Source organism: Phyllobates terribilis, unplaced genomic scaffold (assembly GCF_046119375.1).
Source record: "Phyllobates terribilis strain yellow unplaced genomic scaffold, ASM4611937v1 Scaffold_11__3_contigs__length_659146591, whole genome shotgun sequence".
In the NCBI taxonomy this organism is placed as follows: domain Eukaryota; kingdom Metazoa; phylum Chordata; class Amphibia; order Anura; family Dendrobatidae; genus Phyllobates; species Phyllobates terribilis.
In genome coordinates this window covers 476,418,729-476,562,907 of record NW_027362771.1, presented here as the reverse complement: position 1 = coordinate 476,562,907, position 144,179 = coordinate 476,418,729, and the positions used below count along the sequence as shown (strand labels likewise).

The 144,179-nt window shown below is 43.6% G+C and overlaps 4 protein-coding genes across 7 annotated transcripts; 1 reads left to right on the top strand and 3 right to left on the bottom strand.

Moving 5' to 3' along the window:
* Window positions 1–35,463: 35,463 nt before the first annotated feature.
* Window positions 35,464–56,381, bottom strand: UBAP1L (ubiquitin associated protein 1 like). The gene is made up of 5 exons (XM_073650860.1): window positions 56,226–56,381; window positions 53,929–54,663; window positions 52,839–53,021; window positions 50,579–50,680; window positions 35,464–36,391 (listed from the first exon to the last, which is right to left on the bottom strand). Exons 1-5 carry the CDS (start codon window positions 56,355–56,357, stop codon window positions 36,257–36,259), a joined length of 1,287 nt encoding a protein of 428 aa, XP_073506961.1. The 5' UTR covers window positions 56,358–56,381; the 3' UTR covers window positions 35,464–36,256.
* A 15,293-nt stretch (window positions 56,382–71,674) lies between these two features.
* On the bottom strand, window positions 71,675–79,292 carry PDCD7 (programmed cell death 7). Its single transcript, XM_073653404.1, has 5 exons — window positions 77,346–79,292; window positions 75,549–75,687; window positions 74,750–74,986; window positions 74,024–74,111; window positions 71,675–72,032 (listed from the first exon to the last, which is right to left on the bottom strand). Exons 1-5 carry the CDS (start codon window positions 79,251–79,253, stop codon window positions 71,906–71,908), a joined length of 2,499 nt encoding a protein of 832 aa, XP_073509505.1. The 5' UTR covers window positions 79,254–79,292; the 3' UTR covers window positions 71,675–71,905.
* An 11,427-nt stretch (window positions 79,293–90,719) lies between these two features.
* On the bottom strand, window positions 90,720–113,738 carry CLPX (caseinolytic mitochondrial matrix peptidase chaperone subunit X). 3 transcript variants are annotated; one of them, XM_073653399.1, is made up of 14 exons: window positions 113,702–113,738; window positions 105,645–105,802; window positions 105,448–105,562; window positions 105,206–105,360; window positions 102,492–102,651; window positions 100,467–100,508; window positions 99,858–100,034; window positions 98,687–98,851; window positions 98,314–98,402; window positions 97,905–98,069; window positions 93,610–93,909; window positions 93,428–93,520; window positions 93,106–93,212; window positions 90,720–91,623 (listed from the first exon to the last, which is right to left on the bottom strand). In XM_073653399.1, exons 1-14 carry the CDS (start codon window positions 113,721–113,723, stop codon window positions 91,533–91,535), a joined length of 1,839 nt encoding a protein of 612 aa, XP_073509500.1. In that variant the 5' UTR covers window positions 113,724–113,738; the 3' UTR covers window positions 90,720–91,532. The 3 variants fall into 3 exon arrangements, with proteins under 3 accessions (XP_073509500.1, XP_073509499.1, XP_073509501.1); XM_073653398.1 differs by lacking the exon at window positions 113,702–113,738 and adding an exon at window positions 113,434–113,695; XM_073653400.1 differs by lacking the exons at window positions 100,467–100,508; window positions 113,702–113,738 and adding an exon at window positions 113,434–113,695.
* Window positions 113,739–114,099: 361 nt separating this feature from the next.
* Window positions 114,100–136,777, top strand: SPG21 (SPG21 abhydrolase domain containing, maspardin). Of its 2 annotated transcripts, none has more exons than XM_073653402.1 (9): window positions 114,100–114,252; window positions 123,631–123,718; window positions 126,084–126,245; window positions 126,422–126,502; window positions 131,445–131,590; window positions 131,890–131,998; window positions 132,414–132,521; window positions 134,242–134,382; window positions 135,297–136,777. In XM_073653402.1, the coding sequence occupies exons 2-9, from the start codon at window positions 123,656–123,658 to the stop codon at window positions 135,429–135,431; spliced, it is 945 nt and encodes a 314-aa protein (XP_073509503.1). In that variant the 5' UTR covers window positions 114,100–114,252; window positions 123,631–123,655; the 3' UTR covers window positions 135,432–136,777. The 2 variants fall into 2 exon arrangements, with proteins under 2 accessions (XP_073509503.1, XP_073509502.1); XM_073653401.1 differs by lacking the exon at window positions 114,100–114,252 and adding an exon at window positions 114,284–114,418.
* The last annotated feature ends 7,402 nt before the right edge of the window (window positions 136,778–144,179 follow it).

Below are 144,179 nucleotides of genomic sequence, written 5' to 3'. Positions count from 1 at the left end.
CACTGATGGTAAAAACAGACACACGGATGACACACTGATGGTAAAAACAGACACACCGATGACACACTGATGGAAAAACAGACACACCGATGACACACTGATGGTAAAAACAGACACACCGATGACACACTGATGGTAAAAACGGACACACGGATGACACACTGATGGTAAAAACAGACACACTGATGACACACTGATGGTAAAAACGGACACACAGATGACACACTGATGGTAAAAACAGACACACTGATGACACACTAATGGTAAAAACAGACACACTGATGACACACTGATGGTAAAAACAGACACACCGATGACACACTGATGGTAAAAACAGACACACCGATGACACACTGATGGTAAAACAGACACATGGATGATACACTGATGGTAAAAACAGACACACTGATGACACACTGATGGTAAAAACAGACACACAGTTGACACACTGATGGTAAAAACAGACACACAGATGACACACTGATGGTAAAAACAGACGCACAGATGACACACTGATGGTAAAAACAGACACACGGATGACACACTGATGGTAAATACAGACACACCGATGACACACTGATGGTAAAAACAGACACACCGATGACACACTGATGGTAAAAACAGACACACCGATGACACACTGATGGTAAAAACAGACACACTGATGGTAAAAACAGACACACCGATGACACACTGATGGTAAAAACAGACACACAGATGACACACTGATGGTAAAAACAGACACACAGATGACACACTGATGGTAAAAACAGACGCACAGATGACACACTGATGGTAAAAACAGACACACAGATGACACACTGATGGTAAAAACAGACACACGGATGACACACTGATGGTAAAAACAGACACACCGATGACACACTGATGGTAAAAACAGACACACCGATGACACACTGATGGTAAAAACAGACACACCGATGACACACTGATGGAAAAACAGACACACCGATGACACACTGATGGTAAAAACAGACACACCGATGACACACTGATGGTAAAAACAGACACACAGATGACACACTGATTGTAAAAACAGACGCACAGATGACACACTGATGGTAAAAACAGACACACGGATGACACACTGATGGTAAAAACAGACACACCGATGACACACTGATGGTAAAAACAGACACACCGATGACACACTGATGGTAAAAACAGACACACTGATGGAAAAACAGACACACCGATGACACACTGATGGTAAAAACAGACACACCGATGACACACTGATGGTAAAAACGGACACACCGATGACACACTGATGGTAAAAACAGACACACTGATGACACACTGATGGTAAAAACGGACACACAGATGACACACTGATGGTAAAAACAGACACACTGATGACACACTAATGGTAAAAACAGACACACTGATGACACACTGATGGTAAAAACAGACACACCGATGACACACTGATGGTAAAAACAGACACACCGATGACATACTGATGGTAAAAACGGACACACAGATGACACACTGATGGTAAAAACAGACACATTGATGACACACTGATGGTAAAAACAGACACACCGATGACACACTGATGGTAAAAACAGACACACGGATGACACACTGATGGTAAAAACAGACACAACGATGACACACTGATGGAAAAACAGACACACCGATGACACACTGATGGTAAAAACGGACACACCGATGACACACTGATGGTAAAATCAGACACACCGATGACACACTGATGGTAAAAACGGACACACAGATGACACACTGATGGTAAAAACAGACACACAGATGACACACTGATGGTAAAAACAGACGCACAGATGACACACTGATGGTAAAAACAGACACACAGATGACACACTGATGGTAAAAACAGACACACTGATCACACACTAATGGTAAAAACAGACACACTGATGACATACTGATGGTAAAAACAGACACACCGATGACAAACTGATGGTAAAAACAGACACACCGATGACATACTGATGGTAAAAACGGACACACAGATGACACACTGATGGTAAAAACAGACACACCGATGACACACTGATGGTAAAAACAGACAAACAGATGACACACTGATGGTAAAAACAGACACACCGATGACACACTAATGGTAAAAACAGACACACCAATGACACACTGATGGTAAAAACAGACACACGGATGACACACTGATGGTAAAAACAGACACACCGATGACACACTGATGGAAAAACAGACACACCGATGACACACTGATGGTAAAAACGGACACACCGATGACACACTGATGGTAAAAACAGACACACTGATGACACACTGATTGTAAAAACGGACACACAGATGACACACTGATGGTAAAAACAGACACACTGATGACACACTGATGGTAAAAACAGACACACTGATGACACACTGATGGTAAAAACAGACACACCGATGACACACTGATGGTAAAAACAGACACACCGATGACACACTGATGTTAAAAACAGACACATGGATGATACACTGATGGTAAAAACAGACACACTGATGACACACTGATGGTAAAAACAGACACACAGTTGACACACTGATGGTAAAAACAGACACACAGATGACACACTGATGGTAAAAACAGACGCACAGATGACACACTGATGGTAAAAACAGACACACGGATGACACACTGATGGTAAATACAGACACACGGATGACACACTGATGGTAAATGATGGTAAAAACAGACACACCGATGACACACTGATGGTAAAAACAGACACACCGATGACACACTGATGGTAAAAACAGACACACTGATGGTAAAAACAGACACACCGATGACACACTGATGGTAAAAACAGACACACAGATGACACACTGATGGTAAAAACAGACACAAGGATGACACACTGATGGTAAAAACAGACACACCGATGACACACTGATGGTAAAAACAGACACACCGATGACACACTGATGGTAAAAACAGACACACTGATGGTAAAAACAGACACACCGATGACACACTGATGGTAAAAACAGACACACCGATGACACACTGATGGTAAAAACAGACACACCGATGACACACTGATGGTAAAAACAGACACACAGATGACACACTGATGGTAAAAACAGACACACTGATGACACACTGATGGTAAAAACAGACACACCGATGACACACTGATGGTAAAACGGACACACCGATGACACACTTATGGTAAAAACAGACACACTGATGACACACTGATGGTAAAAACAGACACACCGATGACACACTGATGGAAAAACAGACACACCGATGACACACTGATGGTAAAAACAGACACACCGATGACACACTGATGGTAAAAACGGACACACCGATGACACACTGATGGTAAAAACAGACACACTGATGACACACTGATGGTAAAAACGGACACACAGATGACACACTGATGGTAAAAACAGACACACCGATGACACACTGATGGTAAAAACAGACACACCGATGACATACTGATGGTAAAAACGGACACACAGATGACACACTGATGGTAAAAACAGACACACTGATGACACACTAATGGTAAAAACAGACACACCAATGACACACTGATGGTAAAAACAGACACACGGATGACACACTGATGGTAAAAACAGACACACCGATGACACACTGATGGAAAAACAGACACACCGATGACACACTGATGGTAAAAACAGACACACCGATGACACACTGATGGTAAAAACGGACACACCGATGACACACTGATGGTAAAAACAGACACACTGATGACACACTGATGGTAAAAACGGACACACAGATGACACACTGATGGTAAAAACAGACACACTGATGACACACTGATGGTAAAAACAGACACACTGATGACACACTGATGGTAAAAACAGACACACCGATGACACACTGATGGTAAAAACAGACACACCGATGACACACTGATGGTAAAAACAGACACATGGATGATACATTGATGGTAAAAACAGACACACTGATGACACACTGATGGTAAAAACAGACACACAGTTGACACACTGATGGTAAAAACAGACACACAGATGACACACTGATGGTAAAAACAGACGCACAGATGACACCCTGATGGTAAAAACAGACACACGGATGACACACTGATGGTAAATACAGACACACGGATGACACACTGATGGTAAAAACAGACACACCGATGACACACTGATGGTAAAAACAGACACACCGATGACACACTGATGGTAAAAACAGACACACTGATGGTAAAAACAGACACACGGATGACACACTGATGGTAAAAACAGACACACAGATGACACACTGATGGTAAAAACAGACACACGGATGACACACTGATGGTAAAAACAGACACACCGATGACACACTGATGGTAAAAACAGATACACCGATGACACACTGATGGTAAAAACAGACACACTGATGGTAAAAACAGACACACCGATGACACACTGATGGTAAAAACAGACACACCGATGACACACTGATGGTAAAAACAGACACACCGATGACACACTGATGGTAAAAACAGACACACAGATGACACACTGATGGTAAAAACAGACACACTGATGACACACTGATGGTAAAAACAGACACACCGATGACACACTGATGGTAAAACGGACACACCGATGACACACTGATGGTAAAAACAGACACACCGATGACACACTGATGGTAAAAACAGACGCACCGATGACACACTGATGGTAAAAACAGACACACCGATGACACACTGATGGTAAAAACAGACACACAGATGACACACTGATGGTAAAAACAGACACACTGATGACACACTGATGGTAAAAACAGACACACCGATGACACACTGATGGTAAAACGGACACACCGATGACACACTGATGGTAAAAACAGACACACCGATGACACACTGATGGTAAAAACAGACACACCGATGACACACTGATGGCAAAAACAGACACACCGATGACACACTGATGGTAAAAACAGACACACCGATGTCACACTGATGGTAAAAACAGGCACACCGATGGTAAAAACAGACACACCGATGACACACTGATGGTAAAAACAGACACACAGATGACACACTGATGGTAAAAACAGACACACCGATGACACACTGATCCAAAATACTTATGACACCGCTAGTATTTTTTTCACTTACATGTTTGAACACGGATGTGTGAATGAGGCCTTTTACTTGTCTTGTCAACCCAGGTCTAACCATGAAGTTATCCCCTATCCAATACGACCGCTGGTACCCCACCGATCCCAAGAACTTGGGCCCAAAAAAGCCCTGTGAGAAAGGAGCAGTGGTCGAGCATGGGCACTGCCGTCCCATTCATTTTTACCGGCCTGCCGAAGATAGATGAATGCTGCGTTCAGCTGGTGTTCGGCACTCTCATAAGAAGGAATGGAGCAGCAATGTGCTTGATCAACCACCGCTCCATCTACACAGGGCTCTTGAGAGCTTGGAATGGGTGGGGGTCCCAGCAGTCGGATGGATAGGGGATAACTTTCAAACTTGAGACAACCCCTTTAAACAAGCATTTATCTCTAACAATTTCATGATCCCAAAAATGTTCAGCTCAGATGAATGTAGATTTTAAGCCATACAGTGCATGATGGGAAACAAGTCGTATCATCTACATATACATTGGAACTGCAATGCCAAGAAGGAAAAGTTGTGGACTTATGGAAATCACAAGCTCAATAGACATGCTAAGGAGTACCTACCAAAAAAATAGTCAACTGTTATTAAAAAATAAAAAATGTAATATTATGTGTTTACTTGTTTTAGATACTGACTGATTTAAAAGTCAATATCTATATAAAATGCTTTAATTTGATTTATATAACTATTTTTCAGTGGATGCACACCACCATCTCCATCATATAGGAAGTACTCTGCTGTTAGTGACATAGTTTTACTACACTAGAAGAGCTTTCACTGCCTCTTCACTGCGCTTCTCTGTCCATGACTGTCACATTGCTCTGATCAGTCTTTTCTCACATCAATTAGAGCAGAGAGAAATGTGATAGAGGCGGACAGTGAAGCGATGTGGAGCGGCAGTGAAAACATTTCTAATGAAGTAAAACTATGTTACAAACAATATGCTTGTTAATATGTCTCTTGGCAAATTTCAGTCTCACTTTTTTAGGATTTGCCTTCAACAGTGGTTTTTCCCTCTGTTGTCTTCCACGAAGTCCACTGAGGCCAAGATACTGATGGATGTTGCTTCTGACTCTAATGTACCTTGACCTTGGAGTTCACTTATAATCTCGTTGGAAGTTGTTCTGGGTTCTCTTATTACCATGCGTAATATCCGTCTTTTCAATTTGGCATCAGTTTTCCTCTTGCGGCCACATCCAAGAAGATTGGCTACAGTCCCTTAAACATTAAACTTCGGAATAGTGATGAGCGAGCATCCTCGTTTAACCCTTTAACTGAGCATGCTCGGGTGCTTACTGAGTATCTTCGGCGTGCTCATATATTATGTTTGAGACCTTATGTCTGCATGATTTATGGCTGTTAGACAGCCTCAACACATACAGGGATTGCCTGTTTTTTAGGGAATCCTCACATATGTTGAGGCTGTCTTACAGCTGTAAATCATGCAGACACAGGGTCTCGAACATAATATACTAGCACGCCGAAGATACTAGGTAAGCACCCGAGCATGCTCGATTAAAGGGTTAAATGAGCACGCTCGCTCATCACTACTTAAGAATAATAATTGAAACTGTAGTAACAGGAACATCAAGCAGTTTGAAGATGATCTTATAGCCTTCACCTTTAACATGATTATCTGACGCTGATGTACCTTGACCTTGGAGTTCACTTCTAATCTCGTTGGAAGTTGTTCTGGGTTCTCTGATTACTGTGCGTAATATCTGTCTTTTCAATTTGGCATCAGTTTTCCTCTTGCATCCACATCCAAGAAGATTGGCTACAGTCCCTTAGACATTAAACTTAGTAATAATAATTGCAACTGTAGTAACAGGAACATCAAGCTGTTTGGAGATGATCTTATAACTTTACCTTTAACATGATTGTCTATAACTTTCTTTCTAATGTCCTGTGACAACTCTCTCCTTTCTTTGGTCCATGTTCAGTGTGGTACAGACCATGATACCCAGGGGCGGAACTACCGCCCGTGCAGCCGGTTCATTGAACGGGGGCCCCGAGGGAGAGGGGGCCCCTCCAGCCTCCAGCAGGGCCGCCATCAGGGCATGACTGTCCTGACTCCAGTGTGGGGCCCAGCCGGTAGGGGCCCCCTTGGAGCCCCGTTGGGGGCCCCCTCTTGTGAGTCTCTCTCCTCATGGGGCCCCCGGCCCCATGCTAAGCGCCGGGTCCGGGACATCTCAGCGCTGCGCTGCGCTCCTGCGGCAGCGCCTTCATGATTCCCCTGATTTCCCCTGAGAACCTAGTGTCAGCGATTTGGACGAGCGCCAGGATTCTGCAGGGATCGCATGGGGGTAAGTATAACAAGTTTTGTTTTTTTCAAAATACAATTTACTAGGAGTGGGGGGAATGGGAGGTGTGTGTGTGTGTGTGTGTGTGTGTGTGTGTGTGTGTGTGTGTGTGTGTGTGTGAGATAAGAGATGCACATGGGGGGGGATGATAAAAGATGCACATGGGGTGGGGGGAGATGATAAAAGATGCACATGGGGTGGGGGGGATGAGAGAGGTGCACATGTGGGGGGAGGGGGATGAGAGAGGTGCACGTGGGGGGAGGGGGATGAGAGAGGTGCACGTGGGGGGAGGGGGGGAGATGATAAAAGATGCACATGGGGTGGGGGGAATGAGAGAGGTGCACATGTGGGGGGGGGATAAGAGATGCACATGGGGGGAGATAAGAGATGCACATGGGGGGGAGATAAGAGATGCACATGGGGGGGAGATAAGAGATGCACATGGGGGGAGATAAGAGATGCACATGGGGGGGAGATAAGAGATGCACATGGCGGGGGATGAGAGATGTGCACATGTGGGGGGGATGAGAGATGCACATGGGGGGGATGAGAGATGCACATGGGGGGGATGAGAGAGGGGCACATGTGGGGGAGGGGGATGAGAGAGGGGCACATGTGGGGGAGGGGGATGAGAGAGGGGCACATGTGGGGGAGGGGGATGAGAGATGTGCACATGGGGGGGTGGTGAGAGCTGCTCATGGGGGGGTGAGAGCTGCACATGGGGGAATTGGGAGAAAATGAGCTGCACATGGGGGAATTAGGAGTAGGGGGATAATGAGCTGCACATAATGAATGTGGGGTGGGGGAGAGTAAATGATAAATGACGATGGGGTGGGGAGAGCACGGACATGATATAATGAATTGGGGCAGGGGGTGCATGTAAATAATGAATGCGGGGAGCAGGAAGTATAGAGTAGAGGTTCTAATTAAATTATATATTAAGTGCCTATTTACAGTTAATGGGGGCACCTTGGTGGATTACAATTTATATTTGGAATGGTAGGTTGCATAATAACTAACCATATATTGATGGTGGATGCACGTCTGTATTCAGCTGCGTAATGTAGAAGTTGGGGAATGTGCTCTAGATAACTGTGTTATTTTATGCAGAGACGAGTCCTGGCTGGAAGACGTGATGGCGGTCTGTGCTGGATGAAGGAGGAAAGCGTAGCTGAAGGACTTCACCTAGAGACGTCACCAGTGAGTCAGTGCATTACATGTACACTTACACTATATACTATGTACCGGGCTCCTGTGTATAATGTCACTGGTGATCACTGTATTACCTGTACACTGACACTATATACAGAGCTCCTGTGTATAATGTCACTGGTGATCACTGTATTACCTGTACACTGACACTATATACAGAGCTCCTGTGTATAATGTCACTGGTGATCACTGTATTACCTGTACACTGACAATATATACAGAGCTCCTGTGTATAATGTCACTGGTGATCCCTGTATTACCTGTACACTATATACAGAGCTCCTGTGTATAATGTCACTGGTGATCCCTGTATTACCTGTACACTATATACAGAGCTCCTGTGTATAATGTCACTGGTGATCACTGTATTACCTGTACACTGACACTATATACAGAGCTCCTGTGTATAATGTCACTGGTGATCACTGTATTACCTGTACACTGACAATATATACAGAGCTCCTGTGTATAATGTCACTGGTGATCCATGTATTACCTGTACACTATATACAGAGCTCCTGTGTATAATGTCACTGGTGATCCCTGTATTACCTGTACACTATATACAGAGCTCCTGTGTATAATGTCACTGGTGATCACTGTATTACCTGTACACTGACACTATATACAGAGCTCCTGTGTATAATGTCACTGGTGATCACTAGATTACCTGGACACTTACATTATACATACCATGTATAGAGCTCCTGTGTATAATGACACTTATGGTAATATTAGTAATGTGGTGGTAATATTAGTAATGTGGTGGTAATATGTGGTCTGGTCATGGTGTGGCAGTTTTTCTCCCTTCTGTGTGGTATTATTCGGTCACTATGTTGTGGTAATATGTGGTCTGGTCATGGTGTGGCGGTATTCCCTGTATGTGGTATTATTGGTCATTTAAAAAAAAAATGTATATGACACATTCCCTTAAAGAAAACTAAATAAAAATATATCTAAAAAGAGTATTGGATATTTTAAGAAAATTTTAATAGGTTAGAGTAGGGCCCGGCCAGAAGAGTCTACCTTATCGTAGTGGCAGCTTTAAAAATCTTTTGGCCAAAACAAAAGCTGTTGGCTATGTATGTGGCACCGTCACATGGCCGAACGTCAGGAGAGCCTGGTGGCAGCGACGTGGACGAGCGCCAGGATTCTGCAGTTTTATTTTTCTTAAATACAATTAATTAACTAGGAGTGGGGGGGATGAGAGATGCACATGAGGGGGGGTGAGAGATGCACATGGGGGGGATGAGAGATGCACATGGGGGGGATGAGAGATGCACATGGGGGGGATGAGAGATGCACATGGGGGGGATGAGAGATGCACATGGGGGGGATGAGAGATGCACATGGGGGGGATGAGAGATGCACATGGGGGGGATGAGAGATGCACATGGGGGGGGTGAGAGATGCACATGGGGGGGTGAGAGACGCACATGGGGGGGTGAGAGATGCACATGGGGGGGTGAGAGATGCACGGGGGGGGATGAGAGATGCACGGGGGGGGGATGAGAGATGCATCGGGGGGGTGAGCTGCACATGGGGGGGATGAGAGCTGCACATGGGGGGGTTATGTTTACATAACTTTGTTGCCTTATGAAGTGCAGGGGGGGGGGGCCCCAAAAATTTCTTGCACAGGGGCCCACTACAGTCTGTGTCCGCCCCTGATGATACCAAACAGCACAGTGACTACTTTTCACCCTGTAAATAGGCAGACTGACTGATTACAAGTTTGTAGACCCTTATGATGCTAATTACAGGACACACCCTAGTTTCCCATGTCTCTATGGTCTAATTATTTTCAATCTTTTCTAGGGATACCATCATTTTTGTCCAGGTCATTTTCATAAGTTTTTGTTTTGTTTTTAATTTTCTGTTGAATTACAATTGAAAAGTAATGTCTGATCCTTATTAGTTGATATTCAGTAAATTTAAATTGAAAATTACTTTTGTCAGTTTCAAGTTATTTCAGTGACCATCGTGAGTTTTTCTTAGTTTAACAGAAGAGTACCAACAATTTTGTTCAAGTCTGTAAAAATAAAAAAAGGGGTGATTTTTGATGATAACTAATTTTTAATGATATGCAAATAATGAAAAAAAGGAAAAAAAAAGTCTTGATTTACTCAGTATTGAGTATAATTACCACGGCAGAAATCCTGGCACTTACACGCCTTGGCTTCTAACAATGAGGTTATTGATGGTTGTTTGAGGAATGCTCTGCCACATTCTCCAAAGTGTTAGTTTTTCAACATAACAACATCAGCCCACATTTTGCTGTTGCTGTGAGCAGCCTATGTAGCCTAATCATGCTACCATGGCCTGCAGCATCTCCGGACTATTCTCCCATCGAGCACATCTGGCATGTCATTGGTTAGCAATTGCAAAGGGAACTGCCAGCAGCGGAACTTGATGATTTGCATGACCAAGCGCATTCAGCGTGGCAGAACATTCATCAGATAACCAGTAAAAACCTGATGGTGAAGTGCTTCTAACCAGTGCAGATGTTCGTGAAACCAGACACCACAGTCTTCTGGCCCCTCTCTGTTGCGGTATCCCAGTGACAAGTAGAATTTTGCAGGTATAATCTCATACATTTCTATTCATGACTGGTAAGTACGATATACCATTAGGATGCCAATAATACACCAGTCACTTGGAGAATTTAACACTTAGGTAGTTGTTGTACATTCCCATAGCAGTCGGCACAAATGATTTCTTATACCTTTCCTTCTTGCACCTTAGTAGGATTAGACGGTTACTGAAGGTGCTCCTCTGCCTCATGAACAGCTCATATAATGGGTGTGCACTATTGTTCATTATAGCCAAACATTTCTTCTGAATTCTTTCCTCCACTACCTCCTCAAAAGTGGCAAGATGGTGGCCAACAGTTGAGCTTGAATTCTTGATAAGCTTATTTAGCTTATTAGCATCAGACACTCACACACTATTTACCCAGCATATGATTGCGAAAAAGATGGCACTTGCCACTAAGGACTGGCTGAACATATACAGAGCCTAAACAGTTTGTCACTTTTTGTTGGCTGGCAAAGTCACAATCCTTCTGCTGACAACAAATATCAAAATTCTTGAATGATATCAGAACCCTTTTAAAGGCAAGAACATTTTTAAATATACGGTAACTCTTAGACTAATTAGTCAAAGAAGTTGTATTCTGTCTTGTTTGCAGATAGTGTTGATTGTACATAATGTAAATCAAGATATTTATTCCAACCATCTTTCCTAACCCAGTTTCATAAATAGGAAAAAAGAAGACATTACATTCCTGAAATACTGAAAAGCAAATTTTTTTAGAAACATTAATTTTACATGAAAGAGAGAAGAGAGCAAAAGTCCACATTAGCTTATAGATGTGAGAATATCCTCTAGTTTTCCAAGATAAGAGAGGAGCATACTAATAAAGGGTACCTCCTAGTATATAGAGAAATGCTATAGTGCAGGAGTGCGCACAATGATCATTTTTTTTAATACATTGCATATCACAATCTACAGTGGGCAAATAAGTATTTGATACACTGCCGATTTTGCAAGTTTTCCCACCCACAAATAATGCAGAGGTCTGTAATTTTTATCGTAGGTACACTTCAACTCTGAGAGACAGAATCTTAAGAAAAAATCCAGAAAATCACCTTGTATGATTTTTACATAATTAATTTGCATATTATTGCATTAAATTAGTATTTGATACAATAGAAAAACAGAACTTAATATTTGGTACAGAAACCTTTGTTTGCAATTACAGAGGTCAGACGTTTCCTGTAGTTCTTGACCAAGTTTGCACACACTGCAGCAGGGATTTTGGCCCACTCCTCCATAAAGATCTCCAGATCTTTCAGGATTCGGGGCTGTTGCTGGGCAAAATTGAGTTTCAGCTCCCTCCAAAGATTGTATATTGGGTTCAGGTCTGTAGACTTGCTAGGCCACTACAGGACCTTGAAATGTTTCATTAATGTACTGATAGGGTTTCTGGTAATGTATTTATGTACTGATGGGGGTTCTGGTGATGAATTGTTGTGGGAAATACTTAGTGCAACACAGAGGTAAGAGGGAAAGTGAGCCCAGACACTAGGGAAAGGGAGGAGTGGAGACCTCCTAGTCTGGCCTAGTGTCACCCTGTCTCAGCTACCGTCCCTATATTGGCTCTTCACCAATCACCGCACACGTGCCTCGCCCTGACTTTCCCTGGCGTATGGCTAAGGCTAGGGAAAGAAGGAGATGAGCATTAGTCGATCTCCACTAAACTGTATAGACAACAAGGGTAAACAAAAAGGGGGGAATTGTTTAGCTTTAGAAGACTCCAAAAAAATGCGCACATGGCCTCAAGCTCCAAAGAGGATGAACTACTGCTCTTGCTAAGCCTCACAAGTAGTAATGAATATCACCAGCACCTCCCTCTCAGGCACAGCAAGTATTTATATACCCAGGCCAGGGAGATAATTAGCCAGAGGGACGTAGTCGCTGGGTCCTAGAAACAGCCATCCTCTAGGAAGATGTTTGTAATGCCAAACATAGAGATCTCTTGCAACCAACTGCAGGGCGACTGTCTGTCACCTCTGACACACCTGTGACAGTACCCCCCCTCTACGAGTGGCCTCCGGACACTCAGGACCGGGTTTCTCAGGAAAAGAGATGTCAAATCAACGAACCAATCTGGGAGCGTTCACCTCTGCTGCTGAAACCCACATCCTCTCCTCTGGACCATAACCTTTCCAGTGCACCAAGTATTGTAGAGAACAACATTGGCCTCTGGGAAGATGTTTGTAATGCCAAACGTAGAGATCTCCTGCAACCAACTGCAGAGCGACTGTCTGTCACCTCTGACACACCCGTGACATGCATTTATCTACTGACGGTGGCTCTGGTACCATACTCATGTACTGATGGTGGTTCTGGTGATGTATTCATGTACCGATGGTAGTTCTGGTTACCTATTGATTTACTCACGATGGTTCTGGTACCATATATATGTACTATTGATGGCTTTGGGGTTCTATGTATGTACTGATAATTTTGGTTTCATATTCATGTATTGATGATGGTTGTGGTGATGAATACAGCATGTCCCCCGCAACCACCATCAGTACATGAATACGCCACCAGAACCACTATCCATACAGGAATATGGCACCAGAACCACCATGACTTTTGTTGAAAACTGTGTTGCATGATGTACACAAAAACCATCATACATATCTCTTTATCTATGATGGGGGTTGGTTTACTTGCCATTAGGGTATCTGCCAAATGCTGGACACCTTAATTGAAACCAAATGACCCCCATTATAGTTAAACTATGATAGTTTCCATGACTATCCTTGGGTCTAACATTTAAAATTTAGGCTGTCTGAGATGAATATCACTATTTGTCCCTTGTATTGTGTAAATGTTCCACAAACAATATTCAATCAAATTTAACTGTGAAGACCCACTCCCTCTTGAGCCTTAGCCCTAAAGAATACCACTTTTTTTTTTACTTTGCTGGTATCAATTCCAGTGGAAGCAGTCAGCAGAGCTTGTTACCTGACCCAGCGGAGGAGGAAAGGGGGGTGCATTAGGGGTCCTATTACCTTAGTCTCCCATTCCTTTACTTGGGTGCCGAGGATTCTTCGGGGGAGGAGGGGCACCATTGGCTTCATCTGCCTAGGGCACCAAAATACCTTGTCCCGGCCCTGTATATGACTTGTCCTATGGACAGATCCTCCCACCTGAGTTGTAGATATATGCAGCTCCTCCAAAGTGACCATGGGCCTCTTGGCTGCTTCTCTAATTAGTGTTCTTCTTGCTTGGGATGTCAGTTTAGGTGGACGGCCATGTCTTGGTAGGGTTGCAGTTGTACCATACTCCTTCCATTTTGGAATGATGTATTAAACAGTGCTCCGTGAGATGTTCAGAGCTTTGGCTATTTTTTATAACCTAACCATGTTTTACTAGTATCCACAACTTTATCCCTGACCTGACTGGTGTGTTCTTTGGCTTTCCTGATGCTGTTTGATCCCTACTGTTCGCAAACAAACCTCTGAGCCCTGACAGAACAGCTGTAGTTATACTGAGAATAAATTACACACAGGTGGACACAAATTACTAATTATGTGACTTCTGAAGGCAATTGGTCACTCAGGATTTTATTTAGGGGTATCTGACTAAGAGGGGCTGAATACAAATGCACGTAAAAACTTTCAGTTTTATATTTTTTAAATTATTAGAAAACAATTTATCATTTTCTCTACACTTCACAAATGCTTGCTACTTTGTGTTGGTATATCATGTAAAATCCCAATAAAATACATTTACGTTTGAGGGTGTAACATGAAAAAATGTGTAAAAGCTCACGGGGTATGAATACTTTTTTAAGGCACATATATATATATTCTCACATGTCACAAAATATCCTTTCTTTCTTCCCATGAAGCCCCCCTCACCCCTTCCTTCCACCACTTGTCCATACAAGAGCTGTCTCCATGAAAATCTCAGCACAAAGCCCCAATTAGCACACTCATGAGTAAGGCCTCGTACGCAAACAAATCCCAGCCAAGAAGTGTCACCAGCCTAATTAAAAAGACATCTTTCTCCCTGGCAGACGCAGGGGGTGATTAGTTGCAGGATTGCAATAATTTGCATGCAACTATTGAAGTTGCTTCCCGAGCTTCAAAAGAAAATCTATAGAAACGCTGACTCCGATACAAAATATGGAATATCTAAAGTTCCATACATCCGGTAATGATGGGAACCATATTTTTAGGGGCAGGGTCAGCTAGGGAACGATAGGGATATTTTTCTGTCGCTGAAAAAAACCTCAGTGGAGCTGTAGTGCAAAAGCACAAGAATAGCAGACGGCAACTATGCAATGTGTGGTCTCTAAATTAAGGTAAAATCATAATAGAAAAAATGGGATCACTTTTGGGCTTCTGGGGTCAACGAGCGATAAGTTATCCTAAAAAACAGGTTTTTAATACAAACATGAAGGTTGGAGTCCAGCCCCTGTGATGTCAGCACAGGGGGTGTGTGGGCAGCTCTTCCCCTTCGGCATAAAAGAGACTAGGGAAGATTGATAGATACTCAATGCAGGGAGCATATGTATCAAAAGCAAGGGGTCACGTTCCGCTGAATGGTAATAAGGAGAGCTCCCCTCCAGCTACATTGAATCATTGCAGCGATCTTTATAGAGTAAGTTTCTTCCATAACCCCTTTACCCCCCAGGGTGGTTTGCACGTTAATGACCAGGCTAATTTTTACAATTCTGACCACTGTCACTTTATGAGGTAATTACTCTGAAACGCTTCAATGGATCCCACTGATTCTGAGATTGTTTTTCCATGACATATTGTACTTCATGATAGTGGTAACATTTCTTCGATATCATTTGCGTTTATATGTGAAAAAATCAGAAATTTGGCAAAAATTTCACAATTTTCAAAATTTTAATTTTTATGCCCTTAAATCAGAGAGATATGTCACACAAAATAGTTAATAAATAACATTTACCACATATCTACTTTACATCAGCACAATTTTGGAAGCAAAATTTTTTTTACTAGTGCGCTATAAGGGTTAAAAGTTGATCAGCGATTTCTCATTTTTCCAACGGAATTTACAAAACCATTTTTTTAGGGACCACAGCACATTTGAAGAGACTTTGAGGGGCCTTCATGACAGAAAATACCCAAAAGTGACACCATTCTAAAAACTGCACCCCTCAAGGTACTCAAAACTACATTCAAGAAGTTTATTAACCCTTCATGTGCTTCACAGAAATTTTTGGAATGGGGAAGAAAAAAATGAACATTTAACTTTTTTCACAAAAATGTTACTTTAGACCTCAATTTTTTTATTTTTGCAGGGGTAACAGGATAAAATGGACCCCAAAATTTGTTGTGCAATTTCCCCTGAGCACACAGATACCACATACATGGGGAAAAAACAGTGTTTGGGCGCACGGCAGGGCTCTGAAGGGAAGGAGCGCCATTTGACTTTTTTAATGTAAAATTTGCTTGAATAATTAGCGGGCGCCATGTTGCGTTTGGAGAGCCCCTGATGTGCCTAAACAATGGAATCCCCCACAAGTGACACCATTTTGGAACTAGACCCCCCAGGGAACGTATCTAGATGTGTGGTGAGCACCTTGAACCCACCAGGTGCTTCACAGAAGTTTATAACATGGAGCCGTGAAAATAAAATTTTCACAATTTTCCCACAAAAATGTTTTTCAGCCCCCAGTTTTGCATTTTGATAAGGGTAACAGGAGAAATTGCACCATGCAACTTGTTGTGCAATCTCTCCTGAGTAAGCTGATACCCCATATGTGGGGGAAAACCACTGCTTGGGCGCACGGCAGGGTTCGGAAGGGAAGGAGCACCATTTGACTTTTTGAATGTAAAATTTGCTTGAATAATTAGTGGATGTGCCCCTGATGTGCCTAAATAGTGGAAACCCCCCACAATTGACTCCATTCTGGAAACTAGACCCCTCAATAATTTTATCAAGGGGTATAGTGTACATTTTGAACCCAGAGGTACGACAGAATTTGATAACATTAGGTCATCATATTGAATAAGTTGTCATTAGTCTTGAGCACAAGTGCTCGCTACTTGAGTTTGCATCGGGTACTCGGGTATGCACCATGTATCACGGGTGCTCGAGTGACATGCTCGAGTCCCTGCTCCCCATGTTTCACAGTTGTTAGACACCCAAAAAAAAACATGCGGGGATTGCTCGTGCATGGCAGGCGATCCCAGCAACATTTGTTTTGGCCACGAAGCATATGGGGCTGAGGCTCGAACATGTCACTCGAACACCCACGATACTCAGTGAATACACGAGCACCCGATGCAAACTCAAGTAGCGAGCACTTGTGCTCAACACTGGTCGCCATGTAGTCATCTTTTTTTTTTTTTTTACTTTTGAAAAAATCCCAACCCTAACCCCAACCCTAATACAACCCCAACCCTAACCCAAACCCCAACCCTAATAATAATCCAACCCTAATCTTAACCCTAGCCCAACCCTAACCCCAACCCTAACCCCAACCCTAAAACTAGCCCCAACCCTACCTCAACCCTAACCCCAACCCGAACCCTAGCCCCAACCCTACCCTAACCCCAACCCCAACCCTAACCCTAGCCCAACCCTAACCCTTGCCCAACCCTAACCCTTGCCCAACCCTAACCCCAACCCTAACCCCAACCATAACCCCAACACCAACCCTACCCTAGCCCAACCCTAACCCTAGCCCAACCGTAACCACTAAAAGACGCTTTATTTGTAAAGACTAGTTTTTGCATCGCCATATTTTGAGAGCTATAATTTTTCCACATTTTGGCCGACAGTCATGAGATGGCTTGTTTTTTGCGGGACAAGTTGACATTTTTATTGGTACCATTTTTGGGCATGTGACATTTTTTGATCGCTTTCTATTCCGATTTTTGGGAGAAAGAATAAACAAAAACCATCAATTCCGGAATTGTTTTTATGGTTTTTTTTTTATGCCGTTACGCGTGTGGTAAAATTGATAAGGCAGCTTTATTCTTCAGGTCTGAGAGGTAAAACTTTTTTATTTTTTGGATGATGGAGCTGTATGGCGGTTTGTTTTGTTGCAGGACAAGATGACGTTTTCAGTGGTACCATTTTTATTTACATTCGTCTTTTTGATCGCGTGTTATTCCATTTTTTATTTGGCGGTATGATGATGAAGCATTGTTGTTTGCTTCGTTTTTTATTTTATTTTTTTACCGTGTTCGCTAAAGGGGTTAACTAGTTGGACAGTTTTACAGGTCAGGTCGTTCCGGACGCGGTGATACCAAATATGTGTACTTTTATTTGTTTATTTTTTTTCATAATAAATAAATATTATGGGTTCAATATATTTTTATGTTTTGGGGATTATTTTTTAAATTTTTTTTTTTTTAATATTTTTACAATTTTTTTTCTTTTTCACTTTTCTACTTTTTTTTTACTCTTACACATTGTCCCACTATGGGACTTTCACTTTTAGCGTGCCTGATCGGCGGCATGGCATAGAGAGCAGCAGCTCCCTTTGTCATGCAGCCTGTCAGTGCTGCACACAGGGGGACATTACTTTTGTCATGCACTGCGCATGACCAAAGTAACGTCCAGCCTCCTGGTGACCCGGATGTTGTCATGACGACATCGGGTCGTCATGACAACATCCGGAAGCCGCCGCAACATCGCTGGACGCCGGCAGGAAAGGTGAGTATAGCGATCACCTCCCCCCTTGCCACAGCAATGCTGCAATCGACTTCGATCGCAGCATTGCGGGGGTTAATGTGCAGGGAGTGATGCGGGACATAGCACCAGGTGTCAGCTGTGACAATTAGCTGACACCCGGCGGCGATCGCACCGCTTGTGTGCGGGCGCAATCGCCGCACGCGTAATAGTACGTAGCTGGTCCATAATGCCCAGGGCGCAGCTACGTACTATTACTGATGAGGTCGGAAAGGGGTTAATCCTTATTATTTTGTGCAACTGTATATTCTGTATTGTAATGTATCCTTTGTAAAATCTTGTATATTTTTCTTAAACACTGCCTCCCTTTTGGATTCAACATAAAATGTAATAGTTCTGTTTCTTCTGTTCTGTAATCGCGCCCTCTCCCAAAGCCATACACTACCAGAAAGCAGGCGCCCACCCAGGCCTGTATTATATTTCAAATCTGGATGGTGGTGGCAGAGAATATTAATAATTGGGCCATCGTGAAGCTGACAGTGACTGTATGGAGGGCTAAACACGTATTCCATGCGTTGGAATCCAGAAGTGTAACGCCATTCGCTCACTGGTCGCTTGCCGATACCTAAGCAGTGAGTAGTCTGGATCGTGACACAGTGACTGCACGGTGAGATATTGCGTGATCTCCCTGCTGTTGTCGCTGTGGGAATCCCTGAAAAATTGGTGGCAGAGGTGGGATATTACAGACCATCAGTGGCTGGATTGAGCAATCATTCCTGTCACTGAAAACTTGCACGGTTTTTGCGAGAATTCTGTGCAGAGTTTTAAGAAATCAGACTCAGTGTTTTAATATTTTCTATCTGGGACATTACTATACATGTAGCAGTTGCATCACTTCTTTTATTTGGCATGCGAAGAGCCCTGGTATCAACAGCAGACGAAGGCCACTCTCACTACCCTCTGTGAGCTGAGACAGATTGACTCCATGGGCAAAAACAAAGCCCAAATGATTTATGAACTGTTGCAAGGTGCTGCAGAGCCCATCCCACAGCAGAGCCCTGATAAAGGGGCAGCCAGCCAAGGCCCGGACAGCGCTGCTGCAGTGGTCCCACCTGTGATCGCCAGCCAGACCCACAGCCAGTGTAGTGTGGACCCCCACCTGCAGATGGCCTTGCAGAAGCTCGCTGCAGACAATCGTGACGGACGACTGCAGCTGATCCTGAAATTCCAGGGGCGAGCAGAGCAACCGGCCAAAGCTAACTGACAGGAGCGATCAGAGCCTCGAGAGGCCGCTGAGCGACAAGCTGACCAAGAGACTGCTGAGCGGCAGTACCAGCTGGAGCTAGCCCGGATTCAGGAGGAGCCAGCCACCCTGCAGATCCATGAGTCCAACAGCACCAACAGCTTTAAACCCCGTCCGGAGCATTTTCCTGTAATGGAAAAGGATGGAGACTTGGACATTTTTCTGCGAATCTTTAAAAAGGCCTTCAGGCAGTATCACCAGCCCACGGACCAGTGGGTAAGGTACTTAACTCCAGGGCTCAGAGGAAAAGCCCTGGAGGTGTTTGCTTCTCTCCCTCGAGAACAAGATGGAGACTACTAGGTCGTCAAGCAGGCCCTGATAAAAAAAAGTGCCAGCTGACTCCGGAGGTTTACCGGAAAAAGTTCAGAGCCCTCCAGCGTGGACCACATGACAGCTACAGTGACGTGGTGGATGGGCTCAGGACCAACTTTGAGCAGTGGGTCCAAGGACTGTCAGTTACCACCTTCGAGGACCTGAAGGATCTGATGGTGAAGGGCCAGTTTCTTCATCTTTATCCTGTGGAGGTGAGACAGTTTATGCTGGACTGGGAGCCAAAGGAAGCTGCCAAAGCAGCCAAGGTCACGGATGCCTATGAGGCCCACCGCACACCCGAGGTGCGGAAGTCAGCTGCCGCCAACTGTAAAGGAGGTAAGCCTACAACCAGCCCCAGTGTTCCAGCCAGCCGGCCCTCATCTTTCAGCTCTTAGACTGTACTTGACTCCCATAAGTGCTATATTTGTGACCAAACGGGTCACATCAGCCTTGTCTGCCCGGAGAGGCAGAAGATGGACCCCACACCTGAGGTCTCAGGGCCTACTGCAGCCATTCTTTTTGTGGGTGGAGCGGTTGGCCGGGCCAAGGAGAACTTACAACCGGTTACTGTGGGCAACACTGTTACTGTTGGCCTTAAGGACACTGGCACAGAACGTACCCTCATCCGCCCTGAGTTCATGTTACCAGAGGAACTCATTCCTGGGAAGACCCTGACTGTCATCAGGTTTGGGGGTGTTCGCCGTCCTATACCGATGGCCCGAGTTTTCCTGGACTGGGGGTTAAGGGAAGTGGGGGTGTCGGAGAATCTCCCCACTAATGTGCTTTGGGATCTGATCTGGGATGGTTGGTTGCCCGATATAACTCTAACAACCTCCCAGATCTGATATGTCATATAATGCCACTGTTAATAATGTCAATGTGATGCATAAATCCGTGACACAGTGACGGCACGGTGAGATATTGTGTGATCTCCCCGGTGTTGTCGCTGTGGGAATCCCTGACATCACATATGATAGATAAAGCCTCCCATGCTGTCACGGGTGTATCAGAGGTGACAGACAGTCGCCCTGCAGTTGGTTGCAGGAGATCTCTACGTTTGGCATTACAGACATCTTCTTAAATGAGAGGCTGTCTCTAGGACCTAGCGGCTACCTCCCTCTGGTAATTAGCTCCCTGGCCTGGGTGTACATATAACTGGTGTGTCTGAGAGGGAGGTGCAGGCTATATTAATTTCTACTTGTGAAGGCTTAGCAAGAGCAGTACTTCGTCCTCTCTGGAGCTTGAGGCCGAGTTCGCATTTGTCTGGAGTCGTCTAAAGCTAAGCATTCTCCCCGTTTGTCTACCCTTGTTGTCTATAGAGTTTAGTGGAGATCGACTAATGCTCATCTCCTCCCATCCCTAGCCTTAGCCATACGCCAGGGAAAGACAGGGCGAGGCCCATGTGCGGCGATAGCTGAAAAGGCAATATAGGGACAGTAGTTGAGACAGGGTGACACTAGACCAGACTAGGAGATCTCCACTTCCCCCTTTCGCGTAGTGTCTGGGCTCCCTTTCCCTCTTTCCTCTGTTTTGCACTAGTCTTTTCCACACCTGGCGTGACACATGAATAAACCAATCCTCCAATATTTTTGCGGGCACCCACAGAGGAGGTAATGACAAGCTTAGGAAGCCGACAGTCCATTGACGTACGTAACAAGGTGACCGGAGGGTCCCAACCTGGCTTCTCTGAATATTTTCATGGGCTCAAGATGACCGGAGGGTCTCAACTTGGCTTCTCCGAACATATCTATGGGTTACAGGTGACCGAAGGGTCCCAATCTGACTACCCCAAACATATCCATGAGTTCCAGGTGACCGGAGGGTCCCAACTTGGCTACCCCAAACATTTCCATGGGACCAGGTGACTGGGGGGTCTCAACCTGGTTTCCCCAAACGTATACGTGGGGTCAGGTAACCAGAGGGTCACAATCCTAGCTTCCCCAAATGTACTCATGGGTTCAGTGATATTCAATGGAACAGATCTGTGTTCTTTCAGCTGGGGCCGTGGTCTCCTAAGCTGACATCTTGTAGGAGGTCAAATCTGTGTCCCTCTTGATGGAACCATGTTGTCCTAGCTGTTGCTCTGGTAATTCACTCAGATTCTTCTTTCAGAATGATAGAAATCCCTTTTTATACCAACATCTGTGGCTTAGGTCATCATCCACAGGTCAGGAGGGAGGTGGAATGAGTTTAGCGCTCATTGAGCATTTAATCAATCTGCATAGTTTGTCATTCTCTGTTTTATGAGTCAAAAAACTACAGGGCTCACACAGTGGTCAATCAACATATTTACCAAACATCCATTGTTCAATGACCCTGCTTCCCTGTCTTGCAAAGTTACCAGACAATAAGTTGCAGTAAATATCAACTCAAATGTCAACATCCATACTTATACTAACTAGTCTGTGTTTCTTTACCAACCAAACCAAAGAAAAACACATAAATTCAAAAGTCAACATAAAGATAATAGCGTATGTTTCCTGGCCCACTTTATTTACGTCTGGATAATTAAGATTAAATGCTGTGTCATTACAGACCATACGACGGCAACATTTCGGTCCAATTGAGGAAATTTCTCAAGCTTGAGAAACGTTGCAGCCACAATGAGCTATTAAATTTTTCAAACTTTCTATTTTGGGAGTGCCGCCTTCATTTTTTATGTAGATAGATAGATTGTATTATTCTATTTTTATTGTATCTTTTTATTTTATTCAGATTATATTATGATCATGGGTCCTGAGCTCACTCACATCTCATGATCACTTTAGCATCTGGAATTGCCTTGTTAATTCTGTTAGATATTAAATAGTAAATCTTGTTTGAAGGGACCTGGTGCTAAGAAAGTTACTATTCGGATCATTTTTTGATTTACTGCGCTCTGGTGTGCTATTAATTATGGATACTTAGTCCAGCAGCTAAAAACTTTAGTCATATTCTCAGCAGATGTTCCAAAATCGTGATTTACAGATGTCATATCAAGAAGCTGAGTCTCTATTTAATTTCTGAAAATTGCGCTGTGAATATGATCAATGAATGACGCCATCACCACTTTGGACTGCTAAAAGGAGTCAGTCAGCAGGTATTTGCTATTTAATCTGAGAGGAGTATAATGTTGGGGATAAGAGCCTGATTCCAGGGATATGTCACTTATTAGGCTGTTTGTTGTAGTTTCAATACAATCAGTGTCTTATCAGCAGAAGATTTTCACTGCAGGACTACAGTGGGTACGGAAAGTATTCAGACCCCTTTAAATTTTTCACTCTTTGTTTCATTGCAGCCATTTGGTAAATTCTAAACAGTTCAAGGATTATGGAGGCCATTGTGCTCTTAGGAACCTAGAGTAATGCAAAAATTCTTTTGTAACCTTGGCCAGATATGTGTCTTGCCACAATTCTGTCTCTGAGCTCCTTGGGCAGTTCCTTTGAGCTAATGATTCTCATTTGGTCTGACATGCACTGTGAGCTGTGAGGTCTTATATAGACAGGTGTGTGCCTTTCCAAATCAAGTCCTATCAGTTTAATTAAACATAGCTGGACTCCAATGAAGGAGTAGAACCATCTCAAGGCGGATCACAAGAAAATGGACAGCATGTGACTTAAATATGAGTGCAAAGGGTCTGAATACTTATGACCATGTAATATTTCAGTTTTTCTTTTTTAATAAATTTGCAAAAATTTCTACATTTCTGTTTTTTTTTTCAGTCAAGATGGGGTGCAGAGTGTACATTAATGAGAAAAAAATGAACTTTTTAGAATTTACCAAATGGCTGCAATGAAACAAAAAGTGAAACATTTAAAGGGGTCTGAATACTTTCCGTACCCACTGTATATCTCAGGTGCAGACCAGTCAAGCTAACCTGTGTAACCCCACCCCTACCACTGAGTGGCAGCTCACTTACAATGCACACAGTGTACACAGGAAGCTGCCAATCAGGGGTGTGGGCAGGGGGTTATACACAGTTCAGCATTCTGACCACTGCTACATCTACAGTAGAAAAAAGAGGGATTCTATCAAAACTGCATCAAGCAGCCCAGTAAGTGATACATCACTGGGATCAGATTCTATGTCACTACATTATACTGCTCTCAGACTACATAGCAAAAACCTGATAGATTCCCTTTAAAGTACTCTCATCATGTTGTTCAGCCTTTGTACTGTATGTGCACAATCATAGTGTTTGATCATTCTGCCAAGCTGGAATCATGGCATGTGTTCATTTCACAATTATAGCCCCCCCAAAATATAACTATCCTAGAAACTAGTGATACACTAGGTAGGGATTTGGAGAATTTCTTTTAAAATGAGTTTGTAAGCACAAAATGTTTAAACCATGCACAGGAGGAGGGCAAAGATAGATGGAAATCAAGTAGGTGGGAAGGTGCATTGAACTGTTTGGTCACCAAGCGCTTGTGCTTGGTTTGAACATTTTTTTCTGACATTCTCCCTTTAAGCATACATTACATGATTGGTACACATGAGGCATATCTATGTAAAAGGTTTCAGTTTTTGATATACATATGAAGTGGAAAGTTACTCAATGGCATGCATGATATTTATTAAGCATGGAGCCACTACTTTTCATGTTTTTTTCTTTTTCAGTCATTTTTTTAAATTCTATTGTCTGATTTGTGACAAGTTTATACAATCTGCATTATTTTTTTCTGTGGGAAACTATGCAGTTTGGGCAATTTTTTTGCTGCTAAACCTAATTGATCTCAATGGAAAAAAAACTGCTATAAAATCGCTTAAAGAATTGACATGCTGCATTTAGAAAAAAAAACATACAAAGAAAGAAAATGTGAATCAGATTTTAGAAATCTCAATATTTTGAGTGCACATTTCCAGAAAAAACGCAAAAACAATGTTACAGGTGAAGAAGTCCAAAATTTTTGTTGCAGTTTTTTTCTGCATGAAATACATACACTATGGCCAGAAATCTGCAGCAGAAAAACTGTGCGTTTTTAATGTTTTGGGTGCATTTTTTCAAGCATTTTTTAGTGCTGAGCCTCATTCATTAAAGTGTGGAAAAACAGCAGTAAAATCCTGAAAGAGCCGCCATGTTGTGTTTAAAATAATAAAAATGTACGTCAAGTAAAAGAAAAAAAACACACATAAAAGGAATAAAACGCAGTGAACAAGATTTCTAAAATGTCATACTAAAAAAAACTGGGAGAGGAAGCTGAAAATCAGCAGAAAAAGACGATCCATAATGTCCATTAGTATAAAAATATAAACTTTATTAATCACATATGAAAAAGTAAAAGGGAGAATGCTAGGATACATATATCCAAATAAAATCAGAAAAAGGACGGCACAGGAGTGGAAATACCTGGATGTATAATAATGTGAATAGTACATACATGTATATACTGGTCAAACAGAATGCTGGTGCAGCTAACACCATGAATAGCTAATCAGTTAAGTACCAGCACAAATGCCCAAAGCAATATAGCAGACATAATAATATCATGAATTCAAAGGGTATATATAAGACAAATATAAGATACCTAAGTGGCTGTAGACCAGTGTCAGGATTTCACTGCCGCACACGTCTCCCCGACGCGCGTTTCGGCATGAGCCTTTCTCAAGGGGTACCAATAAAACGCCGCCTGCCTTATATAGGAAGCCTCCATTAGAATTTAACAGGCCTCAAAAGCGTAATATTGCCACCCATCCAGGAAGCGACGTCTATTCTCATCATTGAGGGACCATAGTGACGCGGTATTGTAACCGCCCATCCCCATACCACGCCAACAACATCATAGATGCTCACAGCGTCGCTCAATCGCGCCGGACCAGAAATGACAAAAGAACCATCGCTATGGATACAGCAAGTCTCTGCGTGTACCTGGAAGTGACGCAGGCCACGTCATCGTAACCAGGATGCAAGACGGCGTCGGCATCAATGCTGGCCACAATGGGACAGCTGATGATGCCAAGATGCTTGTTGTTTATTGGACGATCAGTCTTCTAGATAGTCTATTTTTGGCAGCAATATGGATACATATGTGAAATATAGTTTGGTCATTAATACACTGCTTTTGTTCTTCAGTCATTCATGTGTAAAACAAAAAACTTGACAGAAAAAAAACATCAAAAACACTGTGGGGCTGATTCTTCCAAGTGTTTACATCAGACGTCTGGCATAAGACACTTTGGAAAGCCAACATGTTTGTACAATGCGGGAGCATGGATGGGATGGGGCATGGTGGTGCCCAGCCACCGAATTCATCAAAAGTTACACCATTACAGGAGTAACATCTCTGGCCAGGCGCAACGCCATTGAGTAGATGAGCTAAATTTATTAAGTGGCATGCGCGTCTTAAAGGAAATCTGTCATGTCAAAAACTGTTATGAACCTGCAGATATGGGGTTAATCAGCAAGCTAATAGCACTCTGAAACTTTTAGCTTTCAGTCAGGGAGTTGCTGCTTCAGTCACCGCTCAGCACATAGTGAGCAGCAGCTGTAGCCATGCCCCCTGGCACTCAGCTCAGCAGTGCATCGCCGGCTGTCAGTCAGTGCCGGGGTGTTGTTACAGCCACCAATCACTATGTACTGAGCGGTGACTGAAGCTGCACTTCCATGACTGAAAGCCAGAGGCTGCTGGGAAGAATAAAGTTAATTTCCTCCCAGTAGCCGGGCTTTCAGTGTGGCAACCACGCAGCTTTAGAAGTGCAGATTAACCCAATATCAGCAGCCTAATAATGTTTATTGACAGGACAGTTCTCTTTAATGAATTCGGCACATCTTACACCACTACGCTCTTCATTAAGACTAGAGTGTACAACGCCGGTCTTAGTGAATCGGCCCTTATGTGTGAAGAAATCCAAAGTCCTTATATTAGTTCAGACCAGTCATACACTGTAAAAACATTTTTTACTGGGTAAAATTTATGCCAAGTTCACAAATTACATAGTTTTGTGAATTTACACACCTATAAATTGTGCAAACCAAATAAAGGAAGATTCCAAGAAAAAACTAAAGCATACATAGTCTCCAATATACAGTATGAGCCTACATATAGCTGCCTATATACAGTATGAGCCCCCATATAGCCTCCTATATAGAGTATGAGCCCCCACATAGCTGCCTATATACAGTATGAGCCCCCATTATAGCCTCCTATATACAGTATGAGCCCTCATATAGCCTCCTATATACAGTATGAGCCTGCACATAGCCTCCTATATACAGTATGAGCCCCCACATAGCCTCCTATATACAGTATGAGCCCTCACATAGCTCCCTATATACAATGTAAGCCCCCACATAGCCTCCTATATACAGTATGAGCCACCACATAGCCTCCTATATACAGTATGAGCCCTCACATAGCTCCCTATATACAGTGTGAGCTCCCACATAGCCTCCTGTATTCAGTATGAGCCTGCACATAGCACATGAGCCTAAGAACTTGCAGCTAACTACCTGCCTGTTCTGCCAGCCGCCAATCTCTGCCTGCTCAGAGAGGTCACAGACCGCTCCTGCCACCAATTCTGTGGTTTCCATTGACATCATGTAGACAGAATAGCTGTATCTCTTCCGCTCTTCTCTGCTGAAGGGACGTGACTGCCGCTGTCATGCTGATGACAAGTGGCACCCCACTGCCTAATTGCAGGACGCCAGCTGTCAATCAGCATGATGTCAGCAGTCACGCCCCATCGATATGTAAGGGGGAAGACCGGGGTGTAAGTACTTTCAGAACAAGGGATCTGGAACTGCCGGGGCCATACCTCTGGTTGCAGGGGAAGACAGACTGCGAGCACAGGAGTCAGATGACTGGGAAGCTGGGGGCGTGTCCAGAGTGAGAGCTGGGAGGTCAGGTGACCGGAAAACTGATGGCGTGGCTAGAGAGAAGGGGGAGACGAGGACTTTTGCGCGGGAAAGCAGCAGGAGAGTCCCGCTCAGGAAGCAGTGTGAGAGGGTCCAGGCTACTGGCTCCAAACTTGGAGCAAGATCCGAGTGCAGTGGACTGGAGGAGTCAAGCCGACTAGAGAGAGAAGAGACAAAGGGTCTGTGGAGCCGAGCACGTGAGGTGCCGTGTTATGGACTAGGGGCTCAGCGGGTAAAACCGGAGACCGCCCGCTGCCGCCAGAAGACGGAGCATTGTTTGGGCGGGGAAGCCTGAAGAAAGCAACACTGGCATCAGTTGGCAACTGCCTTGTGGGGGATAAGAGTCAGCTAAGTGTAAAAACTGTCGGTTACAACCGGTTCGACTCTGCTACATCTAGTTAAACTGTGAACTGTCAGTTATAGACTTTTACCTGCTACTTCCCTTGTTTTTCCCCATATTTTCCCTGTTACTCCCTGCGTGGAGATTGACCCTGTTATCATAAACCTCTCCTGTTTATTAACCCCGTATTGGCTGCTATGTGTTTCTGTGTCACTGCATCTAAAGTACCCGTGTTACAGAGCAGCCCGGAAGAGGAAGAGCTGCTCTCTTGACGTGAAGAAGCAGAATCACTGGCAGGAGCAGTCAGTGACCGTTCTGAGCCGGCGCCGGGTAGTAGAGGCAGGTAGTTTGCAACCACTTGCCTGTTAGTTCTTAGACCCGTAGTAAAAAAATAAAATAGTCTCGGAAAACCCCTTTAACATCTGTCAGCTTTCATACATCGGATTGTCAATGAGCATCTTCGGCCACAAAAGATTTGGTTCACAGATCAATTAGCTAATAATTTTCAGAACATACTGCAGAAGTTTCAATACTGCTGGTGACATTTTAGCAGGTCGGTCATGGCGAACATGGTAGGAGAATTTTGATATTTCATATACATTTTGATAAATCAATACATTTTTTTACAAATTAAAAACCATTGTTATAAGATTGGTTATAAATGAGCCCAATTTTTTTTTTATTTTTATAAAGATACATATACCAATGGTGAAGTTCCTTCGTTCCAGCCCAGTAATATCAGCAGACATCTGCCTTCAGTTTGTTACATTCCCGCTTTGTATTATCAATATGTTACTGTGTGTTCTACATCTACTAGGTTCTGATGTTTGGATGTACAGAGCTTTTTACCAGACTATAGGGCTGTAGAGAAGAGTTAAGCTGCAGGTAACCAGGAGGTCAGGCTGTGCCCACATCCAACCTGCTGGCGCCTTTTAACTTTAGAGTTCACATACTGTACTAAAGCTATAAAACACTGACCTCATCTTGGCACGAAGGATTTGGAGGATTTACTGGCCATATAAGGCTCCATTTAATCCAGACATGAAGGAAGATAAACACTCTAATTTGGGATAGTAGAGTGTAATGTAACAGCTCTGTACAAGACCCATTATATTATTATAGTCCTCATGCTTTATGGCAGTCCTTAAATGTAGTTTCCTGTTGTATTTGCCCTGTATAGGATCTAATTTTATCTAAAGCTGTCCTTTCACAGAAATCCGCTAGAAGAGTATGGTCTCGCTTCCATCATCCACAACATAATCAAATTGTTTTTGGTGCGCATGCCAGTCTTTTATGTCCAGGATGTCCGCAGCTCCTCTTTGTTTAGCTAGTCCGGCGTGATGTCATCAGTGCAGCGTCAGGCCAGCTAATCAAACGAGCCTCGGACACCATCCTGGCCAATGGAATGGGTCGTTCAAGTTGTTTCACAACAACTCTACTATCTACTATTTTTTAATGGGTAGTTTCTCTTCAATAAGCATTCAGCCAGAATCATAGGTACTGGAACTTTTCCTCACTGCCTAGCTTGCATTGGTCCTGCCATTGTTCAATATCTTTCCTGTCCTGAACTGAAAGCTTCCACTTTTATGACTTTATACAGTTTAATAATCAGGAGGGGAGCAGAAGAGGGACAAGGACTCGTCTCCACTTTGTTCAATACATCTTGGCATCTCTGGCACTTTATAACATGGAATGGACAAAATGCTAGACTGAAGGGAGTCACCTAATAGCTGGCACTTTAGAGTAATATTTGGCTCTAAAACATCATCCTACTAATAGACTGCACTAAGGAAATAAGAAGAGGTCTGTCTTTAAGATCCTGGACCCCTCAATGCACAATGTTTAACACCCCCGGCATATTATGTCATATTTATAGGACTGGTCTTCTCTTATGGCGCAGTGGGACCATTAGGGCAACCAAGCTTTAGGGACTAGGTGCAACCACAATATTCGCACCTTCTACTTATATGTAATAACATCCCATAAAGTCTTGTGATTATTTCAAGTAGGAAAGGGATACTGTATATCTGAGAGACTCACAATCAGTACGGGATTAAAGGAATGGAGACAATAGGCAAACAAGGTGAAACAACAGATGACCTTTGTCTGACTGCTACCACTGTTAAAGAAGCACTGTCGTGGATAGTTTTTTACATTAAATCTGTGCATACTGTATGCTATGTGCATGTAGTGTAGTGTGAGTGTATTAATATACTCATCTACCACCGTTCTCCTGTGTCCAGCACCGTTCTGCTCTTCTTCTCAGTGAGGTCACTGCACTTCAGCCTCTCAAGATCACTCTATTCTCTGGGTGACCCAGAAGTGGCTTTTATAATGTAAGACTACTGAGCGTCAGAACGAGGCTCCATAGACTTACATTGTTAAGGAGACTTCTGGCTCCGGCTTTGAATAGAGTGAACCTGAGAGTGTGAAGTGCGGTGACCTCACTGAGAAGAGGAGCAGAACGACACTGTAGATTGGAGAAGGCAGCTGTAGGTGTGTATACTAATACACTTACACTATTACACTACATACAGTACATATATTAAATGAAAAAAAATATTAATGGCATTGCTTCTTTAAGCTGACCATACACATAAGATAGCTGTCAGCCAAAGAGACAGCTATCTCTCCTGACTCCCACATAGACATTATCACTCAGATCCGTCAAGGTTTCACGTGTTTTCCATGGGAGAATTGAGGACAGTATCAGAAGTTTCTGGCAGTGGCTTTCTCCTTTCTCCACTTGAAAAACACAAGGAACCAACAATCTGATCCTTCTCTCCCATGACATCCTCTGTCGGGAGGAGTCAGGAGGCCCACATACTCAATAGATGGACATTTGCTGATATCAGCATGTTTGGCTGATTTTCATTGAATGTTTATGGGGGCCTTCAGCCATATTAGCGCTCGTGGAGCTGCTTAGTCTGTCACCCAGTCACCATAAACAAAGCAATAACAGAGGGGCATTATCTAACACTAGGGTTGAGCGAGTATGTTCTGTCCGAGTATGCTCGGGCTGAGCTACGAGTATTTATAGCTGCTCGGTGATATGGTTGAATCGCTCCCGTGTGCATGATTTGCAACTGTTTGACAGCTTTATTACATGGGAGGAATGTGTAAGAAATAGACATTCCTCACATGTAATAAAGCTGTCAGTCGCAAATCATGCACACGGGAGCGATTCAACCATATCACCGAGCAGCTGTAAATACTTGGAGCTCGGCCCGAGCATACTCGGCGAAAGGGTTAACAGAACATACTCGCTCAGCACTATCTAACACCCATTCCTCTAACTCATCTCTATAGAGTATAAAACATGATCTGATATTAATGACCATCACACATGTGCCATAAAGACCATGACCTAATATATTGCCAAAGGGATAATAATGGTATTTCACTGCCAAAGGTTTTAAGGAAAAAAAAAGAATGTAGGAAAGTGTTTTTTAATAATGACATCAGCGAGGGAAGGAAAAAAATAACTTCTGCTCCAACATAGGATTTAATGAGACTATACAAAACCAGAGGTAAGAACCGATGGAACAGTTTTATTGTAGTTGTGAAACACAAAGAACTACAGAAATAGACTTTTACACATTTAGCTTTATAAACCTGGCTAGGAAGGTACTGCACAATAATGGGTACCTGAAGTAATGTGATATTATGTCTGCCTAAATAAAACAGATAGGTGGCAATTATACAGTCATTCCATTTAAAGGGAATCTGTCACCGGGTTTTTGCTATTTAATCTGAGAGCACTATAATGTAGGAGCAGATATCCTGATTACAGTGATGTGTCACTTACTGGGCTGTGTTTTGTTGCTTCAATACAATCAGCATTTTATCAGCAGGAGATTATCACTATAGGACAATCTTCCCTGTGCCTCCTAGTCCAACCGTGCAACCACCGCTGATTAGTAGCTATCACTATACAATGTACACAGAAAGCTGTGATGTGGGCAGGGTTATAGACAGATCAGAAACCAAGCTCTGTTAGATCTGCAGCAGAGAAAACTGTGACTCTATCACAACTGCTGCACCCAGTAAACTAAGTGATACATTGCTGGAATCAGGGTCTCTGTCTCTACCTAATGTTGCTCTCAGATTACATAACAAAATCTGCTGACAGATTTACTTTAAAACATGAAAATTCACATATGAATACAGTCAACTCCAGGAGAAGAGATATAGGGAGTAGTTTGGCAGCTTTCTCATAACAAATAGGTAGCATTCATCGAGATTTTCCTTTCCTAACACAATACAAGGCTCCAAAGACTTTGTCCTAAAAAACTGCTATTTTATTAGTCAGGGAAAAGAGAATCGCTTGTGATAATCAAGCATCCAATACAGACACCCAGCCAAACAATGAGATATATGTTACATAGTTACATAAGTTGAAAAAAGACCTAGGTCCATCAAGTTCAACCTTTCTCCACCAACTACAGATTTTGTCACTAATTTAACTATAACCCACAATATTATTGGATCCCTAAGAATGTCGCTCCACTAATGAAGTCAACCCCATATTAAGATAACTTGCAGCCAGTTGGTTGGGTTAGGTCCTCTAAAGTGAGGTGCTTTTTTAAGAGGGGGTTTTCAGCTTTGGATAGAATCACATGAATGATATCCATGTAGTCTAACATGGCGTATGGAAAGGAGTTGTCTTCATGTACTAACTGTAATCCTATTGGAATTGTCAGACATAAGTGGTGTCAAAGCCTCCATCCCAAAATTCACCCAAACCCGGCTCAGTACTACATTAGTCAGATGAGAATCTTTTTTCCTACAATGACACATGCTTCAGTAATACTAATAGGTTCATTCCCGTAAACTTCATTGTCACTATTTGCTCTCCAGTTTTCAGTCCATGGAATTGTTTTTCCTCCTGACATCTGTTTTAAATCTGGAAAGCTCATAAAGTTTGTCTAAACCTAAAAATAAATACTCATAATAAAAAAATCCCTCACATCTGAAAGTAATAAATGAATAATGCATCTATAATTTTTTTTTTTCCTAAGAGAAACTGTCATAATAATCACCTAGGGTTAGTGGTAAGGTTAAATAAAACATTTCACACCCGTTCCCAAAAGCTTCTAAATATAATGTTTCTGCTTAGCCAATAAAGATAACAAGCATATAATACATTTGTCATTTTTCACATAAAACTATTTATGATGACACAAGAAACAACACTCAAAGCAGACGAGTTTCCTGATTAAAGGGGGTACTCCCATCTCCAAGATCCTATCCCAATATGTAGTAGGTGTAGCAATAATAATAATATTAGCAAATACCTCCAAGTGCAAATGTAGTATAGTTTTTCTGATTCTCTATGTCTCTTTCCTCATATGCAGGACCTTAGGTATCCATGGTTACGACCACTAGCAACTAGCTAACTATCACTATATCAGTGGTTGTAATGGATACCTAAGGTCCTGCAATATGTGCACATAAGGAAAGAGATATAGAGAATCAGAAAAACTATACCACATTTCTAATTGAAGGTATTTGCTAATATTATTATTACACGTACTACATATTGGGATAGGATCTTGGAGATGGGAATATCCCTTTAACCCTAGAACACATGACCATAAAAATCTACTTTTTCACATACCTGGGGCCTTTTAGGCCCTTGTGCAAATAACATGGAATAACTCAAACAAAAATGACAAACAACTATATAGCTGAGGAATACCTAGAGTTTCAAAATTCTAACTAAAGTAATCTTGCAGAAAATAGAAAACAATTAACAGGGCGGGCCTGCGAGGCCCCAGGTATGCGTTCTAGGGTTAAATATCCTCTGTTATGTCTTCACTAATGCCACTCTGCAATTTTAACCAGCATCCTAGATTTAAAACGTCCTTTTATCACCACCATCTATCTTTTCAGCATTGGGTTAATCGGGGTGCCAGGTTATACATACTCCACTTTTTAAGGTAGCCAGATGTACATGCATCCAAGCACCTTAGAATGTGGCTGTGTCGCCATCTAAATGGCACATAGGCTATGTGCCCCCTGCTCCATCTGGATGCCAGCTCAGCCGCCAAGTTTTCCCCGGTGAAGCCACTTCAGGAAGACGCCAGTGGACGGCTTCCTGAAGTGGCTTCATCAGCGGTTTCACTCATTCTTGTGGTGGCTCCTCCGCCGTCTCTTTTTGTTCTATACTGTGAAGCTGAAACGGTTAAAAGAAGTGACATACGTTGGAACATGTGCACAGGCGCTTTTGTGGTGCTTTTTCAGGCGGTTTACAAACAGGATCTGCCTGAAAAGGGCGGCGTGGGCACATAGCCTTAGGCTACATATACAGAGAGCTTAACTGGTGAAGAAAATGGTTGCAAAAAAACTGCCAGAGTCAGTGGGGACATCTGCAGCGGCTATTCCTCACAAACATACAAATTTGTCTGCAAATTTGTCACCGTGGATAAAATAAAATTAAAATAATATATTCCCTATCAAGATAAAGCTAGTGAGGTCCACTGGTGGTCTCTGTGCGACCCCATGTTCCATCCCATGTAACCACTGTTATACACCGGCCAGCAGAAGGAGAGGCAAACGATGCCACTGAAGTGTCAGGGAAGATTAGTAGTTTATTTTCTTATTATTTTAATGTTTGCAAATATTGTTTGTCTTTTAGTATTTGCAGATTATGCTTCAGATATGTGGGTGATCTGCAGCTACAATGGTCTTCCCCAGTGAGATGAATGGGAAAAACTGCAATCATATGAATTGATCCACAACATAAATCGACTTGCTACAGGTTTATCCGTGCAGATTATAGCAGAATTTCTCAGCAGTTTGTTATTCAATTCTCTGCTAGTAAGGAGCTGCAAATCCACAAATGCAGACAGAAAGTCTGCAGCGGTATCAGCCTCATATCTTATAGGACTAATGTTGCTCTTCAGCTAATCTGTCACAAATCTCTGCTGCTAGCTGTGCTTGGTGCAGATGGTTCCTGAGCCCTCTCCTTATTTAGGGGATGTTCACAGGGGATGTAAATTGAGCAGAAAAAAATCTGTGATGTGTGAAATCAGCAGCAAAATCTGCCAGTGTTTCACGTGACTTTGCTGCAGATTTTACTGGGGAGTTGCTTTTGAATTGCAAAGAGTGAAATCAATGGTGAAAATCCACATTAAAAATTGCCATTCTGTGATTTTCAAATCCACAACACAGGTTCGTTGTTTTTTCAATGGTGTGTGGGTCAGATTTAGTAAAATCATATCCACCTTGCTGCTACAGGAACATGCGGAAAATTTTTCAACCAGAATTCTGAATGGGGGATCTGTTCCTTGTGAACATTTCTTTATGGTAGATCTCTAATTAAGGCCACACCCCACTATCAGTATTTGGTCAATATTCGGTCAGTATTTTTTCTCAGCAGTGGGAGCCAAAACCAGGAGTGGGTGATAAATGCAGAATTGGTGACTTGTTTCTATTATACCTTTTCTCTGATTTGTTCCTCACCTGGTTTTGGCTCCAACTCCTGAGAAACAATACTGACCGAATACTGATAGTGGGGCCGTGGACTAGGGTGATGCTGATTAATTCTGTCAGGTCATGATCTACTGTCCATGAGTAGGATGTTCGCTGTTACTGAGCTCTCATCATGAGTTCCTCCAAAGACTGATCCCTGTGATTGTCATAAATGAGCAGAACTTCTTTGATGTCGTCTTGTTGGAAGCCCATGTCGTTGAACTGAAGTAAGAGACGGAGATATTCTGCAGCCTGCACAAGACACAGAACAAAGGTCAGGATACTTCAGAATAAGCTCAGATACATTTTCACAAATGGCACTTACAGTATATTCAGCACTGTGGCGCTCTGTGTATATGGGGACAGGGGAATTCCATTTTCACATTTGGTCTAATTATATCAGCATCTCCCCCCAGTTTCAGTCTCTCCACTTCCAGTCCTGTGCTCCAGGGCAGGAGAATTATCTTTGTCAGTACATTATCAGTACTGTGTGTGACAGGGGCTGGCTGACTGCTCATTTCATTTTTAGGCTATGTGCCCACAATGCAGAAATGCTCCTGCCAGGGGCATGCGGATGTGAAGCGTTCTTCACATGCATTTCCGCATGCGGGTTGACAAGCGCTTTCCAAGCGATTTTAGCATCACTTGGAAAGTGCTTGACAACTTGGTCACACTATATAAATCCATGCAACCGGCATGGATTTATATAGTGTGACCAAGATATAGTAAAAGAATGGTAAAAAATAAAAATTATACTCACCTTCCGATGGCCCCTGGTCTCCTCCGATGCGTCCGGTGTGTTGGGTGGCTCACGGTCGTCTAAAAGGATGTTCCATGACGTCATTTAGTCATGTGACAGGTCACGTGACCGCCGACGTCAGCGGTCGTGTGACCAGTCACATGAGTAAATGACGTCATGACAGGTCCTTTTAGACCATCGCGAGCTGCCGGGGAGCCAGGACGCATCACTATGGAGACCGGGGGACGTCGGAAGGTGAGTATAATGTATATATATTTTTTTTATTCTTTTTTTTTTACAGGTACTATGGTACCCGGGTCTGGAGGAGAGTCTCAGACCCGGGTACCATCCGCACATTGAATCGCTTAATATCCGCATGTGCACATGTAGTCATGCGGATATTAAGCGATTCAATGCAAGTCAATGGTGACGAAAAAGCCGCGCTTAAGTAAAATAATTGGTAGTGCTGCAGATTTTTCCGCAATGATAATCCACAGCGGAAATTTCCGCAGCATGTGCACAGCAGATGCGGATTATCATTGGGGAACATAGCAGACCTTCTACCAAGCGTTTTTTAAGCGTTTCTGCAGCGGAATTGACGCTGCGGAAACGCTTAAAAAACGCATAGTGGGCACACAGCCTTACAGCTGATTTACAGTCAGAGAAGGGGGCTGGCTAAGCTATTGACAAAGGTAGTCTGAGAGGCCTCTTTGCACAGAGTACTGGACATAAGCTGATACAAGAACCTCCCTCCTGTGTTAAGCACAGGACCAGTAATGGAGTTGCCTAATCTTAGGACCGGGCATTGCAGCTGATTCTTTCTTTGAGGTAAAACATTGCTTAAAAACCAATAGTGAAATGTTTTACCTCACAGAAAGAATCTGCTATAATCTCATGCTGTCCTATCTGTATACTCTTTTTCTCCCCCCCTGCCCAGGAGCTGTGGTATGATCAGACCATGTTCCTGCACAGACACAGCCATTACACAGTACACAGCAGGGGCACATTTATAAGATTATCTCAGCACAGGAACATTTTATTTAAACACATCTATTTGTGGAAGTTATTATTATTCCAATATCCATTGATTAGAATGTACTTTGTTCATGGGACAATCCCTTTAATGAAAAAGTACCTATTGTTATCTCAGTACGATATCTAACTGCTTTTTTTTGCTACTTCCAGTTTGATGATGCTTCATTTCAGAATCGCTGGGATATTCAAATGAGACGTCATCAGGGGTCAGAGACTGCGGTCACTGTCACAGCCTCTGCACCCACCCTGAAATGAAGTTTGGCAATTTTGATGTACGCTCAGTAGGATCTTGTCTCTGTGCAATATGCACAGTGACAATGCGCTCCATCGCCAACTCTGATAACAAGTGAGCCGGCAAGAGAGCGCACTGTCAGAATGCAATGGGATTCTCAAATAAAGCGTCATCAAACAGGAAGTAGTAAAAAAAAAGCAGTTAGATAAAGTAGTGATGGAAAAATAGGGGATTTTTAAAGAGAACCTGTCATATAAAATAACGCTATTAACCTGGAGATGTGGGGTTTATCTGCAGGTTAATAGTGTTCTGACACTGAAAGCCCCACTGCTGGAAGGAAATTAACTTTATTCCCCAGGCAGCGTGAGGCTTCCAGTCATAGCGGTGCGGCCAGCGCGGGTTCAGTCACCGCTCTGAATATGGAGAGTAGCAGCTGTAACCGCACCCCCGCACTGACTGACAGCAGGCCTAGCATTAGAGCTCGCTCACACTAGCATATAACACGGCCGCGGGCTATCTGATGTTTTATCGGATAGCACTTGGCCCGACATTATTCTATGGGGCAGTTGAGATCTGCAATTTTTTATTTTCTCATGACGATTCAGCATTAAAAAACAATCGAAGCATGCTGTGGGTGAATCCAATGATCAGATCACACATACCCTGTCAAGTCTATGGGTGCGTGTGAAACATCTGACTGCACTCGGATATCATCCGAGTGCAGTACGACATCCGTGGACACAGAGAATGAAGAAGATGGAGAAATTAAGTCGGTGTCTTCTCCGCACCTGTGATGCGATTCTCTCATGTGAAAGAATTGGATCACACTCAGATGACACTCGGCTCACACTCTGACAGTTTCAGCTGAGCATCATTAGCATAATCGGCCCGATTGCATGAAAGAATCAATGACTATGTGACCCCAGCCTTAGGGTCGGCTGTCAGTCAGTGCTGGGGGCGCAATTACAGCCACCGCTCTCTATGCCCAGGGGGGTGACTGTAACCTTGCCGGAGCCACCCCTGTGACTGAAAGCCGAACACTGCTGGGGGGAATAAAATGAATTTCTTCCCGACAGCAGGGCTGCAGCAACAAAATGATATATCTCGGATGATGTAAGTTTTCAGTCTTCTCATTGAAGGTTTGCAGAGTAGTGCATGTGTTGTCGAGCTTCACAGCTTTTGTTAAAATATGTCCTTAGCATTTGAAAGGGTGCCATGGTTTACAAAATCAGTGGCCATGGCAGAGAAAATGTGAAGAGCCACAAAGCTTATCCGACCGGCAGACATAAGCCTGGGCTGATTCTCTTCATAAGGGTTCCTCCATCCTTTTCAGCAATGTCTAGATTGTCATCTTTCCTTAGCATCCTGAGCTGTGACTGTACTCAGTTATTTCCATCTTAAGACATTAAATTCTTCGATGGAAGCTTTGCCTCATATTTGAACAAGGCCCAATATACCCCCTCCACCGCACACTATTTTAAGGCACCCTGTTAAAAGCCTGGTCTGGAAGGATTTCACTTCAGAGAGATTATCCGCTTTCTTGTGTAACTTATTAAATCAAGATGAGGACATAGAATTTGAGTATTAACTCCTTCCAAGCAAAAGTATCAAAAGTTACTATTGTGTACCTTTACACACCAACTGTCCAGATTGTGCTGGGACAATGCCTGGAACCGGATCACAAAAAAGGGGTGCGTTTGAGAAAGACCTCGCCCTACAACGGTTGATCCTGATCAGTTTGAGGTGTTCACAGGTCTTCCTCATCATGTATTTAGCACTTCATGTGTTGGTAAGCATGTACCGCTTAACCACTTTTATCAAGACTTAGAGGGTAACTGCTCTTTTAGAAAAATCATCTGTATCTAAAGCAATTCTATGGGAAAAATTCGCATATAAAACGTACCCACAAGAGAAACTGACATGTTGCAGATGTGAACAAAACACCGCAGGTCAGTTTACACACCGTAAAAAAAAGCACAGTGGGCATATATTTCTATGAATCCCATCCACTTTGAGGGAACTGTAAGACGGTGAGTTTTTAAAAATGCGCAGACTCATTGTGGGAACGTCACCTATAAGCTCTCTGCACCATCCCGATGACTGGAGGGGAGCGGCTGCAGTAGGAATATAACTTCATTTTCTCCCTGTAGCTGCTGCACCAGTAAGACAGCTACACAGAGTTTTAAGGTCTGCATCTTTTACTCTATACTGTTCAGTATAGGGAGTGGGCAGCTTCTGAAGAATAAGTATGTCACTCTTTTTAACCACTTCAGGGTTTCCAAATTGTGAAACGGTTAAATGAAGTGACAAAAGACCAAGAGCAATGTCGTTTTGACATTGCTGTACATTATATTCATTTTATGGATTGTTTTTGCGTCGCGTGAACATACCCGAACTGCAGATTAACCCTACATCTGCAAGTAATTAGCGTTTCAGGACGTGACAGGTTCCCTTTAAGTAACAGCCCAAACTGAAGGGTACCAAATATGTGCAGTTCACTTCCTCACTCACAGCCTACAAAATCCCAATTATCTCACACTTTTAATATGCAAACATGTAATTCAAGCACGTGTTCCCACAAAACTAGATTTTTAGGGTATGGGGACACCTAAACTGCAGCCAGGGGGTAAATACTACTGTGGTCGCAGAGGTCGCTACGGCCCCCACGAGCACGGCCCGCCGTCACCAGCAAATATTTTAGCTGGATATGCGTCCTCAGAGACACATGCAGCTGAAGTGTATTGCGGCGCATAGACCAATCGGATCCATGAGTGGCAATACACGCTGCCGGCCAATCAAAGACGAGCAGCTGACATCGGCGTGCACATGACGGGGGGCACATGGCAGCGACGACATGCATTCCCTTCACTTGCACGCTGAGGTCAGCCGCTGGCTGCAAAGAAAGACGCCGCGCGGAGGGAATGTGAGTATAATGACGCGCCCCCAGAGCGGTGGGGTACTCAGCAGTCGGGCCTCTGGTTGCCGGGGGTTATCACGGTGGCTGGCCCGGTCCGTGGCCCAGGGCGGTCACTGAAGAAGGGGGGGAATATGTATAGGGGAATTGTCGTGACGCCACCTATGGTGTCTGGTGAAGATCACCAGCGTGCTACAGTCCTCTGAGGCAGGTGGTAGGGCAGCTTGTGGTGGAACGGCTCCCCACAGGTGGAGCAGGCCTCAGGGCAGTGTAGGGGAAGATGGAGGAGGTGCGCTGGGCTTTGTAGTGCAGAGAGGGAAAAGGTACCGGCGAAATGAAGGAGCGGAGGCAGTTCAGTGCAGTCATCCGAGTTTACTCACGGTTCCGTACAAGTTCCTCAGGTGTACAGTACTGGTGCAAGCCTCCCGCGTCGCACAGCGTTCATCGGGCAGGGGTTCGGTCCTTCCTCAGGAAGCTCGGGTGTACCTGGCAGAACCCCACTTTCAAATGTACCTTCCTAGACCGACTTCACGCTGGGTCTTTACTCCCTCCTGCCCTTCTCACTGTGAATCCTATTCGGGTGCGCGCGAGGTCCCCCCTGTCCGTCGGAGTTGCTCAGACCTGCCCGACCTTACTCTTGGATTGAAGTGAGAGGTTGGCTTCTGCTATAGAAGTCAGAAGCCTCCGGTATTTTCCAGCCGAGGCTTGAAGCTGCACGACTGGGCCAGGGGCCGGTCCCCTTCTTGCGGCCTAGATCCTCCTGACACTTGGCAGGTTCGGGGTGTACGGGTGCCACCAGCACTCGCCGTACCCCCTAGGATCCCTTCAGTAGATCGGAACGTACTCCCTGCTCCCCTCCTGGGCCTCAGTCCTGGGCCCTTGTAGTGGAGCAGAGCTCCTAGAGAGTCTCTGCTCCCTGACTATACTCCAGCTACTAGACTCTCTGTTCTGCCACCCTAAGATGGCTTCCCTATTTTATATCTTTACTGTATGAGTGCTCCCATGAACTACTTCCTCCACCCACACCCACTACTGGTTCCCCCTACCTTTGGGTTCCCCCCGATTCCAGCCAGGGTCAGGGCTCAGCAGCTGTGCTCTGCATGTTGCCCCTCCAGCCGGCCTGGACCAGTGTAGTGTTTGATGCAGGTGTTTGGGGTTCCGTGCAGCACACCCTCCTTACCTGAGAGAAAGGGAGACACCACACCTCTGGGTGAGGTGCAGTACCTCTGTGGCGACAGAACCCTCAGGGGCGCCACATTAATGGTTTATTTTTTCTATACATTAAAGAACAGCTGCGAAACAGGGGACATATACCAGAATGGGGAATATATATACCAAGATGGGGTCCAGAATAAAGAACATATATACCAGGATGGGATATAAACACGTGGTCAAAATTGCTGGTACCCCTTGTTTAATGAAAGAAAAACCCACAATGGTCACAGAAATAACTTGAATCTGACAAAGGTAATAATAAATTAAAAATCTATGAAAATGAACAAATGAAAGTCAGTCATTGCTTTTCAACCCCGCTTCCACAGAATTTTTAAAACAATTAAACTCATGAAATAGGCCTGGGCAGAAATGATGGTACCACTGAAAATAATGTGACAAAAGGGACATGTTAAATCAAGTTGTCTCCACTAATTAGCATCACAGGTGTCTACAATCTTGTAATCAGTCAGTGGGCCTGTATATAGGGCTACAGATACTCACTGTGCTGTTTAATGACATGGTGTGTACCACACTCAACATGGACCAGAGGAAGCAAAGGAAAGAGTTGTCTCAGGAGATTAGAAAATTATAGACAAGCATGTTAAAGGTAAAGGTTATAAGACCATCTCCAAGCAGCTTGATGTTCCTGTGACTACAGTTGCACATTATTCAGAAATTTAAGATCCATGGGACTGTAGCCAACCTCCCTGGACGTGGCCGCAGGAGGAAAATTGATGACAAATCAAAGAGATGGATAATACGAATGGTAACAAAAGAGCCCAGGATAACTTCTAAAGAGATTAAAGGTGAACTTCAAGCTCAAGGAACATCAGTGTCAGATCGCACCATCCGTTGTTATTTGATTCAAAGTGGACTTCATGGGAGACGACCAAGGAAAACACCATTGTTGAAAAAAAATCATAAACAAGCCAGACTGGAATTTGCCAAACTACATGTTGACAAGCCACAAAGCTTTTGTGAGAATGTCCTATGGACAGATGAGCCAAAAATGGAAGTTTTTGGCAAGGCACATCAGCTCTATGTTCACAGATGGAAAAATTAAGCATATCAAGAAAAGAACACTGTCCCTACTGTGAAACATGGCGGAGGCTCTGTTATGCTCTGGGGCTCCTTTGCTGCATCTGGCACAGGGTGTCTTGAATCTGTGCAGGGTACAATGAAATCTCAAGGCTATCAAGGGATTCTAGAGAGAAATGTGCTGCCCAGTGTCAGAAAGCTTGGTCTCAGTAGCAGGTCATGGGTCTTGCACCAGGATAATGACCCAAAACCACAGCTAAAAACCCCCAAGAATGGCTAAGAGGAAAACATTGGACTATTCTGAAGTGGCCTTCTATGAGCCCTGACCTAAATCCTATTGAGCATATTTGGAAAGAGCTGAAACATGCCGTCTGGAAAAGGCAACCTTCAAACACGAGACAACTGGAGCAGTTTGCTCATGAGGAGTGAGCCAAAATACCTGTCAAGAAGTGCAGAAGTCTCATTGACAGTTACAGGAATCGTTTGATTGCAGTGATTGCCTCAAAAGGTTGTTCAACAAAATATTAAGTTAAGAGTACCATCATTTCTGTCCAGGCCTATTTCATGAGTTTCATTTTTTTTTTAAATTCTGTGGAAGCAGGGTTGAAAAGCAATGTCGGACTTTCATTTGTTCATTTTCATAGATTTTTCATTTATCATTACTTTTGTCAGATTCAAGTTATTTCTGTGACCATTGTGGGTTTTTCTTTCATTAAACGAGGGTTACCAAAAATTTTGACCATGTGTGTATATATTCCAGGATAAGGGATATATACACTGCTCAAAAAAATAAAGGGAACACTTAAACAACAGAATATAACTCCAAGTGAATCAAACTTCTGTGAAATCAAACTGTCCACTTAGGAAGCAACACTGATTGACAATCAATTTCACATGCTGTTGTGCAAATGGAATAGACAATAGATGGAAATTATTGGCAATTATCAAGTCATCCTCAATAAAGGAGTGGTTCTGCAGGTGGGGACCACAGACCACATCTCAGTACCAATGCTTTCTGGCTGATGTTTTGGTCACTTTTGAATGTTGGTTGTGCTTTCACACTCGTGGTAGCATGAGACGGACTCTACAACCCACAGAAGTTGCTCAGGAAGTGCAGCTCATCCAGGATGGCACATCAATGCGAGCTGTGGCAAGAAGGTTTGCTGTGTCTGTCAGCGTAGTTTCCAGAGGCTGGAGGCGCTACCAGGAGACAGGCCAGTACACCAGGAGACGTGAAGGGGGCCGTAGGAGGGCAACAACCCAGCAGCGGGACCGCTACCTCCGCCTTTGTGCAAGGAGGAACAGGAGGAGCACTGCCAGAACCCTGCAAAATGACCTCCAGCTGGCCACAAATGTGCATGTGTCTGCACAAACGGTTAGAATCCGACTCCATGGGGGTGATATGAGGGCCCGACGTCCACAGATGGGGGATGTGCTCACAGCCCAACACCGTGCAGAACGCTTGGCATTTGCCACAGAACACCAGGATTGGCAAAGTCGCCACTGGCGCCCTGTGCTCTTCACAGATGAAAGCAGGTTCACACTGAGCACATGTGACAGATGTGACAGAGTCTGGAGACGTCGTGGAGAGCGATCTGCAGCCTGCAACATCCTTCAGGATGACCGGTTTGGTAGTGGGTCAGTAATAGTGTGGGGTGGCATTTCTTTGGAGGGCCGCACAGCCCTCCATGTGCTCGCCAGAGGTAGCCTGACTGCCATTAGGTACCGAGATGAGATCCTCAGACCCCTTGTGAGACCATATGCTGGTGCGGTTGGCCCTGGGTTCCTCCTAGTGCAGGACAAAGCCAGACCTCATGTGGCTGGAGTGTGTCAGCAGTTCCTGCAAGATGAAGGCATTGAAGCTATGGACTGGCCCACCTATTCCCCAGACCAGAATCCGATTAAGCACATCTGGGATATCATGTCTCGCTCCATCCACCATCCATCCAGTTGGCGGATGCTTTAGTCCAGGTCTGGGAGGAGATCCCACAGAAGACCATCCGCAACCTCATCAGGAGCATGCCCAGGCGTTGTAGGGAGGTCATACAGGCACGTGGAGGCCACACACAATACTGAGCCTCATTTCGACTTGTTTTAAGGACATTACATCAAAGTTGGATCAGCCTGTAGTGTGTTTTTCCACTTTAATTTTGGGGGTGACTCCAAATCCAGGCCTCCATTGGTTAATAAATTTGATTTCCATTGATGATTTGTGTGTGATTTTGTTGTCAGCACATTCAACTTTGTACAGAACAAAGTATTCAATGAGAATATTTAATTCATTCAGATCAAGGATGTGTTACTTGAGTGTTCTCTTTATTTTTTTGAGCAGTGTGTATATATATATATATATATATATATATATATATATATATATATAAATATGTACTATGTATATATATATATATACAGTGCCTACAAGTAGTATTCAACCCCCTGCAGATTTAGCTGGTTTGATAAGATGCAAATAAGTTAGAGCCTTCAAACTGCAAACGAGAGTAGGTTTTATGAACAGAAGCATAAATCTTACAAACCAAAAAGTTATGTTGCTCAGTTGAATTTTATTAAATTTTAAACATAAAAGTGTGGGTCAATTATTATACAACCCCTATGTTTAATATTTTGTGGAATAACCCTTGTTTGCAATTACAGCTAATAATCGTCTTTTATAAGACCTGATCAGGCCGGCACAGGTCTGTGGAGTTATCTTGGCCCACTCCTCCATGCAGATCTTCTCCAAGTTATCTAGGTTCTTTGGATGTCTCATGTGGACTTTATTCTTGAGCTCCTTCCACAAGTTTTCAATTGGGTTAAGGTCAGGAGACTGACTAGGCCACTCCAACACCTTGACTTTTTCCCTCTTGAACCAGGCCTTGGTTTTCTTGGCTGTGTGCTTTGGGTCGTTGTCTTGTTGGAAGATGAAATTACGACCCATCTTAAGATCCTTGATGGAGGAGCGGAGGTTCTTGGCCAAAATCTCCAGGTAGGCCGTGCTATCCATCTTCCCATGGATGCGGACCAGATGGCCAGGCCCCTTGGCAGAGAAACAGCCCCACAGCATGATGCTGCCACCACCATGCTTGACTGTAGGGATGGTATTCTTGGGGTCGTATGCAGTGCCATCCAGTCTCCAAACGTCACGTGTGTGGTTGGCACCAAAGATCTCGATCTTGGTCTCATCAGACCATAGAACCTTGAACCAGTCTGTCTCAGAGTCCTCCAAGTGATCATGAGCAAACTGTAGACGAGCCTTGACATGACGCTTTGAAAGTAAAGGTACCTTACGGGCTCGTCTGGAACGGAGACCATTGCGGTGGAGTACGTTACTTATGGTATTGACTGAAACCAATGTCCCCACTGCCATGAGATCTTCCCGGAGCTCCTTCCTTGTTGTCCTTGGGTTAGCCTTGACTCTTCGGACAAGCCTGGCCTCGGCACGGGAGGACACTTTCAAAGGCTGTCCAGGCCGTGGAAGGCTAACAGTAGTTCCATAAGCCTTCCACTTACGGATGATGCTCCCAACAGTGGAGACAGGTAGGCCCAACTCCTTGGAAAGGGTTTTGTACCCCTAGCCAGCCTTGTGACCCTCCACGATCTTGTCTCTGATGGCCTTGGAATGCTCCTTTGTCTTTCCCATGTTGACCATGTCTGAGTGCTGTTCACGAGTTTGGGGAGGGTCTTAAATAGTCAGAAAAGGCTGGCAAAAGAGATCTTTAATCCACACATGTGAAGCTCATTATTCTTGGTGCCTGAACTACTTCTTAATACTTTAGGGGGACCAAACAGAATTCTTGTGGTTTGAGGGGTTGAATAATAAATGACACTCTGAATTAACTTTTAACGTTTAAAAAAAAAAAAAAAAAAAAAAAATTGCTGCAGTGCATTTCCCACTTCCAGGCTGATCTACAGTACAAATGTCACAATGCCAAGTTAATTCCACATGTGTCAACCAGCTAAATCTGCAGGGGGCACTGTATATATATATATATATATATATATATATATATATATATATATATATATATATATATATATATATATATATATATATATATATATACATATATATATGTATATATATATATATATAAAAGCATGTACTGTATCTATATATATATATATAAAAACATGTACTGTGTCTATATATACTGTATATATAAAAATATGCACTGTATATATATATATATGTATATATATATATATACATACAGTATATATATATATACATATATATATATATTTATATACACATAGATGAAATAATGATTCTGTGCAATCAGACGCGTGCTGTATGAAGCAGTCAGTATGTTTCACACAGTGTTACACCCTGGATGTTGATGATATATAGTGAGGCCCATGTGATTCTCTGACCCTATGACGAGGACTCTCAGGAGCGGACTGGGGACTTTCTCACAGTCTCTGATCTCTGATTCAGCTTCATACAAACAGGATATGAACAGTTTTCCCAGACATGCCATCGTGCAAAATGCTATGCAAAATTGGGATACCACAGCTCATTGACGCTGAGGAAGAAAAATGACTATCATCTCAGAGGGTCCAATTTATACTACACTGCTTTTAATATTTTCCTACTTTTTAAAGCCTATCTGCCTATTCCTATATTATTCTAGGAAGTTTTTATTTTCCTGGAGTATAAAGTTAACCATCTCATGGATGGGCTTTCACAGATTAGGCAAGGCATAACACAATTACAGTTGTCACAACCATTATTATTATTTTTTTTTGCATAAATTCATTAAACTAATTATTAAAGGGATAGAAAAGTTAAAAATACATAAATGTGCTTAGAAGGAAGTTATATAATATAAATATGCTTCCGTTATGCCATGTGCCCTAATTGTGGAGTATTCGCTCAGACGTCAGGTTCACCAGCTCCACTTCCATCTTGTGCGTGACACAGGAGTTTCTTGTGTTAATATGCCATCAGTGCTGTGAGCAATCAAGACCAAAATGTACAAGACCAAATCCAGATTCCTATGTTATTAATGGCAATATATCCGTAAAGATCGGATGCTATACAGTCGATCCGGTGGGATCTGATTTTTTTTTGCGCACCCATAGACTAGAATGGGCGAGTCTCATTCGAAATATGGAGAAGACTAGTGCATGCTACTATTTGTTCATGTGGAAATTCTGTCGTGTAAAAACAAATGGTCATCTGAACAGCCCAACTGAATAACATTGGTCCGAGTGCTGTTTTTGTGAGGTCAGAATTTTCCACTGGTAGCACTAAGACCGAAAATACAGTCCTGCCAATGTAGCCTAATTACCGTTTTAAAGGGAATCTGTCAGCTGAATTTCACACCCCAAACTATATATATGCACATGTAGCTCTTTAACAGCAATTTCAATCAATAAATCTTTAATAACTAATAACTTTTGAAATTCAAGTCATGGTAAAATTCCCTACCATTCACTCTGTACTGCCACTTAGGTTTCTATTTGTATTACCCACTTCCTATGACGATTCGTTTGAAAAGTGCATAATGGGCATGATGGGATACTCAAACAAATGGTCATCTCATCTGCTGGTTGAAACTTCTGTCACTCCCCTTTTCTGCCCTGAAATGAAGCGTTGTCGGCTGGGACTGGGACATCTTGACACTCCCCTTCCTCCGTTTGCCGGCCTGAAACGATACGTCATCAGGCGGTGGTGATGCATTTGTTCTCCTGGCCCCTGAAACGAGATTTCATTACTGACGTCCGTTTCATAGGCTGGGCTGTGTATTCTCTACTGCGCGTGCGTCGGTTGTAATGACCGACGCATGCTCAGTACACGCTCCCTTCATCGCTGACATTCACAGAGCTCCTTTGCCACCGCCTTAACTTCAGCTGTAGTTGCGCTCCCAGCCCATGAAACAAGATGTCATTACTGACATCCACTTCTTTAGCTGGGCAGTGTATTTTCCTCAGCCCTCGTCTCTTCCCTCTGCATTCCCTCTTCAGCGCGCTCCTTCACCGGCGCGCCAGTAACCTGTGTGATAGTTTTATTGATTCCTTTGCACGTGCACCCATTGTTGTCCCGCAAATGTCTTTATCAGAGGCAATGATTGTTTATCATTACTGAGCATGGGGTCATGTAATTTTCACCTGCATTTCCAGTAAAGTGAAAGGGTCAACAAGGGGACTCATTATTGTCACTCCCCTATTTTGATGCAATATGGACACGCCGGCGAAGGAGCGCGCCGAAGAGGGAATGCAGAGGGAAGTGACGAGGGCTAAAGAAAATACACTGCCCAGCTAATGAAATGGATGTCAGTGATAACGTCTCGTTTCATGGGCTGGGAGCGCAACTACAGCTGAAGGAAAGGCGGTGGCGAAGGCAAAGGAGGGCTCTGAATGTCAGAGATGAAGGTAAGCAACATGGCTGCACCTAATGTTGTCACAAAGAAAAATGCAGTTGTTTTTCTTACAAAAGTCTGAATTTTTTTTCATCACTTAAAAAACAAATTGATGTGAATTTGGTATCACCGTAATCACACTGATCCAGAAAAATCATGTTTCCAGTTCATTTTAACATCACAGAAAACGCAGTAAAAATAATACCCAAAAATACAGTGGTGGAATTGCATTTTTTTCAGCATTTTATGCTACTTGGAATTTTTTCCTAGTTTTCCAGTACATTTTGTGGATTGGTTGGGTTTCATATTAGTCGTTGTATACTGTATCTGTTTCATTTCATCTTTAAATTTATCATATAGTTACAAGGATATCTAGGGATTCATGACACAATGAACCATGTTTTCTCCTTCTACTTATGGCATTTCCTTTGTAAAGAATATGTACTGGGACTTTTTTATTTCTATATATTAATAAATTGTTCTTATTCACCTACCAGTTTTTCTGGTGCACTCGCATGTTTTTTTTAGCTAAAATATGAGTTTTTTATGTTTTTTGCAAAGAAATGTTTGTATTTTTTCCTATTATCTATTTGCCTTTGCACATTTCCTTCTTTAGGTGCATTACATTTTATGGCAAAATGAATGATGTCATTCAAAACTGCAGTTTGTCCCGAAAAAAACAATCCCAATGTTGACTGAAAAAGAAAAAAGTTATGGCTCTTGGAAGAAGAGGAAAAAAAACAAAAGTGGAAAAATGAAACATCACCCAGGCTTGAAGTGGATGGTCGACCAGATGTTGTCCTTTTTCTACTTTCTGTACATGTGAAGTACTAGTGCAATGTACAGAGGATGCTCAGACAAATAATGTTAGACTATTCCAGTACATATTCCTGTAACTCTTTACCTTTAGCTCAGAATTCTGGAATATTTCCATTGCTTCTTCCACTTGTGCTTCCTCATACCCCAGTTTACAGAGGCGATCTGTGGCTCCCAGGTAACTCAGAACCTATTGGCGCAAAAATATAATGATCAAGTATTAACAGCGACTATCTGGGTAACTGTTTTACTCCATACTCCAATAAACGTACCATATATAGGGTAACTGGCCACCTATGAGATTTCCCCTAGTCTGTGTTTAAGATTTGCAAATTCGATTTAGAGCCTTTTCGGGACTGGAAGTGATGTGAATGGAAGTAAGCTTTGTTCAATGTCGCAGAATACGTTACCCCATAAAGAGAACTTACATATCAGGAGTCAGATAGGTTATTTGAATTGTATCTGATTTGAAAGTGAAAAAAAATGGAAAAAATAACTAAAATTTAATTCTTGTAAAATTAAAAATTGTCTGTTTTAATAATAGGTATAAATGTGGGAACACTAGGAAAATTCCACTATTGATATGTCCCTTATTATTAAAGAAAGTCTTGACTATTACAGCTTCTGGCCATGTGGGAACGAAAAACCATCATGTGCCCAAAGGAAACATCTTATGCAGGTTTGACCATAGTGTCTGTCTTACGGCTCTAATCTCGAAAGAGCGGGAGACACCATGCGCAATAGGGTCTTATCCGGTGGAGAAATTGGTCTAGGTGAAGGTATAGGAATTGCTCACATTTTGGGGTAGTTTAGCCCAAAAATGAGGAATCAAGGTGTGACAGCTGCCGCAGTACCCTCGGGTAGGGAGATCTCGGCGTGTAAAACAATTGGTAGGAAGATATGAGTATAGTCTGCGCTGCTGTGCTAGGTTCAAGAAATCTGGAGGACGTGGTGAGGGATTAGATCATGCGGTTTATTCTCAACGTGTTTCGAAGTTGAACCAACTTCTTCATCAGGAGAACCTCTGCTCTAATCTCGGCATAAGACGGAATAAGAAGTGTACAATGGACATGTTAAGGTTTACTTACACCATTCAGATAGTAACAGTGTTAGTTGAGAAGTTCTCTATATCTGGGTATACAACCCATAGTCTGCAATGGCATTCTATGTCCTTCACAACCACAACTGAGGAGGTGTAAACACCCCGGAATACATGTCTTATCCTACGTCACGTGGTAAGTGTTGTTGAAGGGTCAATACTGACGTTAGGATTTGTACTCCCAGTAGATGGTGCTATAGTTCTAGTCCTCTTCCTCTCAGAAGAAGCTATTCGCATATTTAAATTCCCAGAGTAGCATTGCATAGCCTATAAGTTTCCCTATGTTGGCTTGGCACTCTCCACAAGGAGAAATGTTCCCTTTTAGCCCCTCTGTCAGAGGCCTCTCACCTATCAAATCAGAACTCCTGCTTTGCACTGATGATGGGTAAACATCCTGAAACACATGTGTGCAAATAGAGTTTTTGATTTGGCTTCTTATCTTAAGTCATATGGCAAGACTCATTAAAGGGTCAATATTTACTTTTAGGATAGCTACCTCCAATAGATGGTACTACAGATCAAGTCCTCTTCCTCTCTGAATAGACTATTTGCATATCACAATCATCGAGACACAGACATGATTGTGTGTGTACCAGCGGTATAGAAATAAGTAGTTGGCAGAACTTTTTTTGATGGTAGTTCCCCTCTGCAGTAATTAATGCAGAACTTGGAAGATACATGCAAAGGTCTTCCAGGTCGTGCGTGTCTTTGGTCAGAGGAGAAGCGTGGAATCAGGAGACGGTACTAATGGGGGCGTTGGGTGACACAATTAGAGGCAACTTGACGGCCACTAATGAGGAGGGCACTGACTTTACTACAGTGGAGTCTAGAATGTGGTCTCTGGATCAGAGAAATTTGTGCCCCTGACTCAACAGTTCACAGTTCATTTATTTATATGAAGGATCAGTAATAGGTTTTAGAAGAAAAGTGAACTAGAAACTTCAGGATGTTTTTTTATGTGCTGCCAGACTAGATGGCATCATTATAATTCTTTTATCTAAAAATGTCAAGCTTGTTGATTAAAGTAATAAAAAAATCAAACAAATGGTAAAGAATTAATGCTCATTATAATATAATAGGTATTCTTCATTAGTTTTAACAATCTCTTACTAAACATGTAATGATAAAAATTTAAAATCAATCCTATAGTAATATAGGTAGATTACTATAGTAAGTTATTACAAACTTAAGACATTTTTTTAATGAGATATTTAAAAAACATACTCGGTGAGCAAACCTTGCCAATTACCTGTTCCAGGGTTTGACCTCCCATTTTCTGCATTGCGATCAATGCTCTGCGAAGTGGGTACCCCATAGACGTCACACCCTCAATGATATCACGCTCTTCTTGGCTAAGAGCTAAAAAGACGTCACCTGAGCTGTCAGAATGTTTCTTTCTCGTAGGTGGGAGGCAGGAGTATGGATTTAGAGACTGAAGGTAAAAAAAAACAGAAAAGCTGCAAATTAGAAAATCGTGCTGTACTGGAAAGTTTCTAGCTTGCAAGCAAATAATAATGAAATGTCCATAATCTGATTGGCACGCCTTAGCACTTATCCACAGGATAGGTGATAAGTGTCTGGTCACTAGGTAGGTGCAGACTGCTTGGACCCCCACAATCCTGTGAATAGGGCGTTGTAGCCCCATTTTGAATAGTGTGATGGTCACATATCTGCACCTCTACCACATTTATTGTCTATGGGATGGAAAGATAGCCAAGTACAACTTTTAGCAGTTTCTACCAGTCTCATAGACAATGAATGGAGTAGTGGTGCAAATATGTGACCACCATGGCATTTAAATGGGAGACTTCTGAGCCCTGTTCTCAAGGTTCGGAGGGCGTCCCAGTAGTAAGACCTCTATCAATTATATAAGTTGTTATGGTGGACCAACTCCTTTAATGTTTATGATCGAGAACTCTTTAGGTATGGATCTCTAATTCTAGGAGGCAGTTTTATTTAGAGAGGTTATTTTTTCTTATAGGGTAAAGAAGAGTAAGAAAGAAAAATTCTGTTCTCTCTCCTAGAAGATTGTGGTCTTAAATGAGGAGTAATAAGGCATATAAGTACTCATACTGCAAAATGGGGTACATGTACATCCAAACAAGATCCCCAGCACTCAGCTGTAAAAAGGGGCACAGCGTATGTATGGTGCTGTGTCTGTGTATGAAGGGTATATGGCGCCACAGCCCCTTCATTCAGCTGAACGATTCAACAGACGTGAGCCAAACCCTGACTTGATCAAATAAATGACCAATTAATTAAACCTACTGTGGAATGTTCATTTTGATCATCTATCTGTTAAGTTTAGTAAATGAGGATAACATAGGCATATATTTTACCATATGGGTGGGCTTGTGGCAGCGTATCGGAGGAATGCTGCCAGCACTGAAAGGTCTCTTGGAGCAGCAGCAGCAGTTAGGACAAGGAGGTGGCGTTGGACTCAAAATGTGTCCACAGCAGTTGCTCCTTTGGTGCTGACCTTGAGGGCTGCCTCTGAACTCCGAATTTCCCTTCTCTGGGTGTACTAGAGATGCCATTCTTTTATTTGCAGACTCAAGCTCATACTTTGACATATGTGATGGAGTAATTGACTTTCTCTTTTTCAGGTGGGATGAAGGAGGGTCAAGATGAGAACAGCGACATGTGGGAGGTGGGCTCGGTAGAAATGGAGAAGTACGTGGTCTGTTAGACCACTGAGGCTGAGGGCTCTTACTCGGACGCATCCTTGCTTCCCTTTGTCGAGTCTCCTTCTCACTCTCCCCCGATGAAGAGTACTCATCATCCTCAGAGTATCCATCGTCCTCAAAAAAGTTCTCCTTTTTCTCCATGTTTTCTGCTCCACCCCAGCTGTTTCGAGGTCGACAAGAGTTAACATCCGATGAGCTCAAACTTCTACATCTTCTCATGGGTAAAGAAGGCCGCTGAGGACTGCTGCGCCTGTTAGAGCATAACCCCTTCCTTTCATGTATCATCCAGTGTGGAGGGGCAGAGGGTCTGGCATCATACACAGGTACTTTCCGACTGTACATTTCTTCCACCCAGTCTAGAATCTTTCTCTCTATGGAGAAATCATGCTGTAAATAAAGAAACGTATGGTTTTAGCTCTAAGGTAAAACAATAAATTCAACAAATGGCCAAGTCACTGACAAGCCCCATATACTGTACATACATCAGACTGTTCTCAGAACTTACTGAAAATGGAGACTCATAACAACAGCAAGCTATTGCCTATTGCTACAGATGGCTGAATTTAGTAATTTCTTAAAACACTTGCCGATCCAGGCTGTTAAAGGAAACCTGTCACCTCGGAAAACGTTATTTACCTGCAGATGTTGGGTTAATCTGCAGGTAAATTGTGTTACAATGCTGCCTGGCTCCATTTCCGAGGTGAGAGGTTTCCTTTAAAGGATTGCCAATCAACTACATGCAAATGATCAAAAGTAATTTATCGGGCTGTGTGGACAGGCTGGCGAGAATTGAATGATTGTTAACACGCACAGAATATCATGTTATCAACAGATATTTAATAATCAACGCACCCACCCACCGAGCATTTTTGCTTGTTCGTTGGGTGACCACTGACCTATTTAGACAGGTGGATAATTGAGAACGAATGTTTGTTCCCCAATAATCAACCCACTAAATGGGCCTTCAGGTGAATCTGGTAACAGTGTCTTGTTTTTTGGAATTTTCCAGCTAAAGACAAGTACAGTAAATGAAACAGTTAAGCTCATTATACACATGTGATAGGTGTTAGATGAATGTTAGATTATCAGGAGCTATCTCTTTTGGCTACTCCATACACAAGGGCTCGTCTTGGCTGACAGTTCATGTATTTTCAACAAGAAAAGAGGAAAAAGCTGCTGCCAGACACCTTTGGCAGTGGCTTTATCTTTCCAATTAAATTCCAACTGCCCGATCCTTCTCTTCCCTGGCAACATATGTTGAAGGAGAGTTTGGAGACCCCATACACATTTTCCTCAGCTTGATAATAAACACTGTGGTATTAAAACTGGTCTTTTAACAGTAGGATCTCAAGAACACTCCTATATTATGGCTCTGTACAATCTCCAAAATATATGGAGCCATAATTTTGTGCACGTAGAAGTCTATGAGCAAATTTAACAAATTCTGTTAAAACATGGCATGATCATTCAGACACTATGTAGTTTCCCCTCCCCCCTAGAAGCATTACTCCATAATACAACATCATGTGCAAATAATCTAGAAGCTAAATCTTCCTTTTTGGTCAAATAACTAAGCAAATCAGTAATAATAAAAGTAATTTAAAGAGGCTCTGTCAACAGAAAATGACTATTCAAACCATGTACAGGGGCACGGAGCATCATGGCGTGGCCAAATATTTCAGTGCACCTTCCCACCTGCTGGGTTTCCATCTATCTCTGACCTTCTCTAATTCTATAAAGCCAGCGCTGTCAATCAAAGAAGAGGGAGGTTGGAGATAGATGGAAAACAAGTAGGTTGGAAGGTGTATTTAAATATTTGGCTGCGCCGTGGAGCACCGAGCGCCTGTATTTGGGTTACACAGACATTCTGGGCTGACACACTCAAATAAATACATATCTAATATATGAATGTTCTATACAAGTAGTAATAGCTGATCTCCATGACTCACCACAGTACACATTAATGTATCGCTGCAGTCTGGAACATTAATATTTGACAGGTTGACTATACTCTCTTCAGGAGAGGGGACAGGGGTGAATCCATCATACAATTTGAATGGGATGTCATCCAGAACATTCATTCCCGTGGCGTCTCAATATAGGTGAAGCCTAGACAATGATAACCGAAGCTTAGAAGGACAGACACTAAACTTAATTTGATGTGTGACAATTACCATATGTTCTTACCCCGTATTGACTACAATCACGTAAAGGACAGTTGCATATAAAGGAAGCAATGAAATAGCAATACCACATACACGTTGCTGGAACAAACCAAGTAACAGGTCTATGCTCAATGTTCACGGTGCTAAGAATTGACAATCATCTCATCGACATTGTGTGATGATCAGATCTGACAGCTCCATCATCTCTTATATCTCTTGGAATGATAGGGAGATGATGTTCCCACCTCCCACACAGGTCGAGTTCTGCTTCTTTACCTTTTTACCTTTAACCGGCTGTAAGCATGGTGTAATATTTCACCATAACACGGGCGATATTGGCAGATGTTTCCTAACGACTTACTGTCGATGTTATAATGAGAAGTGACATATTTTGGAAAATACAGAACATTATCCTTGAGTGTGACTGCTCCGTAAGAAGTCATATAACTATTGGATCCTAAACACTCACATGGGTGGTCAGTGTTCACAATCTTGGTTATTTAGTACACGGATCGGACAACCAGGAAACAACGCTGCACATATAGACACCCACAACAGGCATAGATATCAGACCATAACATGTCCAGAATGGAACCTCCTTTTCTTGGCCACATAACGCAGACCTCCAGTGACGCTACCTGAACTAAACATGATCACCATAGAACCGTATGATGATCTACGCTGGGTGTAGTAGAATTGTGTGAAGTTTACGTTTGGGTCTCGTAGCCGAAATGTGGATGTTAAAATGTGAGTATAAAATGTGAGCATAATATTTAGTATTTTTGCAGCAGTATTTGTATGCCAAAACCAGGAGTGTCTCCAAAACCCAGAACAGGTGTCAATCTTTCAATTATAGTTTTTCTCTGTAAGTTCCACTCCTGGTTTCGGCATACAAATATTGATGAAAAATCACTGACATGTGAATGACACCTAAGATTCCTACAATGGATAAGGATAGGTGTGTGTATTGTAAACTAACACATCTGTTATTTATTTTTTATATGGGACACACATTATATAGAAAATATCCACCAAACAGTATTTTATACTTGATAGTTGATACCTGTCAAAACACCGGATGGGCCCCTCTTCAGATGCTGATGTAAAAGAAAAAGTTCCCACTGAAACGATGAGTGCGTTCAGCGGTAGTTCATTTCATTGGCATCAAACCAACGCGTTTTGGCTTCAACAGTCTTTGTCAGGTATGTTCCTGGTACGCCTGACAAAGACTGTTACAGTCGAAACGCGTCGTAAAGGTTCCATTCAAGTAAACTACCGTTGACACCATACGTTTCGGTGGGAAATTCTTCTTTTATATCAGCATCGCCAGAGGAGTCTATCCGGTGTTTTGAAAGATATGGATTTCCCTTTAGTGACCTGGTTAGAAGGCTATCAATCGCAGGAAGACTTTGGTTGAAGCTTACATCACAAACATAAGTGGTGTTGTGCCCCTGCACAGAATAACGCAAGGTGAGGGCTTAAATAATTACACCCCACAGTACTACTTTTTCTTTACTTTCCTCCTCATCTAACATAAATTCTGCTTGAGAATTGTTTCTGACCGAAATATATTTTAGTTTACATAGATATAGTCTACAAACAAATTTAGATAATTAATTCTATCTGTTCAAAGCGCGACTTACAGCTCACTCTCATTACACATTGCTTTACCTATTCCACTGATGGGTTCAACTTCCTTGCTTGTCCTTGTGATATGCTTTCCAGAATTTGTGATCTTTACATCAGTAACTTATGTAGAAATAACTATCCTCGAATACATAGAAATGAGCGTTACATTTTAGAAGCACAGCTTTTAGGGCTGATCCCAATGATAACCAGCAGAATTATAAATGCAGCTCTGAGTGATGTAATACAGGCTGTAAGTCATTGTTATCACTGTAGTAAAAATAATTTACAAATGAATAATACTTTTCTGGACATTATCTTAATATATGAAATATAGAACTGTTAAATAACATTGGTGTTAGTTATAAGGCATGAAATGAATTGTTCTTTTTGGTTAATTATGACATACTGTATATATTATATATATTTATTAAATATTTCCTTGGTAATACATATTTTTGCACAACTAATAGCCTTTCTGTTTTGTCTCCTGAATTCTTAGATTTTAATTCCTACAAAAGGCACATAGATAATCCTGCAGAACAATTATAGTAGTGTATAATGCTAATTATCCATACATTGAAGCCAGGAAATATTCTTCTAGTTCTACTAAAAAAGGGATTCGTATCAAATGAATCATTACAAATATTGAACTATGCTGTATAATGTAATAAATAACAATCACGAGGAGTTATAAAATGAAACATCCATTCAATGTATAGGGATTACACATACCTCTTGAAGAGTAGAACTCGCCGCAGCTGCAGACTGTATCCCAAGTGAACAATTATAAGGAAGCAAGACGTCTGTAGACGTTTGCAAGACGCCAGCAGGTAGTTACCACTGCAGACTTACTAATCAGCCTAAAAGCTTAGTGATGCCACGTGTAACACCCACAGGTAGCATCAGGCCACACAACACAAGTTAATCCCATTAAAATATGAAGGGATGTATGACAGTGAAATGTGACCAAGAGGAGAATACTGCACTGACTGCTTTGGGAATAATGTGCATTAACACTGGAGATTCATTTTATTTAATAGCTGAAAATATGAGACAATTAGAATAGTTGTGAAAAAAACTCTGAAAGTTCACAGGTGGAAGTCCTATTCAAATATAAAGCTTGTACAACAAATCTAACACAGGTAAAGATACTTTGAGTAATTATTTTTTATTTTTATGTGAATATATGCATTCCTTTCCCTAATGCTAGAAACATGTATAGTTGAAACCAGAAGTTTACATACACTATATAAAAAGACACATATGCATGTTTTTCTCAATATCTGACATGAAATCAGAATAAACCTTTCCCGTTTTAGGTCAGTTAGGATTACCATAATGTTAATATTTGCCAAATGCCAGAATGAGAGAGAATGTTTTAAGGCATTTTTATTACTTACTGCAAAGTCAAAAGTTTACATACACTAAGATTACTATGCCTTTAAACAATTCTGGACTGCCCATATGATGTAATGTGTTTGGAAGCTTCTGATTAGAGACACACCTGTGGATGTATTTTAATGCACACCTGAAACACACTGCTTCTTTGTGTAGCATCATGGGAAAGTCTAAAGAAATCAGCCAAGATATCAGGAAGAGAATTGTGGACTTGCACAAGTCTGGCTCATCCAGACTTATGGTTTCAACTGTACGAATTGGGCAATAATTACTTTTTTTTTTTTTTTAACAATAAACACCTCCTCCTTTAATGTACGTTCCGTTATTGGAGTCTGATGATTCTTCCATCCTATAGAGCTGTACACACAAAAGTTCAGAGACATTCCTGGAGAGATGACAAGTGTGCCGGTGCTGTCACTGTTGGGGTTAAGATAGGAGAGAACACTGATATCTGCAGTTTATTTAATGCCTTAGATCAGTGTTTCCCAACTCTAGTCCTCAAGAGCCACCAACAGGTTATGTTTTCAAGATTTCCTTAGTATTGCAGCCTCCAGCGCTGTCTCCTCTGCTTGACTGACAGCCTGTATGTTGTGTGACTTCAGGCAGTGGAGCCGTCAGTCAAGTAAGAGGAGATTACGCTAGGGGAGAATAGAGCTGGAATGACAGAGGCTTCAGATCTACAGTACCTCCTAAGCCTCATCTGCATATAAATTCAAATACTGATTTCTCAATAGTGAGGAATGGACTGGTCATGTTAAGGTATAGCTGGACTTGTCTTTTAAAGGGCTATATGCAAATATAAATAGTACGGTGAGTAACAACTTGCAGACGGATTCCATTTAAAACATTATTCACATGGATTATGTTCAGTTATTTCCATACATTATACATACAAGATGTAAGTTCTGTAAGTACACCATGATTAAAAAGAGTTTTTCATGTACTCTGTCAGGAAGGATATACGAATGTAGAGATTTTGCCCCCTTGACTATATAAGAAAGACTAAGACGGTGGGGTCAGGAAGAGTTGAACATATTGGAGTCATTATTAGAGATGAGCGGTGTTCGACTCGAACTGTTCGCCAATCTCAAATTCGAGCTGTTTTGGGCGGTGTTCGAGTCGTTCGACGAACGCGAACGATTTGCAAAAAATTCGGCTGTTCGAGGTTATATTCGATAACTGTTCGTGCCCCAAAAGCGTAACTGGATTTTTTCACATCATGCAGGGATTGTCTGCCAATCACTGTAATGTCACAGCCATGGTGGTTGTGGCATTACAGTGGTTGCCCAAATCGATGGGAACAGTGCTCACAGTGAAACATGAAAAGCCGGCAATTCAGCAGCAGCATACACCGGTACCCGACAATTTAGAACAGAAAGAATAGAGCATCACACATCGATTAGATAGATAGAAACATGTCAGTCACATATATAAGAAGTACAGTGACAGTGTTGGTTACTGTACTTGTCATATAGCGTTAAAGGATTTATTAAAAAAAATAATAGTGTTTTCATGCACCGTCTCTTTAAAAAAGCCGGCCGGCAATTCAGCATCGGTACCCGACAATTTAGAATAGAAAGAATAGAGCATCACACATAGATTAGATAGATAGAAACATGTCAGTCACATATATAATAAGTACAGCGATAGTGTTGATTACTGTACTTGTCATTTAGTGTTAAAATAAAGGATTTATTTTAAAAAAAATTGGCGTGGGGTTCACCGTAATTTTAGTCTCTAGCGGAGGTTAAGCAGATGGCTGGGGCAGATGTTATAAGCCTGGGAAAGGGGTAATACCCACGGAGCTTCCCAGCCTACTAATATCAGCCCCCAGCTGAATACCTAGCCTTTACTAGCTATTAAAATGGGGGACCCCCCAAAAAAATGATGTGGGGTCCCCCCCTATTTTAATAGCTAGCAGAGGCTAGGCAGACAGCTGGGGGCTGATCTTAATAGCCCAGGAAGGGTGCCATGAATATTGGCCCCCTCCCAGGCTAGAAACACCAGCCGTCAGCCGCTCGAGAAATGGCGCATCCATAGGATGCGCCAATTCTGGCACTTAGCCTCACTCTTCCCACTGCCCTGTAGCGGTGGCAGTGGGGTAATAGGGCTGAGGTTGATGTCAGCTTATAATGCCAGCTGACATCAAGCCCAGGTTAGTAATGGAGAGGCATCTATAAGACACCCCCATTACTAACCCCATAGTCAAAGTTAAAAAAAAACCACAAACACCCAGAATAAAGTCCTTTAATTGAAATAAACACACAATTCTTTATTGTTCTAAATTAAATCATACTTACCAACACGCCCATTCCAGCTGAAGTCAATGATCTCCTGCAATAAAAATAAAATAATAAACCAACATCATCCTTACCTTTCCATGGTTCCCAGGACGGCTCCAGCTCTGCTACATTCACATGACAGGCTGGATCGCAGCCGAAAAAAACACCCAGAATAAAGTCCTTTAATTCAATGAACTCAGCTCACCTCATGCACGTCACTAACAGCGTGGAAAAATTCTCCTGCGCTTGCCGTGAGCACAGGAGAATTCTCTCACGCTCACCGCATGCACAGGAGAATTCTCCCACGCTTTCAGTGACGTGAATGAGGTGAGCCGAGTTCATTGGACATGAACTTGACTCATCTGGATGCCGTCACAGCCAGACACTGAGGAGCGCAAGCATGCCTGCGCTTCTCAGTATCTGCGGCATGGTAAGCTGGATGGCAGCTTTCGGCTGCGATCCAGCCTGTCATGTGAATGTAGCAGAGCTGGAGCCGTCCTGGGAACCATGGAAAGGTAAGGATGATGTTGGTTTATTATTTTATTTTTATTGCAGGAGATTGTTGGCTTCAGCTGGAATGGGCGTGACGGTAAGTATGGTTTAATTTAGAACAATAAAGAATTGTGTGTTTATTTCAATTAAAGGACTTTATTCTGGGTGTTCGTGTTTTTTTTTTAACTTTGACTATGAGGTTAGTAATGGGGGTGTCTTATAGACGCCTCTCCATTACTAACCTAGGCTTGATGTCAGCTGGCATTATAAGCTGACATCAACCCCAGCCCTATTACCCCACTGCCACTGCTACAGGGCAGTGGGAAGAGCGAGGCTAAGTGCCAGAATTGGCGCATCCTATGGATGCGCTGTTTCTGGGGCGGCTGACGGCTGGTGTTTCTAGCCTGGGAGGGGGTCAATATTCATGGCACCCTTCCTGGGCTATTAATATCAGCCCCCAGCTGTCTGCCTAGCCTTTGCTAGCTATTAAAATAGGGGGGACCCCACGTCATTTTTTGGGGGGGTCCCCCATTTTAATAGCTAGTAAAGGCTAGGTATTCAGCTGGGGGCTGATATTAGTAGCCTGGGAAGCTCCGTGGGTATTACCCCCTTCCCAGGCTTCAAACATCTGCCCCAGCCGTCTGCTTAACCTCCGCTAGAGACTAAAATTACGGGGAACCCCACGCCAATTTTTTTTTTAATAAATCCTTATTTTAACACTAAATGACAAGTACAGTAATCAACACTATCACTGTACTTATTATATATGTGACTGACATGTTTCTATCTATCTAATCTATGTGTGATGCTCTATTCTTTCTATTCTAAATTGTCGGGTACAGATGCTGAATTGCCGGCCGGCTTTTTTAAAGAGACGGTGCATGAAAACACTATTATATTTTTAATAAATCCTTTAACACTATATGACAAGTACAGTAACCAACACTGTCACTGTACTTCTTATATATGTGACTAACATGTTTCTATCTATCTAATCTATGTGTGATGCTTTCTGTTCTAAATTGTCGGGTACCGCTGCTGAATTGCCGGCCGTCTTTTTTTAAAGAGAGTGTCTTCTGAGCAGTTTGTCAGCTTTTGGACACCTTTGAAGGTGTTTTCTATGTGTTTTTATTTGCCTGCTATTGGTTTCAACGGTGTTCGACGAACCGAACCCGAACACTACGGGGGTGGCTCAACACTAGTCATTATACATAAAAGAGACCCCTTGATCTCCGATTTGTGTAGGAGACTCATGGGGGTGGTCTTCGTATAATTTCATACTTCGTTGTGGAGGTCATTGCCCCATCGGTGAAGAAAAGTTACTGGAACAACAAAATTAAAGAGGAGCACAATGTATCTACAATAAAGGGTTATTCCTCCAATATCAGTCACAGCTCAGTGGCTTAAAATCCTCCAATAAATTTGTCAAATGCAATCAATTTCCAAGATTACTGTTAGAACCCTCCTGTTTGTTTTTTCCATCTTGCGTTTTGCGGTCACATGACCATCTGCCTTTATATTCCAGCTCCACCTTTTTGGCTGTGCTGGACTTCATTGTTGTTTGACTGTTTTGCTAGCCAGGTGCTTCGGTGCCTATCTCTCAGTTCGCTTGGTCCTTTAGGACCTCTAGTACATTTTTGTCAGTTTATCTTTTGTTTTCTGCCACAACTTTCTGTGTTCAGGAGGTTTCCCTTTTTTTGTTCCAGTCCTTAGTTCTTTTAGGGACCCCTTCCCTTTATTCTATAGGTCTTCGTTCAGACTAACCTAGGACTAAGGCGGGTCTGTTCGCTAGGAACAGGCAGCCCGCTACATTGTAGGGATTCAGTTTAGTCTTACTGTAGGGAAAGCTTTCCCCTTCTTTCCTTAGTTCTTGTTGCAGATCATAACAGTAAGTCCAGCCCAAAAAAAAAAAAATTAAGGAAATATTAATACTGGGATCAGTATGGCTTCCGTCCAGGATTTGGCTCAACGCTTGCAGGGGTTGACTCTGGAGGTGGCCGAGCTCCAGCAACACGTAAGTAGCTGTTCTGGAACGCATTTTGTGGAACCCAAGGTAGGACTGACGGATGTTTTTTATGGTAAACAGCAAGATTTTTTTTCATTTAAAAATGCTTGTTTGTTATATTTTCGTTTGAGACCAAGGTCCTCTGAGAATGAATCACAGCGCATTGGTTTTATTATGTCACTTTTGCGCAATGAACCACAAGGGTGGGCCTTTTCTCTTCAACCTAATGATCCATGTTTGAGGTCGGTAGAAGAGTTTTTTCTGCTATGGGTCTATTATATGACGATCCTGATTGAATCTCATCTGCTGAGGCAGAACTCAGGCGTTTGAATCACGGGTCAGATGATGCTGAGATTTATTGCACACACTTTAGAAGGTCGGCTTCTGAAGTCAGATGGAATGATCCGGCTCTGAAATGTCTATTTCTTGCTGGTCTGAGTGAAAGGGTTAAGGATTTGTTAATTGCATTCCCTGCACCCGAGACTCTGCAGGATGCCATGCAATTAGCTGTTCGTGTGGATAGGAGGCTGAGATCTAGGCAGAATGAGGTAAAGACTCCTGTATTGGCAGGTTCTAGTCCCCAGAAAATCTGCTCAGACTGCGGAGAATAAATGGAGGTTGGGCGATGTCACTCCGCTCTCAGGAAAGAGACTGGAGGTTCGCCGAGGAATTGTGTCTTTATTGTGGTAAAGCTGACCATTTGATTAAGTATTGTGAGCTTCGTTTAAGTAAAGAAAAAAAAGGTCAGGTACGTATAGCTTGTTTATGCTCTGCAGGAGTATTTCTTTCAGGGAGTACTACTTTGCAGGAAAATTTGATTGAATTTCAGGTATTTGTGGATTGTGGTTCAACACTTAATGTGATTGATAAAGGGTTTTTGGAAAACCTTAAATTGAAATCCAAACCTTTGTCATCACCTATTTCTGTGATTGCAATTGATAACACTCCCTTGAAATGTATTACTCACAAGGTTGCTGCATTTCCCCTCACTATCAATAGTCTTCACCAAGAAATTTTGGACTTGGTTGTATTAGATAATTTACCCTCTTCGGTCGTTTTAGGATTGCCTTTGTTAAAACTGCACAACCCTTTGCTGGACTGGTCTACTAATATGATTAAGTCTTGGAGTCCGAAATGCCATGATAAATGTTGTAATGGTCGCATTGCGGCGGTGGGAAAAGGGGAATTACCTGTACCTACTCAAGATTTTTGGAGGGTTTTTTCGGAGGACTCGCAAGTTTTACCTCCTCATAGAGATTATGATTGCGCCATTGAGTTTATTCCGGGAGCTAATCTTCCCAAGAGTCGCTTGTTTAATCTGACTATCCCTGAAAGAAAGGCCTTGGAGGAGTACATACAGACTAGCCTGGCTGCTGGTCACATTAGACCTGCTAAGTCGCCTGTGACAGTTGGATTTTTCTTTGTTAAAAAAAAACGGGGGTTTGCGTGTGAAGGAGGGTGATGAGTGGAAAACTGCTTTTAACACTCAGGTAGGTCATTTTGAGAATCTGGTGATGTCTTTCGGTCTTACCAATGCACCTGCATTTTTTCAGAACCTTATTAATGACATCTTGAGACCTTTGATTGGTAAGAATGTGGTTGTGTATTTGGATGCCATTTTGATTTATTCGCCAGATCTGGAGTCCCATTGGCAGAGTGTACATGAAGTTTTGCAGTTATTGAGTGATAATTCACTCTTTGCTAAACTGGAGAAATGTGAGTTCGCTGTGCAGAAAATTAGTTTTTTGGGCTACATTGTCTCCAACGAGGGCTTTGAGATGGACCCGGTGAAGGTTCAGGCTGTGCAGGAATGGCCTAGGCCTATTGGTTTGAAATCTATACAGAGATTTTTGGGTTTTGCCAATTATTACAGGAAATTCATTAAGAATTTTTCTGTAATTGTTAAGCCTCTAACCGATCTCACCAGGAAAGGTGCGAATACGGTCCAATGGACTACTGAGGCCATTGAAGCGTTTAAGTATCTCAAAGAGAGGTTCAGTTCAGCCCATCCTTATGCAGCTGATGAGACCAAGCCTTTTTTGGTCGAGGTCGATGCTTCATCGGTGGGGGTCGGAGCTGTTTTGTCTCAGGAGAACAGGGATGGAGTACATCCTTGTGCCTTCTTTTTGAAAAATTTTTCGGAAACCGAATTGAATTATGATGTTGGAAATCGGGAATTGCTGGCTATTAAACTCGCGTTTGAACATTGGCGTCATTTTTTGGAGGGCGCTAGATTTCCTATTCAGGTTTTCACAGATCATAAGAATTTGCTCTATCTAGATGCTGCCAAGCGTTTGAATGCCCGTCAAGCTAGGTGGGCACTTTTTTTTCTTGGTTTCATTTTTCTGTTACCTATATCCCTGGTACTAAGAATGTTAAAGCCAATGCTTTATCTTACAGCTTCTCTCCTGCGGTCGGTGCAGAGGAGGAGGAGAACATTTTACAGAAAGGAGTTGTGGTGGCGGCATTGGACTCCGTTTTGGAGAATGGGATTCTGAAAGCTCAAGATGATGCTCCATCTAACACTCCCCATGGGAGGTTGTTCGTGCCTAGAACCTTTAGGAGAGATTTGTTTGTGGAGTGTCATGAGTCTCGGTTGGCACGTCATCCAGGAATTTCTGAGACTAAGAGACTTATCAGTCGCAGTTTTTGGTGGTCTGGATAGCAGAAAGAAGTCATCAAGTGGGTGCGTCAGTGTACTGTGTGTGCTAGGTCAAAGGCTTCACATCCTCCTGCTGCGGGGTTGCTTTGCCCTCTGGAGGTTCCTAGTGCACCTTGGACGCATCTCACTATGGATTTTATTACTGATCTTCCTGTGTCTGAGGGTTTTACTGTCATCTGGGTGGTCGTGGACCGTTTTAGTAAGATGTGTCATTTGGTTCCATTCATTAAGTTGCCCTGCGCCAAGACACTTGCTAAGGCGTTTGTTAAGCAGATTGTCAAGCTTCATGGCGTTACCACAGATATTGTTTCTGATAGAGCAGAGGTCCCCAACCTTTTTTGCACCAGGGACCGGCTTTAAGCAAGACCAGTTTTCCATGGCCCGGTGGGGGTGGGGGCGGGGCTTTGGTTATATGGGGGTGGGGTTATGGAGGGGTGGAGCTGTATGGGGAGGATGCTGGCGGGACCTCAGTGTACAGCGCTGCTAAGTAGCAGCATTGTACATTGAGCGTCAGTGTATACAGCGCTGCTGCTTAGCAGCGCTACACACTGAACACCGGTACCGGGAGCCGCGTCACTGAAGCCAGTCTGCTGCCCCAGCACGCCCCACATAACATGTTCTGCCGGGGGCGTGTCAGTGAGGAGAGCCTGCCGCCCCACCCCGTCAGGAACACACCATGCTGTGCAGGAGGGCCGCGTCACTAAGACCTGCCCCGTGACGTACAACAGGTACCATGCTGTGCTGTGGAGGGCTGCGTCACTAAGACCCGCCCGACGCCCCACCCCGTCCTGCATAATGTTCTCTGCCGGGAGCTGCGAGCTGTCACGGCTATGGCAGAAAACATTATAAATCCACACAGAGCGAGCTCTGACCAGGCGCAGGGCCGCGGAGCTAGCTGTCAGCGGCGCCGCGGACCGGCTGAAAAACCCCAACGGCCCGGTCCTGGTCCGCGGACCGGCGGTTGGGGACCTCTGTGATAGAGGACCTCAGTCTGTGGCTCGCTTTTGGCGTCCTTTTTGTGACAGGTTGGGAGTCCATTGCCATTTTCATCTGGGTATCATCCTGAGTCTAATGGACAGACTTAAAGAAAGAACCAGGATGTAGAACAGTGTTTGCGATATTTTGTGGCGGACAATCAAGAGGTGTGGTCCGAGTTTCTGCCTCTCGCAGAATTTGCTCTTAACAATCATACATCCTCCTCTGCTGGGTGTTCTCCTTTTTTTTGTTGTACTGGGAGACATCCGTCTTTTGGTTCATTCTCCAAATTGGGGTCGGCGGTGCCGGAGGAGAATTTTTCCGGTGATTTGGAGAGCGTTTGGACTAATGTACGTTGCAACCTTCAAGAGGCTAACAAGAAGTCCAATAAGTATTTTGACAGGAAACGAAAGGAGGTTTTGTTTATTGTGGGTGACATGGTTTGGTTGTCCTCAAGGAACCTGCGGTTGAGGATTCCCTCTAAAAAGCTGGGTCCTAAGTTTGTGAGTCCATTTAAAGTGCTTCAGGTTGTTAACCCATCTGCGGTTAGGTTGGATGTTCCTACTTCCTGGAAGATTAATCCTGTGTTTCATGTTTCCTTGTTGAAAAAGGCGGATGTATCTGATAGGGACGCCACTGTCTCAGTTCCTCCTGTGGTGGAAGATGGGGAATATGAAATTTCACGTATCTTGAATTCAAGATGGCATAGAGGGAGATTGCAGTATCTTGTCTCCTGGAAGGGTTTCGGTCCCGAAGACAACTCCTGGGTAAGGGCGGATGATGTCTCTGCTCCTAGGCTTGTTAGAGCTTTTCACAAGAGGTTTCCGGATAGGCCTGGGCCTGTAGGATCCTCTTAAAAGAGGGGGTACTGTTAGAACCCTCCTGTTTGTTTTTTCCATCTTGTGTTTTGCAGTTTACGTGACCATCAGCCTTTATATTCCAGCTCCGCATTTTTCGCTGTGCTGGACTTCAGTGTTATTTGACTGTTTTGCTAGCCAGGTGCTTCGGTGCCTGTCTCTCAGTACGCTTGGTCCTTTGGGACATCTAGTATCTTTTTCTCAGTTTATTTTTTGTTTTCTGCAACAACTTTCTCTAATCAGGAGGTGTCCCTTTTTTGTTCCAGTCCTTAGTTCTTTTAGGGACCCCTTCCCTTTATTCTATAGGTCTTCGTTCAGACTAGCCTAGGACTAAGGCGGGTCTGTTCGCTAGGAACAGGCAGCACGCTACATCAAAGTCTTACTGTAGGGAAAGCTTTCCCCTTCTTTCCTTAGCTCTTGTTGCAGATCATAACAATTACCCCTGAAAATCTGCATTTTACGGTAATTTCCTTACCTGGTTGTCTATGGATACGTCCTATAATTTTTTTATGACAGGTCGCACATGCTCAATATTTTCAGTCATGGCTGAAAGTGTTGGCACCCTTGAAATTGCTCCAGAAAATGAAGTATTTCTCCCAGAAAATTATTGCAATTAAACATATTTTGTTATACACTGTTTATTTCCTTTGTGTGAATTGGAAAAAAAAAAAAAAGAGAACAAAAGGCAAATTGGACATGATTTCACACAAAACCCCCAAAATGGGCCAGACAAAAGAGTTGGTACCCTCAACTTAATATTTGGTTGCACACCCTTTGGGATAAATAACTGCAATCTATTGCCCCCTATAGCCATCCACAAGCTTCTTACACTCCTTCGTCAATGACTGCATCTGCTATTATTCTAGCAGTGTTACTGTGTGCAGGGGCGCAGTGTTGCGGCGCAGGGGCGCAGTGTATGCATAGCTGCTCCATCCTCACTGCACAGGGTGGACATGGACGTCGGCTCCAGTCAAAGGAGGAACAGCTATTCTCCACCCTGATGGTGCCGCTTGGCTACATGACAGATGCAGCAGAACGAGAAGGACCAACCACTAAAGGTTTTCCCCATTAAAAGCATGACTATTTCTGTCCATATTTGCTATAATAACGTCTAACTGTATTTGTTGACCATAACAACCAGAGTGCAGCTTTCATTTTTTAATTAGCGCTAGTGAAATGTAAGCTGTCCTGTGATTGGTTACTATGGGCAACATAAAAGCAAGGAGAGCACACATAAGGGAAATATATCTAAAACACATACAGAATTCTTTGGTGGAGGAATATTAACCTATACACAGGGTGGTGGGGACAGAAAATAATTACACTTATTGATATAACCATTAATAAATAATAAAATAAACTGTTGTAAATGTACTTTGACCCCAGATGAAGCTGCTGCGAAACGCACATTGGGTGTTTGGTGCGTGAGGTATGGTATTTAAGGAATCAGTTTTTTTTTACAAGGGTGACTTTTGGTCCCTTGTGATCTGCCCTGCTTTTGACTGTTACTTTTGATAATTAGTGTTTACATCCTCACATTCCTTTACAGCATATACTTTTTTCTATACAATTTGCTGGCTCACCTGCCATTTTTTCCATGTGTCTATGTATTCTGGCATTTGTATGTTTTTTTAGGAGAAGCAGCAGCTGCTGCTGGGAAATGTAGTTTACAGTGGTCACATGGTCAGCACTGAGGGACCACCCACCAAGCAGAGATGAAGCTATGCAGAAGTGGAGCCAAAATGAGGTGTAATAATGTAACCAATGAGCACCTGAAGGCAGGGCCGGGTTACTTTAAATAGGTTATTCAGTTACAAGGAGTTTGGAAAAAAAAAATAGACTCTGGGATAATCCCTTTAAGGATAAGGTGAGTTCCCAGAGATTTGGGGAGACATTTGCCTAGCCTGGCAAATTCTAATTTCAAAAGATTCGATCACCTCTAATTTGGTTACATCTTTACCTCTAACGTGTGGAGGAGTGAATACCTGAAATATAAGTTTATGTCCCTTGCTTAAAGATATATGTTAGTTGAGTTTTGTTTTTCTGTTTAACTTTCTTGTTGTCTTGCAACTCTTTCCATGAGATTGCTGTATTTATAATGTCTCGCAGAAACAAACCTACCAATCTCCGCTGCAGAAAGGAGAACTTTTGAGGACTGTGTTTTGGTCCTTGACTATATCTCCCCCTAGTGTTATCTTCCATAATTACAGTGTAATCTGCCATTACCTACCAGTATGTTGTGTGATTCAAGCCTAAATTACATTTAAAATATGTCCAATGGATGCAGTAATCACATTTGTGAACTGTCCATACATGTCATGTTTAGATTACACAGCCCGATAACGTGAGAGGCCGCGGCACCGGCTGCAGGTCCTTATCATACATATAACCTAAGTCATTGTACCGGGCAATGCAGAGAGGTTACATAAGTTTAAAATCACTTTAAAAGTGAATCTGTAAGCAGGATTTACCCCTGTAATGCACCACCAGTACAGCATTAGCTTCCTTATTCATTCATTATCATGCCCATATTATACCCCAGCAATTTGGAAAAAATGTTTCATTTTGAACAATTGTATTCTTCCAACTTTGTAGCACAACTGGAGTGAGAATCGCACCTTTTTTGTGGCTTTCTAAAAAAGTTAGGATTCATAAATCTGGTGAGGGAATATATGTACCCCAGCATTAAAAAAGTGCGAGAACTGCATAAAAAAATAAAGCCACCCACAATTGCTCTTTTAGTTGACAGAAGTCCCCTCAGACACTCGATGGTTTCAGAATGGGGTGTCACAAGCTCATACAGGTGTGATGGTTAGGTGGGCACATACCTTTTGTAAACTGTGACAAAACAAATGGTGCAGTGGGTAAGAATAGGATTTTTTTTTATCTGTTTGTCTGAATGTGAAAACTACTTGTACAAAACATCACAGCGACACTTTACAAACAGGCTTTAATTTGGTTTTAAAATGAAAAATAAATACTTTCCACATGTTATTGCATCCTATTCAAGAACAAAATAAAAATACAACCCTGCAGTAACGTTATTGGGAGGCAATCACTAGGAGCACAGCCTGACAGATGCCCCCGCATCCAGCACCGCAGACCGCCTGCTCACTCGCTGTCCTGGGAGGGGATGTGGGACACGTCATATAACCCTGGGCTCTTCAATCCGATTGTTTCAAAGCTGTCGCCCAGGTGTCATTACAGGGGGCCGTGGGAACAAGCCATCCAGGGGGAACACTGCTGCCATCAGGATGGTCAGGGGGAACCAAGAATTGATCCCACTCATGTCTAAATGAAGGAAAATGGTAAAAATGTTGATTCTGGACAAAAAAAAGTTTTACTTTATTTTACTTACAATACAGTTTAAAGAAAGCAATGTTAAATGAGGCAAAGTTCAAAAAGCACTTTCGTGGGTGTCTTTAACCCCTTCACAAAATTTGACACCTATATGTCATGGTCAGATAGTGATTACTGATCGATGACGTATAGGTACGTCATGGTGACCGTGCACGGCGCAGAAGCTGTGCACAAGCGATTGGCGCAAGGAGCTTACGTGATAGCAGAGCCCCAGCCCCACCCCGGGCTGATTAACTCCTAAATGTAGAGATCGCAACATTTAAGAGGCTGGGAAATAGAGGGGGCTCCCTCTCTCATCCAATCTGTGCCCCAGTGATGTCATCGTAAGGGTCCGATCACCGTCATGGCAACCCTGTTAGACCATGGTCAAAACGGCTTATGTCAGTGCAGCACTGACAGGTGTAATACAGTGCTGGTGCATTGCACAGCATTACATCAGCGATAAAACTACTAAAAGTTAAAGTCGCATAGAGGAACTAAGTAATAAAGGGGTGGAAAAAAAAAGGAGAATTTTTTTTGTTTGAAAATTCCACGTTACTGGTAACAAAGGCTCTGGAAAAGCAACATGGCTCCTCGCCCTCCAGAAGCCCCAGTGTGCCTAAACCACATTTAGCATCCACATGTTTGGCATTTCTGTAGTGATGAGAGCCTGCTTAATTTACGGGTGCATGTCTCCAGGAGCACGAGCTGAACACAACGTACGGGCAGTACAACGTACGGGCAGAACCACACTATTAATATCTACAATTAGCACAAGGTGTGTAACCTTTTTGTGCATGTGCTTTTCATACAAAGATCTCTTACACTCTGCACTTTATACCTGCAATTGTTAAAGGTGTTTAAATCCATTGTGCATGTGCTCTTTATAATAATATTAAAACTCTCTCATCTTGCACTGCACTCTATTTAAATTCATTCGTATTGTGTGTGAGTCTGGCTATTGTGCATTTGCACTTTATTTAGATCTACTGATTGTTGCTGTTTTTGCTGCTTTGACGCCTTTTTTAATTATGTTTTTTTATCATGTCTTGTCATTTTGTGTGTTTTTTAACTAATGTTTTGTCCCTTTTGGCGTCACAAATAAAATCATGTTGTTGATCTGAATTATATCTTTTGTTCACATTTTTTTTCAAGCAGTTCTTGCTTGGTGTAAATGATGTCTTGTCTGCTTGAATAGTGCTTTACGGTACACACAAATTATTCTAGTTTTGGGACGTTGCCTTGTTATTTAGGTTAAATATGGGAAATGTTATTTACGGTAATAACTATTTCGTGTGATATATCTCCCTGGGTTAAAACGCTGTCCCCGTCCACACCGCATCTTTTTGTGTATAATGTATAGTGACAGTGAGCTGTTTATCAGAGGAGGGTCTGAGGCCGGACCAGAGCTCACATGCACCGTCGTGAGACATTGATAATCTCTTGATGATAAATCATTCATTGTATGGAAACAACAGCACCCAGCCTAATAAGTGACACATCCCTGAATTGAGTGTCTTGGCCCATAAGTCATGCTGTCCTCAGATTACATAGCAAAAAACAGCTGACAAATTCCCTTTAGTGGGTTGGACATTGACTTTAAGGGTAGCTATCTATAGGTGGAAGTAGAGAGAATGTTTTCTTCCTTCTGGACGATAGCTCATTTATATACTTTGTCCTAGAGAACATTGTCTGTCAGATTCCCTGCAACAACTGAAACCCCATAATGATAAGCAGGACCTTCCAAGTCCTGTGTCATAAAACCAAAACATATAAAACTGCCATAACCTAAAATTTCACTCAACATGCTCATAATTACTACGTCAATCATGCCTGACGCCAACTGCTGGGTGCAAGTAGGATCTGTTCAATTCAGAGGTGTCAATACTTGCACCACATCTCCAATGGAACATGCCAGTATATGCAATGTCTAAAAAACTCACCGGATTTGGACGAGGGACACAACGGAGTGTTCAGCTTGTAGGTAATATTGACGAAATGGCTGTAGAGGGTGCAGACTGGGCAGAGACTCTAAGAAGATAAAGGAAGACATGAGAGTGAGATGGTCCGATACAAAGAGTAACCAAAAGTCATCATACATTGTATAGGGAAGACAATACTGTATACATAATAGCAAGAACAGCGGTAATTATCCTATGTCACAATGTATATTGCTGATATAATCAATCTAGCATCCTGCCAACAGATTATTTGACCCTCGCGCTGGTATTCTGTAGACTATTCACTATACAAATGCAATATTTCACTCAAGATCAGACGTGAACAGAAATGATTGCAATTATGTGTCCTGGGGATTTTTGCCTTCTTCTGGATCAACAGATTTAGGTATAGGGACTTTAGTAATACCATTATTAGAATCACAAGAGTAATACAAAATGTAAAACTAATTAAAAAAATTATAAACGGGTACATTTTTAATTGTGATAGTGCAGCAATAACAAAAAAGGTAATAATAATACATTTGTGAGGCCTAATCCCAGTAAGTTAGTGTAGTGTTAGTGTAGGGAGTACAATTGGGGAAGGAAGGTTGAATTTGATGGACCTAAGTCTTTATTCAACCTACATTACTATGTTACTATTTATTTTCAGGCAGGAAGAGAAAAAAATAATCTCTCATGCAATGGGTAAGAGGCCTGACAGTCACAGACCTGTGTCCCCAAACAGTATGCCGTCTAGCTCTCGCTGCTTCTGCAATGTTCTCTCCCTTTCCTTCCTTAGTCTCCTGTCCTTCGCTCTCTGTCGCTCTTCCTCTTGCTCTCCTTCCAGTATGACCCTCAGAGTCTTCTCTTCTGCGTCGTATAAAGCACTTCGCTTGTGCACCATCGTTCGAAGCCTGTTTATATGATTTGTGAATGTTTCGTCGGCGGACGGTGGTGGAGAGACACCTGGAAATAAAGCTGTGGTTAAAGAGGTTGTCCATTACTTTTACAATGATAACCTTTTCTTAGGATAGGTCACCAATGTCTAATCGGCCGGAGTCCAACACCCGGCACTCAGCTGTTATCGGTGTTGGCTGCAAGTACTCACTTGCAGATGTGCTCCATCTTCAGATAGTAGCGGCAGCTGGGTACAACACATTCGTCTCCTACTGATTTGAATAGGAGGCGGATGTGTAGTACCAAGCTGACGCCACTATCAGAAGAAGGAGCAGCTCAGCAAGTGAATACTTTTGGCCGGTGGCCGCCGCTGCCGACAACGATAACAGCTGATCAGTGGGAGTGCCGGACCCCGGCTGATCAGACATTCATGACCTATCCTAAAGATAGGCCATCAATGTAAAAGTAGTGGACAACCTCTTTAAAGATCGGTTGTAATAACAGAAGCTCAGCAAGTGCTGCCAAAATGCAAACGTTGTATTAATATTTCTAAGGTGTTTCCGTAAGCTGCCTTTCTGAAGAAAGTTATACTAAGAAAAGAAACTTCATAAAGACCTAGATTCCCCCCTACCTTTTCTTCCAGCAGCTTCTTTTCTCAGTTTCCGAAGTTTCTCCAAAGACTTTAAAACATCTAGCATTTTTTTTACGTCATTTTGCTTCTTCCTCACCTCCCCCAGCACACCGTCAGCGGTGGCTTTCAGCTCTCGTTCCTGTAACGAGCAAGAATAAAATATAACACCAAAGTCACAAGAAAGAAGACTCCACTGAAATCAAGAAGAGATTTTCATGTCAACATAAAATAGGTGATATTTGTGCAGAAAAGTCATAGTAACACCCACAGGGGGCATCTTCACTACCCTCTTCATTCATGGAATTGGTTAAAAAAGGGAAAATATCAGTAATACGTATTAGGTTAATGCTTAACAAGCAACTTTATAATACAGCGGGAGGTGTTGAACAAGTCACCAATATTCTAAATTAATCTATGTGTAAAGGTGCTATTGACATGAAATTCTCACCAGATGTCGATAACAACCCATCCAATCCACACAGGCAAAGAAATCACCATAGATGTCCATAAATTAAGTTATATGCAATAATGAGAAATGACGCAGGAAAAAAGTATTGAAGCTTTAGAAATATATTTACTTAAAAAATTGGTAACATATTCAATACTTATTTCAGCTGCTGTATATAAAAGAAAGTTTCTAAATACACTCGCTGCCCATGGCTAAGGTGGTAACTGCAGAGCTAAACAATCTATTCCAACACGTTACATGGACAGCGATTCCAATGTGCACTAAATAATGACTTTCTGTCCGGTGGTACTGCAGAGAAACAATACAGGTAATTGGGGACATGGACTACAAGTTTTAAGTTGGGAGACTTCTACTACTGAGGGGAGCTCTATTGTCACGTACTGTTCGGAGGCAGAGGAGGGCAAAATACCAAGTGTAGGGCTAAACTCTCACATCCCTGGTGCAACTTGGCCCTCCAGCAGGTCACTGCTGGCTCCTAAAAATGCAAGCAATTTTCCAAACTTGACAAAGGGTTCTTCTCAACATGATGGTTACAATTGCAAAGTGCTTGTAAAAACAAGAAACTGCAATTTAAAATGGAATTTTCCATTTTATTTTTCACTGCTTGCTACATAGGCTATCGGCAGTCTATAAATGAAGGCCACTGTCCTAGGCCAGGAGTGCAGCGCATACATGTCAAACTCTGGCCCGCGACATCAGAACCACCACCCCTATGAGGGGTCATTATTCTGTACGGAGGACTATGTGAGGCCCATTATTCTGTATGAAGGACTATGTGAGGCTCATTATTCTGTATACTTGTTGGTCCGCGACTTTGTCCAAGTTTTTAATTTTGGCCCTGTGTGTGTTTGAGTTTGACATCCCTGCAATAGAGCTTGCTAGTGCTTGAGCACCACTGCGCTCCTCTGATGCTTTGAGTATGGGAGATGGCACAGTACAGACAGGAGGACGTCTCTATATCGCTGGTCCGAACTGTCAATCAAGTAGAAATGCTCCTCCATCACAACCCCCTTGCAAGCAGGAAGCCAGGAATCATGGAAGTGGTGCACTCCAGAAGATTTAGGCAACTCCTGCTCAAATGCAGCAGAAATCTTGTATGGTGATCCTATATATCTGGATGGCGACTTTCAGAAATCCATGTGCTCGCTGCCCAAACTATATCATTGAGATGGACAGACTGCCAGCTGCAGAACGTTTTAGAACAAATTTGCTGTATCTCAATCTAACCTTGCGGTAACTACTAAGCTCAATACCATTGTAGTGTAAAAGGAAAAGCCTATGTCCACTAAACCAGGTAGACAGAGGATATAAACCATGCAGACACCCACCCGTTTCTTCTCCTCTACTTTCTGGATACACTGCATCCTCCACAAGTCAATGCTAGCCTCCTTTTCCGCAGATCGCTCTAATGCCTCCTTTTCTTCCTCAGTTGCTTGTCTCCTGCGCTGCCAGCGAAGCCTTTTCTTGTGCACTACATCTAATTTCCTCTTGACTCCCTGGATATAGCCTGGCTTCTCCAGCTCCTTCAGTTTCTTCTCCAAATCTACCCGAATATCTGCAGCTTTCTCATAATCGCGTGTCCATAGCTCTCCTTCCTTGTCATGACTTTCCATAATCTGACACAAGGAATCCAGCTGGGATACTAATCGAAAGGCGCTGTATATCAGCCCACGTGCTTCCGCTATTGAGTGAGCCTGAACCGCATCAGTCTTGGCTGGAGGCTCCTTTCTCCGACAGGATAAAAAGCTGGATAGCCAACGTACAAAAACGTCTTTATCTTCAGGTCCACCTTTCTCCATTGCCGATGACTGCCTGTCCAAACACATAAAACTGTCCTGAATATACGGGATGGACTGATCAACAAATGGGCCACCATGCTGCAGCAACAAATTTGGGTCTCTCCCATGCTGAAAAAGAAAAGGACCTTCACGCTCAAAATTTCTACCAGCAACCATTGCTGAAGGCATCAGAGGACCGAGACTTTGCTGGTTTACAAGATGCTGATGAAGATTTGTGTGTCCCTGAACACTAGGGACCCCCAGATCACCCTCAACAGATTCACAAAATCCAGCAGAGCCTGCCAGTGGGTGGGCAGCATAGGCAGGATTGGGGGGATTTCCATGCATTGGTGGTAAATGATAGTAGCCCTGCTCTGGGTTCTCGGTATACGGAGTGTTCAGTGTGGGTGCAGGCTGGATGCCTGGGGATGGCGCCCTGTAGTTGAAGGCATTCGGTCCTGTATGGGGTGACGCCCTGTAGTTGAAGGCATCCGGTACAGGAGGGGTGATCGGACGATACAATCCAGGCTGGGAAGCTCCACAGGACATAGCAGGTTGTGGCCCCTCACTCTGCAGATTACTTCCTCTGTGCGGCCCGTCATGCTGGAGACCTGCAGGTTGTCGGCCACCATGAGAATACTGAGATAACACTGGATCCGGACCTCGGAAAGGGCCAGGAGCCCCTGGATAGAAATCAGGACGCTCGCTTCTAGGCGGGGACCCTTCTGAATACCTGGGGAGCTCATGGGATACATAATGCAGCCCCCCGGACAGGCTTATATTGTCCCGGCTCTTTGCTTCTTGAGGAGCTGCAGGTGAGCACTGCTGGGGTCTTCCCACCTGTGGGGGCTGTGCGGTGCCATGATGGGGGGCATTGTACTGTGGGGGCTGTGCGGTGCCATGAAAGAGGGCATTGTAATGTGGGGGCTGTGCGGTGCCATGATGGGGGGCATTGTACTGAGGGGGCCCCGCTGCAGGCTGCTGGCCTGGAGTCAGCATTGTGCCACCATTGCCGTAGTGATCGGCAGCTCTGTGCAGGGTGCCAGGGGGTATCCGGGGCTCCGGCCCCATGTCCTGCGGGTGCGGTATGCCGGGCCTCGGGCCCCCGAGTGGGAACACGTCTGGCGGCGGGAGGCCGGGCTGTAGCAGCCCCCCGGGCTGTAGCGGCCCCGGCAGTGTGACCCCTCCCCGGCTGTCTGTGGACGGAGCTCTCTGCTCGGGCCCGTCCTGTGCAGCTCTGTCCGGCGGCCCAGCATCGTACGGAGGCCTGAGCTCCCAGGGGCCGGGCCGCTGTGCTCCGCCGTCCGGGTAGTAGTCTCTGGGGTGAGGCTCTCCATGCTGAGGACCGCTCCGTGACGGCGGATACTGCGGGAACCTCGGAGGACCTTGTGCCGGGTGGTCGCCATAGTGAGGTCTATCCCACGTCCCAGTCACCGGCGGACGCTGCCTCCTCTCCATGATAACAAGGAAGTGAGGACTAGGAAGGGGCAAAGCAGCGACACCGTGCGGACAGGAGGAAGCGCTGCCTTGTGTCAAAACAGAGGCGCTCAGAAGTGACACCTGGCGGCGGGAGCCCCGCACTGCATTATCATTCAAGCCTCAGCACCATCCCAGGTCCCTGAGCCCCCACACAGGACTAGTGCCCCCACATCCAGTAATAATGCATCCACACAAAAGACCTGTGCTGTGGGGTTCAGCACTGCAGGTGCCACCATTGCGTCTGCTCCACTGAGACAGGCAGCAAAGGCCGAAATGCTGGGCAGCATAGTGGCTCAGTGGTTAGTATTGTTACGTAGCAGTGCTGGGGGCCTGGGTTCAAAACCCACCAAGCACAACATCTGCAAGGAGTTTGTATGTTCTCCCCGTCTTTGCATGGGTTTCCTCTGGATTTTCTGGTTTCCTCCCACACTCCAAACACATATTGATAGAGAATGTACATTTTGAGCCCCAATGGGGACAGTGCCGATAATGTCTGTACAGCGCTGTGGAATATGATAGCGCTATATAAGCAAAAAAAAAACAAAAACCATGCAATAATAATTGTGGCCCATAGACTTTGGCTTCAATTCTGTGCACTGTATTTCCCATGTTGAACTGGACACAGGATGTAACTATGGCTCCAGAGCAGAATATATTGTTTTTTTTACCTTTCCTGCTCAGTTGCAAAGTATTTGGCACCTAATGAGTTAATTTTCTTTAAGTCCAAGGTGAGTGTTACTAGATAGTTTTCAATGAGGGCATGTACTTCTCACTATATGATGCTGACCAGTCATAAGCAGGCCAGTGTGAGGACGCTTGTCAGCCATGCAATGCTCCTATGGCAAATTAAACATGCAAATTGCCTTTTCAGAAAGGAAAAAGACAGGAACTCTAGTGCCACCTATTGGAAGAAGCAATCCTAAAAGTCAATGTTGACCCTTTAACAAGCCTCTTTTCTTCCTCTCTGAAGATGCAATTTGCATTTTTAATTTCCCAGAGGAGCATTGGAGGGCTTATAAACCTCCTCACACTGGCATGCCAGGATAGGAATGTCACTTACTACAAGGAGAAACGTTACCTCTTAGAGCCCAGTCAGAAGCCTCTCACCAAACAGCAAATCAGATTTCATGCTTTGCATTGACGAGGGGCAATTCCCCAAAATACTGTGTCTGCAAATTGAGAGTCTAGCTTTTATTCTAAATCATGCGGTAAGGCTTAATAAAAGGTCAATGGTGGCTTTTAGAATTGCTACTTCCAATAGGTGGCGCTACAGATCAAGTTCTCTTCCTCTCGGAGGAGGCAAATTGCACAATCATAAGCTGGCAGCAATACTCAAAAGGAAAGACCAACCCCCCTCCACCATCATAGCTGAGAGCTGATATCTGTGTGACATTTAATGACAAGACAGCCTGGTCTAACCCCCTGCATGAGTCAATGTGGAGAGGAAGCACAGCTGAGTTTAGCTGTGTCACATTACAAACCCTTCTATCAGTTCTCCTCTCCCAACACTGTCACCTCTACTATATCTCCAGCCAGGCTGTGTGGGTATACATGTCAGTAATCACACTAATATCTGCTATGCAAAATACTTTGATCGCTAATATTTCCGCAATGGAAAGGCAAAATTTAAAATAATAATAAAAAAACCTTATTCCACTTTGCAGCCATTATTACATTCCATTTTCAGCTCAACATGAAACATTGGGTGAGATAACCTCTTTAAAATCATCAGAATTAAGTGTTTTCACATTTATTTTTTTTTACATTTGTGTTTCAGTTCTATTCTTTATAAATTGTATTTTTAAAAATTCAAAAGAAAAAGAGGAGGGAGGTAAAATGTCGCAGACTGTGGTCACAAGGGGCAGATGCAAGATTGCAGTACACCAACTCTCATTCTGCCCAGCAGGACACTGATCAGCAGCTAAATCCAGCTACTTATTCTTATAGCTTCCTAGTCTCGTAATATTATGTATTAGGAGGGGTTATACCAGAGGAGCAGATTCCAGCAGCAAAACGCCTCATTTACATATACAGCATATTATTTAAAACTTTTTTCTTAATAGCCATATTTTGGAAACCATCAATTTTTTTTTTTTTTTTTTTAAATACAAGATATATACCCATCCCCCAATAATTGCTCGTCTTTAACACCTTAAGGACTAGACTTAAAAGGGCCTTAATGTCTACACATGTTTTCATTGTTACACTGCAGGAGCCATAAAACCATCAAGCCTTAAAGATAAGCCCTCATACGGCTAAGTCTACATTTTTTACCCAAAAATCTGTATGTCATTGCCACCATATTTGGGTACACACAACCTAATACCAAACGTTTATTAACTTTCTGGGAAGAAATAGAAAGAAAAAACAAAAACAACCTGCTATAGTTTTTTAAATTTTTTTTTTTAGTTTACGCTTTTCATGTGCTGCATAAAGTGCTTACGTTATTCTGTGTATGAGCACGACTACAGTAATATCTAATTTATGTCATTTTGCTTATTTATTGTATAAAAGTAAGAAAACATTCTGTTGAAAAAAAAATAATAATTTGTTATTATATCGCCACGTTCTGAGAGTCATAACTAATACTCTTCTGGCAACAGAACTAAGTCAGGTCTTTTTTTTTTTTTTGCTGCACGCCAAAAAATGTAGGTTTTCATTGGTCCCATTTTTGGGTAGATATAAAAGTGATCAAAAAATTGTATTACTTTTTGGGAGGGGGAATTAAAAAAAATAAATAAATACAATTATTATACAAAGAAAGTAACTTGGCACTCGAAGTAATGTGAAGAAAAGTTCAGTTTTTTATTATGCATTCAAGTGATTAGTTGAATGTTTTCGGTCTATAAAAGACCTTCATCAGAACAGAATGCCGGCGTATTGGAACCCCCAGAAAAAATAGCGCATCTGGTAAAGCGATCAGCGTCGCAAGAAGAGCGCTATCAACTAATCATTTGAATGCATAATAAAAACAGAACTTTTCTTTACACTACTTCAAGTGCCAAGTTACTTTCTTTTATTACGTAGGGGCTGGATGCCCTACTTGCGCACCAAGAACAATTAGCTGCATGAGTGCCATCTATTACTTGAAATACAATTATACACTGCTCATAAAAATAAAGGGAACACTTAAACAACAGAATATAACTCCAAGTAAATCAAACTTCTGTGAAATCAAACTGTCCACTTAGGTAGCAACACTGATTGACAATCAATTTCACATGCTGTTGTGCAAATGGAATACACAATAGATGAAAATTATTGGCAATTATCAGGACACCCTCAATAAAGGAGTGGTTCTGCAGGTGGGGACCACAGATCACATCTCAGTACCAATGCTTTCTGGCTGATGTTTTGGTCACTTTTGAATGTTGGTTGTGCTTTCACACTCGTGGTAGCATGAGACGGACTCTACAACCCACAGAAGTTGCTCAGGTAGTGCTGCTCATCCAGGATGGCACATTAATGCGAGCTGTGACAAGAAGGTTTGTGTGTCTGTCAGCGTAGTGTCCAGAGGCTGGAGGCGCTACCAGGAGACAGGCCAGTACACCAGGAGACGTGGAGGGGGTCGTAGGAGGGAAACAACCCGGCAGCATGACCGCTACCTCCGCCTTTGTGCAAGGAGAAACAGGAGGAGCACTGCCAGAGCCCTGCAAAATGGCCTCCAGCAGGCTACAAATGTGCATGTGTCTGCACAAACAGTTAGAAACAGACTCCATGAGGGTGGTATGAGGGCCCGATGTCCACAGATGGGGGTTGTGCTCACAGCCCAACACCGTGCCAGGACACTTGGCATTTGCCACAGAACACCAGGATTGGCAAAATCGCCATTGGCACCCTGTGCTCTTCACAGATGAAAGCAGGTTCACACTGAGCACATGTGACAGACGTGACAGAGTCTGGAGACGTCGTGGAGAGCGATCTCCTGCCTGCAACATCCTTCAGCATGACCAGTTTGGCAGTGGGTCAGTAATGGTGTGGGGTGGCATTTCTTTGGAGGGCCGCACAGCCCTCCATGTGCTCGCCAGAGGTAGCCTGACTGCCATTAGGTACCGAGATGATATCCTCAGACCCCTTGTGAGACCATATGCTGGTGTGGTTGGCCCTGGGTTCCTCCTAATGCAAGACCTCATGTGGTGGACTGGTCCGCCTGTTCCCCAGACCTGAATCTGATTGAGCACATCTGGGACATCATGTCTCACTCCATCCACCAACGTCACGTTGCACCACAGACTGTTCAGGAGTTGGCGGATGCTTTAGTCCAGGTCTGAGAGGAGATCCGCAGGAGACCATCCGCAACCTCATCAGGAGCATGCCCAGGTGTTGTAGGGAAGTCATACAGGCACGTGGAGGCCACACACAATACTGAGCCTCATTTTGAGTTGTTTTAAGGACATTACATCAAAGTTAGATCAGCCTGTAGTGTGTTTTTCCACTTTAATTTTGGGGGTGACTCCAACTCCAGGCCTCCATTGGTTAATAAATTTGATTTCCATTGATGACAAAAAATATTATAAATATCACTTTTATCTCTACCCAAAAATGGGACCAATGAAAACTACATCTATATACTGTATATTAATTATACATACATATACACCACTCCATTTAGTATGATAAATCATAATGCTAAATTCATTTAAATAATATTTTTCTACAGTTACCAAAATAACCTAAGTAAAGATGTGTACACACTGTGGCGTACATATTACTTTTTTGATCACTTAATTAAATGTGGGAGGGAAACAACTAAAAAAATTATTATTACAATGGTTTTTGTATTTTTTTTTGTGCAGGGGCATTCTCTGCACAGGATAAATGGAGCTATACTTTTACAATACAGATTGATACGATTACCCAATCTTCTTTATTCTTGCATAGAAAAAAAAAATCCCTTTAAAATATTTTTTTGCTGCATCATATTCATTGAGCCATATTTTGTTTATTTTTCAAGTATGGAGTTAAATAGGGGCTTTTTTGTATAACTAGCTGGTGGGTATCATATAGCGTTAATCATTTTTACATTCTCTTGAGAATCATTTACATACATCTGGGAGGAAGAGGGGGAGGGGTAGAGACTGAGGGAAAACAAGCCGGTGGGAAGGTGCATTTAAATAGCTGGTCCTGCCTTGATGTACCGAGCGCCTGTGCTTGCTACCTCATCTGAGAGCACAATGATTTAGGAAGAGAGACCCTGAATCCAGCGATGTGTCACTTAGTTTCCTAGGTGCAGATGTTCTCACACAGAGCTGAAAAGCTGCCCCTGCCCACACCAGACCCTGTATGTACAGACAAAACCCAAGACGGAAAAAAATAAATAACAAACAAATACCCTGCTGTAAGTAAAAGCAATAGTGCATATAAATAACATAGGGTACTTGGGAAACACGGTTCTTCATTTAACCCCATAGCGCTCAATGACGGAAACTGCACGGCCTGAGCGGGTGTAAGTTACCGCTCCTTGCCATGCAGTGTCCATCGTAGCGTGTAAACACGCTGTGCCAGTACAGTGCTGACAGCAGTCTGTGACAGCTGAGCGGCAAGAGAAAGGGTGCAGGGACCTATGCCGTTGGTCCCTGCACCCAGATCGCTGCGATCGGTCAGTCAATCTGACTGATCACAGCATGATGGAGCAGGAGACGCTGAAATTTCAGCACCTGTTGCTCTATCAGTGCCGGAGCTCAGCGCTGCCAGTGGCTGTTAACCCTCTGAACACTGAAATCAAGCGCGATTGCAGCGTTCAGGAGGCAGGCAGAGTGCTGGGAGCTCCCTCTGCCTTCAGGTGGCGCCCCCTTGACGTCATCGCAGGGGCCCGACCGTTGCCATGGTGACCAGGGGGGTCATCATAGTACGGAAAGCTCCTGAGACCAATGCACAGCATTGTCTCAGAAGCTTCCTCCATATGTATAATGTACTGCAATGCTACTGCATTGCAATACATTATACCTATGAGAAAGTGAAAGGCCCATAGTGACACACACACACACACACACACTTTTAGGCAAAAAATATAAAAATAAACAAAAAAGTACACATTTGGTATCGCTGCGTCCGGAACGACCCAATCTATAAACGTGTCACACTAGTTAACCCCTTTAGTGAAGAGCAGGTTTAAAAAAAAAAAAAACCCACACAACCCATGACAAAACTGACTTATCATACCGCTGGAAAAAAGTGGAATAAAAACGCGATCAAAAAGACGGATGAAAATAAAAATGGTACCGCTGAAAACATCATCTTGTCCCGCAAACAAAAATCAAACCACCATACAGCTCCATCAGCTGAAATATTAAAAAGTTACAGCACTCAGAATAAAGCGATGCAAAAGGTAAAACTTTTATAGAAAAAATTATGTAAAAGTGCAAACACATAAAAAAATTACATAAATGTGGCACCGCTGTAAACGTACTGACCCAAAGAATAAAGCTGCCTTATCAATTTTACCACACAAGTAACAACAAAAAAATCCTGAATTGTTTTTTGTTCATTCTGCCTAGCAAAAAATCAGAATAGAAAGTGATCAAAAATTGTAATTTACCCGAAAATGGTACCAATAAAAACGGCAACGCGTCCCGCAAAAAAACAAGCGTCATACGACTGTCGGGCGAAAATTATAGCTCTCTAAATCTGGAGATGCAAACATTAGTTTTTGCAAAAAAGTATCTTTTAGTGAGTGACAGCTGTTAATCATAAAAACCCGATATGAATCTGGCATCGCTGCAATCGCACCAACCCGAAGAATAAAGTCGCCTAATCACTTTTATACTGCACGAGGAATGGCGTAAAAAAATAAATAAAACCAATTCTTCACCTGCTGCAGATTTGTTTATTCTGCCTCCCAAAGATCGCAGTATTGCTCGGCTCACATTTATCCTGCACTCTGCGCTGAGCACTTACACCGGGGCTTCCATGTAAATCTCTGAAATACGTGATTCACATGGAACCCCCCGGCAGAAGATTCCCTGTAATGAGACAGATGGAGGCACTGTGGACAGTGTCTGACCTATGATCCGGCGGTGTCCATCTTTTTAGGAGTAAATAAAAGCGCGGTCAGCCACAGTTTTGTGCACCTCTGAAAAGAAGGATAATGCTGAACAGAGGCCAGAAGGAGTCCAGAGTAACTCTGCTGCCTCATCTCATTATAGTGAATGGATCCCTCCGGGGTTTCATCGGAAATCATGTAATTTGGAGATTTAGATGGAAACCCCAAAGTACTCAGCATAGAGCGCAGGATAAATGTGATCTAAAATGTTAAGTAAAATGTTCCCAATAAAAACTTCACATAAAAGCCCCCACTCTGGCTTGTCACGGGTTAATGGAAATATAGGGGGCTTCCACCTTACGGGTAGTACGAAGGCTCTGGAAAAGCTAAATTGACTCCTCACCCCCCCCCTCAAAAGAAATTCAGCAAATTCTGTGCTCCCAAATCCAAGTCCCCCTTCCCTTCTGAGCACTGCAGTGTGTCTAAACCACATTTAATGTCCACATGTTTGGCAGGAGTATTTATTTAAAAAATGGGGTCACTTGAGGAGGGATTCTGCTCTTCTAGCATTTATGGGCTCTGTATATGGAGTCCACAAACTATTCTAAAGGAAATCTGCGCTCCAGGAGGCAAATAGCGCTCCGTCCCTTCCGAGTGTCGTGATATGGCCAAGCACTACTGTACAGCCACATATGAGGTATTGCCACATTCAGCAGAAAATTATGGGACAAATTTTGGTGCCATTTTTATCCATTATCCCACTGTGAAAATGTCAAATCTGGGGCTAAAACAGAATTTTTGCGGTAAAAATGTAATTTTTTTCCTCACTGCCCAATGGAATAAAATTCTGTGACCCACATGTGGTGTCAGTATGATCACTGCACCCCTAGATGAGTTCATTGAGAGGTGTAGTTTGTAAAGTGGGGTCATTTATGGGGGAATCTGCTGTTACGGCACCTCAGGGGATCTCCTAGTGGGTCATTGCACCCTCAAACCATAACCGTAAAATCTGTACTATAACATGGTGCTCCTTCCTTTCTGACCTTTGCACTGTGCCTCAAAAGTAGTTGTCCCTCCCCAGTCCCCTCCCACTTCCTTCCGTTTACCTCTCAATCATTTATTTATACTTAGCTTGTGTTAACGTTAGCATTTCCCGTGTTAAATGTTTGGTTTTTTCAAAAATAAAAAATTGTAAAACAAAAGTAGTTGTCAATTACATGTAGGGTACTGGCAAACTCACGAGAAATTGCACAACAAAATGAGAGGTCAATTTTCTCCTGTTACCCTTGTGAAATTAAAAAATTTGGGGCTAAAAGAAAATTGTGTTTTTTTTTGTTTTTTTTTCACGGCTCTAGGTTATAAACTTCTGTGAAGCACCTGGGGGTTCAAAGTGCTCACCACACATCTACATAAGTTCCCTGAGGGGTCTAGTTTCCAAAATAGTGTCACTTGTGGGGGTTGTCATCTGTTTAGGCACATCAGGGGCACATCCGCTAATTATTCAAGCAAATTTTACATTCAAAAAGTCAAATGGTGCTCCTTCCCTTCCGAACCCTGCCGTGTGCCCAAACAGTGGTTTTCCGCCACATATTTGTTATCAGCATGCTCAGGAGAAATTGCAGAATACATTTTGGGGTCCATTTTTATCTGTTACCCTTGTGAAAAAAAAAAAATTAGGTCTAAATTTAAATATTGTGAAAAAAAGTTAAAATGTAAATTTTTTTTCCCCTCATTGCTTCAGTTCCTGTGAAGCACCTGAAGGGTTAATAAACTTCTTGAATGTGGTTTTGAGTTCCTTGAGGGGTGCAGTTTTTAGAATTGTGTCAATTTGGGGTATTTTCTGTCATATAGACACCTCAAATATGTGATGTGGTCCCTAAAAAAAAAAAAAAAAAAAAAGAAAAGGTTTTGTAAATTTTGTTGGAAATATGAGAAAAATCGCTGGTCAACTTTTAACCCTTCTAGTTCCCTAACAAAAAAATAATTTTGGTTTCAAAATTCTGCTGATGTAAAGTAGATACGTGGGAAATGTTGTTATTTATTAACTATTTTGTGTGACATATCTCTCTTATTTCAGGGCATAACAATTCAAAGTTTGAAAATTGCAAAATTTTAAAAATTTTCGACAAATTTATTTTACAAATAAAGGCAAGTGATATCAAATAAATTTTACCACTATCACGAAGTACAAGATGTCACGAAAAAGTAATCTCAGAATCAGGGGGATCCGTTGAAGCGTTCCAGAGTAATTACCTCAAAGTGACATTGGTCAGAATTGTAAAAATTGGCCTACAAAGTGTCTCAGTCCTTAAGGGTTTTAAAAGAAAAAAAAAAAAAAGCGTAGAAGCCACCCCACCAACGTCATGGTGTACCCAAGTTCGGGATATTGCTAACCTCTAATCTTAAAGCCTTACCCTGCGTCATAGTGACATCATGTTTGAATAAGGGCTGAGCAGGACCAGGTACCAAACATGGACCCACAGCTAATGAGGAGCTTTTTAAATGTGATATCCAGCTCAAATGAATGGTAGCCGCAACCTTACCTGCACTCAATGCAGAAACCTGAAGCTAAACCAAAAGAAATGAGCTGATGTTTTATTATTTGAGGTTGGGACCATCCCAAACTTGGGTACACCTTGACGCTGGTGGGATGGCCTTTACGTTTTGTTTTTGTTTTTTTTATAAAAAACGGCGTGTACCAAGTACCCCATGTTATTTACATGCACTATTACTTTTATTTACAGCAGGGTATCTTTTTTTTGTCTCAGGTTTTGTCTGTTTTTCGGCCAGTGTGAACATGCTCCTATTTTGCATGTATACCAACTTGATTCAAGTTCATTTTTTTCGCTTAACCTTATGTATATAGTCTTATGAGAGTGAGCTGCTTATCACAGGAGGGGTCAGAGATGGACAAGGAGGCACCCAGGCAGCTAGTAACAATGATAATGTCCTGGTGATAAAACCTTTACTGCAAGTAAACAGTGCACAGCCTGATAAGTGACACATCATTAAATTCTGTTTTTTAACCTCTACCTCATGCTGACAGTTTCCCTTTAAGGGGCATTTACACTGCAGGATAATAGTGAACGCGCGTTATTTCACAATTATCCTGCCGTGTAATAAGGCTGCCGATCACCCGATTAACAAGCAAAATCCTCATTCATCGGGTGAAGTGACGTTTTGTGCAGCATAAAAGATAATTCTCAGCAGTGGATAATCCAGTGTCTCACACAGGTGAGAACTATAGCAGCACATTATCACTAATTTATCTAATAGATCCCTTAATGCGCATGGTTTGATTTGGTCATCCTGCGGTAAAAGTTTACCGATCGGCAGTTGTATCGTGCCGCCGGTCGGTTCATGTAAATGGAACTTTGGACGCTGATCTATGGCAAACCTGTAGGTATTCCTTAGGTCTCCAGTTGCCATAGCAATCACTGGTTCCTTTCGAACGCACTGCAGGGAGCCGACGGAGTGATAAAAGGGAGCGATCTCCTTCTGTCTCACGATATACTCATATTGACCATGGTAAGTAAAGCGTTAACAGAGTGTCTGCTGGGTTAATCACTGCCCTTTCACATCCTAATGGAAAGTGGCACTGTCCATGAGGATGTGAAAAGTCAGTGCAGTGACAAGAAGCGGTTAAACATTTTCTACCATCACCATGTCCCTATACCAGCCATACTTTGCTTCTTCTGGTAATTGAGCGGCACTTGTGCATAGTTGTCAATGTATAGTTATCCTCCCAAAAAACTAACTTCAGCTCCGTCTCACCAGCATCAAATCCGCAGGAGATAACAAGATTTTAATTTTGTTTAAAAGGAACTACAAAAACAGGAAAGTCCTTCAGGGTCAAACATATTGGCCAAAGACGTTTATTCAGGTGAAAGTTATATGGAATTAACATCTTAGCCAAATTCTAAAATCATAAACAGAAAAAAAAAAAAAAAAAAAACAATTAGCAGACAAGTATTTCTCTATAACTTAAAAGCTTTTCATATCAACCCTGTCACTACCGTGGGGTCCGCAGCATGATATAATACATTTCCAGCAGGAAATTAATTACAAAATCAATCAAATATGATTGCATGAAAAACCAACAATCCCTTTACTATAGGGGTTACTATGGGAAATGCAGAATTCATAGAAGGCTTTTCACAGACCGGTTACCTAGAGCTGTCTACCAGACTGAGGACACTTAGTAATGGACCACAGATGCAGCAGGTTGTATTGTCTCGGTTCTGTGGTCCATGAAACGTCTGTATTCAGAATGGGTATAACTTATTTTGGAAGGTGCCTATATTATACCAACATGCACGATAGTTTCCATTGCATCATGTCAAGTAGTGAAAAGGGAGGCCATCGGCACATGTAAAGCATCCATTGGTATGAACCTATGCCAATGGAGGTAAGGAAGGGGGTGAAGGTATTAGCAATTTTCCTAGTAGTTATAAAATATAGCATTGGTGGAGAACAGCACTAAAATCTTTAGCATTCATGTAAGGTTCCAGTTCAGCCATAACATTTAAAAGAAAAAAAAAAAAACAACAAAACATAAAAACAGGTCTCTGAATGGACATGAAATACCAACACTAATGGAAATTGAGTTAGTGATATGGCGAGAGACCCCCATGTAGACCCAACATTAGAGATGGTGTGAATCAATTCGCACCCAGTCCAGCGGTCATGCCAGTAATCTGTGACCAACGGACGTCAGCCCTACAAATTACCGCCTATCCACCAGCATTTACCGCTCTTCTGATTAGCTGGCCTGGCGCAACATGACTTATGTCACATAGCAATGACGACGTCACACCAGGCCAGCTAATCAGAAGAACCACCAAGATGCTGTCGGGTAGGAGGCGGCCTGCAGGGCTCCCGCTGTTGGGCACAGATTACCACGTGGCCACTGGACCAGGTCCAGCAAGTGGATTAGCACCATCTCTACCCGACATGTTTTAGTGGCGTGAACACCTGCACTACAGAACAGTAAAATGAACCACGGCTATTCCCAGTAAATGAAGCTTTAAGAAATGTTAACAAAAAGGTCCTCATGTTATAAAAGCCCCGAATAATGTACACTGGTACCGGCTGACTTGTAGAAACGCTGCTCTCTACTGTAGAAATTTGAAGTTCCTTAAAATTAGTTTCTTGGTTTGTTCTCCCAAAAGTGAGTTTTCCAAGTAATAAAAAGTTACACTTATTATTGTGAAAAGTGTTTTTCGCTAAAGGGCAATAAGCAATTTTAACACTGAAGGAGAACAGTAGTGAACAGTCTAATTGTTTGCGGCATCAGCCTGCCGAGACCAGCCCTCCTCCTCCACTCCAGAGTCATACTCCTCCTCCGTTGATTCTTTATTTTGTGTTCTAAGGAGAAAAAGTGGGAAGAAATTATGTAGATTTAAGACAAAATTATCCTGAATTTCATTTTAGTTTCATAAACTGAAGCTAATATAGATGACATAGGAGTAGCTTCTATAAAAAAACAAAATAAATTAATATAACGCAAGAAAACTTAGTCTTAGGGCAGCCATGTTGAGGATATACATGTCCTTCTTGTGGTGCCTGTATTGAAAAAATAATAGCGACCATTTCATCAGTAGCAATGAATAAGTGTTATCTGAGAGAGGAGTGATAGGATTATACTTTACAGGACGTGATGGAGTGCAGCCCCCCTGACAACCAGCAGCAGTCCAACAAATGCGTGACTGATCATTTTTAAGCAACATAAAAGAAGTGATAATTATCGGCAGTACATCTCCTCAGAAGACGACCAGCTTTGTAAGCAAGTACTTCCGGCCGCTGCCACCGATAAAAGCTGATCGGTGGTGGTACCGGGGTGTCAGACCCCGGCAGGTCAGACATTGATGACCTAACCCAAGGATAGGCCATCAATGTAAAAGTAGTGGACAACCTCTTTAAAACTTGTTCAGGTAGTAAATCTGTCTGCTTGAATAAGAGTTACCATCCTGACTCGTGTAGGCCTCCGAAAGCACAACAGCTCAAACTTCCCACTTTGCACTAAGCCTATGGCAGTCTATAGTGAGAGCTACTAAACTAACTCCTTACTCACCAGGCACCTTAAAAAGGCCTAAAAAGGGGTTGTGCAGTTAACATCTATCCTGTGGAAACTTGCTGAACGATGGGAGTCTGACTGCTAGGACCAGCAACGATGAGCAGATTGGGGAATTTCCACACCCGACAGGGATCTTTTATACCAGTTTCAAAATTAAATGGGTAGGTCAGATGCCCGATCGCCGCTCCATTCATACTCTATGGGGTTGATGAAAAGGCCTAGTACAGCACTCAACAGACCCATAGGGAATGATTGAAGAGGAGGTTGAGCATGTGCACTACCAGCTATTCTAACAGATAACAGCTTCTAGTTCAGCAGATCAGTGCGGGGCCCACTGGACGAACCCCCCAATCAACTATGCATCGCCTCCTGTGAATAGGCAAAAACATGTTTTAACTAGTGAAGTGCGAGCGTGCGCAGATATCGTGTTATCCGTACATGCACGAGTGTTATCTGAGTATCTTGTAGTGCTCGAGTAATATGTTCGAGTCCCAGGGGCTGCATGATTCGCAGCTGATAGACATCTGCAATACATGCCGGAATTGCCTGTTTGTTAGGCAATCCCCGCATGTGTTACGGCTGTCTAACAGCTACGAATCATGCAGTCTCGGGGACTCAAACATATTACTCGAGCACTACAAGATACTCGGATAACACGATATCCGAGCACACTCGCTCATCAACTGCCTACCAGTTCAGTTCAGCCTGATGTGGAAGTCATTACACTAGCACTGGTCGATATTTCCCAGAAAACAGCAAGGACTTTCACTTACCGAATATAACCTGGCTCCTTTTTACCTTCAACCACTTCCTGGTCCACCTCAACACAAATTATGTCAGAGTTTGGAACTTCAAACATGGGCTCAAGAAGGAGTTTTTCCTGAAAAAGGAGAAGAAAAAAAAAGGCAAAAATCAATAAATATGTGCAATAAGGAAAAAAGTTACATTTTCTCCTACATAAAAGATAGTAAGGTAGAGCTGCAGAGTTTATCTTGGAGGTCACAGAGGTGCAGCTAGTGCCCTGTTACGTCTAGGTCATGTGCCTGTAAACTGGCAGACGTCCAACAAGGGAAAAGATCATTCGCGCCGACCTACCATGATTGAGCGGAGGCCTCTAGCACCAGTTTTTCGTTCAAGAGCCAATCTGGCAATAGCCCGCAGAGCACCTTCAGTGACATTTAATTCACACTGAAAAACAATACATCAGTTACAGTGAAAAGATTAAAACATGAATAAATAAAATAAAAAAATATAACCCAAAGCAATATAAAGCAAACCTTATCCATGCTGAACAGAGCCTGGTATTGTGGCACCACGGCATTACGTGGCTCCGTGAGGATGCGTACAAGTGTTTGTTCATCAAGGCTGTGGAGGGGCACCACTACGGGAAGGCGACCCACGAACTCAGGAATCATGCCAAACTCGATGAGGTCCCTCGCTTCCACGTGACGCAGCAGCCGGTCCTTCTCTTCAATGTCTTGTACTGCATTCGATTCAGCGCTGTTATTCGCCAGATCAGCTGCTGCAGCGGCTCTACGGCCTTTCCCCAGATTAGAGGCTATGCCGAACCCCAAATACTGAAGGGCAAAGAGAAGACAAAATGGGAATATGAAAAGAAAGGCAATCATAAAATAGACTTTATACAAGGCCAGTAATAGCCCTGCAGATGTACCACAGCCTGTACCATGTGCATTACTCCGAGTCAGAAGGACTCCCCCCTCTACAAGGGCCGGCAGACAAAGCCAAGAATACATGGATGGCCATGCAAAAATGGCTGGAGTAGTTCCCAGAAGAGAAATCCACATCTGCCTTGAGAACAGGAGTTGACTATTTTTAACCCCAGAAATCCTAACGCAGCATATGGAGAAAGCTACGCACCAATGGCGAGGCAAAACATACCCCTTTAAGGAGGGCTGCCATGTAATATTACACATGAATTACTGACCACAGGGTCCTCTCAGTGATCAGAATAAGGCCATCCACTTCAATTCTCTTTTCAGAGACTATGTGAATGAATATTCTCTCGCTTTCCAATCTGTGCGACCACAAAGGCATTAACGGATATTTATACAGTACAGACCAAAAGTTTGGACACACCTTCTCATTTAAAGAAATTTCTGTATTTTCTTGACTATGAAAATTGTACATTCACACTGAAGGCATCAAAACTATGAATTAACACATGTGGAATTATATACTTAACAAAAAAGTGTGAAACAACTGAAAATATGTCTTATATTCTAGGTTCTTCAAAGTAGCCACCTTTTGCTTTGATGACTGCTTTGCACACTCTTGGCATTCTCTTGATGAGCTTCAAGAGGTAGTCACCGGAAATGGTCTTCCAACAATCTTGAAGGAGTTCCCAGAGATGCTTAGCACTTGTTGGCCCTTTTGCCTTCACTCTGCGGTCCAGCTCATCCCAAACCATCTCGATTGGGTTCAGGTCTGGTGACTGTGGAGGCCAGGTCATCTGGCGTAGCACCCCATCACTCTCCTTCTTGGTCAAATAGCCCTTACACAGCCTGCAGGTGTGTTTGGGGTCATTGTCCTGTTGAAAAATAAATGATGGTCCAACTAAACGCAAACCGGATGGAATAGCATGCCGCTGCAAAATGCTGTGGTAGCCATGCTGGTTCAGTATGCCTTCAATGTTGAATAAATCCCCAACAGTGTCACCAGCAAAGTACCCCCGCACCATCACACCTCCTCCTCCATGCTTCACGGTGGGAACCAGGCATGTAGAGTCCATCCGTTCACTTTTCTGCGTCGCACAAAGACACGGTGGTTGGAACCAAAGATCTCAAATTTGGACTCATCAGACCAAAGCACAGATTTCCACTGGTCTAATGTCCATTCCTTGTGTTCTTTAGTCCAAACAATTCTCTTCTGCTTGTTGCCTGTCCTTAGCAGTGGTTTCCTAGCAGCTATTTTACCATGAAGGCCTGCTGCACAAAGTCTCCTCTTAACAGTTGTTGTAATGATGTGTCTGCTGCTAGAACTCTGTGTGGCATTGACCTGGTCTCTAATCTGAGCTGCTGTTAACCTGCGATTTCTGAGGCTGGTGACTTCGATAAACTTATCCTCAGAAGCAGAGGTGACTCTTGGTCTTCCTTTCCTGGGGCGGTCCTCATGTGAGCCAGTTTCTTTGTAGCGCTTGATGGTTTTTGCAACTACACTTGGGGACACTTTCAAAGTTTTCCCAATTTTTCGCACTGACTGACCTTGATTTCTTAAAGTAATGATGGCCACTCGTTTTTCTTTACTTAGAATTTGTATTATGGCAAGGAAAAAGCAGCTAACAGTCTATTCAGTAGGACTATCAGCTGTGTATCCACCAAACTTCTGCACAACACAACTGATGGTCCCAACCCCATTTATAAGGCAAGAAATCCCACTTAATAATGCATAGTTTTGATGCCTTCAGTGTGAATGTACAATTTTCATAGTCATGAAAATACAGAAAAATCTTTAAATGAGAAGGCGTGTCCAAACTTTTGGTCTGTACTGTACATCATCGCTCCTCTCTGATGCAAAGAGGTCTAAGTGCGGAGAACTGCTCTGCCTTACACTTCTCCCCAAATACTAGGTGTCGGAGGTCACACCAGGTCGGAAAGGCCAGTTCAACGGCGGCTCCGGCGCCGAGCCCGCACTGAACCGAGCACATGACAACTGATTCTTACAGCTGACATGTGCCCGCACCAGCCGCGGGTGGAATCGCGATCCACCCGTTGCTGTTAACTAGTTAAATGCTGCTGTCAGTTTCTGACCGGCATTTAACAGCGCCGCAAGCGCGTCACTTACCCCGCCCATCGGTGACCCCGTCACGTGATCGCGGGTCACTGATGGGTGGGCATGACAACCCTGGGTCCGCAACAGACTCCAGTGGTTGTCATGTAAAGGTTGCTATGAGCGCCACCTAGTGGTCGGCACTCATAGCACAGGAGCATTTCTGCTACATAGAGGTTATCTGCTCATCACCTATGTAGCAGAGGCGATCGGACAGTTGCTGCTTCTAGTCTCCTACGGAGAATATAGAAGCAAGCAAAAAGTTTTAAAAAAAACATTAAAAAAAATAAAAAAGTTTAAATCACCCCCCTTTTGCCCCATTCAAAATAAAATAAAAAATAAATCCCACATATACATTTGGTATCGCCACGATCAGAATCGCCCGTTCAATATAAAAAAAATTATTAATTAGATCGGTAAACGGCGCAACAGGAAAAAAATTCCAGACACCAGAATTAAATTTTTTTTGGTCGCTGCAACATTGCAATAAAATGCAATAACGGGCGATCAAAACATCGGATCTACCCCAAAATGGTATCAAAAAAGTCAGCCCAGCGTGCAAAAAATAAGCCCTCATTCAGCCCCAGATCCCAAAAAATGGAGACGTTAAGAGTCTCGGAAAATGGCGCCATTTATTTATTTTTTTAGCAAACTTTGGATTTTTTTTCACCACTTAAAGAAAAAATAACCTATATATGTTTGGTGTCTACGAACTCTTAATGACCTGAAGAATAATAATGGCAGGTCCGTTTTAGAATTCAGTGAACGTGGGGGGGAAAAAAAAAAAAATCTCATCCATTTTGCTGGAACTGTAAAATGCTGTGCACAGCGAAAACCCGCAGCCTCAAAAACTCACCAAAAATAAATCATGGGAACTTGTGTTCTCACAGCAGCACAGAGGATGTAAAGTAGAACTGGTGATCTCAGGATCCAAAAGAAGCTACATATACATTATTATGCTTGTAAGTTATACCACATATGTGCAGCAGCTCTGGTTACAATCTCCTTTATGTCCTCACTGTAATACTAGTCTGCCCAGTCAGGATCTGCACATGCCACACTTCTTCACAATGGAGAGGTTAATCCACGTGCCGCACAAATCAGTGCCCCTGGATCTAAGCAGAAGCTGCGCATGGACGCTCTTCACGGTCATGGACCTCAGTCTGCAGCGTTCCATGACAGAACTACCTCTACAAGAATAAGTGCAGTTATTTCTAAAACCGCTTTACTTCACAGACCTAGGACTTTAGACATATAGCAGACATATTCCCATCATCGCGTTAGTATGTCCACCAGCCTCCCCCAAGTTGAGTAGCTAAAGGCCATCTGTTTGCTGAAGATGCTGAAATTAATGGGGCACCAACATCAACCTCACAATTCTACTTCAATTAAAAAGCAAATTTCAATTAATTGTCCAGACTCAACTCAAAGTCTTGCTACATCGGTGCAACTAATTGAAGGTGTTCATCTAATGCTGCAGGAGAGGGCCTAAAAATATCTAATGTACGCATGACCCTTAAATATCTTTACCAGAGGACATAGACAAGTAATATGAACGGTCAGAGTCTGTACACTCAGGACAGAGCTGCAGAATCAGAAACAAAAATGAGACACCTTAAAGTGCCCCTCCGAGGATACTCTCCGGCTTACTCGGACATTGGATGCAGAGAGACAAGGGCACGTTGGGAGGTAGCGCTGGATTTCTCCATGCCCAGTGTCAAACGCTGCATGGACACTTTCCATCAGACATTGGAGGCAAGACATAAACCTCTGGATTGGGACAAACCTTCTCATTTTTCCTCCTACTGATGATCCTGTCCAGGCCGTTGAAAGCTCCAGATGCTACAAAGAGGATGTTTGTAGTGTCAACTTGAACAGTTTCACCACGGAGCTTCCTTGAGTTTTTCTCAGGGACATTGACAATGGTGCCTTCAAGAAGCTTCAGCAAACCCTGCAAGTGAGGACATTCAGCAGTTTTATATATCATCAAGTAGATCTAATCATGTACACGCTGCACAAAGCAGTAACGAAACGTATGCAGCTTGGTAACAGGTTAGCCTTTGAACCAATAAACTAAAGCCCTGTTAATGTTTGACAATTCTTAAAACAGAAGTATTAGAGAAATTCAAAACAGTTTCCAAATGTGTCCACATGAGCATAAGCGCCAATATACAAAGGCTACCGATCAGACTTACCTGCTGCACACCCTCTCCACCCACATCCCTGAGCTGATGGATGCCAGGGACACTGCCAATCTTGTCAACCTCATCCAAAAATACAATTCCTGAATAACAAAAATTACACAATGAAATAAAATTATAATATATATAAAACAAAATAGTGCTAAACTATAAAAATGAATGTTTCAGATCCCAGAAGAGACAAGGAAATGAAAGCTTGAGCAAAATGGGAATTAACATTAGGAAGGCAATTAATAAACTACTCGTACAGATCCCAATTTAATTAAAAGCTCCAACTGGAAATTAGGAACCATGGCCAAATCAGACTGGGAGCTGGCAGGTAGATGAGGCGATATAGGAATTTACTGAAAGGACATAATGTACGCACCTTGTTGGGCCTTCTCCACATTGTAATTGGCATCCTGAAGCAGTTTGGCAACCACAGACTCGATGTCCTCTCCCACATACCCAGCCTGAGTCAGGGTGGTGCAGTCACATATGGCAAAGGGGACATCCAGGCACTTTGCCAAGGTCTGTGCAAGAAGTGTTTTACCTGTAGGAGAATAAAATATAAATTATATTATACATTATGCTAGGCAAACTGTAATAAGCAACAGATATACAACATGGGAGTCACAGGGCTAAAAAAAAAAAAAACAATCTAAATGAAGATTATAACTCTGTAGTGTGATCAGAAGACATGTACCAGCTACAAGTTCAGTTAACCATGGGGACCATTAATCCGGCTTAGGTATGCAGGCACTCACAGAACGTGATCAGATATTAGCAGAATAATACAGGCATGTGATCCCTATATAGTGAATAGCATTTACCTTGTAGTGCTTAATGCTGAGTATTATGGTGGGGGCGGCACTTCCACTTCAGAGAAATGGAGGATGGTGTATAATAAATGCTTATGGAACAGAAAGAGGTTATAAATCCACTTTCAAGTACTCTGTGTGACTGATGTTTGCTACTCTCCTAATTAAGATGATTCAGCAGTCCACAGGCTGTGCATGATACCACCAGCTTCAATGAATCACTTCAAAAGTAGCCAAGCTGCAGTACCGGCCATGACCTGTGCACAGGAATGGTGCATTTGGAAGGAAATGGACTTTTTTTCTAATCTGGATAAACCCTTTAAATAGGTCAGGTCCGGACCTGACCTATATCAGATCGGTGGGAATCAGACTGATTCTTAACACTGAACAGCACAGCGCCGAACACCGCTTAGGGGCCACTCCTGATACTTTAGATTATAGGAACTGAATGGCAGTTCTTTGCAAATGCGGCCATCGCATATAACAGCTGATCGGTGGGGACCTGACACCTCCACCAAGCTAAAAACTGTAGCCTGTGCCAACTGCCCCTTTAAAAGGCTTTCTAGTAAGGTTTGGTGAGAGTGGCAAGACAATTACAAGTTGGTTAATGCTGGTAACACAATCACCATTGTTCAAACCTTGGCAACATTTTAATTAAGTGTATTAAGTGTATACTAAACCTTATTTCCCCAAGAACAGAGCTATTCAGGCTAGAAAACACGCGAGGAAGCCTCTTACCAGACCCGGTGGGTCCGAGCAGCAGGATATTGCTTTTCTCTAGCCGGATGTCGTCATTGTTGGAGTCCAGCACGTCGCCTCCTCGCCTCTCCTGGGGCATTTGTTGGTTTACTTGCTGTTGCATAGATGCTCCCAGGGCATTGCCGTGCGGGCTGATCCCAGCAATCTGCAGCAGTTCTGGAGGGAGAACACAATCTAGCTCAGTGGAATCCCATTCTTCACATAACGGTTTAACCACGTGTGTCCATCGTCAAACATTTGACAGTCGAAAACATATCCCGTAAGTGAGCTTCAGACGGCCTATGATGTGACAAGTATTTGTGCACGTGAAAAGGTGACATGGAGAGGAACCAGGAAGAGGTGGCAGACATATTGTTAGTATGACAAGTCATGCGTGGAGAGCTTTGCATATGTCCAGACCGCCCAATCAATAAGTAAATCATAAGTCCTAAGATGATAGTCACGTGTTCATTTTAGAAAATATACCAGAACAGTAAGTTATGGAGGTAATCTGTGGCTGCAAACACACCACCTGATCATACAATCTGCTGAGGAAGAAGGGGAACCACAAAGTCCAGTAGGAGCAATGCCGACCGAGAGGAGACTTACTTGTAAATCTGTACTCATCCTCCCGTCTTCTTATCTCTAACTCTACAGAGAGGGGATTGAAACAGTGACATGAAGCGATCATAAACAACCTGCTTACAGAAATCACAACCCAGTATTTGCAGAGGTCGTCTTCTGGGCCAGAGTAGCGAATCTACGGATGCTACATCAATTCCTACCGAATGGGGAAAAAATCGGACCTCCCTGTACAGAAGGCATCGGCCCCCTAACATGTGGGCACAGCCATGTTGTATTCGAAGAGCACAAGCATCTTACAGCCTTGGAGAATAAGTACAATTAGGCTTACACTTCATGGTGAATATTGCCAGCTGTAAGGCAGAAATAGAAATGGACAATATGTAAAAAAATAAATCTAAACACCAGATTTACTGGTAATATTAACTACTGATGAGTGGTTTGGGTCTTGGACCTGCATCCTACACTAATCACAAATCAAGAAGAAGTAGAAGGTCTCAGATTATTAAATGGGCTCAACAAAAAGACTATGGGTGTGTATATCGCTCTATCAGCATTACTGCAGCCAGTTCTGATCAGTAGCAGGGGGCTTGAGGGCTCGGACAACTACAGGTCAATATAGTGCTTGGCTGCAGCTACAGAATATCAAAACACATTATAAGGGTGTCTGTCAGCAGAGAATGACCCTCCATCTCCACCACCACCCCTTTTTCTTTTATTCACAGTTCTGGCTTTATGGAGCCAGATAGAAAACAAGTATGTGGGGAGGTGCACTTAAAGGGACTGGCAGCACAAAATGACTGTTCAAACCAAGTCAGACACTTACTCATCCTGTGATATATCCAGTAGTAACATTATTTGTGAAACAAATTGGACTGAAAGCACCACTCCAGCAGTTTTTTTTACTTTACTATTGGAGTGGTGCCACTAATTGAAGTTCCCTGCCCCTAGTCATATACTTACCAGCTGCCATCTTCATCTGTTCTCGGCACTGCTTCAGACGGTCTCCAGCAGTTTGTGACCTGCCGGATTGCTCCAATATTTGCTGAGTGATCCGGAAGTCACAACTCGAGACCCTCAGACTTACATTGAGAGTTGGCGGCACGGCGTGGGACCAGAGCAGCACCGGGAACAGCTGAAGAAGGCAACTGGTTAAAGTAGGATATTAGAGTCAGGGAACTTGCATTACACTTTAGCTCTAAAATAAAAAAAAATAAACAAAACAGTGCAGCGGTGCTTTAACATTTAATAATTCACTATTCATGACGTCTGCACACAGCAAAGCCCAATTGAGCCAGCATGACGGAAAGGTAACAGAGGACACGCATGCCGAGGAAAAGGAGCAGAGGTTAATCAGTATCCAGGGCAAAACATAAAAAAAGCAAGCGTATGATACAAACAGAAGCGGCTTATGATCCAAACTGGTGTAGCCATGGAGGAGAAAAGCAAAGCGGATGATGGTATTTATACATATAGATCTCCAAAATGACCACAGAGTCTTCTCCCCACCGGTCAGAGACTTTGTAGTCGGATACATGTATAAGGCAATACTCAGAAGTAGGACACTGTTTGCTGGTGTGTGCGGATAAACCGCACAAACCTATGGCCTGAAATAGAGGCAGCCAGACTGAGGTCTAAGCAGTCAGCACGTCACAGATCTTCCCACTACACCGAGGCTGAACACCAGGAGAGGACATGACAGCGACTGAAAGCACGGAGCTCTTTACAAGCAAATAGGAGGTCAGGCAGCTCGACCATCGATTCATTGGGGGTGCAGATTCACAGCTGATACCATACCAATTCTATTTTCTAGTGGAAGGCATGTTCAGCTCATAGGTGTGGAAAGTTTGTGACATTTTTACACCAGTATTCCGGAGTAAAATAAATAGCCCCCTCATCCCACAAGTGTCTGAGACTTCAATTGTATTCAGGACTTGACCATAGATCAAATACAAGTCAGGTACATGAGATGGATGCAGCCGCCACAGATGCCCCCCGTAGGTTTCAGGTCAACCAGCATGGCTCCATGCACATATTAATAGGACCTCTCACCTCGCGGGGTCAGAGACGCCTGTTTCTCCACTTCTGCTTGCTGCCTTATGTTAACTGGGATGTTATTGTATATCCGCTTGTAATGATTGTACACCGCTACAGCAAGAACCTTCTTGGCAAACGACTGGCCCACCACATATTTGTCGAGGTAGTTGTAGATCTGGAATGAATTGACAATTACCCAAAAGTGAACATGGCTGCTGATGTCATATTGTGGGGGGTTTATCAGTGGAATAATGAAGTGAAGGAGGAAGAAAAAAAATCCAATATAAACCTAGCAATTTCTTTCCAATAAAAAGTACAAAAAGGCTAAAAATTAAATAAAATAAAAAAAAATTAAAAAGCAGCATTACTCACCACCCAGATCCCCTACTGCTTCTGTTCCATCAACATAACCAGTGCAGCAGATTACTGCCACCGCCAATGCTCAGCAGTCCCATGTCACCGGGTCGGGACATAATTGTTACAGCACTGACTAGCGAGGCACAGGAGCAGGGGATAGGGAGCAGAGTTTTGCTTCTTATATATTTATTTTAAGCCCTGAGTATTTTGTAAAATCTGAGCTAAACAAAACAAACAAAAAAAATCCTCTTTTTTTCCCCCATTAGCCATTAAGATAAAGAAAAGCAAAACTTTAATTCCACCAAGATCTATCAGGACTCTACCATACCCCTCCATATATCACTAAGCTAAGGAGAATAAATGCAAATATTCTGAACAATTGAGACCATTTTCCACAGGAATATTTGAGCCCCCCTCGCCTACACTGTCATACAGGATATAGTACTTAATCAATGGCTGATTGGATATCAATCACACGTACCTGCGGACAACCAGGCCGGACTAAAATCAATCAACTGAAATAAGTAAACTATTAAAAAGGGGTTCAATCACTTATAATGAAAAGTTATGCAACTTTCTACCAAATCGTTCTCAGTGTTTCAATTCCTCAATTTCTTTCAATGAGAACGTTTTGGTTTACATCCCTACAGCCGAGCCGGGGGCTCACAACCCACATTGCATTTTGTAATACTCTTTTCTTACAATGGGCTCATGAGTACACATTACAAGGGTATGTTCACACATGGCAGAATTGCAATTCTTCCTCTCATCTGAATAGGCCTTGCAGAAATCCATGCACATGCTACAGAAACAACCTTGCTCGGATGTAAGAAATAAAAAAAAATAAAAATTAAAAAAAGACACAGAAATCTTTAAAATGATTCTATAATTTGTGAACATTACTTAAAGTTTATTGTAAAAAAAAAAAAAAAAAAAAAAAAAAACAAAAAAAACACAAAAGCAAATAATCCTCCCAGGGTCCAGCACTGGGTCTCTGCCACTCATCAGGATGTCTGCTATTGTCTAAAGCGCTGATGTCACGTCGACAGCACTGCAGCCAATCACTGAGCCCATTGGCTATGACCATGTTGTCACGCTGTCTCTGTGTACTGGAGGTAGGGGGCCTAAGCTGACCCTAAGCTGGGGCCCTGACTAATCCCTCTACCTGGAGGTACTGTTAAAGGTACAGAGGTCCAGGCCGCCAGCGTAACCCCTACCTCCTGAGGATCCCTGCACCTAAGTAATCTAGTCCTGAGAACGACCCCGATCACAACAAAAGGGGACAAGTAATAATATGCCCACACTCAGTACTTAGACGAACGAGACAGTACAAGGGAAAAACCAAAACCACCTTGCATACAAAAACTACACAACTACCACAGAGGGAACACCAACGGGAAAGGAGATAAATGATAAAGCGAGGAAGGGAAAAAACCCTCCGAATACACTTATCTCTGAAACTCCAAATACCACGATCCGCTCTGTTAGTCTGCATGAAATGCTTTCACCGACACTTCCCTAACAGACCGGCAGGCATTTGAAGGAGTCTCACTACAGCAGCATTGATTGCAGCTGGGCGAGGCTGGACCTTGTCTAGCACAGAGAGAGAGAGAGTTAACTCCCTCACTGCCGAAAAACACAAAGCACCAAAAACTCAGCTGCGAGAAGTCAGGCTGTGTAATCGTGACGATCTTCGTGGCGACACACCCGTGACACATGTAGACGGCATGAGCCGCTGAGCCCACTACAGCAAAGTAATGGAGACCAAGGCAGAGACTCCATGCTTGGACCTGGGCAGGGTAAATAAACCACAGTTTATTTTTTTTTTCTACAACAAACTACATATCAGGAAAAGTTTTCTGGAAGGGTATGACCCCTTCAAGGTTAAACCACACAACGTTGTATTTTTCCAATGATCATCTGGACCTAAAACCACATCATCTACCTGAAGTGAGGATTCACCACAGACTAAATACAATTCATCCATAGTTATGTACCAATCTCTCCTATGAGAGTTATTCGGTCTCTACAGGTTTAACAACCTAAAGACTCAAGTGCATATGTGCAGCCATAATGCAGCATCTAAACTTCAGAAGGCATCTACATATACATCTAATTTCATAATTGTAAAGGAGATGCTAAAAATAGTGAGGAATTGAAATATACTGTGCGTTACAAAAAGCTGAAGATTTTTTTTTTTTTTTTTTTTGCATTAAAACTTGAAACTCCATTTAAATTCATCTCATGTTTTTCCTGCAGAAATAACAGCTGGCTTATACACATCAGCACCTGTATCTCATGAACCAACCCCAAAGACAGCATTACAGATGGGAATACAAACTACTGGACCCTCAGGGAGTGGTTGCGGGTACCTTTTTGGGTGGTGGTGGAGGTTTCTGTTGAAATGCTAGTTTCACAGCTTCGGCAGCGGTCTCGGGCTCTCGGTTTATCGATTTCTTTGAATCTGCCTCTGACAAGACCACAAAAAAGTGGTGGCATTTCTCACACTTGACAAATCGGGTAGAGGCTGCAGACAGAGTGGGCACAAGGATTTAGTGAAATTTGTAATTTGAGGTCAGATTGTGTGAATGAGTAAAGCTATACGGGAACTTACAGACAAACGTCTCCACATGGGTGCACAGGTCCCCACACTTCGGGCAGCGCAGCTGATTGCCACCTTTCCCTGAACTGCCAGAAGATTTCTTACCACCGCCTTCATTTACTGTTTTCTGCGCATAGAAAAAGTGCATCAAATGAAAGACTAAAATGAAGCTCCAGCATCACAGGACAAGGAGTTTCTAAACTAATTACCTTTCCATCGCCTGATCCATCCTTGCTGGCACCATCTTTAGAGGCAAAATACACAGTAGTCTCGGAGAAGGCTCGAAATTGTATCTTCCTCCTAACAGGAGCGTCAAGAGTTCCAGGTCTTCTAAAAACAGACAGATGTCCCCGACCGCAAGCAACTCCTATAAAGGGAAGGCACAATCTGTCAATTTACTGTTAAGCAATGGTTTATACCGCAACATAAAAGAGCATACAACACAAAATAGTCATTAGAAGAGGAAACTTGAGGACCAGTTACACCACTTTACTACAAATACTAGGCATCTTGCAAATTCTTCAGCCCAGGTTACCCCAGTCCTTAACAAAGATCCCAGGTTCCCACAGAGAAAGCATCTCATTCATTGGTAGCAATATACTCTATCAAGGACAGAGAGACAATGGCAGACGCCAAAGAAAATTACATGATCGTGCTCTGTTCACATCGGTGTCATTATCTCTGTCATAAGGGAAGAACAAATTTTTGGTACCCTACAGTCAAAATAAGAAAAACCCACACTGGTCACTGAAATAGCTAGAAACCAACAAAAGTAATTATCAATTTATGTTTACTTAATATCAACTGAGACTCAATTTTTTTTAAGCGCAATTCAAAAGCACACGAATGAAAATGTCCTGGACAAAAATGATGGGATTCTTAAAGTAATATTTTGTTGCACAACCTTTTGAAGCAAATCACCGCAAACAAACAATTTCTCTAACTTTCAATGAGACTTCTGCACCGGTCCACAGGTATTTTGCCCCCCTCCTTGTGAGCAGACTGCTCCTTGTGTCTCAGGTGTGAATGTGCCTTCTCCAAAACTGCAGGTTTCAGCTCCTTCCACAGATGTTCAATAGGATTTAGATCAGGGTTTATAGAAGCCACTTCATTAGAGTCCAATGCTTTGCTCTTGGCCATTATTGGATTTTTTTTAGTCATCATCCTGTTGGAGGACCCATGACCTGCGGTTCAGACCAAGCTTTCCGACACTGGGCAGCACATTTCGCTCCAGAATTCCATGATAGTCTTTAAGATTGTATTGTACTCTGCATAAACTCAAGACACCGTGTGCCAGATGCAGCAAAGCAGCCCCAGAACATAACAGAGCCTCTTCCGTGTGTCACAATAGGTACAATCTTCTTTGTAGACTTCATTTTTGCATCTGTAAACATAGAGCTGATGTAACTTGTCAAAAAGCTCCAGTTTTGTCTCATCTGTCCATTCTCCCAGAAGCTTTGTCACTTTGCATTTTGGTAAATTCCATTCTCTCTTATTTAGGATTTGCTTTAAACAATGGGTTCCTCCTCGGTCGTCTTCCCTGAAGTCCACTTTGGCCAAGACAGCGATGGATGGTGCGATCTGACACTCATGTACCTTCACCTTGGAGGAGTTCGCCTCTAATCTCCTTGGAAGTTGTTCTGGACTCTAGTTACCATTTGTATTATCTAGCTCTTCAATATTTCATTAATTTTCCTCTTGCGGCCACGTCCAGGGAGGTTGGCTACAGTCCTATAGACCTCAAACCTTCTGTATAATATGTGCAACTATAGTAACAGGAACATCAAGGTCCATGTTCAGTGTGGTACACACAGACAACAAACAGCACAGTGACTACTTTTCCCCCTTTGAATAAGCAGACTGACTGATTACAAGTTTGCAGACACCTGTGATGCCAATTACAGGACACACCTCCATTTAAAATGTCACTATAGTCAAATTATTTTCAATCTTTTCTAAGGATACCATCATTTGTGTCCAGGCAGTTTTAATTAATGTTTGTTCTTTTTTTCTATTGAACCACAATTCATAAGCAATGTCTGATTCATATTAGTTGATATTCAGTAAATTTAAATTAAAAATTATTGGTCAGTTTCAGGTTACTTCAGTGACCATTGTGGGTTTTCCTTACTTTACCAGAAGATTGCCAACAATTCTGCTCATAGCTGTCAGTTTTAATGAAGTTTTTCCCACAAAAATGTAAATCCATGTGATCAGATCACCTGCCTGCAGATCAGATAACATTTTCAACATGATGGGTTCCTTTTAAAGGGGACTCTACATTTAATGTAAGCAGGGTCTACTCTACTGGGCTAAGTGGTAAGGTTGATATAGACGGCAAGACCTGAATGCAGTGACTGGCTGCAGGGGTCATATCTGCTGTAATCATAACATCACCGCTACAGCCTATCAAGAAAGAAAAATGGCGGTTGTGTTGCTGGAGCAAGGACAGACGACTAAAGCGACTTTTATTATTTTAACACTCCACAGAAAAAAAAAAAAAAATTTGTAGTAATAGAAAACCCCTTTAACTCTGCATTAACACCCAGTTTCAACATAGCCTTTAATCTTCTCAACACACAAGTTACCGTCAATAGCCTCTCTAGAGATTGTATTGAACTTGCCAACTTTTATTATTTACATAGTTACATAGTTTATAAGGCCGAAAAAAGACAAGCGTCCATCCAGTTCAGCCTATTTCTTGTGCACTGCAGCTATTCCGCAGCGTTGATCCAGGGGAACGCAAAAAAAAACAAAACAAAAAAAAACAAAACATGCGGTATAGGCCAATTGACATCATTGAGGAAAAAATTCACTTCCCGACACCAATCTGGATTAATTAACTATCACTAAGCATAAGATGTAATTTTATTGTTCTCAAGAAAGGCGTCCAGGCCTCTCTTGAACTCTTTAAGTGAGTTGGACATCACCACTTCCTCTCCCAGAGAGTTCCAGAGTCTCACGGCTCTGACCGTAAAGAATCCCCTTCTATGCTGGTGCAGGAACCTCCGTTCCTCCAGACGCATAGTGTGCCCCCTCGTCTTTGTCACCATCCTTGGTATAAACAGGTCATGGGAGAGATCTCTGTACTGCCCCCTGATGTATTTATACATGTTTATGAGGTCTCCCCTAAGCCTTCTCTTTTCCAACATAAATAGGCCTAATTTTGACAACCTCTCTGGGTATTCTAGTCCCTCCATTCCCTTTATTACCTTAGTCGCCCTCCTTTGTACCCTCTCTAGCTCCAATATGTCTTTCCTGAGCACCGGAGCCCAGAACTGTGCACAATATTCTAAGTGCGGCCTTACCAGCGCTTTATACAGAGGAAGAACAATGTTCTCATCATATGCCCCTATTCCTCTTCTGATGCATGCCATGACTCCATTTGCCTTCGCAGCTGCTGCCTGACACTGGGCACTCCAATTTAATTTGCTATTAACCAAGACGCCCAGGTCTTTCTCCATGTCAGATTTCCCCAACGTTTTCCCATTTAATATGTATGGGTGACTGCTGTTTTTCTTTCCCATGTGCATGACCTTACATTTATCGGCATTGAACCCCATTTGCCATTTTTTGGCCCAACTTCCCAATTTATCTAAATCCTCCTGTAGCTGTGCCCTATCCTCATCTGTATTAACTACTTTACAAAGTTTAGTATCATCTGCAAATATTGCTATTTTACTATGCAACGGTGCGACTAAATTTAATATGAACATGTAGGTTTCTCTTTTCCATTAGGGTGTTTTCACACCTGCGTTGTCACCCGTTTGTTGGTCCCGTCAGGGATTACGTCCAGACACCCCCCCCCCCTTTGCAAAACAGGATTCAGCTGTATGTGCCAACCTGGCCATTGACTATAATGGTGCAGACAGTGTGAATGTGCGCTCTGTCGTGCATCCTTTTCGGGCGTATGCGCCTACTGGAGATGAACACCCAGACACAGTCTAATATGCCTGGGTGTCCACATCCAATATGAGTATACGGCCGAAAATTATGTAAGACAGAGCACACAGTGACCGTCGGCACAATTATAGTCTATGGCCCCGTCGGTGCATACGCCCGAATCCCGTTTTGAAGGGGGGAGGGGTGGGTCAGGACGTAAACCCCAACAGGACCAACAAATGGGTGGCAAAACGCAATGTGAAATCAACCTTACATGTGTCTTAAAGAATGTAAAAAGGCAAAATAAAATGTGCCACGTGAATTAGATGCTCCTAACCCTCCACCATCTTGTAAGAGTCAGATAAGAGGAGTTATGTGACCGGACAGCATGGTGTATTCTACGTATGTTGTTGTGGTGTCCAATCAGTGACATCAGGGCAGGCGAAGTCAGCGCCGTACAGATGTGATTCCATATTATTTATAGTCACTAGTAGTTTATATATATCAAAAGGGTCTAAGAAAAAAAGGAAAAGTGACAAGTGAGAAGCCCCCCCGACTAAGAACAAACAGCGCTGGATAATACAGTCCTTGGACCGAGGTCAGTGATCTTCATATATTATTGTCCAGCTGCAAAACAGACAAGCAGCGACCTCGAGCAGACAGTAATCAGCACACTATCTCTGTACGCCATTGTTCTCACACATTCAAAGGAACACTGGTTTTCCTTGGGTTTTCTTTTTAATAGCCTGGTATATTCTACACATTATTTTTGCAGCATTTCACAGGTGTCTTTTTATGCTGCAAACAGATAGAAAAGAAATTTCAAATATTGTTTTTTTTTTCCCTTACAAAGTGGTAGTGGAGATTATATATTCATTTTCCTTTAGGATGCATATGATTATATCAGAGGAGCTTATGGAAAAAACTGCTATAAAAACTGCTATATAAAGAGCATAAACATGAAAATACTGAAACACATACACTTTAAGTCCCTGCCAAGGGCTCCGCAGTCTCCTAGATAGGGGGAGGGGGGCTTTTTTACATAGTTGTATTGGTGATGCCAATAAGGACTTCACTTCTGCAGGCATTACGGTAAGTCACTTTTGGGGTAAGCAGCAAATATTAATGGGCACAAGGAATTGTCCAAGGGAAGAAAAGTCTGTTTTATGGTAGATGAAATGTAACAGAATTGAATAGAGCGAAGCTGTCGGATGAAAACTAATTAGCGCTTTGCCACAGGATAGATGATAACATGTTGATCAGTGGGGGTCCGACCACTGGGACCCGCAACAATCTGCAGAATGGGAAATTCTTAGCACCTGTAGACTGTAGCAGCAGTGTGCCTAGGTGACCGCCACTCCATTCATTCCCTATGGGACGGCTGTGCATTGCACTTGGCAATCGGGAGTCAGACCTGCCGCTCAATTTGGCAACAGGGATAAAAATTCTCTGTCTGGAATAAAATATTCCTTTCTGCGATTGGTGCAGGTCCCAGTGATCGGCCACCCACAGATCAGTACATTATCACTCAATATTCAAATAGGTGATAACTTGTTTTCACTGGACAACCCCTTTAATATATTGTATTGTAGACACCTACAAGCAAAAGACTGGTGTCGGGTACCTTGCCTGGTCGCGACACAGACAAATTGACGTGACTAAGGGGGCTGTCTGTCTGGATCTGTTCATTAGCCAAGCCAGCCCCGACCTCTATCAATCCCGATTCAGAGAAGGGGGCTGAATTAGTGATAAAACAGATTCGGACCCAGAGTCAGAGACGATTGTAAGAACTAAAAAAAAGTAACCAATTTGTATCCCTTCTCTAAAAATGTTCCCAACTTCACTAAAGGTGGGTGTGAGCACACCTAACAAATGTATTAAAACTTTCTACAGAAATTAGTGCAATATTCACCATGCACCGGCTCACTGCTGGCAGATCTCATATCTGGTGTAAGATATACTCCAGACGCGCTTCTTAAGTTACAGTTTTGGGAAAACTTCTTTATGCCTTATCCTAAGAATAGGGGATAACTTTTCAGGACTCGGAACACAGAGGCCAGGTCTTTGCAGAGCCGCATCTTGGATGGAGCAGAGACATAAATGCTTCACTTCTGCTCCCTTCATTGTGTATGTGACTGCTAGAGAGTACAGCGCTCAGTCCCATGGACAATGAAGGGAGTAGTGGTCCAGCATGCGAACCCCCTCTACATGCAAAGCAAGGCTGCAGGACCCCGATCAGGTATCCAGAGTGCCACTCTTAGGGTCAATCAGCAAATTATCCTCAATCCTATGGATAAGAGCTTGCGATTTTGGGAAAACCCTTTTAATAAACTTGATGCATCAGACTGCAGCAGAAATCATACAATGAGCGGCATTTCATACACAAGTCATAAACTATCCCACTATGTCTTCATTCCTCACCATTTTCAAGATCCCTCCTTTCCGTCAGTGAATAAAAACTGAAACGTCTTGATCTAGTCCTGATGACAGACCCTCAAATTTCAGTGGCAAATCCACATGCAACTGGACTACTCACAAAATCCACTGAAAAGGTCACTTCCCTCACCCTAAAAAAAAAAAAACTGCACTGTCTGATGGAATCATTGATTTTTACATCAAAATCTTCATCAAATCTGCAATAAATCAGTCCACAAAATCAACTGCTCGGGAGGGGATTTAATACAAATTTGACACAGAATATGTATTGAAATCTCCAAGAAGACAGACCCCAAACTCTTCCCCTATCCTCTTACTTTCCCAGCCCTGTGTACATGGGATATGTCCTATTCTGGTGCATTATTAGGGCATGTACACACGATCCTTTCTGGCAGCACCTTGAATGCAGAATAGTTTATGCTGCGTCCAAAGCGCTGCACGCAGGTGAATCCGCATGTGTTCATTGAACCATGCGGATTCACCGCATCCTATACATTACACTGATAGAATTTCTCTTGCGAAGACTAAAGTCTCCACAAGAGAAATTGACATCCTGCGGTCTGTGAAGACGCGCCACATGTCCGTCTCCGCGGGTGATCCGCAGGAGCACAGAGACGCACAGTGGACATGGGATTTCTACAAATCCATCCACTATGCTCTAACGTCTGGCCGCTGTGGATTACACACAGCACAAGTGCGCTACATCCAATCCGCAGCCGTTCCTGACCGTGTGCACATACCTTTACAGATCAGACCCAGTATGTTAGGCACAGGGTGACAGGACACAAGGCGCACACGGGGGGGGGGGGGGGTCCCCGCAGGGTGCCAGGGCACACACACCACAGGGGGGGGGGGGGGCTCCCCACAGGGTGTAAGGGAGCACAAACACAGGGGAGGGGGTCCCAGCAGGGAGCACAAACACGGGGGGGGGGGGGGGGGGGTCGCCACAGGGTGTCAGGGAGCACACACACCAGGGGGGGGGGGGGGGTCGCCTCAGGGTGTCAGGGAGCACACACACCGGGGGGGGGGGGGGGTCGCCGCAGGGTGTCAGGGAGCACACACACCGGGGGGGGGGGGTCGCCGCAGGGTGTCAGGGAGCACACACACCGGGGGGGGGGGGGGGGTCGCCGCAGGGTGTCAGGGAGCACACACACCGGGGGGGGGGGGTCGCCGCAGGGTGTCAGGGAGCACACACACCGGGGGGGGGGTCGCCGCAGGGTGTCAGGGAGCACACACACCGGGGGGGGGGGGGGGGGGGTCGCCACAGGGTGTCAGGGAGCACACACACCGGGGGGGGGGGGGGGGGGTCGCCGCAGGGTGTCAGGGAGCACACACACCGGGGGGGGGGGGGGGGGGTCGCCGCAGGGTGTCAGGGAGCACACACACCGGGGGGTGGGGGGGGGGGTCGCCGCAGGGTGTCAGGGAGCACACACACCGGGGGGGGGGTCGCCGCAGGGCGTCAGGGAGCACACACACCGGGGGGGGGGGGTCTCTATCTCACGGACCCCTGTCTTCAGGACACAGCTGGTGACAGTCTGGTAGCAGGTCCTGCAGCTGCCGGTACAGCCTGCTGACACAGGAGGGCTTCTAGTCACTGACAGCAGGGGACGGTCTTGCAGCAGCAGAGGGGTCTCCACACGGCTCGCCCGTCACACATGTGTCCCCCCAGGGCCCCGCTACCTCTGTGCAGGGAGCTGCTGATGATCCTGGCAGCACAGGAACAGCTGTGGCCGGACATGGTCCGCCCAGTGACAGGCCGGACAGGTCTCGGTGCAGGAAGTATTACACTGGATATCCCGGGCCGGTACAAAGTGACGGAGACCAGAGAGTGACGCCGCAGCCCAGCGGTGTCCCGGGCCCGGCAGCAGCCTGGTATGTCGTCAGCCCGGCAGGGTTCAACGACCCAACCAATCACAAACAGAGCCTAGAAAAGGTGAGGGGGACGTGCCGTTCATGTTCTTTGACGTCATTACGCTGAAGCTGCCCAATCAACGTGCATTTCACGTCCGGAACGTGACCAGCCGCCATCCTTACTCCTGCCAATGACAAGTAGTGACGTTCTTACAGAAAGGTCGTACATAGCAGAGGAGATAGGCTGTGACGTGTGTCTGGGTGTTGTATGGAGAATTCCGAGCGTTCTGTGTGGACACGAGCGCACACTTTACATTCACTTTACGTCAATGTGGCAGTTCTTTATCTTTCCGACAGTTGTAAATATGGCGGCTTGCTGTAGTGACGTCACCGCTCACCCCGATCTGACCCTAAAGTCCTGTTACCACGTGCTACAGTTGTGCTAGTTCCGTGCGCATGCGTTATTTGACGTCTGAACTTCAAAGTATTAGCTGCAAAGCATGCCGGGATGTGTAGTTCAAAGCCTGAGAGCAACAGGTCGTTCATACTCCGCAATCAACAAACTGTTTCCAGAGAATATTTACGATCCATGGTGTGAGGTATCGCGCTCTTCTCTCTACTTCACTAATATGGAGGAATATTAACAAGGTATTGTTTTCACAACTTGACGTCACGGGGTATGAGACTCGTGATAAACAGAGCTGCAGCGAAGCATGTGACGAGTCACGTGGGCAACGGTCTGCGACAACCCGGAAGCAGGTGTCTGCGGTGTGCGGGACCGGGGGGAGCAGTGCAGCCGGTCCTGAGGGCTGGGGTATGTGCTGGGCACAGGGGGGCGCTGTGTTGCAGGGGTACGTGTTGGGCACAGGGGGGGGCTGCCGTGTTGCGGGGGTATGTGTTGGGCACGGGGGGGGGGGGTGTGTGTTGCAGGGGTACGTGTTGGGCACGGGGGGGGGGCTGCCGTGTTGCGGGGGTACGTGTTGGGCACAGGGGGGGCTGCCGTGTTGCGGGGGTATGTGTTGCAGGGGTACGTGTTGGGCACAGGGGGGGCTGCTGTTTTGCGGGGGTATGTGTTGCAGGGGTACGTGTTGGGCACGGGGGGTATGTGTTGCAGGGGTACGTGTTGGGCACGGGGGGGTGTGTGTGTGTTGCGGGGGTACGTGTTGGGCACGGGGGGAGCTGCCGTGTTGCGGGGGTATGTGTTGCGGGGGTACGTGTTGGGCACAGGGGGGGCTGCTGTTTTGCGGGGGTATGTGTTGCAGGGGTACGTGTTGGGCACGGGGGGTATGTGTTGCAGGGGTACGTGTTGGGCACGGGGGGGTGTGTGTGTGTTGCGGGGGTACGTGTTGGGCACGGGGGGAGCTGCCGTGTTGCGGGGGTATGTGTTGCGGGGGTACGTGTTGGGCACGGGGGGGGGGCTGCCGTGTTGCGGGGGTACGTGTTGGGCACAGGGGGGGCTGCCGTGTTGCGGGGGTATGTGTTGCAGGGGTACGTGTTGGGCACGGGGGGTATGTGTTGCGGGGGTACGTGTTGGGCACAGGGGGGGCTGCTGTTTTGCGGGGGTATGTGTTGCAGGGGTACGTGTTGGGCACGGGGGGTATGTGTTGCAGGGGTACGTGTTGGGCACGGGGGGTATGTGTTGCAGGGGTACGTGTTGGGCACGGGGGGTATGTGTTGCAGGGGTACGTGTTGGGCACGGGGGGTATGTGTTGCGGGGGTACGTGTTGGGCACGGGGGGTATGTGTTGCGGGGGTACGTGTTGGGCACGGGGGGGGGGTGTGTGTGTTGCGGGGGTACGTGTTGCAGGGGTACGTGTTGGGCACAGGGGGGGGGCTGCCGTTTTGCAGGGGTACGTGTTGGGCACAGGGGGGGCTGCTGTTTTGCGGGGGTATGTGTTGCAGGGGTACGTGTTGGGCACGGGGGGTATGTGTTGCAGGGGTACGTGTTGGGCACAGGGGGGGCTGCTGTTTTGCGGGGGTATGTGTTGCAGGGGTACGTGTTGGGCACGGGGGGTATGTGTTGCAGGGGTACGTGTTGGGCACGGGGTGTATGTGCTGCGGGGGTACGTGTTGGGCACGGGGGGGTGTGTGTTTTGCGGGGGTACGTGTTGGGCACGGGGGGGTGTGTGTGTTGCGGGGGTACGTGTTGGGCACGGGGGGGGTGTGTGTGTTGCGGGGGTACGTGTTGGGCACGGGGGTGTGTGTGTGTTGCGGGGGTACGTGTTGGGCACGGGGGGGTGTGTGTTGCGGGGGTACGTGTTGGGCACGGGGGGGGGGTGTGTGTTGCGGGGGTACGTGTTGGGCACGGGGGGGGGTGTGTGTTGCGGGGGTACGTGTTGGGCACGGGGGGTGTGTGTGTTGCGGGGGTACGTGTTGGGCACGGGGGGGGGTGTGTGTGTTGCGGGGGTACGTGTTGGGCACGGGGGGTGTGTGTGTTGCGGGGGTGCGTGTTGGGCACGGGGGGTGTGTGTGTTGCGGGGGTACGTGTTGGGCACGGGGGGTGTGTGTGTTGCGGGGGTACGTGTTGGGCACGGGGGGTGTGTGTGTTGCGGGGGTACGTGTTGGGCACGGGGGTGTGTGTGTGTTGCGGGGGTACGTGTTGGGCACGGGGGGGTGTGTGTTGCGGGGGTACGTGTTGGGCACAGGGGGGGGTATGTGTTGCGGGGGTACGTGTTGGGCACGGGGGGGGGTATGTGTTGCGGGGGTACGTGTTGGGCACGGGGGGGGGTGTGTGTGTTGCGGGGGTACGTGTTGGGCACGGGGGGGGGTGTGTGTGTTGCGGGGGTACGTGTTGGGCACGGGGGGGGTGTGTGTATTGCGGGGGTACGTGTTGGGCACGGGGGGTGTGTGTGTATTGCGGGGGTACGTGTTGGGCACGGGGGGTGTGTGTGTATTGCGGGGGTACGTGTTGGGCACGGGGGGTGTGTGTGTGTTGCGGGGGTACGTGTTGGGCACGGGGGGTGTGTGTGTGTTGCGGGGGTACGTGTTGGGCACGGGGGGTGTGTGTGTGTTGCGGGGGTACGTGTTGGGCACGGGGGGTGTGTGTGTTGCGGGGGTACGTGTTGGGCACAGGGGGGGGTATGTGTTGCGGGGGTACGTGTTGGGCACGGGGGGGGGGGCTGCCGTGTTGCGGGGGTATGTGTTGCAGGGGTACGTGTTGGGCACGGGGGGTATGTGTTGCGGGGGTACGTGTTGGGCACAGGGGGGGCTGCTGTTTTGCGGGGGTATGTGTTGCAGGGGTACGTGTTGGGCACGGGGGGTATGTGTTGCAGGGGTACGTGTTGGGCACGGGGGGTATGTGTTGCGGGGGTACGTGTTGGGCACGGGGGGTATGTGTTGCGGGGGTACGTGTTGGGCACGGGGGGTATGTGTTGCGGGGGTACGTGTTGGGCACGGGGGGGGGTGTGTGTGTTGCGGGGGTACGTGTTGGGCACGGGGGGGGGTGTGTGTGTTGCGGGGGTACGTGTTGGGCACGGGGGGGGTGTGTGTATTGCGGGGGTACGTGTTGGGCACGGGGGGTGTGTGTGTTGCGGGGGTACGTGTTGGGCACGGGGGGTGTGTGTGTGTTGCGGGGGTACGTGTTGGGCACGGGGGGTGTGTGTGTTGCGGGGGTACGTGTTGGGCACAGGGGGGGGTATGTGTTGCGGGGGTACGTGTTGGGCACGGGGGGGGGGGGCTGCCGTGTTGCGGGGGTATGTGTTGCAGGGGTACGTGTTGGGCACGGGGGGTATGTGTTGCGGGGGTACGTGTTGGGCACAGGGGGGGCTGCTGTTTTGCGGGGGTATGTGTTGCAGGGGTACGTGTTGGGCACGGGGGGTATGTGTTGCAGGGGTACGTGTTGGGCACGGGGGGTATGTGTTGCAGGGGTACGTGTTGGGCACGGGGGGTATGTGTTGCAGGGGTACGTGTTGGGCACGGGGGGTATGTGTTGCGGGGGTACGTGTTGGGCACGGGGGGTATGTGTTGCGGGGGTACGTGTTGGGCACGGGGGGGTGTGTGTGTGTTGCGGGGGTACGTGTTGCAGGGGTACGTGTTGGGCACAGGGGGGGGGCTGCCGTTTTGCAGGGGTACGTGTTGGGCACAGGGGGGGCTGCTGTTTTGCGGGGGTATGTGTTGCAGGGGTACGTGTTGGGCACGGGGGGTATGTGTTGCAGGGGTACGTGTTGGGCACGGGGTGTATGTGCTGCGGGGGTACGTGTTGGGCACGGGGGGGTGTGTGTTTTGCGGGGGTACGTGTTGGGCACGGGGGGGTGTGTGTTTTGCGGGGGTACGTGTTGGGCACGGGGGGGTGTGTGTGTTGCGGGGGTACGTGTTGGGCACGGGGGGGTGTGTGTGTTGCGGGGGTACGTGTTGGGCACGGGGGGGGTGTGTGTTGCGGGGGTACGTGTTGGGCACGGGGGGGGTGTGTGTTGCGGGGGTACGTGTTGGGCACGGGGGGGTGTGTGTTGCGGGGGTACGTGTTGGGCACGGGGGGGGTGTGTGTTGCGGGGGTACGTGTTGGGCACGGGGGGGGTGTGTGTTGCGGGGGTACGTGTTGGGCACGGGGGGGGTGTGTGTGTTGCGGGGGTACGTGTTGGGCACGGGGGGGGTGTGTGTGTTGCGGGGGTACGTGTTGGGCACGGGGGGGGTGTGTGTTGCGGGGGTACGTGTTGGGCACGGGGGGGTGTGTGTTGCAGGGGTACGTGTTGGGCACAGGGGGGCTGCCGTGTTGCAGGGGTACGTGTTGGGCACAGGGGGGGCTGCCGTGTTGCGGGGGTACTTGTTGGGCACAGGGGGGGGCTGCCGTGTTGCGGGGGTATGTGTTGCAGGGGTACGTGTTGGGCACAGGGGGGCTGCCGTGTTGCGGGGGTACGTGTTGGGCACAGGGGGGGCTGCCGTGTTGCGGGGGTACGTGTTGGGCACAGGGGGGGGCTGCCGTGTTGCGGGGGTATGGGTTGCAGGGGTACGTGTTGGGCACAGGTGGGGGGCTGCCGTGTTGCGGGGGTATGTGTTGCAGGGGTACGTGTTGGGCACAGGGGGGGGCTGCCGTGTTGCGGGGGTTATGGGTTGCAGGGGTACGTGTTGGGCACAGGTGGGGGGCTGCCGTGTTGCGGGGGTATGTGTTGCAGGGGTACGTGTTGGGCACAGGGGGGGGCTGCCGTGTTGCGGGGGTATGTGTTGCAGGGGTACGTGTTGGGCACAGGGGGGGGGGGCTGCCGTGCTGCGGGGCTATGTGTTAGGCGCAGGGGGGGTGTTGGGCGCAGGGGGGCTGCGTGTTGGGGGCAGGGGGGCTGTGGGGGTGCGTGTTGGGCGCTGTGATGCAGGTGTAGGAAAAGTATAATAGAAACACGTCACCACTTCTGCATTTATCACCCACTCCTGATTTTTAGCTTACAAATACTGATGTAAGATGCTGACAGTGTGACCGTGGCCTAAGAATAAGTTCCCACGATGAATATTTGTTGCTGCCGATTTTCAGATTTCCAGTGTTGTGGATGGAATTTATAGAGTCTTGTGCCCACTGTGGTGTTTTTTAATGTAGCATAAACTGACCTGCAGTGCAACTTGTCAATTCCTTTTGCAGTAAATCTATGTTTCATATGTGGCTTTCCTAGTAGATTTGAATTAGACAAGGAAAATCCACAGGTAAAGAAAACCAGGTGAAAATAATTGTTTCTTTTTTTAAATGTGTAGGAGTAGCACCCAAACAGGGGATATTATTAAAGGAAGAGAGCCAGGATGGAGACATTAAAGAAGTTGTCTGGTACTTTTTTTTAAATTGCCCAATGTATTCAGCATGTGGGCATAAGTATATTTGTAAATACCTTGTGTTGCAGGTTCTGCCTGTGAGCGGCGCTATCGGTGGCCGCTCACAGGCATCACGTGACCCCCGCTGATGTCACGACAAGTGAGGAGTGACTCAGCGCTGGGTTCCCGCGGTGGATGCTGGGCTGTGGGCGGGGTTATTCCCCCGCATCACACCCAGCATCCACCGCACGCTTTCCCAATGAATGGGGAGGGGGGAGAGCGCGCGGTGGATGCTGGGTGTGACGTGAGGGGGTAACCCCGTCCACAACACGGAAGATGGACCCTCGGGGGTCACGTGTTGCCTGTGAGCGGCCACCGATAGCGCCGCTCACAGGCATTATCAGCAACAGAAGGTATTTACAGACATACTTATGCCCACATGCTTAATACATTGGGCTACTTAAAAAAAAAAAAGTACCAGACAACCCCTTTAATAAAGAAAGGGCCAGGATGAGGGACATATTACAGGCTGTGGGGCCTATGGGAGGACAGTGTTACTGTGTGGGGGACACTGACTCCACAATAGGGGACATTGATAATATTCCCCATTGTAGTTTATATATGTTTAGTTTGTGAAGTTACAATATAGGATGTTACAACTGTACCGAGGCAAGAACCTAGCTGGACACTATTACTGCATGGGGGCAGAAATAGTATGTCACTACTGTATGGTTGCACTGGGAGGGGGTGTTACTGTTGTATTTGAGCACAGACAGATATTACTACTGTATGGGGGCATAAAAAGGAGTTTTACTATTGCATGGGGCCACAAAAGGCTACATATCCATTGACATTGTATGGTGGTCACAGAGGGGAACATTTCTACTGTGAGGGCGTCACAAAGGGACTACTGTAATATTATTTTAACTGTTACTGTGCAGGGCACAATGGTGGTACTATTGTACTTTTCTTCATATGGCACATTGTAGAAGTGGAGGGTGCTGTGGAATTATCAGTTCTGCGGTTTTTGATAATGATCAGTAAGGTGGTATTATTCAGTTTCTCGTGCTCCGGCCAGTGTGTGGCGGTATTATTGGTATAGTGGTTTTTGCTCAGTAGCAGGATGGTGGTTGTACTCAGTGTGGTGATATGTAGTCACTGTATGGCGGTATTTCTTCCCATTTATGTGGCTTATTATTGGTATATCAGTTTTGGTACAGTGCACTTGCTCAGTAACAGTATGATGTTACTCAGTAACTGTATCACTACTATTTACAGGTGCTACTTAGAAAATGGTCTTATTGCAGTGTTTTCTATGAGACTTATGTACTGTATTTGTAGTCTGTTTTTTATTATTATTATTATTATTATTATTATTAGAGGGGGGCAAACACATTTTTATAGGATCTAGACGCTAAAGGGGCCCGTACATCTGACCAACATGCTGATGGTGGCCCAAGTCCAAACTTTGCTTTGGGGACTATTTGACTCTATGCCACTGAGCGATGGCATATATGATAGGATTACCCCTAAATACAGTCGTGTGTGGCATTTGGCAGTATTCTTCCAGCTTAGAGGCTGCAGTCTTATGTTGTATGTGCAGAGCTGGGGTTACATGCTCATCTCTGATGATAAAACTATAGTGAAATGTAATATTTTCCATATCCCGTGCCATTAATTTACCCTACTCTGATGGCCGCTGTCTTTTTATCCATGATGGCACTTCCATGAGCATGCGCTTGCAGGCGCCGGTTTGTGTGAGACTTGTGTAATACTTCTGTTTTCAGCTTCCTGTTTAGATTCTCTGCCAAGAAAGTAACGGTTCCCCATGTGATGCCTCCGATATGTGGCCAGAATGATACTTTATTCTGTTTTGCAATGCACTCCCATTGTGCCCCTAACTGCTGAGGTGACAATCCCATAAGATCCAAACAGTGCTAGTAAAATCCCAGCTTCTCAGGGTCTCCTTGGAGCAATGTCACCAGTATTCAAAGACTTTCATAGAGTATTTTGTCTTTCTCACACATGTCGGAATATACAAAGGGCACATTGGTGACAAATAGATAAGAACTTGCACCCAGTAACCCTTGAGCTGCTGTCACCTCCTGTGCATAGTTTGCCTCTATTTCACATTTCTCCTTGGTTTGCCGCGTGTAGTGTTATTGTAAAGGGTTTTTCCCAAAATAAGAAATTTATAGCCTGTATTCCGGATAGGAGATAACTTGCTGATCGCTGCAGTCCGACCGCTAGGACCCCAAGTGACCTGGACATTGGGGCTCTGCAGCCCTGCCCTGAATGGAATGGAGGAGCATATAGACTTCCACTCTACTTTTCATCTATGGGCCTGCCAGAGAAAGATCTCTGGGTGTCTGACTGCTACGCGAATAGCACTCCATCCCTCCCGAGTCTTGCCGTATGGCTAAGCAGTACTGTACAGCCACATATGGGGTATTTCTACATTCTGCAAAAATTGTGTGACAAATTTTGGTGCCATTTTTTTACACATTTCCCAGTTTGCAAATGTAAAATCTGGGGCTAAAACAAAACTCTGGTGGTAAAAATTGTATTCTTTTTTCTTCACTGACCAATGGTATACAATTCTGTGACACACCTGTGGTGTCAATGTGATCTCTGCACCCCTAGATTAATTCATTGAGAAGAGTAGTTTGTAAAATGGGGTCACTTTTGGGGGGTTCTGCTGTTTTGGCACCTCAGGTGCTCTCCCAGTGGGTCATGGCACCTTTAAACCAGTCCAGCAAAATCTGAACTCCAATATGGCTGTTCTTCCCTTCTGAGCTTTGCACTGTGCCTCAAAAGTAGTTTTCGACCACATATGAGGGATCGGTGCATAACAAATTTTGGGGTCTATTTTCACCTGCTATCATCAAAGATCAACGTTGTAAAATTCTGTGAAGCACCTGTGGGTTCAAGGTGCTCACCACCTGTCTAGATAAATTCCTTGAGGGGTGTAGTTTCCAAAATGGTGTCACTTGTGGGGGGGTTTCCACTATTTTGGAACATCGGGGACTCTCCAAATGCGACATGGCGTCCGCTAATTATTCCAGCAAATTTTGCGTTAAAAAAAAATCAAATGGCGCACCTTCCAAACCCTGCCATGCGCCAAAACACTAGTTTTCCTCCACGAATGGGGTATTGGCATACTCAGGAGAAACTGCACAACAAATTGTATGGTGCATTTTCTCCCGTTACCCTTGTAAAAATAAATTTTGGGGCTAAAGTAAAAATGTAATTAAAAAAAAAAAAAAAAAAAAAGTAAAATGTTTTTTTTTCCCCTTTTTAAATTCCATTAAAGGGGTATTCCCATCTCCAAGATCCTATCCCAATGTGTAGGTCCTGCGATGCCTGCACATGAGGTAAGAGATAGCAAATCAAAAATATTATACGACTATATTTCAAATTGTAGGTATTTGCTAATATTATTATTATTATTATGACACCTACTACATATTGAGATAGGATCCTGGAGATGGGAATACCCCTTTAATTCCTGTGATACACCTGACGGGTTAATAAACTTCTTGAATGTGGTTTTGAGGGGTGCAGTTTTTAGAATGCTGTCACTTTTGGGTATTTTCTGTCATATAGGCCCCTCAAAGTGACTTCAAATGTGATGTGGTCCCTAAAAAAAAATAAATAAATAAAAATGGGTTTTGTAAATTTTGTTGGCAAAATGAGAAATTGCTGATCAACTTCCTATTTTTTATTTTGTTTCACAAATGATGCAGATGTATAGTAGACATGTGGGGAATGTTTATTAACTGTTTTGTGTGACATCTCTCTGTTTAAGGGCATAAGAATTCAAAGTTTGAAAATTGCAAACTTTTTGCCAAATTTCCAATATTTTCACAAATAAATGTAGGTCATATCAAATACATTTTACCACTGTCATGAAGTACAATATGCCACAAGAAACAATATAATAATCAGCGGGATCCGTTGAAGCGTTCCAGAGTTATTATCTCATAAAGTGACAGTGGTCAGAACTGTAACATTTGGCCTGGTCATTAAGGTGCAGACAGCTCTGGGAGTAAAGGGGTTAAGGAAATGAACAATATGAATTAACTGTACCAATTGCACTTCCTAATGTGTTATAGTAGCCCATAGTGTACTGGTGTGACGCTGCTTACTTTATACCATACAATATATTAGTGGAGGTGTGTACTTTTTTTTTATCTCCTGGATGGTCCCTCCTGCATAGCAGACATGAGACGGCACATACAGGGAGGCTTTGTGTGTCTCCTGAGACTGACTCATCACATGCCTTCTCTCCTCCCCGCAGATCTGCTTGAACTTTACTCTGCAACATGGGAGCCATCAAGATCTCCCCAGACTACAACTGGTTTCGCAGCACTGTCCCACTAAAGCGGGTATGTAGAGACCAGTCCTATCGAGTGCTGAGCTCAACTTGTGGCACAAGCTTGGACGATTGTATAAGGATGTATTTTTCTATTCATGATTTTGATATATGACGTGTCTCATGTCTTTATTATACTTGTATAGCGCCATTAATTCCACAGCGCTTTACAGACTTCATAATCACTGTCCCCATTGGGGATCATAATCTGTATTCACTATCAGAATGTCTTTGGAATATGGAGGAACCCAGAGGAAACCCACCCAAACACGGGGAGAACATACAGACTGTTTGCAGATAACTTTATATTTATGCTGTAGTAGAATATATTTATTTCTTAATTCAGATGATTTATTCTGTAAAGTTAGAAAACTTGGATTTCTTTCCATTGCTGGGGTTTTTCCTCTTTATTAAGGGTTTTGCACTTCTGATGAGGTAGGAAATGTTTGACACGAGGAGATATTATAACCACAATCCACCCTGCAATGAAGTCCACATGTGCATGGAAGGGCCTTGTACTGTAGATGATATCTGGACATTGTAGTATATATGATACGTGGCATATATCCTGGGGAAGGCGCTCAGCATTCACTAAGTTATATAGTGCTGTACAAATATAGATCGCTAATGATTAACTGCGTGTGTCAGGTTAATTATTAGAAAGCACCAGACACTATGATGGTAGAAAGACTGGAATTTTGTGGATTATTGTGGAGTCTAAATAATACATTTTTAATCTCATTTATTTGTTTTTTAACTATGCAAGTATATTGGTGAGCAGGCTGGTTCTTTTTTTTATGAAATCTATTTATGCTAATTTTATTGTGTTTCTGAGCCGGCATGCGGATGTGCCAGTACGATTTTCAGTAGATTTACTGTAATGTGTGGCTCTTGTTCGAACTAGCTTCATGGTCCTACAGGATCCATGATGCACATGACAGATCTCTTCTAATCCATCACAGTTAGTAATGATCTGTGATGCATCCAATTTTATCAGTTAGGTCACAGCCCCACTATCAGTATTCGGTCAGTATTTTTTCTCAGGAGTGGGTGATAAATGCAGAATTGGTGACTTGTTTCTATTACACCTTTTCTCTGATTGTTCCTCACCTGGTTTCGGCTCCCACTCCTGAGAAAAAATACTGACCAAATACTGATGGTGAGGCTTTTATTTAACACCCCATTGACCTTTACTTGGCTTAAAGGGGCTCTGTCAGCACAGAACGACTGTTCAACCCAAGTACAGGCACTCGGTGCATCATGGCGCCGTCATTCATTTACATGCACCTTCCCACCTGCTTGGTGTCCATCTATCTCTGCCCTTCTCTGGCCCGATGAAGCCAGAGCTGTCAATCAAAGAAGAGGGGGATGGAGATAGAGGGAAAGTGTATATAAATGATTAGCCCCGCCATGAAGCACCGAGCGCCTGTACTTCGTTTGGACAGTCATTCTGTGCTCACAGTCCCTTTAAACTATTCTGATGCCACTCTTATGATTATAACGTTAAGTGCTTTGTTGTCACACTTGTGTGTTTTTTGTTGTTGTTCTGTTTAATTGTGGTCCATGATAAGAGCAGAACAAAGATATTTAGCAAATTGAAATATCCCTGACATGGTGGACACCAGCTGTGGCTGATGGATCCTATTGACTATAAATGGGCCTGTTGGGTTTTCATCATGGCTCTGAACACTGATACCTATAAAACGGTTGACTGTTGTTTTATACCCTGTTTAGACAAGTCGGTAGCATTGCCATACCCACAGAATAATCAGTAACACTGGGTATATTGCTCTTTCATTGGGTGATTAGTAGCCTGTTTATACTATCCAATTCTTGGAAGATGAGTATTCCTAGGAACACTCATCTCCCAATAATCGGCCAGTGTAAATACACCTTTTTAAAAAAAAAAAAAAAAAAAAAAAAAAAAAAAAAAAAATTGGTTGTCCACTGACAATGGGTGACTCACCAATGGGATCCACATCGATTGACAGAATAGGGAACTTGTATTCCCCTTACAATATGGAACGGCCGATCGGATGCCCAACCTTTGCTCCATTCATTCTCTTTGGGGCTCCTGGGTGATAACATTTTACTGGACAACTACTTGAATTTCTTACCATGTTTTTGTTTTTTACTGCCAAGGCTATATTCACATTACATTTTAGCTTGCAGAGAACCCTTCTCATTGCTGTAACTATTCCCCAATAAGCTGTATAATAATTGCTACTATGGTAGCAGGGGACATAACAGTGACAAGATAACATCCTGGGATTTTTAATAACAAATCTACTTGATTTATTGATTCATCATCTTCTTTTTGTCCTGCCTGTATGAAAGGGTAGTCCTATTGGTGAGATGTCATTCTCTTTTTGCTTCAGATCATTGTGGACGATGATGACAGTAAAGTTTGGTCTCTGTATGATGCTGGCCCCCGAAGTGTGCGCTGCCCCATTATATTTCTACCTCCTGTCAGCGGCACAGCCGATGTCTTCTTTCATCAGATCCTAGCGCTGACCGGCTGGGGATATCGGGTTATTGCTGTAAGTACTGCTCTAGGTATTGGCGCTGACCAGTGCCTAGGACGTAGGTCTCTCCACACCTTCTGGTACATGTCCCTAATCTTCATATGACACGAATGTTTAGTCCTCCTCGTTATTCGCTTGCATCCTCCAGTAGTCACATCTGCATCTTTACTCCTGTGTTCTGCCTCTTTCAGCTTCAGTATCCTGTATATTGGGATCATCTAGAATTCTGTGATGGATTCCGAAAACTTCTTGATGATCTGCACTTGGATAAGGTGAGTGTACAGGTCTAACAATTCTATGCTTTTTTTTTCAACAACTTAAAGTGAACCTGACACATGCTGCCCACAAATTGGGAAACCTGAATCATACATGGCTGTGATCGTACAGCCAGTGGCTGTTTTACTCTGAAATGCTGCAGCGTTTTACAGAAAAAAATACTTTTAATAGCTACTGGTGACCAATCCACACTGTACACTAGTCATATAGGAGGGACCCCAGCAGCTTCTCCCTACCCACTGACGAGCCTCTGCCTATATGCGCACATAGGCCGAGACCTGCCAGTCACTGTCGGTGTGCAGGGAAAAGCTGCTGGGGACCCACCTGTACGACTAGTGTACAGCGCGGCTCGGTCCCCAGCAGATATTAACAGCAAACATTACAGCCATGTATAAGGTTCACTTTAAGGGTTTTTTTTCCCCAACATTCAAAGTTTTTACCTATCCAAAGAAAATGTTAACTCGTGGATTGGTGGGGGTCTGACAGATAAAATCCCTCCAATCTCAAGAATGAGGCTCAGAAATGCCCCATCGGTATGGAGTGGCAGCCCTGCATGTGTTCCACTACTACATTCATTCTTTATGACGCTGTCAGAGAGGAGTATAGCACTCTGCTTCTAAAAGGGACTCTGTCAGGACAGAATGACTGTTCAAACCAAGTACAGGTGTTCGGTGCACCATGGCGTGTATTTAAGTGCATCTTCCCTACTTGTTTTCCCTCTATCTCCACCCTCACTTCTTCTTTGATTGGCAGCACTGGTTTTATAGAACTAGAGAAGGGCGGAGATTGATCGAAAACAAGTAGGTGGGAAGGTGCACTTAAATGTTTGGCCACGGCAAGGGAGCACTGAGTTCCTGTACTTGGTTTGAACAGTCATTTTGCTCTGACAGATTCTCTATAAGGTAGTTTCATATACAATAAATGGACAGACTGCATCAGAGCTCCATTCTTTTCATTGCCCTTAGGGGTATGTGAACACTGCAGATTTTTTTAGCTGCAAATACTTATCATGTCCCCATATTTTCTGGGCTCTAAAAAGAATGGAGCTCTGATATAGTCTATGCATTTATTGTAAGTACAGGGTTTGGACTGAAGAGGTTTGAGGAAAAGTTATTTTCTCTGATGAAGGTCTGTTTGAGACATCTTGAAGAATGATTGTCCAGAAAAGAAAAGGTGAGCGCTATCCGGAGTCCTGTGTGTTGCCTATAATAATGCACCCTGAGACCATGATGGAGGGGGGAGGAGGTGTGTGTGTGTGTGTGTGTGGAGGGGGCTTTCATCCATGGAGGGGGTTCATTCTGTTTTGCCTAGTAAGGCTATGTGCCCACGATGCAGAAATGCTCAGGATTTTTTCCGGAGCGTTTCTGCATCTCCCTGGCAGAAAAAAACGCATGCGGATTGTACATGCGGATTGTACATGCGTTTTCCTGTCAGGGACATGCGGATGTGAAGCGTTCTTCACATGCATTTCCGCATGGGGGTTGATGAGCGCTTTCCAAGCGATTTTAGCATCACTTGGAAAGTGCTTGTCAACTTGGTCACACTATATAAATCCATGCAACCGGCATGGATTTATATAGTGTGACCGAGAGAATGTCAAAAAATAAAAAAAATTTATACTTGCCCTCCGATGGCCCGCGCTGTCTTGCTTCACCGTCCCGGCAGCGGTGGATTGAAGGACCTGCCGACGTCGGCGTCGTGTGACCCGTCACATGACTATGACGTCAGCGCAGGTCATTCATTCCATCGCGAACTGCCGGCAAGCAAGGAGGAGCGCACCGCGGGCCGCCAGAATGTAAGTATATATTTATTTTTTATTTATTTTTTTTACAGTTTCCTATGGTACCCAGGTCCGCAGGAGAGTCTCCTCTTCTCTAGACCTGGGTACCATCCGCACATTAGAATGCATGGAATGCGCATATACATATACAGTGATGCGTAATCCATGCGATCTAATGCAAGTCAATGGCGGCGAAAATACAGCACTTCCGCAAAATAATTGGTAGTGCTGCAGATTTTTCCACAATGATAACCCGCACCGGAAATTTCCGCAGCATGTGCACAGCACATGCGGATTATCATTGGGGAACATGGCAGGCCTTCTACCATGCGTTTCTGCAGCGTTTTTGCCGCTGCGGAAATGCTTAAACGCATCGTGGGCACACAGCCTAACACTGCCATGAATAAAGAATGGCATCTAAACATCCTTTAAGGGCAACTTCTCCCCCTAACAATCCAGGAGCAATTTGGTGATGAGCACTGCTTTTTCCAGAGTCCATGTCACAAGCCAAAAATTATAACCAAGTGGCCCTTTGTACAAAACACTGAAATTTTGTGTCCATGGCCAGGAAACTCCTCAGATTTCAATCCCATTGAGAACCTATAGCCAATCCCCAAAATAGCAGGAGGACAAACACAGAAATTGAGAACTCCAAACACTGATTAGGCAAAAATGGGCTGTCATCAGTCAGGATTTGGCCCAGAAGCTGATATCCAGCTGCCAAGACGAAGGGCAGAAGTCTACGGGACAACACTATAAATCATGAGTCTTTGCATAAACTCACTCTGTTTGTCAGTAAGTGTGGAAAGCTATGAAATGCTGATAATTGTACCTCAGTAACCATAGAAACATCTGAGTAAAAGAACTAAAAACACTGAAACAGCAAAATCTGTGTAAGTCTGAACTTTTGGCCACGAGTGTATAGTATCTCAGTGGTAAACTGAAGCCTTCTACACAGAGCTGGCAAGATTTGGCCTGTTTTGGCATTTTGGTAACTGAATGATGCATAAAATGCGATGGGAGAATCGATTCACTTATTTTTCTCATAAATTCGCCAATGAAGAATCACAAACATGGGGAATCCATCAATGCATCCTGAAAGGTAGTGAATCAGTGAAACACATCATATGGAAACTTATTTCCTTTACAACCAAGAGCCTGCACTGTACATCATACCGAATATTGTTATTTAAAGGGGATCTGTCACCACATTTGACCTATGTAACCTATTAATATGGGCATACAGGTTATAGATTGCTAAGGAGAGTGATCCCTGCCTGCCTCATATCAGATGCCTTGTTGTGGATAAATCCTCTTTTATCACTTTATAGAAATGACCTCTTCCAGGCTCAAGGGAGGACGTGGAAGATAACTCTGCCTCCAGAGATTATTTTACATAAAGGGGGAGATACCAGTGTGAGACAAGTAACTAACACAGAACAGGAGAAATTAAATTTGTCTTCTTACAAACACACTGGTACAGCTCTGCTGTATTGTAACCCTATTACAACCCTGTCTGCCTGTGAGCTGGAAGCTGAGAGGAGCCTGCAGATGTGTCAGGTATAATCACACACAGCTCTGCAGTGAGATCAGGAGAGCAGAGAGCGGCCATCACACATCACACTGGTAACTCCACCTCATGTATAATAATCTGTGGAGGCAGTTATCTTCTAGACAGCGTCCTCCCCAGAGCCTGGAAGAGGTCATTTATATAAAGTGATAAAAGATTTATCCACAACAAGGCATCTGATATGAGGCATACAGGTAGGGCTATTCTCAGCAGTCTATGACCTGTATGCCCATGTTAATAGTCTACATAGGTCAAATGTGGTGACAGATTCGTTTTAACATGTAATAAGATGTCCCTGTGTATTATGCTGCTCTGATAAGATGATTCTAAAGGGTTAATATGCACTAGGGGGACATGGCTGCTTGTAAAGGGTTAATCTGGAGAGGCAGACAAATGTCTGTAAATGGTTAATTTGAATCTCAGTAATTACTATACACAAGAAGACCGTCAAAACACATTGAGGAGAAGCTGTGACAGGATTTACCTCAGTTACTGTTTTTGGCTTTATCTTCCTGTTCATTAAAGGGATTGTCCGGTCCAAATCGATAAGTCTACAGTCACTCTGTGTGACTGCAGACTTGTGAATCCCCCCAGCACACGCACTGTGGGGATTGCCCAGTTCCTGAGCCGGGACCGGAGGGAATTTGAGTTATACATATTCTCGGCCCCATTATACTACTGTAAAGAGCGCGCCATCTAGGATTTTTTTGGAACGTTTACTGTGAGCTGTATAGATGCTCCCTTACTACAGCTTTCAATTGAGCAGTTGTTCATAATTTTTTTTTTTTGAATTTAGAAAATTCATTGTCCTATCAGTATGTGTAAAATCGTATACAGTACTGTGCAAACATTTTAAGCAGGTGAGGAAAAAATGCTGCTAAGTAAGAATGCTTTCAAGAATAGAAGAGTCAATGGTTCATTTTTATCAGTTAACAAGATGCAAAGTGAATGGGGAAGAGATACAGGGAAATCTAAAATCAATATTTGGTGTGACCACCATTTGCTTTGAAAACTACATCAATTCTTCTAGGTACAACACCATTTTTGGAGGAACTCAGCAGGAGGTTGTTTCAAACATCTGGGAGAATGAACCACAGATCTGTGGATGTAGGTTGTCGCAAATCCTTCTGTCTCTTCATGTAATCCCAGAGAGACGATGATGCTGAGATCAGAGCTCTGTGGGGGCCAGATCCTAACTTTCAGGACTGACTTCTTGGTCTTTGCACTAAAGATTGCTCTTAATGACATTGCCCCAATTCATCAAGGCTTTTACGCCAGAATTCTGCCTTGAAAAGTTGCACAATTTTGGTGCAACGGCAAAAGTGGGTGGGACAATATTAGGGTGCATTTGCTTTCCATCGTTTTTTTGTTACTGACTTAGTCCTCTTATGCAGTGACCGTAATGACTCCTCAGTCATGTATTCAGGGATGGTCTTATTCTTAGATTTTCCTTAGCTTGTCTGTTTTTAATTTTATTTATTTTTAGTATTTTTTTTTTTCATTGTTTGCATTACATGGAGGTTGGTATAACTGATACATCCTTATTTTACTAATCCTCAAAGTCTTATCTCGTGTTTCCGATGTGTAGGTTCATTTATTTGGTGCATCTCTTGGTGGTTTTCTGGCCCAGAAGTTTGCAGAGTACACACACAAGTCTCCCAGGGTCCAGTCGCTCGTCTTGTGCAACGCCTTCAGCGACACCTCCATTTTCAACCAGACTTGGACAGCAAACAGGTGATTGTCATAATTTACTGCTTTCTTTAGTGGAATATTACGCACAACCATCATGTCTCATGTTATTACAAATTGCCAATATTTTGTAGTTGGCTTCCTTCTTTTACCCAAATATGTTGTAATTGAGAAGTGTTCTTCCTAAAAGACAACTTGCACATTTCATTGTTCTTTTGGTCCACATTGTAATTGACGAGGGCATATTTTATTCTTATAAAGTGTGTGTGTGTGTATAGGTGCATCTTACTGATGTCAAGCAGTCAGCATGTGTGACATTGGAGGTGTCATGTTTTGTTTTTCAGCTTTTGGCTAATGCCTGCATTTATGCTGAAGAAGATTGTCCTGGGAAACTTTTCTTCTGGTCCCGTGGATCCAGTAATGGCCGACGCCATTGATTTCATGGTGGATCGGGTAAGAGAACAAGCCCTTTAACCAAATAAAAATGTCGCGCTCTGAAAGTTACGACCACTTTGGGCATCATCACAATAAGAACTTTCTTGGGGCGGGGGAGGGGTTGCTGTAGAAAGTGCACAAAGCAATTTGAGGTAATGATTGGAAATGTATAAGCTGTCATTTTCTGGCCAAAACTGACTTTCTGACTTCAGTTATTACTAGAACAGTGTTTTATTGGTTAATGGTAGGATGTAGCAGACAGTGACGTACTTTCCACCTGATCCTCTTATTCCTGTAAGATCATTATTGGGCACAACCCAAATCTTGAGACCTATGTAGATATTTCTTTATGAACAGGCAGGTGATGTGCGAAGCATGATTGTGTTTCTCTAGCTAATTGCTTCTGAATAATACATTTTTCTTGTTTTCTTAGCTGGAGAGTCTCAACCAAAGTGAGCTTGCATCTCGTCTCACCCTGAATTGCCAGAACTCGTATGTTGAGCCACACAAAATCCGAGACATCGTAGTCACCATAATGGACGTGAGTTCTCCATTTCATCAGCAAAGTGCAGCTTCCTAAATTTTCTGTCTTTCAGGTGTATTACTTTTTGAGGATTATAAAATCAAGCAAATCAGTTTTTTTTGGAGTGGAAATATGGAAAAGCCCAGTGATATGCAATGAGCAGTGCCAGGCTGAGTGTTGCAACTGCTTGAGCTTTCTTTGAGCACCATTTAGGTATAATGCCTCACATGAGCGATTAGCTGGCATCTTAATCTTTTAGCACGACTAGGAGTCACACGCCAAGTGCATTTCTGTAGTCCCCTGTCGGGCATATTTGAATGACTTTCAGCTGTAAGCAATGAGGCAATCACAGCTCAGCTTTCCTTTCATCAGAGAAGTTTTAAGATTCTGCGGGCATCGAAATCGATTCTTCTTTTTAACAGGTTTGATGAACAAGGCCACTGACTAAACCTCTTCTGTGAAACTCTTGAAAAAATATTTAGACCTCGATTCATCAAGACTGGCATTTTATATGATGCATCAAAATCATTAAAAAGGAGATATCTGGGACTTTATTAAAAAAAAAAAAAAAAAAGAAGTGCTTAAGCACGAACAGGTATATAGTTGTAAATAGAGGCCACCACCTGTCTGTAGTACCCGGCGCCAGTCATTGACCTCTCCTGCCGGAGATTCAGCTGCTCCCTGTCAACAGAGCAGTGGTTTCTCTTCATGTTGACAGGGCGGAACTACTGGTGTCATGCTGATTGACAGCTAGCTTTCCCAGCGAGGAGCCGACTGTCGATCAGCACGACACCAGTAGTGCCGCCCGGTCAACAGGAAGAGAAACCGTTGCTCTGTTGGCATGACATCAGCGGAAGTCTGTGCCGGCAGAGAATGGCGATGGGCACAGTAGGTTGGTAGGTAGCAACTACCCGCCTGTTAGTGCTTAGGCACTTTAATAAAAAAAAAATAAAGTCCCGGATATCCCCTTTAAGAGGCCTGCACTTCTCTCGACTGACACTAAGCACCGTTCACTTTTCAAAAAGTTCCTGGAAATGGAGTAAAAATGTGTGTTGTGCCAAACGTTACGACTTTTCAAAGAGTTTTACATGAGGTTTCTGGTAAAAAGTGATGAATCAGGACCTTCTACATGTTATGTGCATATTCTATTTCTGTAATTGTACATTGCAGCACTATTACTGAGTCGCCAAAATGGATATTTAGAACTTTGTAGCACTAAATGTTGACACCTAGATAATGGTGTGTGTAAATATTATATGTGATGAATTTTAAGGTAAAGTCAGTCATCACAGCAGGAAATGTATTTGTGGGACCATCCATTTAATACGCACAATTACTATGCATTATATATCTGCCAAATAGGTAAGTGTATGACTGCTGGGGAACCCACTGCGGGCACCGCCATTGCTCACAAGTTAGAGGCTGCTGTGTGCTACTTTTAAATGGAGGGGGTTTTGCCCCTCTATTCATGGTTCATGGGATTGACGAAGATAATCAAGTGTGATCTGGACTAATCCCATAGACATTGAATGTCACTCCATATAAACTGAGGTCTCTCAGCTATCAAAAACGTGTCGCGTATATGGGAATATGTTGTAATTGTTGGATCACCCTTTGTGTCCTTCTGTATTTTATTAGATTGTGCCCCAGCTGTTGCCCTACTCGTGTCATCACAAATGCTGGTTTTATATTTCATTAACATGCTTAATAAATGCAGTATTATTCTTCTCTTGTGTAGGTATTCGATCAGAGCGCTCTCTCAACAGATGCCAAAGAAGAAATGTACAAGCTATACCCTAATGCCCGGAGGGCCCATCTGAAAACCGGGGGGAACTTCCCATATTTGTGCCGGAGTGCAGAAGTCAACCTCTATGTACAAGTAAGCGGCCGTCTTCAGTGTGCTCTGTGTTATGACATTAGTAACTTGTTAGAAGTCCATCCAGTTCTTCCACAGCGTTGATCCAGATGAATGGAAAAACCCACGGGACCGAGAACAATTTGTTCCTGTTTAAGAAAATCAAAATCCCTAAATTTGCCAAAAGCATAAATCCTTGGATCAGTGAAACATCGCCAGTAATCTCGTAACCATAACTTGTAAAATTATTACTCTGTTATCCAGCCCTCATTTTATCTCTCCTTCAATTAATAAACCGACCACCTCCAGTGGCAGAGGATCCGGGTCTCACTGCCCTTTTAGTAAAGCATGAGGATGCAGTGTCAATGCAAGGGTCTAGTTAACATTTGTCGTCAATGGTTTCTTACCTTGAGGTAGCTAAACCCCACATACTCTTCCAGCATCTATTTCAGTCCTCGCTCCCAGACTTGGGAGCGCATGGTCTGCGTTGCTGTGTTCATCTACAAGAGAACTGCTGCCAAACATCTCCGATGGCAGCTTATCTCTTGGAGAACAAAAGGATCTGTAGTTTGATTTCAGACATGGCGGCGGATCCTTATATCCTCTGACATCATCAGCGTCCAGTTTTCTCTGGACCTGTGCAGGGTTGCTCAGTACAGCTGTATTGAGCGAGGCAGAGTGCGTCTAGTAGGCATGCGGCCGACAGTATACATATCGCATATTTGCAGTATCTGGACCGCCCATCCTTGCCACTGATATCGGAGAATCCTAACTGCATGTGGTGCGCACACTTTGACTATTCAGAAGGCTGCAGTCATATAGAGTGAATTCAGACTTTTAGGAAAAGACCGGCAACCCCTTTTAAGCAGTTATCAGAAAAGTCAACTGTTCATGATTTGTCATTTAGACTTCATAGTTTTCTGGTTCTTCTTTTCCAGATTCACCTGCGTCAGTTCCATGGCACCAGATATGCAGCAATAGACCCGGCTATGATCAGTGCGGAGGAGTTGGAGGTACAGAAAGGAAACCTGCAACCAAGTGAAGAACCTCAGGAGACTGAACCTTCAACTTAAGACAAAAACCAGTTCTCATGTCCTGTCTGCCAGGCTGCATTTATTAAAACGCATTTCAAGAGAGATGTAAGGGAGACTTTACACCTCAGCCACTATGAGGAGCTCTGAAATCGCCAGGGTTGTATGCATCAGAGACATAACTGCTCGGAAAGACTCATTGTCAAACCAGATGCTCCAAGACACTTCCAGTTTAAAGAAAGAAATCCATTCTGGACAAGGCTGAGTAACTTTTTCTCTTCCTCTGTGAAGAAAATACCTGCTTCTGGTCCTCTAAAATGAGGAATGGATCCTCAAACTGATGCGTAACGAATACCAAGCAGTATCTTGGTAATTCCGACTGTTAGACTAATAGAATAATTACGGAGGACTAGATATATTCAATATTTTTTCCGTCTCCTGAGTATCCAGGACACTTAGCACTGAGATTTTGGACCAATTCCAATGTTGTTAAGCACCATTAGGGTACTTACAATGGAACATGTCAGAATTATAAAAATGGCTGCCATGATTGTCCTGTTCCTTTTTAAATGTTCAGTATAGTCTTTCATCCTGTAGTTTAATGTTAAAACACCCAATTATTAAAGGGAATCTGTCTGAAGGTTTATTCTTTCTAATCTGAGGCCAATAATAGGGAGACCTTGATTTCACTTACTGGGCTTCCTGCCGAGGTTTTGCTAAAATCACTTATCTGCTGCAGCTCTTCTAGTCTTCTCAATGATGAGCACTGTATAACCTTCCCACGCCGTTATTTAACAACTTTCTGCCTACAATGCATAGTGGGAGGAGCTCATCACACAAAGGACTAGTAAAGCTCCAATAGATAAAGCAGGGATGATATCAAAACTACAGCAAGGAGCCCAGTAAGTGACAACAAAAACCTTGCGACAGATTCCCTTCAAACAATCCACATGCAAACCATTGTAGTATATTGCTAGGCAAGGTCATGAAGAGAAATCCAATCAAAGGCAAACGATTGTAATGTCTCTATTCATCCTTACAAGTAATATTGTATAATACTGTGTAAGGAAAAAGACAAGTGACTCTGACAGCCGATCTCCTGGACACGTGGCGTCCATACAGGTCCAGTGCCTTATTTCTGCTCATAGATTGTCTACTCTTTGTACGCCGGTTTCAGTTGTATATAGTTTAGCTGTATATTACATAGCGTTGTGATGTTTGTGTTTTGTAATATGGATTTTCTTTCTTCTGTACACTTTCTTTTGATATTTAAAGTGCCAATGTCCTTACGTCTGCCTGGCAAGGCTTCCGAGGAGGATACAATGTCCAGCTTTCGATAGACTTTGTGTATGAATAAAGCAGTAATAGTATTATGTGTTTTATGTTAATCCTGGCTCTTATCCTTTCTGAGGCTCACATTTTCCTCTTCATCATCAGAGCCTTATTTAGGTGACCCACATTCACTTAATGTCGTCTGTTAGACAGCCTAAATTTGGTTCAGGAAGTCGGAAGATTCACCAAACTACACAGTGGAGCATGCGATGTGATCACTTTGGCAAAGCTTACTAAAAGGTGTATACTCTCATACCAAGGGTGGTTTTACACATCCATGTTTCGCAGTCCGAGTCCGGTCTGGCTGGGGGTCTCCGGACTTAAATTCATAGCCTCATGTGTGCGTCTGAGGCTGTACAGTTCGGATGTATGCCATCGGCCCTACTCTTGGCTCACTGTACACCATGAATTTGTGCCTAACAGCTGGCACGTTCCAATAATCTGCCACATTTTTAGATTCACCAAATTCACTCCCACTTTTCAGTCTAAAAAAAACAAAAGTTGCAATTTTTTTTTTTTTTTGCGTACATGAACGCCAGTCCACCTCCCCTTTCCCCAAATGAATTTTTTTTCTCTTTTTGTACTTCAAATTTTGCACAAATGTTAGAGTTGTGTGCAATATTCATGTACAGTCTTGTACTATTTTGAAGAGTTTGGCACTAATGCCCCAAGCCATATAAAAAAAAAAGTGACTTAGGACTCCATCATTTGTGATTTTTTTTTTTTTTTTTTTTTTTTTTTTTTTGTAGGAACCATTAAAGTAAGTTCCCACAATGATTAATGAGGTTTTGATGATGCAGATTTTTAGATCAGGTTTGTTTTGTTTTTTTGTAGCTGCAGATTTTCCTTTTTTTTTTTATGTGTACCTCTCTCTCTCGTGTGTGTAAATGTATGTATATATTTATATTTTTAGAAAAACTGCTTTTGTTGTTGTTATTTAGCTTTGCTAACACTTCATTGCTATACAGCCTTGTCTGTATTACTTGTGGTTTTAGTACTCTTCCATATGCATTTTTGTTATCTGCAGAAATTCCTCATTTCACATGTAAAGCACCATGGTATAAATGGCGCTATAATAATCTTGTTCAGGTTTCTGGAAATTCCACAAATAAGATTAATATTTACTGCAGGAAAAAAAATGACGTTACAGATTTCAAAATTGGTCAGATTACGCTGCGTAAAAAAGAAAAAAAAAACCACAGTGGACATAAGATTTCTACACATTGCTAAAACTGTGATGCGCTACTGATTTGTCGCACAATAATACACAAGAACTCATTGTGGGAACTTGGCCTTGAACTGGAAAGTGAAATGGTACCTCTCCCCACTAGGGGGCTCTTAATGCATATTTGTGTAAATTCAATTGATACCAGTATTCAGTAATCTCAAATTTCCATGAGAAGCAGCTGCAGGTAGAAAGGCCCAAAAGTATTAAATATATAGAAAGTGTAATCACTTTTAGATACTGTATTCAGAAGTCCAACGGGGGGTGTAAACTGTCAATGCTTTCGATCCCAATGGGGGCGCTCCCCAATGTGACCCTCTGTCAGTCACCTCATGTAGACCTATGCCCCTCCAGGTACACAAAATGTACCCAAACACATGACCCAGAAACCCGCTATGGATTTAGTATACGAGCCTCTAGTCAATGAGCCATTTGTCATGTTAATTTGTTAATACGTTATTTACGTGATGTTTTTGTTAATAAAAATTAAAGATCTTAATAAAGATCATGTGATTTAAAGTTGGGCTGTCACTTATTTTAATACAATGTATGGATTTTAAGAAATTACCACGTTGTCTTAATCGGGGTTTACTCCTTTTATCGGATGGATGCATTATAGATTTTGATAAATTTGTAATTTAGAAGTTGATGTATAAGACTGCCATTTTTTTTTTTTTTTTTTGTGATGCTGAAAAAGTAGTATGTAGAGCCGTAAAGCATGGACCACCTCTATGGTAGATTGGAGCTTCCCAGCTATCAGGGACTGCAAATACTCTATGTCCAATTGGACTGATACTAACTTTTTTTTTTTTCTTAAACTTTAAACCAGGAAATATTTGCAAAAATATTGTAATATGGTAATTTTCTGTATGTTCTGCATACCGCTCTCTGGCTCTGGCATCATCATAAACCCAGCTCCTGCTCTCCGTTCACTGTGGCTGCCAGCAGGCAGAGCGCGCACACTGTGAGGACTGCTCTCCAACCCACAACTCCTGAAAATATATATAATATGTTGGGTTCAGTAGTACAATGCAGGATGTGCTGTAAATGTTTTCATAAGAATTTGGGAAAGTTATGAAATGTCCTATAAATGTCTGTTCTGTTCCTGATGTAAGGATCTCGGCTTTTAGTTGAGATGAATCTGTGCTGCACTTTATGTACACGCTCAGTAGTGAGGCCGCGCTGTGGAGTTGGAGTCAGGGAAAGTGAAGAGTCGGAGGTTTGGCTTACTGACGTCACAGCCCTGGTTACAGCACAGCATCTGCTATTGTGGTGTGGATTGCTGCCTCTGCGCCATGACTTGGCTTGTGACCTCAAACTCCACGCAATCAAAGCCGGACAGGATCAGGTAATATTTAAACATATACTTTTTTTTTTTTTTATTAATTATTTCTGCAGCCCCTTTGGATGGCATTTTTTTCTTTTCTGGTGTGTAAATGTCTGAGCATTAACATTTCTATTTTTGAAAGCATTCTTACTTTGGAGCCTTTTTTCCTCCCATATACCTGCCTAAAACATTTGCACATTAATGTACATAAATTTGGTATAGCCATGATCATACTGAACCACGCAAAGTTAACGATATTTGTAAGTCGTGTTAATAGTGTAAAAAAAGAAAACAATTGTTTGTTTTTTTCAATTAATCCCTATAAAGAATAAAAATTAGGAAGGTTGAGTACAATTTATCCAGGATATGCATGCAAAAAAAAAAAAACCCCCAAGCCCTGAAACAACTACGTCAAGGAAAATAAAAATATGGCTCCTGTTTGTGGGGACGCTTCATCCAAAAGTCCAAAATTTGGCCAGATCTGAAGGATTATGTGAAAGCTAAATTCTGAAGAATACTAGGAGTCTGGTTTCTGGTGGTGCAATTGGACATTTAAAGGAGGTCCCAGCCAGTTCTTTACCTAAGGTAATATGCACATCTGCACTAAGTCTGGAGAAGCCAGCAAAGTCCCATTTAATTCCTTTTAGTGTGGAGACATAAGATCTGCATGTGTGGGTCAAGTCTCGTGAAAACATGAAAAGTCCAGTTTACACGAAGTCTGATGAAACTGCCCTAGCTCCGGTCCATTCACCTTGCTGGAGTCCTAGGTTTAATAAAACCATCAAGGGTCCAGTCATCATTTCTCTTTGGAGTAATAGAACGGGCAAGTCTGCACTAACCTGTATGAGTGGAAGAATTAATTGATGAGATAAAGTATCTTCTTCCCATCCAAACACTTTCAGTGAAGGTTATACTCAGTCAAGATGGAAAGGGACAAAGAATTTATAATTGGTAGAGAGACTTGATAGATCTAGGTCTTTTTTCAACTTCTGTAACTATAATTGAGGAGTGACTGCAGATTGGCACACAATGTGGAGTACATGAAGTAGGTTTTCAAGGGAATATAGTCCTAACAGCTTCTGGATTAGTACCATCTGAGCTTTAAGAGGGCTCCCTCTTCCGAGTGGTTTCCTCTTGTAAAGGAATAGACTAAGGGTACCATTACATTTACAATACCTATCCAAATTATCAAATATTCACAGTGATATGTGTAAGGGGTAATGGTTTAGGGATTTCTGTTTCTCTAGTCTTCACATAGTATAGAAAAATGGATTATAATATTTTTGCCATTTACATGAATGTCCAATTCATCGTGAACTACTTGAATTCATTGAAGGAAGAAAGGGTTATTTGCTTTAGGTTTTTATCTCTGAAGTGGTCATGGGTTAGGAAAAATCAAAACCCATGATAGCACCAGAAAAATCACATTTCCAGTAAGTGCTGTTATCTTTTGTGTTATTTTGTACCATTGGCCACGGTTTGTAAAAGATTTCATGTGTCTGGAAAACCCATTGAAACACAAAAATGAAATGGTCTGTGGAATTTAGAATTATCACAATACACCAGCTAGAAAAAAATAAAAAACACACTTTGATCTGGAAACTGGCCAGTCACACCTATTTCACAAAGAACTTACAAGAACAGAGGATCTAGTGGATGGGAAGTAGTTGGCAATCTTCGGCTGATTAAGGTTTGTGTGCTTTGGGGACCAAAGGGTTCTAGCAACTTGCCCATTGCTGTCAAGTGTAGTTTAGTTTTTTATAATACAGGAAAAATACAATAATATATTCTTGAAAGATGTTGAGAGGTTTTTAAAGGTTGATCAGGCAGTAGGTAGGGCAGACTGGCTTTGAGTTACTTTTTATTTCTGGCAACAAGATCCTGGTTTGATGTGATGGCTCCAAAAATGGCCACATCTGATTTAATTAGTTTGTATCTGCATATCCTGCTATAGGTTCAAACCTTAATTTGCATGATATAGATTTTATACTGTCACATACTGTATGTTCATTTTAAAAAAAAATATTATATATGGCACACTCCATCACATGACATGTCTTCTTGCCTAGACGCATTGCTTCTACAGAAGAATATTTATTATTTAACGGCCTTCGGCTCAATCTGTAGGAAGATCAATCTTGTGCAAGCATAGATAAGTCTACCAGGGTCTTCCCCGCCGTCATCTTAATTGTATCAAGCCATTGGGTTGCTGGTCTTCCTTTTCAGCTTGTTCCTTTTATTCTTCCGACCATGATGTCCTTCTCCAGTGATTGGGCACATTATACAAAGAGAGCAAAGTGGGCAAGTCGTAGCTTGGTGATCGTTGCTTCGAGTGACATGTCGCTTGATTTTTTCCAAGATTGATTTGTTTGTTCATCTTGCCATCCATGGTATTGATAACATTCTTCTCCAGCACATTTAGAAGGTGTTGATTCTTCTTCTGTCTTGTTTCTTTATCATCCAGGTTTCACATCCATATGTTACTACAGAAAAGACCAGACTATGAGAATATACAGAAGAATATAGTGCCACACAAAGGCACTTTTGCCATTGCATGTATCCCACAGTAGAGTCCTTTCAATAATTTCACGCACTAAAAGTTTCTTCAATAATCTTCCTGATGAAATTAAATCTCTAGAAAGTTCCAAATTGCCCTGTGTAATAATGAACATTTTCACCGAGTCTGAGTGGTAAATAACATGAATAGGTAGTTCTTGTGTTGACAGGAAAAAATTGACATGCTGCAGATTTGAAAAAACACTTTGAAGGTTCAAATCTGCAAGGAAAAAAAAAGAAGAATGTGCAAAAAAAAACAACAAAGGCCACAAACTTGGCTAAAGGAGGTTACAGAAACAGACAACGTTTTCTTGGAAAACATCAGGGTCCAATGTGTTTTTCTAGTTTTTGCCAAAGCCCAAAGGGAATGGGAAGTATACGGGGGTACGGGGATGGACAGCGTTTGATGGATAGTGCTGTGTCCTACTCTCCTTGGTGAAGTCAGGAGAGAGAGCTGTCACCCAGCTCTATTTTCAAGAAGAAAAATATATGCAAATTGTCTCTTCAGTGAGGAAGAGGACTAGAACTCTAGTGCCCCCTATTGGAAGTAGCAATCCTACAAGTCAATATTGACCCTTTAACGAGCCTTGCCACTTGACTTAAGATAAAAGTCAAACCTCAATTTTCAGACACTGTGTTTGAGGATACTGCTCCTCATCAGTGCAGTGTGAGATCTGGTTTGGCTGGGTGAGAGACATCTAAGAATAGTATGGGACTCCACTTTAGCTCGTTTCACCCTGGTCTTTGTTTACTCTGTGTTATTTAAGACCAAATGAGACAACCCCTTTAATTAATACTGATGCCTCCTTGCTTGGTGGGAGCAGTGAATTCGGGATGGTCAAAGGTTCGACCAGTGGTCTGGCTTTGCCACTGGACTAAACTGTACACACTAAGATGCCGCTTGCAGAGGAGGCTTTGCTTCTATAGCATTAGAGAAGCACTGAAGCTGGTCAGATCCAGCAATTTGGTCAACTTCAAAGCGGAGCCTTCAAGGTTGCTCTTTGCCTAGGAGACCAGCTAACTCTCAGAGACTGTAGAGGCGGCTAGTAATGCAACAAGCAGTAAACTATATAATTGGTAAGAGCCATTTTTTTTTTACAAAGACTGGAATATTGTTACAGACCTACTACTACCAAAACATAGTGATATGCTGACAGTGACCTGTAAGAGGTATTTACAACTGCTCCCAAAACAATTCTAGAAGTATTGCTTCATTTGCATAAAACATCATAGTAAAGTCATAAGGACAAAAGTATAGTACTTTCTAACAAAGCCCCTAAATGCAGTTGATCAAAAACAATTATAGAGTGCTGGACCAGCACCAGCAGCCACATCAGTAGTCCATGGCCGCTAGACTAGAGCACGGTGTACCTCCTACCACCTGCAGAATTCCCAGCGCTTCTTCTGACTAGTAGGCCTGTTAATCAGAGGAGGTGCTGGGGATGACACAAGTAGGAGGTTCATAGTGCTCTCATCTAGCAGCAATGGACTAGACATGGCCACTGGACTAGGGTCCTGCAAATCTTTTGGCTCAACTCTAACCCTAAACCATCCTTTTTTTTGAGGAGTTGAGGTTTGAAAATCCTATGTAATACCAAATAGCTGCATGTCCAATGATTTCTTGGTATCGCCAGCTTACACAACCTGTTAATCGGTGTAATGAGAGAAATCAGGATTCATATAGTACATAGCAGACTGTATTTTATAGGATGTGTGAAAATAAGACAAGTGTTTGTCAAGGTATGGTTTATTTAACAGAATGACACTGTACAAATAGAAAGTTTCCTTATCTATACGCCTTGGCAATTGTAACTTTACAATGATTACCCATCATCCAATTTTTTGAATACAAAACATTTTTTTGCATACAAGACTGTGTGATACACAATATAAAGCTGAAGGGGCGCAGTCTGACCCAGTGGATTATGCAATGTCTCACACTTATGAAGTGGTGTAGCTTAAAGGGAATCTGTCAGCAGGTTTTTGCTACCTCATCTGAGAGCAGCATGATGTAGACAAAGAGAAGCTGAATCCAACAATGTATCACTTAGTTTATTGGGTGCAGCCGTTCTGACAGAATCAAAGCTTTAAGATTTAGAATGCAGCAGAGCTGAGAAAGCTAACCCCGCCCACACCACAGCTAACCCCGCCCACACCAGGCTCTCTGTGCACAAAGTCCATAGACACAGTGAGCTGCTTATCACAGGACTGATGTAGTCCAGCAATGTTAATGATGTCTTAGTGATAAATCCTTCACAGTTAGTAAACAGCACTTTTACAAGTGACACATCCCCGAATTCTGGGTTTCAGCCTCTATCTCCTACTGTAGTCAGATTACATAGCAAAAACC

Excerpts from the sequence above, each read along its gene's own strand:
- PDCD7 (XM_073653404.1), bottom strand. The coding sequence starts at position 79,253 with ATGGAGAGGAGGCAGCGTCCGCCGGTGACTGGGACGTGGGATAGACCT. Across the intron at positions 75,688-77,345 it reads AAGTAGAGGAGAAGAAACGG|GAACGAGAGCTGAAAGCCAC; the intron begins GTGGGTGTCTGC and ends TGCTCGTTACAG. Across the intron at positions 74,987-75,548 it reads AGAAGCTGCTGGAAGAAAAG|GTGTCTCTCCACCACCGTCC; the intron begins GTAGGGGGGAAT and ends CTTTATTTCCAG.
- CLPX (XM_073653398.1), bottom strand. The coding sequence starts at position 113,491 with ATGTCCGGCCACAGCTGTTCCTGTGCTGCCAGGATCATCAGCAGCTCC. Across the intron at positions 100,035-100,466 it reads GGATGAGTACAGATTTACAA|AACTGCTGCAGATTGCTGGG; the intron begins GTAAGTCTCCTC and ends TTCTCCCTCCAG. Across the intron at positions 91,624-93,105 it reads AAGGAGCCAGGTTATATTCG|AACACAAAATAAAGAATCAA; the intron begins GTAAGTGAAAGT and ends TTTTCTCCTTAG.
- UBAP1L (XM_073650860.1), bottom strand. The coding sequence starts at position 56,357 with ATGAATGTTCTGGATGACATCCCATTCAAATTGTATGATGGATTCACC. Across the intron at positions 54,664-56,225 it reads ATACATTAATGTGTACTGTG|CATGATTTCTCCATAGAGAG; the intron begins GTGAGTCATGGA and ends CTTTATTTACAG. Across the intron at positions 53,022-53,928 it reads GCCACAAGCCCACCCATATG|TCTCTAAATCCATACTCCTG; the intron begins GTAAAATATATG and ends TTTTACCTTCAG.
- SPG21 (XM_073653402.1), top strand. The coding sequence starts at position 123,656 with ATGGGAGCCATCAAGATCTCCCCAGACTACAACTGGTTTCGCAGCACT. Across the intron at positions 123,719-126,083 it reads GCACTGTCCCACTAAAGCGG|ATCATTGTGGACGATGATGA; the intron begins GTATGTAGAGAC and ends TTTTTGCTTCAG. Across the intron at positions 132,522-134,241 it reads TCGTAGTCACCATAATGGAC|GTATTCGATCAGAGCGCTCT; the intron begins GTGAGTTCTCCA and ends TCTCTTGTGTAG.